Source organism: Sebastes fasciatus, chromosome 4 (assembly GCF_043250625.1).
Source record: "Sebastes fasciatus isolate fSebFas1 chromosome 4, fSebFas1.pri, whole genome shotgun sequence".
Lineage (NCBI taxonomy): Eukaryota > Metazoa > Chordata > Actinopteri > Perciformes > Sebastidae > Sebastes > Sebastes fasciatus.
In genome coordinates, this window is record NC_133798.1 from 34,486,633 (window position 1) to 34,604,344 (window position 117,712).

Genomic DNA, 117,712 nt, shown 5'->3' on the forward strand with positions numbered 1-117,712 from the left:
TTGATCTGCAATGACTAGCAATTCATTGATTAGTCGATCGACAGAAAATGAACCCAGTTTTCGTTATATTTGTTGCATTTACAGCTCGACAGAAATCACTAAATCAAATGCTCTGACAAAAAAAGAGAAACATATCTGGTATCTTTCACAGTTGCAGAACTGTAATAAACCCGTAATGAAATGATTAGAAGGGCCACCTGGCTGTCTATCTGCCTGTGCACTCATTGCGCGTCACTGGAGTCGTCAACAAGCTGCTTTCTAGCTGGATTTAGGAACTTTTGGAGTTACTGTCATTAGAAAAGAGTTGGTAAAACTGGTCTTGGTTTTTTGGTTAGATATTTTTTTTAATCTAGCGTACTCTTGCTGGTTTCTTGAGATTACCAACACTAGCTTTAATAGTTTCAACCATTTCTCAAGTAAAACTGTATTATTATAATTTATTAGAACTATATTAGTATCATTATTTTTAACTTTCAAGATGTTTCAAATTTTCCTGTATTGTGTTGTTAATTGTAGTACTCTACGAGTCTCTACAATTGCCCCCTCGGGGAAAAATAAAGTGATTTGAATTGAATTGAATTGAATTGAATTGAATTGAATTGAAATGCCAAAATGTCCAGGTTCCAGCCTCTGAAATGCGACAATTTGCTGCTTTTCTTTGTCATCTAATACTGCCAATTGAATATTTTAATGTTTTAGATTGTTAGTCAGACAAATCAAGCAAATTAAAGACATCACCTTGGCCTCTGAGAAATTGCTTAGCATTTGAGAAATGAGAAATACATATTTCATATATTTCTTAATTTTATTATTTAATTATATTACACTGCATATGTTGTGTTATGTATTGTAGCATTATATACATCATTTATATTTTAAATACTCCTTTTGTTTTATTATATTTCTTTATGCTTCTATATAAGAGCAACTGTAATGTCCCAATTTCCCCCTCGGGATCAATAAAGGATTTCTGATTCTGATTATATAGACCAAACAATTAATCAACGGCTTAATCAATAATTAAACTAATTTGCCCTATTAATTATTTTGGCGTTAACAAAAATTATAGTTTATATTTGTGACCTGTTTTTAAAGATGTCTTCAGTAGGAACCAGTGATGTTTGCTGAGTGTCAGAGACATGGTGAGGAAGCTGGGACATATTGAAAGACATTGTTAGTTTTGTGTCTTTTCATGGGATGTTTTAAACAAAAATACAAAATATTGCCAAACTTATCCTTAAAGCTTCATGATGAATTACTATTAAATCTAACCGTGAACACGTGTAGTATGGTGCAAACGCCCAGTACACAACCACAGCTAATAAATATGCTAAATGAATTGTGTGCCACCTCATCACTGAGGGTGAATATGAAGCTAAATATGTGTCTGTCTTTTGTTTAACAGCGAGTGCAAAGTGTTTTCTCTGCAGTGCAGGGAGTATGTAACAAGTGCTTTGTCCCATTGTGAATGAATAGATTTTTATTGTCTCCAGTGATGAAACAGGCAACAGTTTCTTCCAGTGTTTTGGTCTGGACGCTGACAGGACAACAAGGCGTTCAGTGTTCTGACGAGACACAGCTGAGACGTCAAGTGTTGGTGTTGTGAGGAATCTGTTTCTCTCTCCCCTCGAGGATTTGGAGGAAGGTTCTGATGTCCTGAATACTTCCTCCCTCCCTCCCTCCCTCTCTATATCTCTCACATGTCATGAGCATAATGCTGCAGACCTCATCTCTCCTCCTCCTTGTTCCAGATATGGCTGAGGAGCAAGCGGGTTGCCGTGGCAACCGCTTCACTAAGGCAATGGGGGCTCCGATTTGGGAGGGAAAAGGCTTTGTGGGGGGAAGAGAGAACAAATCTCTGCTGTGCAGAAGAAGAGAGCTGCAGAGCTACACACATAAAACACCTGGTATAAAATGGTGGTTGAATAGTGACGACAATACTGTAACAGACTCCAGGATAAAATGATGATGACAATGCTTTACAGTATTTAGTGTAATGTGCTCAGATGTCATTGGGTGTCCAATCAGTGACCTTGAAACAGTATAGTATGTTTCACAAAATGCTGTGTAGTGCAATACTGTTCACATCTCCACTGACATTAAAGGGATAGTTCGGTTGATTTGAAGTGGGGTTGTATGAGGTACTTATCCATAATCCATAGTGTATTACCTACAGTAGATGAAGGTCTGCACAGCCCCAGCTTGGAGAAGCAGACAGAAGCACCGTCACCGAAGCAAAACAATACAGTGCTGTGGACGGGGGCTGTTAGAAAAACATATTTTAGCCACCTAAAGGAAAGGCTCACCTAAAAAAATCAATATCAGTTTAAGTGTACGCTATATTTAGAATATTTTCACCTCTTTATCTTGCCGTCAGACAGCCCTTCTTTCTCCTTTCCAACGGGGAACTAAACTGAAAGCTTATTTATGCTCTCTCCAAAGCCAGTGGGCTCAGATAACAAAATCCAGTTTAGATATGTTTCACTTTCACTTCAGTTCTCCATCAGAAATATTCTAAATATAGCGTACACTTAAACTGATATTGTTTTCTTTAGGTGAGCCTTTCTTTTAGGTGGTTAAAATATGTTCTTCTGCTCCAGTGTCTGTTTCTCAATGCTGGGGGCACACCAACGCGTCATCTATTGTAAGTAATACACCTACTATGGATAAGTACCTCATACAACCTCACTTCAAAAACACCCAAACTATCCCTTTAACAAGTCAGCCCGTCTTCTCCAGATGAAAAAAAAGCAACTCAAGTGTATCCTCTAACCTCATTTGATCCCTAAATTATTTCCATCTACTTCTGCCATTCCTATCTCAGCTGTCAGTTTACAGTAAACGGTGGCTGGTCTGTAAGAAAGACAGCTCCTGCTATAAAGGATTAGCAGCACAGCTCGCTCACAGTCTCACTGTCACGGAGATGAGGATGAGGAGACTTTCTGAGGTGTTGCTGAAAGAAACTGGCCTGTTTAGGAAGTTAGGCTTATAATAATGAAGAAAAGATATTTTCCACACTGACGCACATGTTTTTAGACGTATATAATGGAGCTTTATTGGGCCTGAAAATCCATCAGTGCATAAACAATCAGGTAAACTTGGACCTGAACACTGGAACTGCAGAATGTGGATTTCTTGTACTGCACATTTAACAGGAAGGTAAATAATGCTGAGATGTTGTATGACTTGGATGGAATACAGTCAGAGAGCTCCCTCGGCTGGCATGTGAATGTAACTGCAGCTTTATAAAGAAGGCCTATGTTTAGCACACACTGTATGTAGCTGTGTTAATGAATATGAAGCCTGTTGTTGCCTGTGTGTCTTCAATAATAACACAGAATGAAATCTGCTTAATGAACAACAAATGTCCATCTACCCGAGCACATTTAAACTTTTATTTAATCACGTTGTCTCATTGAAATTGAGATCAAGAAACATTCATAGTCAGACAATCGGCATACAAAACAAACACACATGAATCTATCTATCTATATATCTATCTAAACAACATCAGATGCTCTTAGATGACCAGCATTACATTAATTTTACATATCTCATACACGTTTAAATTGTATATCCCGAAATGAATTTTAATAAACTGGTCGCCTACATAGTTGTGTCATAATCCCAACCAGATTAACCTGTTAGTGGACCTCGGGGCAAAAACCTCATGTTACGCCTGTTGTCTCCTCTCCGTCCTCCCACATTCAGAGTATGTACCCAAACCTGTATGAACCTGGTACCTCCAGGTTCTGATTACTCACATCTTTATTGAGGAATGTGAGCGCAATATAAACTAAAATAATGGCAGGGCCCCTCTACAAGACATGCAGGGCCCCAAGATTAAGTAATAATGCAGGACTCACCCTTGATAAAAAACAAACTTCGGGTAATAACAATTCATTTCTAAGAAAGGTCTGTTATATCAGTAATGGCTCCAGCACATTAAATCCTGGGGGCTTACTTTTTTTCCACAACAGGTATACGTGGCACAAAGACTGTAGAGACGTGCAGATCAACATGGTGATCAGTGTGTTTGTCCTTTCCTATGACATCTGAGCAGGTTGTACTTAGTTTAAGAACACTGGGGATTTGTTCATCAGGACTTAGGAGCTAAAGCGGTCACTATAATGCTGCCAGTCTGCCTGAAGGAATAAATAGTAATACAAAAAAAAAAAAGTAAAGTAATTTTCCAATAAAAAATGCCAAATATTTTCAAGTTTCAACTTCTCAATTGTAAGAATATGCTTATATTATCTTGCTAATTATAGTAAATTGAATATCTCTGTACATTAGGTTGTTGGTCGGACAAAACAAAGAAATTTGTTGGGTATTTTTCACAGATTTCTTATGTTTTAGACCAAAAGATTAATTAATTAATTTGGAAAATAATCAGCAGATTAATCAATTATAAAAATGATTGTTAGTCGCAGCCCTAATACCAACATGCTTAGTTGTTCCTTGATGTTATGTGGTGCCAGGGCTTGTAATAAATTAACTTTGCACATTAAAAAAAAGGTCAAATTGTGTTTTACATGAAACTTGAGAGTGATTATCATCATCAAAACGTTAGGCAATACAATTTCTTTAAACAATTCCTGTAGCATATTAACTATATGAGCATATTTCTTGTTGTTTATAATTTTTATAGACTCAAAGTACTTCCTAAATTCAACAGTGTTGGCTGCGGTCGGAGGACGCGGGGGAGACCGTAGCTTTGGTCTCCAGGGCCGGAGTCTCTGCTGTACTCTGCTCCTCTGCTCCTCTGCCTGCTTGCCTTCACCCCACACACCGCGCTCGTTCTCGCTATTTCATTCCACCCTCACGTTTATGCGCGCTCACTACACACTGCAGAAGAGTTAGTTTAGCTCTGAGAATATCTAGTGAATGTACAGTGGACGTTTGTGCAGAAATAACTGCTGCAGCTCCTCCAGACCAACAGAGGTTTCCCGTGTCTTGTGAAGTGACGGGGCTCCGAAGCGAGAAAAGTTATAGTCTCCGACCAAAACTCCGGCGTCTCCCCTGTTTCCTCCGGCCGCGGTCGGGAGGCTGAGGCAGGAAAAGCCAACACTAAGATCAGCAGTGATTCATGGAGAGACCTTCGTCTGGCCTGCTAACATTTCTGCCAAGCAGGTGAAATATAGAGTGATATTGTGGTTTTAGCTGATGTGTGTCGCCTCACTGTGTTGAGCGATGCTCGTTCTCGCAAGCGCGAGCCCGACGCTGACTTTCGTTGACTTAACAGCCACAGGTGTCGCTGTTAACAAGCATTTCTGAAGGTTACAAACTGTCCCTTTAAGTGTCAAAATGATATTGTTATTTTTTTCCAGAATCCTACAAGACATTCATAAACTAAATATTTAGTTGTTTCTTCTTAATTTTTTTTTTTAACAAAACTGACACATTTAGAGTTGTGCCACATCAAACATTAACCACTTCAGCTGTGTGATAGATGAGTTTAGATCTTGTCGAGTTCTGATTGGTTCTGAAATGATGGGGTATCTCCTTTTGCAAGCTTTTCATTGGCTGATGGAGGATGATGGGGCTAGGACCCTAAGGACCAGAACCCTAACCCTATAGGGCACCGAAAGGGCTACAGCCGGCCCTGATAATATTACATCATTGGCTTCCAGCTTAATTGAATGATTGGTTTGAGTGTCAAAATTATATTATTATTTTTTTCCAGAATCCTACAAGACATTCATAAACTTTTAGTTGTTTCTTCTTCAATTTTTTACAAAATTGACACATTTAGAGTTGTCACATCAAGATTGTTACCATGGCGCCGTAGAAAGAGGGCAACATGCCAGGAGCTCCGTACCTGTTTAGGTTATTTTAGTGTTTTTTTTAAAGGTTAATTTGTATTCTTAGGCCAGTTTTATGTTATTTTGTTAAGTTTTGCTAGTTTTAGATCTCGTGATAGTTTCTTCTTTATAATTGTAATGTAATTGTAATATAACTTATTATTTTAATGGAGCTTCCCAGCAAAAAGAATTTCACACGTTTGTACCTGTACAACCGGCGTGACAATAAACATCTTGAATCTTGAATCTTGAAGCAGTAAACTATTAACCACTTTAGATCTTGTCGAGTTCTGATTGGTTCTGAGACGATGGATATCTCCCATTTCAAGCAAAATTATATTATTTTTTCCAGAATCCTACAAAGCATTTACAGACTTTCAGTTGTTTCTTCTTCATTTTCTTTACAAAACTGACTCATTTAAAGTTGTCACATCAAGCAGTAAACTATTAACCACTTCAGCTGTGTGATAGATGACTTTAGATCTTGTCGAGATCTGATTGGTTCTGAGACGATGGGGTATCTCCTTTGCAAGCAAAATTATATTATTATTTTTTCCAGAATCCTACAAAACATTCATAAACTTTAAGTTGTCTCTTCATTTGTTTTTACAAAATTGACACATGTACAGTTGTCACATCAAAGCAGTAAACTATTAACCACTTTAGATCTTGTCGAGTTCTGATTGGTCCTGAGTCGATGGGGTATCTCCTTTTGCAAGCTTCTCATTGGCTGATGGAGGATACGGCGTTTGAGTGACGCGTCAGACGGACCAATGGGAGGCTGCCACACTGTGGTTAGGAGCATGTTAGTCTGAAACATCTTCCAACACGCCTCCATCTCTTTCTCTTTCTCTATCGAGCCTCCAGTCTGCTTCTGGCCTCCCTAAACCCTGTCTCCTGTCCGAGGAGCTTCACGAAGAGCTGAAAAGGAAGGAGCTGCCACGGACACAATCACCTGCTCTAGCTGACTCCTTTAAAGCTGTTTAAAGATGTTGAGGTTGATCTTCTGCCTCTTCTTGGCCGCTCTCTCCGGCTTCACCTGGGCCAGTGATGTGATCGATTACACCGATGATGACTTCGACAGCAAGATTGGAGACCATGGCCTCTGTCTGGTGGAGTTCTTTGCTCCTTGGTGAGTAGTTTCAGAGAATCTGAGCAAAGAAACTGTCTTGTTTTACTGGCTTTGTGGAGCTTCCTGCAGCTAGCTGACATGCATACCTTGTAACACCGAGACAGATCACTAAAGAAAGTATTTAATTAGTTGTAAAGTTAGAAAACAGTTTGCTTCTAACAATAACAGAGTTTAAACTGTCACATTATCTCCAGTTTGTTGGCTAGAGACCAACCTTAGCATGTTAGCTAGCAGCAGAGAAGGTGCACCAACCTTAGCTGTATTCATAGGTTTTGTTTAACTAATGATACAAATAGTGCTGTATTTTGACAGTATATTAAACATTTAACTGCGTAGATTTAATGCAGTTAGTCTTGACTTCTGATTTATATCGCTGTGGGTCGTTTTCAATGGAAAACTGCGGGCTAATGCTAATGATGCTAATGTGGCTATGAGGAAGTTAGGGGCGTGTCCTTTCACCGTTGTAACGTTCTGATTGGCCGGTGAAGTTTTGGTGTCCACCTCTGATTGGTCCAGAGGAACTGTGACGTGGTGTCACTGTGCCAAACTTGAACAAATGAGATATATAGTTTAAAGTTTTTAAGGGAAATTGTCATTTTTTTTTTTTATTATTATCTATTTATTTATTTATTTTTATTGTAGGTTTTTTTAATTTTATGTTGGTTTTGTTTCATTTCTGTTGTCCTTTTATGTTTGGCACATCTCTTTGGTTATGTTTTAGCTATGCTTCTTTTGTATTTAAATGTTTTTAATGTTTTCTGCTCTTACTATGTTTACTGTCAGTTTGAAATAATAATTAAAAAAAATATATATAGATAGATAGATAGTAACTTTATTGATCCGGAGGGAAATTAAAGTTTCCAGCATCACATTTCCATACTTACAAAACATGTTAGTAAAAAGGCAGAAAAAAGTTAGTAGTACAAAAAAAAACATACCAGATATAAAAATACAAGGAGATGAAGAAAACTGTTAAAACTGAATATAGTGCAGGGTAACTCCAGTAGCTTAGTCTATGAAAGTGCACTGATGAAGTTGATCAGAATAATAGGGTGTTAAAGTAAATCTCCAAGCAACAATGGTTAAATAAATGCACTGGTTTCAGTTAATAAAATGTGAATATTTGCTGGTTTTCTTAGTTGCCTATGATAATAAACCAAATATCTTTTGATTTTGGACTATTGCACAGACAAAGTAAGCAATATTAATATGCTAAATCAGGCATTAGTATATTGTGATGTTTTTATTTTAGTATTTGCTAATGATTAATCAAATGATCAATGGAGTAATCAAATAAAATAATTGTTAGTTGCACTTCTAGTACTCTTTATTAGCTAATGAAAGTTAGATGATTTTCAATCTTGTGAATCACTCTTTCCCTCCACACTTTTTTTTTAACAAACCCCCACTGGTATCAAATTCCACTCTGAAATCACCACATCTCCCCTCAGGATCTTTGCCAAACTGAAACTTGAATACAGCTTTAGTGCAACTTGTTCTCCTGGTTGACTGATCCATATCCTCTGTCCATTAGGTGCGGCCATTGTAAACGGCTAGCACCTGAGTACGAGGCGGCCGCCACACGTCTGAAAGGCAACGTCGCTCTGGCCAAGGTATTGCATAATGCAGTTCACTTAACTTTGGCCGTTTTAATGTTGCCCTCTGCACTCTGTACTATAGCACTCTGTGTATCTCTGCAGAAAGTGAATGATTTTCTTTTCCCCTCAGGTTGACTGCACAGCCAACAGCAACGTATGCAGCAAATACGGAGTCAGTGGCTACCCGACCCTGAAGATCTTCAGGGATGGAGAGGAAACTGGTCCCTATGATGGTCCCAGAACTGCAGGTATTTGCCTCTGATGTATTTGTGTTTTAAAATGTCTTCAAAGCTCTCACACAAATACTCTTTATATCTGCGTATTTCTATTACCTCGTGGTCTTTATTTGTTTCTGCCTCTCTCCATCTTCTCTCTGTGTTCTTTCCTCTTGCTCTCTGTAGATGGGATTGTCAGTTTCCTTAAGAAGCAGGCTGGACCAGCTTCTGTGGAGCTTAAGGCTGACGCAGACTTGGCGAAGTACACTTCAGACCAAGACTCAAGTGTTGTTGGTGAGTTTGAACTTATTTTTTTTGTCACTGTTGGTGAAATTTGGGAACAGTGGACCATGGTTATGGCATCCTGATCAGGGCTCGAGGTTAAAGGTGTCTCCTCGTCTCGGGGCCAAAAAAATTGGATCTGGGACGATGAAAATTAATTTTGGGACGAGAGTTGAAAGAAAAATACCTTGCTAACGTTACAATGAACGGCGATTAAAATGAAACTGACTGCACATTTTGTGGAGCACACAGTTCTTATTAAACCTCCTTGACAACGTATGGTTCCGGGAGGATGGTAAAAAAAGTTAGTTGAGAGCTCTGATCCTGATCTGAACATGATTCATCTTTCCTTCCCAGGGTTCTTTGCTGATGACAAGAGCACAGCACAGATCGAGTTCCTGAAGGCAGCCAGCGCCTTGAGGGACAACTACCGCTTCGCCCACACCAACTCTGAGGCTCTCCTCCAGAGCCACGGCGTTGACGGAGAGTAAGTAGCCTTTGATCCAGTCATTATTCCTGCCTTGAGTCCTTGGGAGCAGATATTTGCAAAAAAAAAAGAGTCAAAATAACGTCCGCCCTCACACATTTGATAACCTCAGTGTAGCTGCTGTTGGTGCAGCAGCAAGACTACAGTGACATTTCCTGTGTTGGTTTACAGGGGAGTCATCCTGTTCCGCCCACCAAGACTCAGCAACAAGTTCGAAGACGGCTCCGTCAAATACAGCGAGGACATATACACCAGCAACAAAATCAAGAGGTTCATCCAGGACAATGTGTGAGTGACCGTTATCTCAATCAATCAATGCCCCATCATCTAACATTCATATGCTCGTGCTACAGAGAGGGAGCAGAGATAGTCCCCGTTTTTTTTTGCAAAGCACATTTACAGTAGGTGGTCTTGTTGGCTGTGGTAAAACATCCGGTCATCTTGCATAGTAACAGCACATATTTACTTTCATGGCCCAGTGCCAACAGGACATTGTGTTGAAGGTGAGGTGTCCACTCTGTAAACACCCTCAGCTCTCTCTGCATACAGTTAGGCTGTAATCTGGTGTCGTGACATTGTGGAGGTTAAATAAGATAATTGAGTGATTCTGTTAGAATAGAAAAATAGCAAACAAGTTGCTATTTGTAGTCTTTGCCAGTCATCGTGGCTGGATCATTATCCAGAGAATCAGAGGGACGCCTCTGTGTTTGTTTGATGTATTACAGTTGAAGGAGAGGATCATTATCTTCAAACTCAGTATAATGAAAAATTAATACGATTGGAGACACGTGGGTACTCGTGAGTACAACTAACTGGCCTGTGTATCATTCGCAGTTATGCCCTAGTGATCTTAAAACACGTGGTTTAGTAAGGACTCTTAAGTGTGAAACCACAAGCGTGCTATTTACTTTATTTTTGCTATTTTTGCCCCTCACTTGCATTCATGCTGAGCTCAAGGACTGCACTAAAAAGTGATGTGGGGATAAAGTGTTTCCATATCAGTGCATTTTTATATTTTTAGGAGTTGATGGCATAAAGACAAGTGAATCCTCTTTGCAGTGCTTTCTGTATATATTGCCCAGTATATGTGATAAGTGCCTTTTTACTTTTACATTTTATTAATTTAAATGCAGGTATTGCACGTATTTAGCTTTTTTTATTTGGAATTTCAAAGACACGTATTGATAAAACTAACAAAAGAGATTACAGTAGTTGTACGCATGTTTCCACTAACAGTCGTGTGCAGATGAGTCTGCTGTATTTTTGTCCACATGACGGGAGATACCCCTACTTACTTTACTTTTACTTTCACTTGCTGCGGCCTCGCCTCTTATCTAAACACTAACTGCGTCACATTGAAGTCTGCTGAACACCAGTATGTGTGGAGTATTTCAACTAGTCTGCTTTTGTGGAGACTTTTTGAAAGGTGTGAACTGTCTGAACCCTTTAACAAACTAAATGATTGCACTGTGGTTAACCACCTGTATGATTAGATTTATGTGGTTGTCCATAACCGGCTAATGGAGTATAGCTTGTTGGTTTAAATTCCTTCAGTAAACTGATTTTCTTTTCTTACTTTGTCTTTTCAACTTAGCTTTGGTATCTGCCCCCACATGACGGACGACAACAAAGACCAGCTGAAGGGGAAAGACCTGCTGGTGGCTTATTATGATGTTGATTATGACAAAAACCCCAAGGGCTCCAACTACTGGAGGAACAGGTATGTGTCCCTAAACTCACCCCAGGGTTGTTCTTTCCTCAGCACCAAATCAAATCTCATTTCATCTCATCAAAATCATTTTCTTTTTTTGACACAAGAAGATCGTGTTTCCTCTGTGGTTCACAACCACAAATGAAAGCAACACTTGTTTTTTCACTTCATCTTCCGCTATTTTTTACTCACTGCACCACTGAGAATACTTGGCTGAACTTGTTTGTCCCCTCAGAGTTTGATTTAGCTCAACGTTTTACTCCCTAAACACTGCCTTTGATTTGAGATGCCACTTTCATCCTCATTTTTCGAAAGCACATCTTTTAAGACAAACTAAATGTTAACATTTTACAGGGTGATGAAGGTGGCCAAGAGCTTCCTGGATCAGGGCAAGAAGCTGAACTTCGCAGTGGCCAGCAAGAGCATGTTCAGCCACGACATTTCCGAGTTCGGCATGGACGGCAGCTCGGGAGAAGTGCCTCTGGTGGCCATCCGCACCGCCAAAGGAGACAAATACGTCATGACCGAGGAGTTCTCGTAAGTCGAGTCAAATGTTACACATTGTGAATCATTTAATCAACCCTTTGGCTATACTTTAAAAGAATGTTGAACTGATGATGTTTCTACACCGTGTGACTCAGTAAATGCACATTTATCACAGTAAGGAGGTGCATATCTAATGTATTAGACCACTAAATGAACAGAAATACAGTACGAGTCACTCATTTTCATTTGCCCGTAGGAGCTGAGTGATTAGATGTACATTAAAGTCTGATTAATGGCTTCCAATCAAAGTGAAAACATAGAGATGTGTATAACGCATAGATTCTGCGTTTGTTGTCTCCAAACACTCCCGTCTGATTACTGAAACAAGTTATGTTTTTGTTCTCTTAACAGTCGTGATGGAAAAGCTCTGGAGCGTTTCCTGCAGGCTTATTTTGATGGCACGTTGAAGCGTTACCTCAAATCAGAGCCCATCCCAGAGAACAACGACGGACCCGTCAAGGTGAGATGAAACCTCCAGGAAGATTCTCCTTAGTATGTGCTGTGTAGCGGTGTTTAGGGCTGTACCGAAGAGTTTCATTCATAATGTTGACATTCAAATTCTAAATCAACATCTGAAAATTGAGCAGCTTTTTTTTTTTGCACTTGTATTCATTCTGTTTAAAGCCGGTATTTCTGCACAGTTGCCGACAAAGTTCAGGCTACACTAATATTATTAGTGTTATACTATTGGTAGAATTAGATTCCAGTAGTGGCTGCGTAGGATTGTTTCTTACTTATGTGATCCAAACATTTTAAATAACTCCAGAGCATTGTGCTGAGCAAAACTCGGAGGAGCGGCTTGTCATAATGACAATAGCTCTGGTCCACCTTAACAGCCCACCTTAAGCCTGAGCCGAAATTGTGGCAAGACACGGGAACTTGGCTTGTGTCTTGAGGACAGCCTAACAGCCCAAACCGTACACACACTGCTACGCTCACAGCTATACTGTTACAGTATCTTCATACTTACCGTCAGTCCATCACACACACACACGTGTGTCTCTCCTGCCCGCAAACACCGACACTCGCTAATGTTAAGCACACAGCCTACACACTGAGTTATTACTTAAAGGATATCACTACTTGTACAACACATTTTAGTTTAAAAATACATAATTCTCCGATGCTTAGGCTTGGCAGGGAGTCAGTTTAGGTCTGGCAGGCCGCTTGGACTTGCATTACACTGGCAGAAACCCTGCAAATACTGTACTTATGACTCCTGCTGATTGCCTTAACAACTATCATGTACAGTGAACTTTCAAGAATTAACATTTTAACTGTAATGCTGCCTTCACAACTTTGTACAGTGTTGATTATTGGCCAGAATCAGATGCTGTGCTTGTTGAGAGCGTACTAAAATAGATGTGATTGAACATTTATCAAAGTAACACCACAGTCACAGCGCTCATGACATAAAATGCTCTCCTAAAAAGATACTGAAAGTTGAGAGAAAAACAAAATGCTCATCACTCCATAATGAGTAAACTTGTGACATCTTTCATTTGTTTCCAGGTTATCGTGGCTGAGAACTTCGACTCCATCGTCAACGACGACAGCAAAGATGTTCTGATCGAGTTCTACGCTCCGTGGTGCGGACACTGCAAGAGCCTGGAGCCCAAATTCAACGAGCTGGGAGAGAAGGTGAGGGAACGGAGGGATGGTACTCTGAATGCAAGCTGCTCTTAATCAGCAAAGTGTTTACTTCGACATACTATATTAAGATTACATTAAACATCAACATCTTGACAGGAAGAAGCGGTTTGAGGTTGAATAGTGTGTTGGCAGTCATTAACTTCAGTTCTGTACTGTAGTACGTAAAAGAATAGAAACCACTTTATGCGAGTACTGTTTTACTGGCATTAAGTCAAAGGTTGGATTAGTTATTGTCCTTCATGGTCCAGACAAAACTGACAAGACTGTCTAGAAGTAGATTTTGTTAATGGTTTCTCTCTCTGCTCTTAAAGCTTTCCGGTGATCCCAACGTTGTCATCGCCAAGATGGACGCCACAGCAAACGATGTGCCATCTCCATACGAAGTCAGCGGGTAAGTCATGAGTCACGTTGATGTAATACTCGGGCTTCCCTTAAAGCTGGGGAAGCCTCGAAGGTTTGTGAAGTTTAGAAACATAATATTTTGAAAATTGAACACCCAAATTCATCAACACTGCTCACCACATCCCAGTATGGAGGAGATATGATACACAAATAAGATATACCTCCTGATCACGCATGACAAGTCTTAACATAAAACCTTGTCATATAATTTACTTCTCATTTAGTTCTTGTTCTAGAAGTTAAACATCCCGGCTGATATATCGGCGCATTGCATATATATCTGTATCGATCTATATGTCGGCCGATAAGTAACAAGAAGTTGCAGTACAGAAATGCAACTCACTTACAGAACAGTTCAGCTGATGTGCAGCTCAGTATGTTTAGAGGTCACATTTCTGAAGAAGAAAAACACACCTGAAGCTGTTTTCACACCGCCGCGTGGCAACCGCCCTGACAACCGCCTACTTACAAGAGCGTTCCTCAGAAAAGCAAAGCCTTTTTTTTTTAAAAGCTTTTTAAAGTTGGCTTGTGGCTAGGATGTCACGATACCAGAAAGTTAGTTGTCGATATCACTGCTAGTGAAAATCCACGATAGATCCTCGATACCAAATTCGATACCATGGTAGAAAACAAAGCAATAAATCCCATGTACTTCATCATACACTTCTTTATTACCATTTGCATACTGTTTTTTGCAAATTTATTATTAAACCCTGATCCTTTCTCACCAAAAACAAAGTTTTTACAAGATTACATTTGAACACATCATGATAATTTACCTTTGCCCAATAAATTTTTACTAAATAGAGCTTGAACACATCATAATGTAACTCAGTACAACCTCCGTACGTTAGCTGTTGGCTCTGTTTTTTAGCGAATCAGGACTGTGCTGCCCACCGGCTGATAACAGCTAACGTTACTAGCTCTCCTCCCGCCCGATCTCAACACGGATTTGTTGTTCACAATGTAACATTATCGGGGAAATTTTCTATCGTCCCTGGAACGACGGTACGCCATTAGTCTTGAGCCCTAACCCTAAAATTATTACCGTCACGAATTTTGGCATCGACTTGGTACCGAAGTATTGGTTCTCATGACAATCTTATGGTTCTCATAAGAAGGTGTCTTTTTTTGGCTTGATTACAGTTTCATATTAAAGGGTCTGAAGAACAAAATGTCTGATACAGTATGACGTGTTAATGATATGAATTCTTATCAATCTCCTCAACCTTTTGCTTTTCCAGTTTCCCCACGATCTACTTTTCCCCAGCCGGACGTAAGATGAGCCCAAAGAAATACGAGGTGAGAATCCGCTGGAAGTGATCATCAAAACGAAGTAAATTCATGTGTTGTATCTGAATGTAGTGGCTAATGGTCCCGTCTCTCCGCTCGCGTTGCAGGGAGGTCGCGAGGTGAGCGACTTCATCGCCTACCTGAAGAAGGAGGCCTCCAGCCCCTTGGTGGTGGGGGAGGAGGAGACCAAGAAGAAGAGGAAGAAGGACGACGACGACGACAAGATGGAGCTATAAAAGCTCCAATCAGGAACTCGACATCCCCACCACAACAGGAGGAGGAAGTTTGGGGAAATCATGCAAAGAAAGAACTAAATTATATTCCACTCTCTTAGTGAACTACCGAATGCTCTGAGGCCAAGTCGAAACAGACGCGGCCCTCCCTTTAGGTCCTCCGCTGCTCTGGGAAAACTGTGGAAGGTGGAGAGGTGGTGGCCAGGGCCTGCCCGATGTTTAAAAACAAAAAAAAAATTTTAGGGAAGAGGGGACAGCTTTTTGAAAATTGAGATTTTTATTTCCCCTGGTCTGTCTACTACACCTCAGGCTGATGCACTTTGGTTTGACACCAGTCTCCAGTCATCTGTCGCTTTGGTTTCTGTTGTCGTCGTCACGGGGGATAATGGTAATGGTGAATTCCTTTTTTTTCTGTTTTGTTTTTGTAACACGTCTTTGTTTTTGTACATTTGGAAGGATTGTGAAATAAAAAGGCCCACAAAACCAAAACAAACTGTATGATCTTCATTCATCAACAGAAATGTTTTATCATGCTGCCTTTTTTCAGCCTTTTGTGTAATTCCCAATGTAGTATTAAGCCATTGCATTTAGTGACATATAGGGCTGTAATTAATCTGTTAATTATTTTATCAATTCATAATTTGGTCTGTGTAATGTAAGAATGGTAAAATGTCCATAATTTCCCAGAGTTCAAGGTATTTTATGTTCAACCAACAGTCTAAAACCTAAAGATATTCAATTTATAATGAAATGGCTAATTTTGTTTTTTAATTTCTTTTTTACGTTAATAACTTTATTTAACAATTATTCAGTTATTCATAACTTGTGACAAGAGCTTTTTATCCATCAACATATCACATAAATTGGATTATGTGGACATAAAAACTATTGAACTGAATATGGTTTGGCCTGTAAATAATTTGGGATCAAAGGGGTATATAAGACGATTACTCCCGTCATAACAGAATAGAAAACTGAAACATAACTGATTTTATACAGTATTAATTGTGTTGTCGTTAAAGGACAGTAAGGCCTTTCTCTACAACATAAAAAAAATGCAGATTAATTAAGACAAAATTTAGGGCAGAACGTAAAACTGTCAGTACATTTAAATTAAATGTAAGGCTTTTTGAAGAAACCTGTTAAAATTGGCATTCAGAAGAGGCGTGTTTTTATTTCATTTTAGAGTATTGCAGGTTTTTGCTGATTCAACAGGTTGCAGATAAGTTTCTGTGAATGGGACTTGGCTACACACGGAAAACATATGTATTCTGTTTATAAATGTACCAGACCACAGGGGCTGAATGTGTGACTTCTTTGTGTCTGTGGTCCCAATCTATTTTTTAATTATTTATTTATGTCAAGATTCAAGATGTTTATTGTCACACCGGTTATACAGGTACAATCGTGTGAAATGCTTTTTGCTGGGAAGCTCCATTAAAATAATAAGTTATATTACAATTATAAAAGGAAATACTTTGTACAAGGGCATATTAAGAACATATACATATCAGGAAGTATGAATGTACATATGTAAGAAATACTTTGTACAAGGCATATTAAGAACATATACAGTATAAGATATATTTTTGTGTGAGAAGGTGTCATATGAATTATCTATTTTAAAGTATTTATTATTATTATTATTATTATTATTGTTATTATCCTTATCATTGTAATTATTAAAATAAGAATTATTATTATATTTAAATGGTTAAATTATGAAATGATGCACTTGTGAAACATAATTATTATTATTTGGGTCAATACCGCATCCAACCAGTAGGGGGCGACTCCGGAGGTATTTGGCAATTGAACGTTTCCTGTGAAACAACAAACGAAGAAGAGAAACAGCCAATCAGAACAGAGCATAGGAGACTCGTCCAGACACGTTCTGACTGAACTGAGTGTTACACGTGCTGTTACCTCACAAGGTAATATAGATATTATCATCTTTCAATGTCATGTCTTAACATTACTCTTGTTTTATCAACACGTTTATCTCTTCTTATTAATCTGACGTGATATTTGTCTTCGAGGAATGATGTTGGCGTCTTGTTTTGACGTGTCTTTCTTCAGCTAGTTAGCTAGATGTCAGTTGGTTTTCCAGAACTGAGCACCAAACTCCGTTGAAAAATCTGGCAGTTATAGTTGGTCTTTGTTATTGTCAAAGTTAAACTCCACATTAAACACGATTCTCCGATTTTTCTGAATCCTTTAGGGCCAATGTTCAATACGGCTTTATTAAAACTCGTATAAAATAATAATACGCTTTATTATAACGATGGTTTGGTCATCACGGCCTGCTCGAAGGAGACACGTTTACAGTAATGTTACTATAGATATACATAGGCATGCTTTGCGAGCGTGGCATTAAACTGACGGGATTTTGAATGGAGTATGGTGGCACTGTCTGCATTTGTTTTCTCTCATCTAGTTAGATAGATAGATTTGGAAATTCTTGTGTTACATCAGCAGGTTAACCAGACAATGTACAGGAACAATAAATATACATATCAACACTAGAGATAATATCTATAGTATAAACAATATAAAAAATAGATATTAGAATACACTATAAATATACCAGACTACTACAACTAGCTTAGAAAATATAAACCTAGAATAATAATAACATACTATAAAGAATAGCAAAGTGTGCAAGTTACAATTTTTGTTTTAAAATTAAATTAAATGAATTTCTCAGAATGATGCCCTCCTGACATTTCACACACATTTATAAATAGCTTTTTTAAGCTCATTTGACTGTTAAATTCCTCAAGTAAACAAGATCACAGTTTGCTGCTTCAGAGTTGGCGTGTTGTAAGTTGTTGCTGTCAATCACCTGGCTCTTAAAGTCACTGAGTGATATTTCTGCATGGCCATTGGCCAAGTGTGAAATCTTATGTGGGCTGTCACATAAAGGACATTTCTTTACATTGTCCCTAATGTCAGTGTTTGTTTTATTGGCCAAATGTGATCTCAAGCAATGTACTTTTTCTGTATGTTGTCCTCACATTGCCTGTACACACATTCACACTGAGTTAAGCACCAAGGTTATGAAACTGTACAATGCTACCTTTTACCGGAGCCAAGGTGTAGATTTAAAGAGTTGAATCCTGAATAGGAGTGATCACCTATTGTATTTTTAAATAACTGAATGTTTTTGTGTTATTTTATCTCCTCAGAAAATGACTGCAAGACAGGGTTCATTTGTTGATGATGGCGGAGTCGTCGAAAAGGAATAAAGCCGCCTCGCGGGAGCTTTTCAGCAACTACCGGTATTTGTGCAAAAAATCCATGATGCTTTGTGCCATGGAGGACACAAGAGCCAGGAAGAAATGCCAGAATAAAATAATAATCACCAACGTGAAGAGGAAAACAAACCACAACGAACCACTAGATACAAATAAACTGGTGAAAAAAACAAAATCGAGCGACGCAAACCCGGAAAGCCAAAGCACTCTGAACTCTGAAAACAAGAGCGCTGATAAACCTGGAGTCTCTGAGCACCACAGTTTAGCCTCAGCCTTCAGAGACACCTGGGAGGTGGACAGCGGGTTCTCCTCTGAGACGAGTCCTCCAGCCAGCGGTCGGAGCTCACCGTGCCTCAACTCCATCACGGTGGTGGCGTTGGACTGTGAGATGGTGGGCACGGGGCCTGGCGGGCGCTGCAGTGAGCTGGCCCGCTGCAGCATCCTGGACTATCACGGCAACGTGTTGTATGATAAATACGTCCGACCGTGTCAGCCCGTCACAGACTTCAGGACTCGCTGGAGCGGCATCCGGAGGCATCACCTGTACAACGCCGTGCCCTTCGCCCAGGCCAGGGAGGAGGTGAGGCCCGCTTCGCTTCTGGATCTGAGATCTACCGATTGATTCTCTAATTATCTCCTCCCTCAAAATACTTAATGTTTACTAAGTATACAATGAATAAGTCAGCGTATGCACTGAGTATACATCTATAATGTCCATGGTTGGTTAGTTTATTGACCTTAAATAAACATCTGGTTCAAACAGTAATCCATACAATACAATTACTACACAACATGGTCATGTTGCGGAGTTGTTTCATCGAAAAGAAGTAGCTTTTGAAGTACGTTACAGCACACTGAGCTGAAATTTAAAGATGTTAACCGGGAGTTGTATCCTTCACAAAAGTTATGAGCTATTTTTTAGCTTTTTGTTTAGGCAAAAAAAAGCATTTATCACAATAAACAATTTAATTTTCACCTATGACAAAACGTAACATTTGGAGGCAACATTAAAGGGGAACAACGGCCACGTTTAAAACATTGATATACATATATATATATATATATATATATATATATATATATATATATAAGATGATGGACAAAATACTGCAACTCGCTTATGTACACGCATATTGCAAGGGTGTGCCAGGAAACCACAAGGTGACAACGTCATCATGGTAAACAGTAACTGCCTGTCAGTGGCGATATGAATGGAGTATAGAATTTCAACAACATTTGCAGAATATATAAACATGCTGTCAAGTTCTGAATCTATTTTATGTTAACAATGAAACCTTATAAGACAGGGAAACTGTCATACCTTTCTGACTTCTTTCATTTCAGTAGTTATAGTTTATGGAAGTGCTGTCCATTGGAACAGTGCACGTACATGAGCAAGTTGCAGTATTTTTTCCATCATGTTATATCGCCTCCAGAATAATATCAGTGTTTTAAAAAATGGCCATTGTTCCTTTTAAGTAGAAGGTCACCTCCTGTATGTATGAAAGGGTATCACTTGTTACAAACAAATATAACCTTTCACAGCAAACAAAAAAAAAATAAAGTAAAGAAACAGCATGTGAATGCATTTATCTGGCTTTCCCAAGCAGGAGTTGACGCTTTGCTCCACACTGAGCAGCCGACATTCCCTCGGGGGAAACAAGTTCGTAGAAATGTGAGGAATTGTTGAGAAAAACTGAAGCTGTACTGCAGGTTAAATGAGTCGCACAAGAGAAGTACAAAACCAGCTCTGCCTGAGGAGGAGTCTGGGAAATAGTTAAGATACCTTCTGTGCTGTCTCTACATTTGAAATCATACATAAAGCTCCATTATAAACAGGTCAACGTGGTTTGAATTGTCAAGTTTAAACCCAGCCGACCCTTCAGATCATTCATGATCAGTAACGGCAGGTCAATTCATATTTGTCCTCTTCTGCACTTGCATGGCTTCTCTCCCGTAGATCCTCAGTATACTTGAGGGCAAAGTGGTCGTCGGCCATTCCATCTACAACGACTTTGAGGCGTTGGACATGTTCCATCCAGGTCACATGGTCAGGGACACGTGCACGACGCGCCGCCTCAGCCGGTTGGCCGGTTTCCCCCGCGAGCGCTGCCTCTCCCTCAAAATCATGGCCAGCAAGCTGCTGAACAGGAAGATACAGGTGAGCAACTTCACACTTCATACTCTGTAAATATGGGATTTCATTTCTACTAGAAATTTTTTTAAAAATAAAAAATTTGTAGACAGATGTCCAGTTAAAATAGCTCATCCCCTTATTATCTCACATATTATATACATAATGATAAATAAGGTTTAAGAAAAAAAGTAAAATTTCTGATTCCAGCTTCTTAAATGTGACTATTTTCTGGTTTCTTTCCTCCTCTATGACGGTAAAGTGAAAATCTTTGAGTCTGTGGACAAAACGAGACATTTGAGGACGTCATCTTCGGCTTTAGGAAACACTGATCGACATTTTTCACCATTTTATAGATCAAACAACTTATCGATTAATCAAGAAAATAATAGACAGATTAATCGACAATGAAAATAATCGGTAGTTGCAGCCCTAAAACTAGTGACTAGAATTTGTAAAGAAAATGTTTCTAACTAAGACCCTTATAAAGAAGAGATACAGGTGTTGGTTCTCACATACTCTCATGCAATTCTGTTGTTTTTCTGATGTATTTCTTATCTATCCAACCAGTAATTGATAAAAACAGGCTTTGTGTGGTTCATCAAGGAGCTTTATTTTAGGCATATGGTATAAAGAGACCTGTAACACAGACACATGTAAGGATTAGTGTCCCTTAGAATCCAACCGCAGGGTTATTCAGTCAAATATTATAGAATGTTTTTGTATTTTGAAAAGCTCATGAACCAGCTGCCCAGTGAGCTTTAAGCAGGTTTGTCTGCTTTTGTTGAAAGCAGCAAGTGTACGTAGAGGAAAATGATTTAGAGGAATAAAGGAATCTGTTAACTGAAAGGTAAAGTGGATACTGAAACCCAACTGATTCATGGCCAGAATCAAATCACAGATATGTTGGTATCAGCACATATTTACGACTGATGAGTAACAGGGAATGTCAGTACAGAAAAGCAAAATGTGGGATGTAATTTAGAAAGTGTCACCATGATGTTTGTCCACCATAGAGCGCTGATGAGTTTATTTTTCAACTGTAAAATGTTGCTGCTCAGTCTCATGGTCACAGTTCTTAAATAATCAAATTTAAAGTTCCTATCAAAAGTCTTCTGACATGCTGCTGCTGTCCTGCTTGTGTGTTGATTTTATTATTAATCTTTCATATTTTAAAATATATGATTTTGGAGTCTGCTTCCAGTATGAAAAGCAGTTTGATTTGTCGTTGACCTTGTCTGTGTTTACGTATCCAGGTGGGGCGGCGAGGTCACTGCTCGGTGGAGGACGCTCTGGCCGCCCTCGACCTCTACAAGCTGGTGGAGGGCGAGTGGGAGCAGGAGCTGCAGAACAAGCTGAGGGACGACGACGCTCCACGCGAGCCCAGCTTCGCCTCCTCAAACCACTACATGCAGGACGAGTACTGGCCCAATGAGGTCATAGCTGACAGCCAATGAGAGCAGAGTATTCATATTCACATAATGTGTAGTGGGAAATACCTCAACAGATTACACTACCTGGTGATGTAGAGTCATCAGAGCAGAAAACTAAATAATGTGAATTAAAATACATCTCGACTGTAAATCAAGTCTGGATTAAAAGTAATGTTAATAAATGGGAATATGGAAATATTATCTGCATTGTCTCACATGAGAAGATGTACTCTATCACTTTGGGGGGGAACAACTTTAAAGCCTAAAAATGCTAACTTATTACGTTTAAACATGTTAAACATGATTGGAGTTCCTGACAGCATATTTGTTTTGCTGTGATACCTAGGAATGTCACGATACCAGAAATGTAATAGTCGATGCCAGTACCACTGAAATTCCATGATTATCAATACCAGGTTTTTTTGTTAGAAAGTTAAACAAGTCATAATTCCCTCTATTATATATTTTATATTGCTGTAATAACATCACATTAAAACAACTGGATTTATTCAAGTTTCTCGCCAATAGAACTACATTTTGAACACAAAACAATAATGTTAGAATTTACCATCGCTCAATACTTTTTACTGAATAGAGCCTGAACGCATCATAATGTAAATGATGGTCACCTCCCGTGTTGAAATCGGCACGAGGAGAGCTAGTTAACATTAGTTAGCAGCCGATAAGCTGCACGAAGCTAACGGATTCAGAATTTTGGCATCGACTTGGTACCGAAGCATCGGTTGTCGTGACATCCCTAGTGATACCAGATGTTTACCTGTAGAGTTGTTAGTTGTGACAGACTTGATAATGTTTATAGGGTGACAAATGTTGGTGCTCTTGGAAGTTGGAGGTTATTAACTTATTATATGAAGAGTTCGGAGTTCTTAAACAGTATTTGCTCTTACTTGAAAGGTAAAAATTAACTTAATAACATAAAACTGATCTTAGGCCACAGATACTGCTATTTTGGAAAACACAACTGTATTTTTCAGTTGTTTTTACTCATGTATCTCTGTTCACATGAGAACATGGAAATGTGGCTGCGACAAATCAAGTTTCAGCTTTTAAAATGTTTTTCACCGTCTTTAAGGCAGAAGGGAAACACATTTTTAAAAACTAGTTCAAACCATTTTCATGTTTAAACTGTTGCAGCTACCTCCATGTATATGTGGCCTTAAAGGTTTTATATTGTTACAATTGTGAATTGTAATGGTGGTATTTCATCACTTCTCACTAAGCTGCTCTTAAATGTCTCAATAAAACGGCAAATCTGTTCAAATGAAACACTGTCACTCTATTTTCTTTCAGGGTTTATTTCACAACAATGACCCGCTAGCTGAACATTATCATGCTTATTACACGGCTACTTACTTAAAGGTCCCATATTGTGCTAATTTTCAGGTTCATACTTGTATTTTGTGTTTCTACTAGAACATGTTAACATGCTGTAATGTTCAAGAAACCCTTTATTTTCCTCATACTGTCTGCTTGAATATACCTGTATTTACCCTCTGTCTGAAACGCTCCGTTTTAGCACATTGCAATGGAATTGCAACAGAATTGCGTTGCTAAGCAACAGCTTGGGTCGATGTTTACTTCCTGTCAGCTGATGTTATTCACATACACACTGCGAAAGGAAATAAACTGGGACACATTTAGAATGTTTATGTTTAAAACCGTGTAATGGTCTAAATATTGTATATTTGTGACATCACAAATGGACAGAAATCCTAACAGCTTGTTTCAAAAGCTCAGTTTCTGAATACGAGCTGTGTGTATTCCGCCGTATATTGAGCGTTTTGATAGTTTAACAGTATTTATATAGCACTTTAACCTACTTTATAATATAAAAGACCTTAAAATCTCACTTTTTACAATATGGGACCTTTAAAACTTTTAGTAGAGCTAAATGCTAATATCAGCATGCTAACATGCTCACAGTGTGCGTTTGCATTCACAGAACTTACTCAGAGAAACCAGGTTACGCAGGTAATCTGCTAACATGCTGTTTAACAGGTATAATGTTTAACCATGTTCACCACCTTAGCTTCGCATTAGTGGTGCAACAGTTCAACAACCCCACTGTTCGGTTCGTACGTCATTGAACAGTTTGTTTTTTTACTGTTTGTTTTTGAATCCCTACTTACCACGGTAGCATTGCTAACATTTGCTAAATAGCGCTAAACGCACAATTTCTGAATACGAGCTGTGTGTGTTTCTACGTATATTGAGCGTTTTGATAGTTTAAAAGTATTTATAAAGCTCTATAATATAAAAGACATGAACATTTTTTCTTTTAAAAAAATCAATAATTTGACACAAAAACGGTTCGCCAGAGTCCGACATCAGAACTGCAACGGTCTGTAATAAATAAATAACAGACCGTAGAACGCCGTGATTGACCAATCGCAATCGAATGTTCAACAAACCCGTGTAATGCACAGTTAGCGACTAGCTGGTGAACATAGTGGAGCATTTAGCAGCTAAAGAACCAGGTATTTCCTTCAGGAGTTGGTGGAGACCAAAAACAGAGCTAAAATAGTGAATGTTGGACTCGTCAGGTGGATAGAAACATCCAAATAAATGATCATTTTTATGTCTGCGGGATGAATCATTACGTTCAGGATCACACTTAACTGCAGAAGGAAAACCTCCTAACTATGGCGGCTGAGTCATCCCATTTGATCCAGTGCCAGATCAGCACTAACGGCAGCATTGTTAGCAGCAGCAGCAGCAGCATATTATTAACACGTGTAACCACGGCTCTGTTAGTGCTGGGACACGTTCAAGGTCTGTCACAAACACTGGATCAGGATCTATCCAATGGCACCAATGTCCAAATAGGTTACAAAGGTGGGCTGACCCGAGAAAGAATGTCTCCACAGTGTGAAGATATTACGTCGTCAAACAAAAGCGCCATGGTCACTTTTAATGATGGTATTTTCTTCTCTTCCAGCAGTTAAATCCCAGCGACTGCACCCATGTGAGTCACTGAGCTGCACAGCTTTATGTAACTTTGTAAAGGTCTCAGATGCGAGTATGACGCTAGATTATGATATGTTGTAGTCTATAATTTAGTTTATAAACCTGAAACTCAGCGAGCTGCAGGTGGAGCTGTACATACTGTTATGCTCCGTCTCTCTCTAAATAGCTTTCAAACCCATGAACACATCTAAAGCCTGACCTTGGCCCAACAGCTCAGCCTGCAAAGAGCGAACACAGAGGAGCATTGTTTGACCAATCCATCTAATTTTGTTCCCCAAATCGCTTTATTGAAATCAGGCCTGATTTAGCAGATTACTAGTCGGCCGCCTGCTCCTTCATCGTTGCATCAGGATGGAAAACGTGTGTTGGTGACGTTAGCTGCGACCAGGGTCAGAGAGAGGGAGATGGTCGACAAACATTAACCACAAGAAAGAAAGAACAACCGGCTGCGTCGATGTGAGATAAGATATATATCTAAGATATATGTCAAGTTTACAGAAATTAAGCCTTTTAAAAACAGCCTTTCTTTTTAAGCATTATAATTAAAATAAGCATTTATTTTGGCCTGATGGCCTGAAAGGTGCGATGCTTGGACTATGCTTGCAAGCTGAAAAATCTTTTATAATTTTGTTTAACAGTTTTGTGTGTTTAAACCCACAAGCAAATTTTACAATTTACAATACAACACCACAAGGTATCTATTAGTCAGACTGTTTCTTTAAATTGCAAACAATGATACAGAAGTGCAAATATACTGGAGTACATATTTAATGATTAATGAAACAGGTTGCTTTACATACATGATGTAGGTGGATATGTACAGTATATTATGCATATATACATGTCGGTTTACAGTATATTCAGTATATACAGCAGCTCACATTTATATGTGGCAGTGATATGTACATGTTATAAAAAACAGTGTATATTTAAATGATAAAATATCAGATATCAGGACGTGCGTGTTTTAGGTTTTCCTGCGGCGGCTTAAACAAAAACTGTTCTCTCTAGAAATAACTTTGAATCTGTTCAGATGATCAGAGGCACTTGAACATTATGACTACAACTCAAGATGTTCTTGAGGATTACTCTGTGAATTAATGCACAGAGATGTTTTTGGCTGTGGTTCAGAGGATAGAGCAGGACAACGTCCACCAATCGGAAGTTCGGCGGTTCGATCCCCGGCCCCTCCGTTCCACATGTCGAAGTGTCCTTGAGCAAGATACTGAACCCCAAATTGCTCCCGAAGGCTGAGCCATCGGTGTGTGAATGAGTATTTAGTTTAGATCTTGATGGGCAGGTTGGCACCTTGCATGGCAGCCTCTGTGTATGAATGTGTGAACGCTGACATGTACTGCAAAGCGCTTTGAGTGGTCGGAAGACTAGAAAAAAACACTAAAAAATTCAAGTCCATTTACCATTTACCAAGTCTATTTGTTACAGTCTGTTACAGATGAAACAACAGAATTTTTTTTTGATATAAGAGACAGAAAAATCCTAATTTTCACTCAAATTGCAGCTCAAAAGCAAAAAACCACAGCGATTACTCCGATTACAGTCTCCTGTTGTATTTACTTACCGTCCAGCTGCTCTTTGTTAATTTGTTTTCACACCTCTCTGTTGCTCAATTACTTGAGATTAATCTGGAGATTTTTTTTTACTCAACCTCAGACCTCAGCGTACGCGTGTGTCCGATTAGATGAAGTGCTCACGTTATATAAACCTTTATATTACTCTCGGCTCCTAACGCTGACAGATTGTGTATGTGAGAACTAATCTGATCACAGGGAATTGTGGATAGTTTAGGGTCCGTGTTTACTGATATGAATGCACGTAAGTCTAAATCCAAATCCTTGTGGCTTGTGTGTGTGTTCATGTGTGTGTGTAGGTATGTTTAGGAAAATGTGCTAAGTACATAAAAATGGTTTGAGACCTTTTTATATATATTTTTTTTGCACCAGGTCAAATTCGGTGCCCTTCTAACTACCAAATAGTTGCTTTTTTACACCTCCGCGTCGGTGCCAGCTGTTGCCGAAGGCATTATGTTTTCGGGTTTTCCGTCTGTCAATACCATTCTCGTGAACAAATCTCAGGAACACCTTGAGGAAATTTCTTGTATTTTGTGTTTCTAATAGAACATGTTTACATGCTGTAATGTTCAAAAAACACTTTATTTTCCTCATATTGTCAGCCTGAATATGCCTGTATTTACCCTCTGGCGGAAACGCTCTGTTTTAGTGCATTTCAATGGAATTGCAACTGAATTGCGTTGCTAGGTAACAGCTTGAGTCCTTGTTTACTTCCTGTCAGCTGATGTTATTTACATACACTGCAACAAGAAATAAACTGGGACACATTTAGAATGTTTACGTTTAAAAACTGTGTAATGGTCTAAATATTGTATATTTGTGACATCACAAATGGACAGAAATCTTAACGGCTTGTTTCAAACGTGCAATTTCTGAATATGGACTGTGTGTATTTCTCTGTGTATTGAGCGTTTTGATAGTTTAACAGTATTTATATAGCACTTACACCTGCTATATAATAGAAAAGACCTTAAAATCTCACTTTTTACAATATGTGACCTTTAACCACCATCAGCTGATAGAGTTTATACATAGTTTGTACCATGTATATATCATATACAAAATGTGATGCTGTGAGAGTAAGTTTTTGCCTCTGTTCCATTGACACAGGGTCTCAAAAACTAGGACAGATTTCCTTGACATTTGGTGGATTAGATTAATTGATTTATTAGATTTTGCTGCTAAACTGAGTCTGGGATTGTATAATGAATGTTGATTTAGTCACATGGAGAGACAGAGACTTTATTATAAATCCCAGCCCTTTGTTTGAAACAATAAATAAAGTCATTCCTATTGCTGCTGGTCCCATTAAAACATGTCCCAACATTAGAAGCAGATCATGATGTCTCTAAACATGTGAAACAGACCAGCCTCCACCTCTCCTCTCTCCTCTCTCTTGCGATCACGTTGCAGAAATCAAACTGGGAATCAGCAGTCACAATGGTCACTTTTCACTCAAGTCTCCTTGGAATGCAATCAAATCCCTCCGTCCTCTTAAAACCAGCTCTTACCTAAAGTGTGTACTCAAAATTACATCATCCATAATGTGCACTGGCCCTGCCTCTCATCACAGGAGCCCCTCCACCATTGGACCAACAGCACCCTCGCCATCACTTCCTCCCACCCTCTGCCCACTTTTATGTTGATTGAAAAGAAAAAAAAAAGTTGGATGTAATCTGGTGTGACGCCACTAATCCCAACGCTACAAATCATAGGTCCCCGTCCACCTCGCTCCACACCGACGACTCACCGCCAGCAACTTCACATCTGCCTCAGGTAAGACTCCTCTACTTGATGTGCTTCTCTTTTTTCTTCCTCGGGTAGTGAACAACTCAAACTCTGGAAAACTGGGTTCCTCTGTAGTTTAACTGTTAAAGGATCAGTGATTTTCACCAGAGACATACAAATATTGTGTATATTTGGCTGCCTTTGACTCCAAAACACAGTTTCCTTCTTGTATCTTGAGGTATTTGAGTGCTAAATCTAATTAAGTTATGAGACTCAGTAGGTGCATCATGGGACTAACTCTGCAGGTTCAGAGCTGCATCCCCACTGTGACCGACAATCCCAAAAATTTTCTCGTGGTTCTGCCGCTTTGGATTTAAGTGTCTGCTGAGTATATATTATGTTATAATATAAAGATATCGGTGTAGTGTACACATGTTGGACTCACATGTCTTTAGAAATATGCTGGAGAGACTCAGTACAGCAGGTGGAAGGTCTTTTAGTCCCTCCAAACCTTTGCCTGCAAAATTTAAATGTTGATGAACGTAACTTATATTCAATATAAAGAAATGGAGTAGTAATTTATGTTAAAGAGTGTGAATAAATGCTTGTCTGAACATCAAACCCATGAGAAAAACCCTCAAGGTATCCAAATATTGCAGAGAAATGTGTGTAAAATGATGCACAAGACATTTAAAATAATGTTGCAGCCATACAACTGTGCATTGGGTTTTTCACCCAGTTTAAGTGTGAATGAACGATCATTTTCAGTATCAATTAATCTGCTGGTTGTTATTGATTTTGTTCTATAAAATGCAACTCTATAGGGTCGTGAAAATCACAGTTGCCAGGGTGACATCTTCAAATTGCTTGTTTTGTTTGATCAAAAGCTTAAGATTTATTGAAATTTACTGTCACATATTCTACAAAGAGCTAGGCTGTATTTTGTATTTTTACTTGAGAAATGATTAATTGATTGCCTATCAATCAATTAAGTCATTACTACTGTATTAGAATAGGACGACACTACATGTGCTTAGTTTAAAATCTACTTTTTAGGAGATTTAACGGGACATTAAGGTTGAATACAAACCAAATTTCTCAACCTTGATATGCAGAGTTTCTTGGCAATGACACCAAATATAGTTTAAACTTTGACAACAACTGTGAGCTTGTGGATTATGAAACCAAAAGACTGTCGAGCTTAAATCTCCGGATAAGTCATCCAGGAATGGGCTGAAGTGCTAAATATAGCTGAATCAAGGTACCCTGTGATAGCAGCGAGGGTGGGATGAAGAGGGATTAAAGTGGAGAACAGAGTGTCAATTGTTTGTTTGTTTTACTATACCTCCCTTTTTTCCCTTCTAGACAGTACGAAGCTGATATAAAGAGCAGAAGACATGGCTGTGGTTGTAAGTGTTTTCACTTTTTCTTACTTCAAACTGTGGTCAAATCAATGCTGATATTTTTATGTGGATTTCTGAGCTGTAACAGGAGCGTTGAAGAGCTCTGATTGAGTAATTCGCCAAGACGAATACCTCTTCATCTTCCTTTAACGTGGACTCAGCTGCAGCTCAGCATTAGAAAAAGACCCATTGTCAACAGGCTACAGTAGCTTTAGCTGCTAATCTCTGCTCGTAGTCCTCACCATGTATTTACAGGCTTTACTGGACTCATGTGAGGGAGATTAATCAAACACTGAGGCCTATTGATTGTTGCTGCTGGTGGAAAGGTATTTTGTTGTGCTTTTTAAACCTCACACAGCACAACCGAGTCTTGTGAGAGAATTAAATTGACAACATGCAAGACTAGAAACCAACTTAGATCACCAGATTAACCAGCAGGCAGCAGGAAAAGAGTACAAGTGTTTCTCTGTGTAGACACATTAAATGCCAGTTAGTGAGTATCCATAATACCAGCGACCTGCAACCGGCTCAGCTAAATGGAACGCATCCATTATTAATGTTATTAATAACACGTGTGCCAGAGATGACCTATTCATGGGTGGCCAACAGTGCAACAGCCTGCTGAGCAGAGACCATAGTTATTATCATCATTATAGATAATTATGTGCTTCAGTGCTGCTTTGCTCTGACTTCTGTTAGTATAAATACAAAACAGTTTTGTGTCCTAAAAACACGTTCCACTTCTTACTATGAAGTAATTATAGGTGCATCTTGTAGGACTGGGTGTTAGACTTATAATATCATACTATCATACATGTTTTCTATTCATTCATCAGATATTTACTGAATGCCAAGTTCTTATATGGCTGCTTGTGTTTGCGTCTTTTAAGCAACAACATTCAACTATTAAGAACTTTGCCTTCAAGTTAAGTCAATTTAATTTGTGTAAATGTATATCACATGTTTGAGGGTTTTGGGGGTCTGGTGCCTTGCTCAAGGGCACCTTGGTAGCTACCAGTTCACAGTCTGTATTTGGTCCGTGTGAGGACTTGAACGACGACCCTCCGGTTCCCAAGCCAAGTCCCCACAGAACTGAGCTACTGCCGCCCGTTTATACGGCCCAATATCACAAATCGAAAGTATCGTTTTAGTGTCGGCACCGAATAGGGTCGTGACTCGTGTCTAGAAGGTAACACGCAAATTGTGAAACTCTTGCGAGATGGTTAAGGTTATGATAGGTCGTCGTGACGTAACGAGTGTAGCGAGAGTTTTTTCGCAATTTATGGGTTAACTTCTAGACACGACTGCTGAATAGGCTCCAATATCAAAACGATTTTAGATGATACCCAGGACTTAGAGCTCAAAAGCTCAGTTAACAGAGTTCTATTTGATATATCAGCTAGTGCACAAATAAGATGTCCTGTATTTACAAAGAACTACAGAATGCTTGACTCTATAAATTTCTGAATTATAAGCGTAACATGATTGCACTATGTGGAGCCCTAACAAATCCTACAATGGAAGGAAAATATAGAGATGGCACACTGCTTTTTGCTAAGATAATGCACCTGTAAAGTAACTCTATGACAGTTACAGTTACAGCAACACTTACACCTAGAAGTCGAGAACCAGGCTTTATCAAGTCGTCCGTTCTCTTTCCAGAGTGGAACTTACCGTATGGTGTCGGAGGAGGAGCAGGCTCTCAGGGCCAAACTGGAGCGTCTCACCGTCAAGGACCACGGACCGGTGTTTGGACCCTGCGACAGCCTGCCGGACCACACCAAGCAGAAGGTAACCGGACCTGATCTCACATTACCAAGTCTGAAAAACCAGGATACAAAACATAGTTCACGTTCAAGAGTTTAATCCCTTTTTACTGCAGTATATCGCTAATTATGATGTATTAAACTACATATTAATATAAGATTATATATAAGATGATTTAGGAAGAGAAAATTAAGACAGGAAACTAGCTGGCTATGCTCACACTTGGCATTTAGCTACAGTTTTTTTCCCCGTTAAGTACCAGTTTAGCTCCTGTCCAAACCCACCTGCAGTACGTTTGCTCATGTTAATCCTCTTTAAAAGAATGCACTAAAAACATTGCAAAAGAAGGGTAAAAGGCTGGCTAGCTTTGTATGCATTTATAAGCTGGGATAACACACTAAGTTAAGTCAATAGGGTAGATCTTGGTAGGACAAACATGAGTTGTTCACTAACAGAGAACGGCTGACATGAAGGCTGAATGTTGGACTGAATATCAGGGCAAGTAGAGAGTCAGATTAAACTAAATTGATGAGATAGCCTTGTCAAACAGTACTCCTCTGTGTATCGCAGCTCTCCATGCACATTCTGACAATACAGCAGTCACTGGCAACATTAATAAACATAACCTTTCATTTACTTTTTTTGTTAGAGGGCTCCTCACGTACTCATAGAACTGGTAACTACTATTTATGTCACTAAACTGTACTGTATAACAAACTGTGAGGTAACCGTCTGGTCCGGCTCCCCCTTCAGGCCAAGGACGAGCTGAACGAGACAGATGAGAAGCGGGTGTCGGCGGTAAAGGAGCTGCGAGGAACCATCAAGGAGAAGGCCGAGGTGGGTGACGACCTGGCCAAGGGGGTGCAGGACACGTTTGGGGAGAAACCCGACAATTTGTTGGTCCGCTTCATCCGCGCCAGGAAGTACGACGTTCCCAGAGCCTACGACCTGATGAAGGGTACGTTAGAAAGAATGTTTGAATATACCGACAGCATTTTTCCTGCCAGAAAATCTCAAACTCCTGATTATATCACATGAATCCAACATAAGAGAAAGCAATAATAAACATGCTGATCTGTATGTATGTTATGAGCAGAAGTGGAAGAAGTAGTCCGATCTTATTAGCAAAAGAACACTGTGTAAAAAATACTTTATAAAAGTCAAACATTCAAAATCTTACTTAAGTAAAAGTACAACAGTATTAGCATCAAAATAAAGTACCAAAAGTAAAAGTACTCATTGTGCAGAATGGCAAGGGATAATGCAGAGCGAGAATGTCATTGTTGTGAAATAAAACCCGACAGGGCGAAGTGGAGGGGTCTCTCATCGCCCTGAAGGGGTTTATTTCACAACATTGACTCACTCGCTGTACATTATCACGCTTATTACACGACTACTTAATTAAGAAATCAATAATCTGACACAAAAACGGTCGCCAGAGTCTGACATCAGAACTGCGCCCATAGCAACGGTCTGTTATACATAGCAACGGTCTGTTAAACATAGCAACGGTCTGTTATAAAACAATAACATGCCGCAGAACGCCGCGATTGACCAATCAGAATCAAGCATTCAACAAAGCAGTGTAATAATAATATATAATTTATTTGTTGATTTATATGATAACACTTTACGATAAGGGTACATTAATTAAACATTCAAACAAACCCTTCCTTATCTAACAGTAAATTAACAGTAACTGAAGTGTCTAGTAAGCATTTATCAATGGTGTTAATGTTAACTAAGGTATTAATTTATACATTATATAATGTTTAAAAAGACTTTAATGTAAAGTGTTACCATTTATATATTTAGTTTTAATAATCTGAATCTGCAAAGTTACAAGTAATTTAATTATCAAATATATGTAGTGGAGTAAAAAGTAAAATATTGGCTTCCAAAATGTAGTGAGGTAGAGTAGCATAAAATGGAAATACTAAAAGTAATAAAAAGTACCTCAAAAATGTACAGTACTTGAGTAAATGTACTTGGATATACGAGTATAAATTTAAAAAATCTAAATCTGTCAGTGGTGTCTGGAATATAATATAAGGATACAAAAATATGATCAAAAACAGGATTCAAATGACCTGTTTTATTGAAGGATAATACCAATAAATATATTTTTGCACTGACAAAATAATGTCCCAACTTTTACAGGTGATCATTTTCATGCTATCGGTTTAGAGACAGCGTGACCGAACCTACATTTTCATTCACAGGAATAAATTGTGCATTAATATTCAATTAAACAAATGCCAGATTTACAGCCTGGTGTGCCCCCTTAACGTGCTCCTTTGTTCCCGCCAGGCTACGTGCGTTTCAGGAAGGATTACCCCGAGCTGTTTGAGAATCTGACCCCTGAGGCCGTACGCAGCACCATCGAGGCCGGCTACCCCGGCATCCTGCCCAGCAGAGACAAGTACGGCCGCGTGGTTCTGCTCTTCAACATCGAGAACTGGGACTACGAGGAGATCACATTCGATGAGGTACGTGGGGGGGTTTCTGGGTGACCACATGTCCCACAATGCACCTAGAAAAGCATGTTTACAAACTCACTTTTCATTTAAATTAGTAAACAACTTCTTTGCTGCACCAATCTGATCTCGTCAGTGGTGGAAGAAGTACTCAGAGATTTTTATATTTTAGATTAAATAAAAGTAGCCAAAACCACAGTGTAAAAATAAACAAATAAAATAAATAAAAACTATTAGCATCGAAATATACTAAATAAATATATAATATAATATATATAATAATATAACAAATAAACTACAAAAAGTTAAATCACTAATGCAGAATGACCCGTTTCATAATTATATACAGTATATTATATCACTTCATTACAATTAGTGATGCATCTAATGTTGCAGCTGGTAAAAGCAGGGCTAATTTTGATTGCTTTATATACTGTTTTTAATAATAATATATCATAATTTATTAGTTTATTATTTTGTAATAATAACCTAAATATGCAAAGCAGAGCCGGCCCTAGGAGGCATAGGCGGCATTGCCGAATGCTAGGGGCGCCTCTATCCATAGAGGTATCCCAAATGAGGGAAGAAAAACAAATTCCAAATTTATAACTTTTACTGTTTTTTCCTAATACTATTTTAACTTTACTCAAGTAAAGTACAAGTACCTCAAAATTAAATTGTACTTGAGTAAATGCACTTACATTCCACCACTGGAACTTGTCATAATTATTCTTCATATCACAAATATCAGCAATACAGTATTTAAATCAATAAATCAGCCAATCAACATGGGTGGGGTTGTTTTTTTTTCAGATTCTGCGTGCCTACTGCGTGATCCTGGAGAAGCTGCTGGAGAACGAGGAGACTCAGATCAACGGCTTCTGCATCATTGAGAACTTCAAGGGCTTCACTATGCAGCAGGCGTCAGGAATCAAACCCACCGAGCTCAAGAAGATGGTGGACATGCTGCAGGTGGGAGAGAAAGGGATAGTCTAGAATATTAAAGCTGCAGATGAAAAGCCAAGTTTGAGTTTCAGATGGTTTTTATATTCCCTCATTTTTAAAGGTTGTAAACTCTGCACGGCTAGATACGATAGATTTTAGATTAGTGGAAAATATGTTTTTGTTTTCTTATTCTTGCAGTGTTACTCTCAGAAGATTGTGTAGATTATTCCTCATGTCTGATTATAGTTTACAGGTTATAGGATCAGATGTTTAACTTTTTCTTTTTCCTGCCAGGACTCATTCCCTGCCCGTTTCAAAGCAGTGCACTTCATCCACCAGCCCTGGTACTTCACCACCACCTACAATGTGGTCAAACCCCTGATGAAGGGCAAGCTGCTAGAGAGAGTGAGTCAGCTGCATTTGATCCTTTAATGACCGACTGCAGCACTGCTGCTCCTCCCTCAGTCTATCAGACACGACCATGTTAGAAGAAACAGTCAGAACGGGTCTCAGTGCAGGATATAAATCATTTTATTGAGAAATTGCACGTAACATTATACTGATATGAGGTGACGTGACATTACATGAAGCTCTGAGGCATTTTAACTGAAATAGTACCAGCAGTAAGAGTACACAATTGTTATCATCAATTATCTTAATTTAGCTTTTAGATTTTGGATTCAAACACAGATTTAATCCAATTTGAAGATTTATGTTTTTCTATTTCATTTGAATAACATGTTGGTTTAAAATATTTGTGCTTCTTTTTGGTGGAGCTTGCTGCAAGCCTGCAATAATACTCAAATAATACCCCAAAATGCCACTTTACAATTAACGTTATGCAGTGTTTATGCAATTAATGTCTCATCTGTTTGTTTTTCTAATATTTAACTATGTGTTGCACTGCCTTTTAAAGATTTCCCACCTCATGGTATTATAGATATCCACTCAAATTAAATGTCCACCTAATTACATGTTAGACTCAAATACCTCTAACAGCTGTTGTCTTCGCTCTATAGGTGTTCGTCCACGGAGACGAGCTGGAAAACTACTACAAGGAGTTCGACGCCGACATCCTTCCCTCTGAGTTCGATGGAAAAGATTCCAAGTACGACGGCAAGGCCACGGCCACCAAGCTGTTCGACTAAACCTCCTCCCTCTTCCTTTGAAGAGCCGTTATATATATATATATATCACAAACCCCCACAGACTGTGGAGACTCAAAGCCCAAATCTAGCTGTGTGGTTGTAATGACAAACAAGTTATGAATGAAAGTGTGTGAGAAGTTGAAGTGATTTTGTTTTCCAGAGCACAGTCCAACAGGAAACCACTCACTCTCACTCATTATACCACTCTACAGTATTCTGTATAAACCATTCGGTTACAGTTCCTCATTTTTATCTACCCATTATGGGACTGGAGACACTGTTTTAGATCATTAATTACAGACTGCATGTGCTTTACAGATTTGCAGTTTTATAATGCATTAACATTTAAGATTTTCAACCGTCCAGGCAACCATTGACCTCACTTCTCAGCAGTATTGTGTAAAAATCAACCTTCTTAGTTTAAAGACTGGCTTGAAATAGACAATTCATCACAATGAACATGTAGTTGCCTTTATTTCTTTACCTATTTTTGCACAGTAAAGCAGTTTTTTGGCAGGCGCTGTTTTGACGCTTCCTTGCCGGTGTGTTCAAAGAAGCTCTGAAAAGACCAAATTCACAATATTCTTTTCGGTGTCCATTGTTTTACTGATTTACAAACACGAGATCTCAGAGCTCACTGAAAGACACCAACAAGGAAAAGTCTTCATGCTCTCAACTGCATAACTGTAACTGATCAAATAATAGCTGCGACCACATGTCCTCCTCGGTGGTGGATGGTATCTTAAGCAGATTTCAAGGCTTTGCAAGTTGATTTTCATACCAACCTCAAATGAATAGAAGTCAATGGCTGTCCTGGAGGCAGTATTTAATCTAAAGTGGCAGTGCAAAAGCACCAGTTTGATTTTTTGATCATTCAGATTCAGTAAAGTCTTTTATTAAATGTCATTTCATAAAGGAAAAAAATATTCATTTAAAACTCACTGGGAGATTTGAGATTTTCCGTCTGTCACCTGTTCAGTTGTGCTTTGTTTGGACTGTATTCACCCACATAGCTTGTTTTAACTCTGGCTGGCTCCAGCTTTCTGAGTTTCCACCATCTGTTCCCCCCCTCCAACCGTCTCTCCTTGAAGTACAAGGCTGATATTCCAACAAGTGCCTGTCTCTCTCATGTGTTTTTTAGATTGTTCTTCAATATGAATATTATGAAATTTTACCCATTGTGCTACCTGGTGCACCAATAAGAATGTCAATAAATGTACAATAAACTGTATATAAATATAAGTTGTACAGTAGTCTTTGCATCAGTTTTGCAAATCTGAACAAGACTAACAACAATGTTTCTGGCTCTGTGAGGCTGCACTCAGGTGGTGCTTTGAGCTAAATGCGTCGGCATGTGGGTATTATTATTTACCATGTTCACCATCTTAGTTTAGCGTGTTAGCATGCTAACATTTGCTAATTGGTGTTAAACTAATGCTGCGTTCCAGACAACTCGTAACTTGAAAATATCCGACCTCCTACTGGAAAAAAGTACAATGAAACGCCACTCAAAGTCGCAGGCAACACACGGGCAAATCGCAAATCCATCTACCCTGACTTCGCAAAGAAGCAGTTGTCTGACGTCACACAACAATGAATCACAAAAGCGCACATTGTAAATGTTAAACCATTATCTAAAAGGCAGCGTAAAGTATATTTGCCTGTATTTAATTAAAATAATATATACTATCATAGAATAAAACCTGTTCTGCATGTAAATTGGTGTCAAAATATGTCGCCATGTTATTAGGTAGCTGGTTACGGTAAATAACAACTCAAAAGTTATTCGGTAAAACGTCAAAAATTCCAGAAAAAATGTGGAGGCTGCACTGCTAAGTGTTCAATTGTGTGCTCTCTTGCCACAGAAACAGTTTGCCACAGTTAGTCATGTTTTTTGTGTACGTTTGTTGTCGTGCACCTGGAACGTTTGAGGTCGGAAGTTGGAAATTTCAACTGGGAAATTCCAACCTCCGAGTTGTCTGGAACGCAGCATTAAATAAAGATGAGATCTGCATATAAATTAGTGTCAAAATATGTCACCATGTTATTAGGTAGCTGGTAACAATCGCTGGAAGTTATCTGTTCTGCAAAAAAGTTATTCGGAAAAACACTAAAAATGCCAAAAATAATGTGGAGGATGCACTGCTGGGAGTTCAACTGTGTGTACACTTTCCAAAGAAACATCAGTTTGTTGAGGTCAGCCATGTTTTTTGTTTACGTTTGGCGTCGTGCATCTGGTGAACTTGGAGGTCAGAAGTCGAAACTTCCATCCTTCAAGAATGTCGGGAATGTCATTATTTTTGCAGGTCTTTGGTCAAAAGAAAAAAGTATTTAGAAGATAAAAAGTTTGACCAGATGGTGGCGCTATAGAGGAAAAGTCACAGGAACTCCAATGTCAGTTAGAGTCATCCTCTGTGGACAACGAATGTCTGTAGAAAACTTCGTGGCAATCCATCCAATAGCTGTTGAGATATTTCAGCCTGGACTAAGTGGTGGACTAACCGACGTTTCCATGGCGATAGCATGTAGGTTACAATAAAACAGACAACAAAAAAATCTGTGTGAAAAATATTTATTAAAGGGTGAGTTCAAATATGACTAATCAGTCACGACTGTGCACCGCATCAGAACACATTAGATTATAAATGTTACACCCATAAGCTGATACATGGTGCCACACAGAACAATAGAAAGTAAAGTGCAAGCGTATCTCAAACAGTTAGAACATATTGCACATACAGACACAAAAGTGTCGCAGGTTATATTCAGTTTTAATAAGACTTGCATGAACGCGGGTGGAGGAAGTCCTCTGTATATATTTGCAGAGTCTGACAGGATGTTACTCACAGGAAACTGTGACTAACGTATCAAACATGCACACCAAAGGCCCAGAATAAACCACAGAAAACAAATCATTTCTTCACATAAAATCCACTCCCTATTTTGTCAATGTTTGAGATCTGTATATCATGGAAATATACTATATCATGAGATATAACAGAGGTAAGTTTTGTGTGATAGTTTTCATGCGTCTTCTGTGTTTTAATACAAACAAAAAAATAGTTTTTTTGTTTTGTTTTACATGGCAAACTCCACCCATCCAGTATGTAGCAATAAGCAGCTTAAAACAATCCCCAAATAACCTTGGTCACTTATGAAACATATTAATTAGCCCTTGTGCAAAGTAATGTCTAATATGAGACTTGTATTTGAGCCAAAGCCATGGAAACACATGTGGCCAAAAAAATGCAGCAGAATCATTAAAAAGTACAAAAGTTGAGCTAATTTTATTGAAAAGTGAAGAGTGCTTTGGTCCATTTGTTTGGTAAGTGCATAAAATGAGTCCACAATAGGATATCTTATTTAACACGCTTACGGTTTGTGTCCCATTTGCTCTCTCTTATCTCCTTTCTGTTCAAAGTGTTGGTCAACACAGTTTGACCTGGCTCTATTGTGATCAGTCAGTATCTTGCGTCCAAATTATAATATAATAAAGGACATATTCTGTTGACAGAATTAACAGCAGCATTTTAGGAAATGAACCCGTCTGACCATCCTCATGCTATTACAGCAGTTCATGGAATGGGACAAGCTTGACCTGGAGAAGTACAATGTTAACGCTAGTTTGTATTAAGTGTCCGTATTTCCAGTCAACAACACAGACAGGAGTGTTAGAAATAAATCATTAACAGTGCTAATGCCAGATTGGGAGCATTTATATTGCCTCCGCAACATGGCAACGGCTGAGCCGGCAGCTCGCAGCCAACGGTGATAACAGCGCTAACAAAGCTAACAGTGAAAACAACGGCATCACTGTTGACAGAGTGTCAACAGTGATAACCTGAGGGGGAACCAGAGGGTGGGCGTTACACTTTTCGACGACGGCGTTATCAGCTGTATGAGAGCAGTGCAGAGTGGCGGTTGTGAGCTAGCCAATGGGGCACGCTCACATGCACTATAAAGCATGCGCGGCCGGCCCGGTTATGTCAACAAAGCACAGAGGGAAAGTGACTTCATTCTCTGCTCAGGTAGACATAACTCCTCTATATTTTTACATAGACAATAGTTGTTTGCAGCTATATTAATTCTCTGGATTGTCTGTCTGCATTTTTATACCTCTCTAACTTTTAAAAAAACCTGCCACCCTGATTCCTTTATTGTGAAGGTCAGCAGCAACAATAACAGCTGATGGTCCACTGCACACAATCGAAATACAAAATGAAAAACTAGGGTCAAATTTATGCCTCAATATATATAAATAAACCAAACTGGTTGTTATTTAACACATTTGTCCTACAATAAAACAGCAAACTTCTCTTAAAGGTACAGTGAGTCGGACTTGGCAGCATCTAGTTTCAGTCGGTTGCAGATTGCAACCGACTGAAACTAGAGCCAGTGTTTGATTTGTCCGTTCTGGGCTACTGTAGAAACATGGCGGCCGGCTCCATGAAGATGGAACGCTCCGTAAGGTGACGAAAACACAACGATTCTTATTTTCAGGTGATTATACACAAAAAAAAAAACATACTTATTAATATTATATTCCATTTCTGCCCTTAGATCTCCCTAAACGTTACACACTGGTTCTTCAATGGAAAAAAAAAGGTCATATTATATCCATATTAAGGAAATTAAATTTACAGTTTGACTGAACACGACAGACGTTATGTTGAGCAACAGCTGGAAATCCCCACTGTAAACTATAAATCATGTCATACTGTTGCTAATCAGAGGTAGCTCAGTGATTCTTGAGAAACCAAATCTATGCAGATTTACATTTATATTAAGGCACTTACATATGAACTTAACAAGTTAAATTCTGAAAGACTTTTTAAATAGATAATAACATGCTTCGTGGGTCTTCAGGTATGTGTTAAAAGTATTTTATGGTTAAAGGTTTCAAGGCTTCACACTAGTGTCCTTCACACTAAGATGAATATCCAGTTTTTATAATGATTGAGTTGTCTAATTTTTTTGTAAACTGATTTATGAATATTTGAGTTTCTAGGAAAGTTTTCATGTAGAAAAACACACTTTTCTACATGCAGGTCAAAGGTCTGGTTGCAGTACGTCTCCCTCCCCACTAATTATATCACTCTGCTTTCCAGACTCAAGAAGAAGCAGCAGCTGCCAAAAACCAGCAGAGGGTGAACTCGTGTTACACTGGAGGTTAACTGGGAACAAGAGGAAGGACCGATTCACCATGGAGTCATGTTACATTTTCAGGTATCTTATGTGTTTCAGTTTACCCGCTTCAACTTAGCCTTTACTGATCCATTTCAGTGACTTCCTACATTTCCCAGAATTACTTCCTCAACTTTAAGTGCCATTAGTACTCAAGTAGAGCAAATACAGAGTGTGTATGTTTTGGTCTATTGTTTTGTCTCCAGACTTGTCTAGGTACAGCATGTTACCCACTGAGTGTCACCCCTGTGCTCTGCAGGCAGGAGTTCATGTCCTGGCGGCTGCTCCTCTGCACGCCGGCTGCTTCTTCTCCCAGTGGCAGATGGCGTTGGTGTACTCGACTATGACCTTGTCCATCCAGGTGAGGGGATGAGGGAACAGCACGGCTCCCTCGAAGAAGCCCAGGTGGCCTCCGTGTTGGGTCAGGGCGAATATCACATTCGGCATTTTTTCTACAGATAGAAGGAGAGGTAAGATACTCAGCAGTTAAAGTATGACACCTAGTTTAGTGCCAGCCCATTCATACTTCCAAACAGCTGTTTTAATCATAGACTAAATATAAGGAGACTATATACCAAGAGAGGGTGGAGCTAAGTACAACCAAAAGCTGAATAAGACATTTTTAGGCGCCTGAAAAGGTTTGAATTAACTTTCATGAACTGAAAACACACTGTGAAAGGGTTAAAGTTGTAAGACAAAAACACGGACAACTCTCAGACCGGACAACGCCGTTGTAGCGACCTGTGAATCACAAGGTAGCCACGCCCTAAAGCATCCCCTGCTTTATGGTCTGTTTGACTCTAAATGGGACCATAATTTACTAAATGAACATCATGCTGTATTGAAGAAGACTTGAAACTAGAGGTTGAGACCATAAACTCATGTTTACAATGTTTACTGAGGTAATAAATCAAGTGAGAAGTAGGCTCATTTTCTCATAGACTTCTATACAATCAGACTTCTTGTTGCAACCAGAGGAGTCGCCCCCTGCTGGCTGTTAGAAAGAATACAAGTTAAGGGCACTTCAGCATTGGCTTCACTTTCTGCCTGGTTGAAACATAGTGGAAGTATCTGTAACAGGAAAATAAGTTGGGGCTAGTTTGTACTAATCATCAGAGCCAAACATGATATTAGTTCATACGTGTAAAGTCTAAGTTCACCAACTAGATCCAACAAATCATATTCATCAAACTGTACAATATGACTCAGAGCTGAGGAAGCCTTAATAAAATGAATAAATTGTGACAATTAAGGAATTTTGGCAAAGATAAACTCAGATTTTATAGCATCTAACAGTTTACACCCTGCACAAGACTGTGAACTCGTGCAGAGATTGAATTTCAAAACATCAACAGGAAGGTGAAAGGATATTTTGGGATTAGGGGGACACTAGTTGGCACAGTCACAGGAATAGACAGTGCTGGTAAGGACTGTACAGCAGAAATATCTTGAGAGTAACTGCTGAGTTGTTTGAGAGGTTGCAACTTTTTTTGCGCTTCATTGTGTCACTTTATCTTTTCCCTGGTTAAGCGTTTCCAGTCATTTGGTAATTAAAGGCACTCTGATCTTGTCAATGTGAAGGTAAATAATTAAACTCTCCTGCTTTGTGGAGGTGACTGATGTTCGGTTTCCACACAGAAATACGCCGTCCTCCTTTCCCTTTCTGTTACTCTACACTACCTACACACTCTCTCCAACCTTAACACGTTTTTTACGGTGACATTTACGTTTTGGCTTTTGCATTCGCTTTGCGGCTTTAGCATTCGCTTTGCGGCTTTTGCATTCTCTTTGCGGCTTTTGCATTCTCTTTGCGGCTTTTGCATTCGCTTTGCGGCTTTTGCATTTGCGTTTTGCATTTGCGTTTTGGTTTTTGCATTCGCTTTGCGGCTTTTGCATTTGCGTTTTGGCTTTTGCATTTCCGTTTTGGCTTTTGCATTCTCTTTGCGGCTTTTGCATTCTCTTTGCGGCTTTTGCATTCGCTTTGCGGCTTTTGCATTTGCGTTGTGGCTTTTGCATTTGCGTTGTGGCTTTTGCATTCGCTTTGCCGCTTTAGCATTCGCTTTGCGGCTTTTGCATTCGCTTTGCGGCTTTTGCATTCGCTTTGCGGCTTTTGCATTCGCTTTGCGGCTTTTGCATTTGCGTTTTGGCTTTTGCATTCACTTTGCGGCTTTTGCATTTGCGTTTGGCTTTTGCATTCTCTTTGCGGCTTTTGCATTTGCGTTTTGGTTTTTGCATTTGCGTTTTGGCTTTTGCGTTTGCATTGTGGCTTTTTTATTAACATTGTGGATTTTGCATTCGCGTTGTGGCTTTTGTATTTGTTCGACCATTCTCAGTTGGACCTTGTACAACTAATAACAACTGTGTCGCAGCTAGAAATGAAGGGAAGCATGTAAAGAATAGTTGAGGACAAGTTTAGAATTTTACTTGTCAAGGTTTAAGTCATTACTCACACTGATTTACACATGTAGGGGCCAGTGCATGTGACCTAGCGAGGCAAGACAAGGCAACAGGCTTGGTCCACACACACACATGCACACACACACACACACTGCTCTCTCTCTATATATAATCCAACAGCCTAGTCGTATCACATGGCCCTGAAAAATTCAACAAGACTGTCTGGGCTGGGCGGTGTTGAGCAGATAGCTGCGACAAGACTTTATCAACACTTAAGACTCCGGCTCCAGTGTCCGGCTCCAGAGGAGAGGAAGGACAACGGGTGCATTCGCTCTCTACACTAGTCTCAGCTTGTGTCACAGCGAGGACAATGTTTTACTGTTGTAGTCGTTCATTCTCTAGGAAACACGCCAAACATTCAAAACAAAATATGAGCCGTCATAGCAACAGTTCACTCCTCCGCATTTTGCGGCATAATCAGATAAGTAGAGGAATGAGATCATACTGCATACTTCCCCTTTGACTGTTTACATAAGGTGTGAACATTACCGTTTTATTATTATATGCTGCCTTTATATGCCACCTATTTTCTGATTGGTCCACTAAGGCAGTGTTGAAAGTTGCAGCCTCTGTCTCTTAATCATGAGACTCTGATGAAGGCTTTTCTATCAAAACAGTTTTTTGTGTCCTAATGAAGAAGACTTTAACATAAAGATTAGCCAAATTATTTTTCGTGTCAGGTTTACTTTAAATCCATTTGAATAATATTGAATATTCCTTTTTCCCTTTGGGAACGAGTGAGAATTGTGCAAATGAACACTGACTGTTGTTGTTTTTTTTTTTATATATTATCCATCTATATCCCCTAAAGTACTTTTATGCAAAGGGACGGTTTCATAGCAACATTTTTATGGAAGGGTAGGAAACAGAGAATTAAAATTAAAATGTCTGAAGTTGCCAAAAGAAATGGATGGTCTATAGACCTAACAAATTTGCGAGCCTACTATCAGGCGGCACAAGTAAGAGCTGTGAGAGTATGGATGCAAGATAGAATGAAAACTAGGTGGCGAGAGATGGAACTAGATAGTGGAGATATTCCTCTTAACGCCCTATCCTTCTCTAAATATAAAAAATTTGATATGAAGAGACTAAAAAAACAGATGGGTGATCAATACCTTAAGAGTATGGAAAGAGAAATTAAATCCATTTGAATAAAACACATGGAGCCGCGGTATTAAGGTCCCGCCCACACACCCGCCCGAGCCAATCACGAGCCTCCTCTCTTGTACAATTCCCGAGCCTCCAGCTGCGTGACTACTTCACTCGATGCAGCTGTCAATCATGACGTCTCACTCCCTTTTTATAGCATCGAATAACTTATCGGAAAAATTAACCCTTGAACATACATCAGCGTGATAAGAACCCATCTTTGGGAAAAATGTATTTGACTTTTTAGTTCGGCCCATGTCCCATCCATTAACATGGAGGGGGCGGGATTTATGACCTATACTGCAGCCAGCCACCAGGGGGCGAACCAGATGTTTTGGCTTCACTTAGTCTACGGTATACATCATGACCAAAGTAATATGTTATACTAGCTAACAACACCATCACAAATACTTCTAATTATCTACCACTGATGAAAGAATCTCGTCTATTTAACACAAACCTGCGAGCGTGCGTGGAATATCCAGTAGTGACTGATGGACTAGTGGGTCGTCTGAGGAGTTTACCAGGAGGAGAGGCACCGTGACCTGGAGACAGAACAACAGTTTGTTTCTGAATGACTTTATGAGCAGCAGCAGCAGCAGCAGCAGTAGTAATAGTAGATGTTATAGTAGTGGGATAGTCAGTGTAGTACTGTAGGTGTAGAGGCAATAGCACTAGTTGTACCATTCACAATCGCTCAGTCATAAAAAGAACAGTTTGACCACTCTTGTTTCTGTGCTTTAAGTCTGGCGCTAGAGCTTGCAGGCAATTAGCTTAGCTTAGCATCAAGACTGAAGATGACAGTTTGTGGTTTTGGGGGGGTAGTGAGGTTGCTAGGCAACCAAGCAGCAAAGACACTGTGCAGGAATACTGGGCCACTGGATAAACGGTTTATTGTCAAGAAATAGTTAAACTACACCGTGCAACTTCCTCTAAAACCACAAACTGTCCCTTTTAAATTCCTTTTGTGTTACGGTTAAATAAACAAGATACAATGTGTTGTTAACTAAAGAGCATTAGAGGTGCTGGGATGTAGTTCTTTTGAGCTTTGGACGGAGCCAGGCTCGCTCTTTGCCCCTTTACTTCCAGTCTTTATGCTAAGCTAAGCTAAATCCCATTGTCTAACTCCATATTTAACTCAAAGACATAAGAGTGATGTCAAAATATTACTTTAACTACTTTAACTTTAACCATTGAGAATACATAGACCTGGTTAAGAGACAAGGTGTCAAAGCTGTACTAGTATATTCTAGTGATAGTAGTTGTAGAGGCAGTAGCAGGCAGTAACTGTATGGAATCATAGGAGTGACATAATAAAGAATAAATCTGTAAAAGAATATAAATGGTTTTTTTTTAAAAAACTAAAACATTTTTAGAATACAGAAATATATACAGAAATAAATTGACAACTAAATGTAAAAATAAATGAAAATGCCTATAATTATTCTTTCATGTTTTGTTATTTGTCTTTATAGTTCCGCATTTACTTATTCATTTATTTTTTTCTCTTTATATTTCCACATTTCTGTATTTCCTTATTTATTCTTTTAGTTATTTATCTTTTTAATTCCACATTTCCTTTTTTACTTGTTTATTCTTTTATTTATTTGTCTTTATATTTCCAATTTTTTTATTTACTTATGTATTCTTTTATTTATTCTTTTTTATATTTCCACACTTATTTTCTTATTCTTTTACAGATTTATTCTGTATTATGACACTCTTATGACTCCATACACTGTACCTGTAGCAGTCACAGAGTAATATAAAGCTTAGCACCATTAGTAGTCTCGAAAAGTAATAGAGGGGTGCTACTAGTGAAAGATGAAGTACCGTAGTAGTATCAACAGCAGTAAAAGCAGTAGATGTAGTGATAGTAGTACCAGTAGTTGCAGTAGAAGTAGAAGTATTAACAGTAAGACTAGTAATACAGTAGTAGATACAGTAGTTACTGAAGGCATAGTAGAGGTTAAAGCAGTAGTAGTAGTATTAATATAAGCAGTATATCAAAGTAAATCTATCAAGCTTCCTGTACAAACATCTACACACTCACTTTGTGCATGTAGTGCGCGCAGCTCTCCTTCTCGTAGTACTCCTTCAACGAGCTGTAGCCGTGAAACTTCCTGAAGTACAAATCGTGTGATAACATAAGTGACAGAGATAAGAGCTTCTAGAGTTTGTGGTGGCCATTAGCAGCTGAATCAAAATATATAAATCCACATAAACTCCACCCACCTCATGATGCTGTCGTCGATCTGATTCAGAGACGTTGCTGCGTACAGTCGGTTGATGTCTGCGTCACATATGTTGGTGGAGTTCAGGCTAAGCAGACTGCTCCTGTTGAACAACACAACAAAGGTATTCAGACAAATCAGGGCAGAAAGCTAAATCTCTGTTTGGCTGGTAAGCCTGTCTAACAATGTCAGAGGCTTCAGCCAGTCATAGCTGAAGGAATTAACACTATTAGCCTAATTTTTCAGCATCTGGCTGACGTCTAGGACTGATTTCTTGTTTATATTTGACCTCCTATGGATGTTTATCTTGGTGTGTTTTCACCAACTTTCTTGCTGCAGAAATCCACTGCAACAAATTCATGTGTTGTAGAGCAGTTCTCAACCTTTTTGAGTCAAAACCCCCCAGAATAATCAGGCGGGTGTTCGCGACCCCTACGCCCGGAGTAAACAGCTGTTTCTACGCACCTCCCCCGGCTGATTTTGAGGGATTATTGTGACTGTTCTGATTAATAAATGTAGGCTAAATAAGTAATGCTTTGTTTGTGATGACATTTTTGTTTAGTTTTAACAGCTAACACTGAGGCGTTGTCCATTGTGCTCCAGGCACTGTGAATTTTTGATGCGTTTTTTGTGACTTTTTCTCTCCCCCTGACCTGGGGGAAATCCCCCATCAGAAAATCATGTGCATGCACATTTTGACTCTCACAAACACACTCAATAAAATCTATTCTAATGCAAATTATATCACTGCTACAGGCAATGTAATGTAAAAAAACATCCCCCAGTCTAATATATGTTATTTTATTTTTTTTTACACAACCATCCGGTGATCCCTGTAAATTATCTTGTGACTTCGATGGGGGTCCCGACCTCCAGGTTGAGAAGTACAGTTGTAGAGAAATAACTCAATACAGCTGAGAGAAAGCAAGGTCCAAACTTTATCTTGTTGCTCTCTGACATACACACCAGAATAAAGCAATGCTGCAATTTATGTATGATAAAATTGAAGGGATTAACAGTAACACATCTGTAACTGTAGAAACTGTTGTTGTGTTTCTCCACCTGTGTTGCAAGATGAGCTTCTTCATGTTGTCCGCCAACACAAAGTTGTAGAGCCTCCGGCACTGATCCCACTGAAGGAATGTTTCCTGAGCCCTACGCAAACAAAAATGTATGCATACAGTCAGGTAGGAGAAACAACCCAGTGCATTTTTTAGTCATATCCAGTCCTTCATTGTACTAACCTGAGGGCGCTGTAACCCTGACAGACGGTGACACAGCAGAGCACTCGGTCCTGGTTGGATGGGTTCTCACCCAGGAACTTACAGACGATGTTTCCCCCCAGACTGAAGCCCACGACCACCAGCATCGTCTGAGGAAAAGCTTGTTTGATGTGGCTCACCATGGCCGCATACTCCCAGGTACAACCTGAATGAAAGAGAGACACTTTTACAACTGTGTAGTAGTGATAAATACTTAAAGGGCGGGTCCATCGATATGCCTCCTCGCCGGCGATTGCATATGTTTTCGGGTTGTCCGTCCGATCAATTCTCGTGAACGCGATATCTCAACAACGCCAGGAGGGAATTTCTTCAAATTTAGCACAAACGTTCACTTGGACCCAAGGATGAACTGTTTAGAATTTGGAGGTCATAGGTCAAAGGTCAAGGTCAGTGTGACCTCATGTCCAACCCATTCCCGTGAATGCGATATCTCGCCTTGAGACAATTTCTTCAAATTTGGCAGAAACATCCACTTGGATTCAAAGATGAACTGATTAGAATTTAGTGGTCAAAGGTCCCTGTGAGCTCACAAAACACATTTGTGGGCCATAACTCAAGAATCCACATGCCAATTATGACAATTCCACAGAAATGTCTGATAGGATAAAATGATGAAGTGATGACATTTTGGACAGACATGGATGTCAACTACAACTTGACTGGTTGGCGGAAGCGAACGACCGTGAGGCGGTAATTCTAGTTTTATTTGTATTTATTTTTTTAGGTTTTATATCATTCTGTAGCTTTCCAGTGTTAAGTGTTAAGTGTTCCTTATGTATTCAAATCCGAACTGAAGCCGTTATATCGCTCTCTTCAGTGCCACCAGACTACATTCACAAAAACAGTAATTTTACCTTGCAGAACGCGGGAGTATACGTACAACACCACTTCAAAAATATGAACTAAGCCTTTCAGTTCTTTCCAAACTTACAGCTAACTTTGACTTATTCATAACCTTATTGATTAGCTTACTGTGGTAACCTACATCACTGCTTTTTGCTAACGGCTGAGTTTCCATGTGAAAAAAACGGAACAGAACTCAGATGGAATCTCCCTTTAAGTTTTACATTCGATAAAAAGTTTCTGAAATACAGTTTTTATTTCTCATTGTGTTTCTGTTTTGCAACTTTGACTGAAACCTGTTTTGTTTCATTTTGCTTCCCCTAATTTTACAGTAGTTCTCCTAAATTTAGTGAACCAACATCAAATACGCAATAATAAGTAAACTTCCCCATTATGGTTTGAACTGTAACATGTGATCAAACCTGTAATCATAAGTCTACCATGTGATGTTTACCGTAGGTGAACATGCGGGGCGAGGTGAGCTCCATGTTGGGGAGGGCTCCCAGGTGGTTGAGGACGGCGCAGCGGTAACCCTGCCGCTGGGAGTGATCCACAAAGGTCCGAATGTAGTTCTTCTCGCTATGGTTACCGATCCCAGGGCAGATTACCATGGTAATGTCATCTGACATACACACACACAAACAAGAGGGAACACAGACAAAGTGGAGTCATGTGTGGGCGTAAAAGTGGATGCTATGTGTGTATGTGTGTGTGTTGATTTAATTGGCTGCTGAGATGCATGGCATTTTCGCTCTTGGGATTTCATTAGTGGACCTGCTCGTACATACTGTACTGTTGTATGAGCTGCTCGATCCAATCAAAGCACATAAAAGACAGGACAATTATACAATAATCAGTGTTATCTTCATCAAATAAGACGTTCTGAAAGACAGAAGACCAGTAGTTTAAATCCTAAACATGCAGTAAATCCAAACCAGCATTTGCCACTGACCTCCTGTGCTGTGGTCTCCACGTGCTTCAAACAGGTCAAAGCTCGCCGTGGCCCCGTCCTGCATTGGGAGGAACTTGCGGACACCGCAGGGCGTTGGTGTGTTGACACGTCCCATCTTGCCGTACAGGGCCGTCTGGAGATGTCCGCTTTTACCCCACAACAAGGGAGGAATGTATCTGAAGGGAAGGACGAGCCCCATATTACATATCACAGCTGTAAACTCCACCCTGAAGATGTTTCAGCACAGATTATCACGCTACAGACGGGCACACATACCACTCCAACTATAGGAGGAGGCAGACAAATCTACAGGCACCGCCAGTCATTTAACTGTCCAGCCCAGCCAGATCAGTTGGATTAAAACTCTGAGCTAGAGAAGATTGCTTATTAGTGCTTGACATTTTCATACCACCAAATCATGTAACTCTAGACACTTTATTCCCATGTACTGTAAATGTGTTAGAAATAACTGGGTCTTAAGCGGGTCTTTGAAATGAGTCCCAAGTTCACAGGATGTACTGTATGAGCAAGTCAACATACAGCTCATCCATATGCAAGCAGCAAACCTCTGAGATCCACAATAGATCCGTTTTTGTCTTTTTTAGGATGGTACAGGGGGTCTTTAGGGGGAGATAGCAGGTCAGCAGTAGATGTCACATAGAAGTGGTGTACATCATCTGGAAGCTGGGAACCGGAAGATTAATTTGAGATGCAGCTGAGCACCGTGTGTCAAATTGTTCTAGTCATAAATCAGAAATAAACATGAATTAATTAATTAAAATAAATTGTAAAAGTATATAAGGGTTTAGAACATTATGATAGAAGTACATGATGGCCATCCCCATGCTCTATTATGTCTCATAAGTTGTTGCAACAATTCTTGGGTTAATACCATTTGTTACACAGATTTAATGCTAAATTTAACTATTTTTTACCGCTCAAGAATTGATAAGAATTATCAATAATCCCTCCAGAATACCACATGAAGACACCAAGACCTTGAGGAACACCATATAAAAAAGCCATGCTGTGATTTGGAATCAAAAACTTTTGACATTTGGAGTTTTCTGCAAGAATTGTATTTTTCGGTGATCACATGGCGAGCGCTTTCTGTTGTGTAAACTTCTCAGAAACCCCCTTATAGTCATCTAACTAGGAAAGACATCCATCCTCTGAATGCTCTATGTCTCTAGTTTGTGGCTGTAAAGTTTCATGAGGCTGTGGTTATCTTAGAGGTCACCAATGGGTCATTTTATACAGTGAGATCAAGTTTTTAAAAAAATGGTCTCACTACAATGAAATGTCTCCTATGGGGACTAACATCATCACACATGAATACAGTTGGGCTCATTGGATCCACAAGAGTCTCAACTTTACAGTGATACCCAATTTATGTAATTACAAGACTGTTTAGGGACCCCAGTGTGCAGAAATATTTAGGGGGTTAAACACATTAATGAGTAGGAAAAAAATCCAAGTCGAGTCACAAGTCCAAGGTCATGTCGTTACCAGACTGTTCTAGCTGTTCTATTATTTGCCTTTACGAGAGTTAGTCATTTCATCCACATTATTGATTATTATTTATCGAACATCTCACTGTACAAATATTTTGTAAAAGCACCAATAGTCAACCCTACGACCCCAGAGAGTCTCCAGGTCAAGTCTGAGTCATTAATGTCAGTGGTTGTAAGATAGAAGTCTACTTGTAGGTATGTGACGCGTATTCTCAGGTGATCGAGACTCAAATCAGTCATCCAATGTCCCAGTGCAAGGTGCAACTTAAGTCTTTAAAACTGTGACTACAGTATATAATAATTAACACTCACTCTTTGGTCAGCAACGGGCAGGTTTTGAACAGGTAGCGGCTGAGCGGCGTGTCCTGGTAGATGGTCTCCGGTGGCGATGTGGTGCTCTTCAGGTTCAGACAGCGGACGATGATGTAGAGGACAGTGGCCACCGCCGCCAACTTCACGCCATCAAACATGGCCGGCAGCTCCCGGCCAAAGGTGTTTACGTCCCCGTCCTCGAGGGTGGCCATTGTGGACTCAGGAGAGGACCTAGATACGCACAGCATGTTAGGAAAGCATCCAACTTACATGACTTATTAAGAGTTTACAGGACAGTAGTTTGACTCTGTTAGAATTATTTAATTTGCTGAGATTGAAAAATTAATAATACAAATAAAGGTTTAGAAATTCCTGAGCATGTGTGCTGTAGTTACTCTCTTTAGGGAGCTGCTATCCCTGAACAAATATCTGTACTCTGGTCTCAGTGGGGAAGTTTTTTCTTGTATAAATATTGGCTCTTGACACAAGATATCAGGTACTGGTAGAGGTGGAAGAACTACTCAGATCATGTATTTAAATAAAAGTAGCAATTCTACAGTGTAGAAATACTCTGTTATAAGTGCAAGTCATGCATTCAAATTTTTCCTTGAGTAAAAGTGCATAAGTACTGGCATTAAAATGTACTTAAAACTACCAAAAGTAAAGTATTCATAATGCAGATTTCAGAATATATTATATTATTGGATTATAATTAGTGATGCATTCCTGTCCACTTCACTTTAATATTGCAGCTGGTAAATGTGGGGCTAATTTTAACAGTTAATCGATTAGTTGTCAACTATTAAATTATTTGTCAGCTATTTTGACAATCGATTAATCGCTTTGAGTAATTCTTTAAGAAACAAAAGTCTATTTTCTCTGATTCCAGCTTCTTAAATATGAATATTTTTCTGGTTTCTTTACTCCTCTATGACAGTAAACTGAATATCTTCGAGTTGTGGACAAAACAAGACATTTGAGGACGTCATCTTGGACTGTTTGACATTTTTCAACATTTTGTGACATTTTATAGATCAAACAACTAATCGAGAAAATAATCGACAGATTAATGGACAATGAAAATAATCGCAGCCCTAAACTACTTCATATAATTCATCTGCTGGGTAGTTTTCCCTCCATGGATCAATAGATTTATCATAATCTATAATATGACGTCATATTTTAGTTGTTGAATAGCCTATATTTTGTATTATTAATCTGAATCTACAAAGTAGCTAAAGGTATCAAATAAAAGTGGAGTAAAAAGTGCAATATTTGCCTCTGAATTGTACTGGAGTATATAAAGTAGCAGAAAGTGGAATATACTCATGTAAAGTGCAAGTACCTCAAAATTGCACTTAAGCACAGTGATTGAGTTAATGTACTTTCCACCACTGCGTATATATAGGATGCTTTAATTCAAAAGTACTGATGCCAATATTGACCATTAGAAACTCGTATTGATAAATTTGTTACACAGATTTGGTGCTAAAACTAACCATTTTTTACCACTTGAGAATTGATCAAAATGATCAATAATCCCTCCAAAATACCACATTAAGACACCAAGACCTCAAGGAACACCACAGAAAAAAGTCATGCTGTGATTTGGGATAAAAAACTTTTGACATTTGGAGATTTTCTGAAAGACGAGTGTTTCTGTTGTGTAAACTTCTCAGAAACCCCCTTATTGTCAATCTAGCTAGGAAAGCCATCCATCCTCTGAATGCTCTAGGTCTCTAGTCTGATCCATCCATCCTCTGAATGCTCTAGGTCTCTAGTCTGATCCATCCATCCTCTGAATGCTCTAGGTCTCTAGTCTGATCCATCCATCCTCTGAATGCTCTAGTGCTTTAGTTTGTGGTTGTAAAGTTTCATGAGGCGGTGATTATCCTAGAGGTCACCACAGGTCATTTTATACAGTGAAGTTCAAGTTTAAAAAAAATGGTCTCACTACAATAATTTATTAATTATTAATTAATTATATTATTAACCAGCAGAGATGCTCTCTATTGATTTACCCACCTAGTTGTGTGACTTTGAAGGAAATACAGTTGGTTGGTCCCTCCTTTCTGTGTGATGATGCTCACACTCAGAGCTGGAAAACAAACAGTTAATCCTACTTGTTAAAAAACTTTCTGAAACTTTCTAGTTTCAGTGCCTCAGGAAAAAACAAACACACCAAAAACAGCTTATTATTTGCTGATGTGAACAGCAAATAATAAGCTGGTTTTGTTGCATTTATAATGCATGAATGACAAAACCGGAATTTAACAAAACAAGTAGAATAGGATGTAACAGAATAGAACAAACAGACCGTTTTTGCAGCTTAAATAAGACCCACAGCAACAACAAGTGTCTTTTGCTTTAAGTTTTCTTTCACTCTTTTTGTCATTCAGGTAAAACTGTCTCTGAAAAGGGTCAAAGTGAAGCTAAAGAAGGCTTAAACAAACTCAAACACTACATGGACTTCACTTAAAGTACATAGTATTGTTCTTAAAAGTATACAGATAATATTTCCGGTCTTACCATCGCTGTTTTGTGTAGTTTAGTCCTGGTTCTGGTCTGATCCACCCGGAGTTCAGCTGCGTCCCTGAACACACCGTCTGTTTACAGCATAGACCAGCAGGACGCGTTCAGGTACTCTTAGAGAAGCTCCGATTTCTAAATATAAAAACAGCCAACCTTAAAAATAACTCATTTTAGCGTATTCTTTACATGATATTAGCAGTTTAATGTGCGTCACCTATACAATAAATCAGCTATCATAGTTTATGTGTGAATTAAATCCCTGCTTTCTGAGTCATGAGCTACTTGAGCTTCCGCATTCGTTGAGTGTATTTTTGAAATCCGACAGCACTTTAGGGCAGCATGACAAACAGTGGTGTAGCTTACTTCCTCTTTAACAGACTAATTTACAGTAACTACATGCTGTGGTTCAGTTCAGTCACTGGGGCTGATCCATGTCCTCCTGTTGTATAGACATTTTACACGCAAATGTCACACAAATAACATGTAGATAGGAAACAATGACATCATTTCACACACTTAAAGTCAACATATAACTGATTAAATTCACATAAACTTACCACCAGATACTAGTTCTTAAACAAATAGTTACTGTAAGAGAGATTAACAAAAAATAACAGATTACTTTTTTGGTTATTGTATATATTTTTTTTAAACAATATTTTATTGAATTTTACATATAAACATATATACATATATACACATACAGACAGACTAACAATATTAATAATTAAATTGTATATTGAAATGTTTAGTCAGAATTTCAAAAGAAAGAGAGACATGACATTTCATGTATTTCACTTATTTAACAAAGAAAACAAAGAAAATAAAAGATAAGACAAAATAAATAAATACCTAAAAAAAAAGAAGAAGAAAAACAACATTAAAAAAAATGTTGTAGACATTTTACAATGACACGCAAATGTCACACAAATAGCATGTAGGTAGGAAACAATGACATCATTTCACACACTTAAAGTCAACATATGGGGTATATAACTGATTAAGTTCACATTAACTTACTACCAGATACTAGTTCTTACACAAATAGTTACTGTAAGAGAGATTAACAACAATAACAGATTATTTTAATTGTTTATCGTCTGTTTAAAACAGTGTGTTATTCTTATTAACTGGAATTAGGGCAGTAATTAATGTCACTTCAGTTTCCAGTGATAAAGTCAGACCCTCTGTCATTGAGTATTTTAACTACTGGAGGAAACAATGACATCATTTCACACACTTAAAGTCAACATATGGGGTATATAACTGTTCAAGTTCACATAAACTTACTATCAGATACTAGTTATTACACAAATAGTTACTGTAAGAGAGATTAACAACAATAACAGATTTCTTTGGTTATTGTATGTTTTTTTTATTTTTTGTTTTTAAACAATATTTGTATTGAATTTTACATATAAACATATATACACATACAGACAGACTAACAATATTAATAATTGAATTATACAATGAAATGTTTAGTCAGAATTTCAAAGAAAGACAGACATGACATTTCATGTATTTCACATATCTAACAAAGAAAACAAAGAAAATAAAAGATAAGACAAAATAAATAATTACCTAAAAGAAGAAGAAGAAGAAGAACAACAACAAAAAACACAAAACAACACAACAATTGGTTATTGTATGTTTAAAGCAGTTTTTAATTCTTATTAACTGTAATTAGGGCAGTAATTAATGTCACTTCAGTTCCCAGTGATAAAGTCAGACCATCTGTCATTGAGTATTTTAACCAATGGAGGGCGCCATCCACTAATGGTACCCCACATACAGTGTGATGAGTAGTATCCATAGTGACCTAATCAAGCTTTAAATGTATTTTCTTGACTGATAGTTGTGTAGGATCATTCTAAAATTAATTATAGGTTTATTATGATGTGTTTATGACATAGCGATACTGTATTTATGAGAAAGTATGACATTATAAGTAAACATTTTTACAGACCCATCTCATTGTTTCATAGCATTTTACCCTACAATTACCAAACCACTATTATAATATTTTTAATTTAGTGGGAAGAGTACTCTGATAACATAGTCTGCAATGAATACTATAATAACAGGGTCCGTCGTTAGTACTTTGATAACATGGTCTGTCATGAATACTTTGATTACATGGTCTGTATTGAGAAATTTGACAATATGACAATTTATTAATATGATCTGTTATGAGCACAATATGGAGTGTAATGAGTACCTGGATCAGTAGACAAGAGAGTACAAATGTACATTTAGCAAAACAACACACTGTACTAAAGATGGAGGCTTGATTATTATTGTTTTATCTTATTTTCATGGTCTGTACTGTACCAAAAAATTAAATAAAGAGTACATTTAAAAAATAATAATTTAATTAGAATGTGTGATAAATCACACAATTAAACAACAGTGTCGATAATGAAGTGGATTAGATGATGGAGTGTGTGAGTGGCTTGTGTTGCTGTAGCTTTGTAGTTAAAATACCTATTTTGTTTAAAATATTTATTTATTTTTTACTTTATTTCATTTTAGAAATACAGCCACATGTATTTAAAAGAAATCAAGCATTCATTTTAAGTGAAGTTGATGCTTACTCAGAGGAACAAATGCACAATTAAATGAAGAACATTTGATTTATTTATTTTTAGGGCTGTCAATTGATTCAAATATTTAATCGTGATTAATCGCATGATTGTCCATAGTTCATTGTGATTAATCGCAAATTAATCGCACATTTTTTTGTCTGTTCAAAATGTACCTTAAAGGGAGATTTGTCTAGTATTTGATTCTCTTATCAACATGGGAGTGGGCAAATATACTCCTTTATGCAAATGTATGTATATATTTATTATTGGAAGTCAATTAACAACACAAAACAATGACAAATATTGTCCAGAAACCCTCAAAGGTACTGCATTTAGCATAAAAATGTGCTCAAATCATAACATGGCAAACTGCAGCCCAACAGGCCCAACAAATTTGCTTTAACAAATTGGTATTGCGTTAACTTTGACAGCACTAATTTTAATTTTTTTTATTAGATCATATTGGCATCCAATCAATCCAGTATTCCCTCTGAACATACACCGTATAGTGTCATTAATCCATAATAAACAAAACAGGCTACACTGTCTACAGTTTATGTTGTAGCAACCATTTGCTTTGGCACAATCAGTCGTGAGCAAAAACAGCTGTGTGAGCTATGAACGTCACAATGAGGCTTCAGTTGAACTGTAACTGTAGCGCTTCTTCCGAAGAAATAAGGCCACAGGAATGTACTCTCCCCTCCTCGATCATGTTCACTTCTTTATCTATGACGGTGTTTATAATGAACGAATCCTCGCTCGTGTTTCCAGATTGGAAGGCAGAAGTGAAAGAGAGCTCGATCTCGTTTCTGTGTCGGAGACAGAAGTGAAAAATTCACAGTTACAGATTTATGAATCATATGACACGTTTCTCGAGTAGCACTCTCCTTTAGGTAAACCACATTTTCACAAGGTTTGAGTGTGCAGGATTATGCTGAGGATTAGGATCAAACAGGCTTCTGTCACATTGAAGCTCCATCTAACCATCATTAGCTTCATCCTCTGGCTCAGATTTAGTGAAGGTCAGTCATGAGAAGAAGCTTTGTCTGATAGAAGAAGAGGAATGCTGCCGTTGTGGCGTCTCACCACATTTGACGGCTGCGTCCCGTCAACCAGCCCACAGTGCACATGACTGTTCTTATGGTTTCATGACTGTACGGATAAAGCAATTTTCTGCCTGTTGAGGCTCAGAGTTTAGGGATTTTGCTGACACTCACACTTCTGAGGCAACCAAGAGGGGTTTAAGTGTCTTTGCTGAAGCACACTTCAGCATGATGGAAGCTTTGGCATTTTAGGTGATGCTTTAACTACATGAAAGGAAAATCTCTCGTATCCCTGCATGTTCCAGTACACATCGACTTTCCACATTTTCTAAAGCATTATCAGACATTTATGAGGCTGATGCTGGTTGTCACCTGATGTTTTTATGACGATCTCAAGCTTGAGTTTGGTCATGTCAGATGTCTCTGGGACAGGAGGAGCCTCCGTCTGGGATGCTCGGAGGTGTATAAAGACATCCTACATACATACAGAGATATGGTTTTAATTCAAAATAGACTGCACAGAGATTAAAGGACAAGTCTACACATTGCATCTAATGCTTGTTTCATTGAGTTTTTTTAAAATAAAAAAAATGACAGGCAATGAGGAGACAGGGCCAAATGAATCTGCTGATAAATGATCTGTTGACACCCTCTTTCTCCCACTCTCTCTCCATGCATTATCTAGTTTGATTTAGTCATTTAATTGACCACACATGTATTTAGGAATAGGCACCATTTAAAGGTGCAGTATGTAGGATTTGGCGGCATCTAGCGGTGTGGTGGCAGATTGCAACCAACTGAGTACCCCTCCGTTCACTCCTCCCTTTCCAAGACTGCGGTAACGTGAGCCACTGAGTGCAAAACCATGGTAAAACGTCATTCACCTCGCTCAGAGGTCATCCTTACTAATAATAACACTACTTTCGGAGCAACATAAGACGGCAGTTGGCGGTACCACGGTTTTACACTCTGCAGCTCACGTTACCGCAGTTTCACAAGCGTGTCGGAGAACTACGGTGGCCTTCAGGTGACGTAAAAACGTGAACGTCTCTCTCTAGGGCCAGTGTTTGGTTTGTCCGTTCTGGGCTACTGTAGAAACATGGCGGAGCAACATGGCGGACTCCGTGAAGATAACCCGCTCCCTATGTATAGATATGAAGGGCTCATTTTAAGCTAACGAAAACACAACGATTCTTAGTTTCAGGTGATTATACACTAATGAAAACATACTTGTGAATATTCTATTCTATTTCTGTTAATAGATCCCCCAAAATGCTACGCACTGTTCCTTTAAACACATCATAAATGTAAATATTAACAGTCTTAAAAGTAGATTGTAATTCGAGGCCCCTCTATGAGACGGAGGCCTCAAGATTAGGTAATAATGCAGGTGTCATTTTTTTTTTCTGTCACATGCATAAATCAAATTTGACCTCTGACCCCATCCTAAGCATTTAGGAGCAGTGGGTTGCTATAAAGCTTCCGGGGAGCAACTTGGGGTTCATTGTTCCGCTCAAGGACACTTTGACATGCAAACAGTAGGAGTCGGGGATCAAACTGCCAACCTTGTGATTAAAGGACGACCCACTCCACCCTCTGAACCACAGCCGCCCCCTTTAAGGCCCTCAGCATTCACTTCATTGTGCTTAAGTGGTGCATACAGTATTATCAAAAAAATGAATCCAATTTAACGGCCTTCTTGTCCCCTGATGGCCTGGGGCCCCGGGGGGCAGCTGCCTGCTTTACCATGTTGGTAATCCAGCCTCAGAGAGGGAGATGGGGAACGACATGCAACAAAAGTCCCCAGCTGGCCTCGAACTGCAGATGAAGCAGGAGAAAACTGTTTTTGATGCATATCATTTAGTTACAGCATACAGTGAATGGATTATATAACATTCCTCCCTGCAGAACAGAAAACATAGTGCAGGTTGATTTGCAGAAAACAGCATTTCATGCCATTCAAATGAGTATAAACCTGCTAAAATTAGACCTTCCACTTTTATTACTCATTTTCCATATTATGTGCATAAATAGAAGAAGCTTTTACTGTGATGATACTTCCGCTTTAAATTCCCCAGCATGTCCTCAGTTTGCCTGGATAGGAAATACCTCAAATAACCTTCTGCATTTGCATTCGCTTGGCGTTTATAGGACAGACGGAAAAAAACACTTTCCACAAAGAGAAATATGCACTTATTTATTATTATTTGACATTTCTATGTTCCTCATCTCATCAAGTAGGAGTCCTTCAGTTCCGGTCTTACAGTATATTCACCCTCTGTTTGACCTACTGCTCATCAAACTAATGAGTGGGAATATAAGAGGAGCTCGGTATCGCTCCATAAAGCTCGAGATTTAGCTTTGATGTGAAGAGGTCATCTGGGGGAAGGACTTTTCTTTTTTTCTTTTTTTGGTCCAGCATGTGAGAAGAAGGGCTATAGGTTTCACACTGCATAGTTTCAAGATCTGCATTTGATCTAAACATGCATGAAAACGGAGAGACGAACGAAGCATGGAGATTCGATGAGAGCACGCCATCAAAGCACAGCAGCCTTTTCTTCTGGATTTGAGCTAGTCGCCAAGCGTGAGACCACTTTAAGCTGCATTTAAATCGCTTTGGCTTGTTACTAGGCTACAGAAGGGTACATTTTACCCTGCCAATCAAAGTGTGTAGAGTTCACCTGAGAATATTGTTGCTGCTCCTGTTAAATCACAGGGAAAGAAATGTAAAGATGAGAGGCAAAAAGACATTTCCCAGGCTATTCATTAAGCAGGTGTCATATCCTCTAAAGTTGACAAACACGTGACTGTTATATTTAGCCTGTTTATGTCTCCTAAATTTGGAGCAGATGAAAAAATGACAGCTAAATCCTATTCATCCATGCAAGAGGAATGAGGTGAAAGACTGAAAGGGTCTGACATCCATCTCACGCCCATTAAAAACAATTTTTCACCTCACGCCCACTCCCTCCGAGAGCACAAAAATCCAACTCTGACCCACTGCTGGATCTCGGCTCGAGAAACGCCCACAGATGAACCTTTTCCACAATAAAACTCTGGCCTTAATCTGCATTTCAGAGGAGGATTTCATGCATGGCGCCATCATGGGAATTTTCCCAGAACTATTTAAGAATAGGCCAACAACACAAGAAGACATTACGGGTTAAAGATGCATTGACGTAACCAGATTCTGGCCTTTGTGATTAAATTGAGCAGAGTAAACACATACAGAACCAGCTGCAGCAAAAAGTGTGTCCATAAATTCACACACCTTGAGCACATATTTAAGTGTGAGGACTTTTTCATTTGATAGTGATACTGAAAGGGCTTCCATGACCTCATGGCCCAGGGACAGTTTGTCCCAGATGGTAATCCAGCCTTGTGTGAAATGAGGAACTCACTCATGTTCTCAGATGGTTAGCGTTTTAAAAAAATCACAGAAGTCACAAGTGGTTTTCAAACACTTCATGTGAAGTGAACAGTTTCAAAATAGACATTTCATGTGTGCTCTTTGTAAGGGACATCAAATATTATATGAATTCATCACATGTGAAACACCACTTCACAAAAACATGAAAACATGAACTAAAGCGGGGGTTCTCAATGTTTTGGGGCCAGGGACCCCTTAAAGGGGAAAACGTTTTCCTGGGACTCCCCTCATAATCGTAACACCGATTAAGCATAATGCTTAAAACCATTTGTACTCTTAAATACCATTTGAACTATTTGTATTCTAAACCTTTTCAACCTAAATACTTCAGACTTGTTTGATAGTGATAAACAGAAACACATTTCAATTTAAATCATGTTAACACCACTTTGTTTGGCCCTGATGTTGCAGGTGTTTTGTGTTTTGGCCGGCATCATGGCTTTGCTAGCACCTGAAGACACAGGACGCATTTAGTCTCATGTCGCTGTCGCTCGATATAACTGTCATCATATTTCCTCCATTTAGCTAATTTGGTCTTAGTGTCACTTGACAATGTGGACTGACTCAAATATTTTTTTATTCTTCTTTCTTTATTTCGTTGCGCCATGAGTGAAGTGACTTATTCATGACAGATTGACGTGATGTGTCACAATCATATCAGAGTTTCTATTGGCCCAAAGCTAACGTGGGTGAAAGTAATGGACACAATATGTTTGTTTTATTGGCGCAAATGGTCCCTATCTGTAGTTATGCACTTTTTAATGATACAGCACAATTTTATAATTTATAGCAAATTATTTTGCGGACCCCCTGACAGAGTGCCACGGACCCCTGGGGGTCCCTGGACCTCACTTTGAGACTCACTGAACTAAAGTAATGTGTCTTTCTTCTGGATGTTTTCATATTCTTATCACAAAACCACCCTGAAAAAAATACCCCATTACAAGTCAAAGTCCTGCATTGATAATGTAAGACAAGTTACATTGCAAAAATTTTATGAGCCCACCATGTTTTTCTAACTAACTAAATACAGCTATCAAATAAATGTCTGTATTTACCATGTACCATGTAGCCTACTCTTACACTTACCTATTGCATATATCTATATGCCACCCACCTAGACTTTTTGGTATTGTATAGCCTATATTGTAAGCTATATATTTTACTATTTGGGGTGGGTGGGAGGTGGGCGTGTCTGTGGCTTTCCCCGTTCACATGTTGAAGTGTCCTTGAGAAAGATACTTAACCCCTTACCTAAGATAGTTAACCCACTTAAATGAGTATTTAGATTAGATCCTGATGGGCAGGTTGCACCTTGCATGGCAGCCTCTGCCATCAGTGTATGAATGTGTGTGTGACTGGGTGAATGAATGCTGACATGTAGGCTAATGTATAAAGCACAAGGGGTCGGAAGACTATAAAAGCTATATAAATGCAAGTCCATTAACCATTCCAAGTCCATTCCCTCTACACTGTAATGAAGTAGGCCAGTTTAACGGTCCCATATTGTAAAAAGTGAGATTTTTTAGGTCTTTTACATTATAATGCAGGTTTAAGTGCTATATAAATACTGTTAAACTATCAAAACGCTCAATATACAGAGAAATACACACAGACCGTATTTAGAAATTGCGCGTTTGAAACAAGCCGTTAGGATTTCTGTCCATTTGTGATGTCACAAATATACACTATTTAGACCCTTTACGCAGTTTTAAACGTAAACATTCTAAATGTGTCCCAGTTTATTTCCTGCTGCAGTGTATGTAAATAACATCAGCTGACAGGAAGTAAACAAGGACTCAAGCTGTTGCCTATCAACACAATTCCGTTACAATGCACTAAAACGGAGCGTTTCAGACAGAGGTTGAATACAGGTGTATTCAGGCAGACAGTATGAGGAAAATAATGTGTTTTTTTTAACATTACAGTATGTAAACATGATCTAATTGGGTTTTTATATATAGCACTTTTGCAGACCTGATTGCTTTTATACTGCTTTTACTCTGTTAATCATCCTGTCATCCACTTTTTATTCTGTTGCACCATCGCACTTTGTTCACTGTGTTATTTTCTATGTTTGTGACTGTTTTTGTTTGTCTGTGTTTGCACCTTGGTCCGCGAGCAACGTCATTTCGTTTTAACCGTGTACTTTGTACGTGGAAAAATTACAATAAGTTAAACTTGAAAACTTGAAGTAATAGAAACACAAAATACAAGTATGAACCTGAATATATGCATGATATGGGACCTTTAAGTAACCCCATGGAAACACTAAATTAGGTCACAGGTTAAATATGGCAGCAACTGCCAAAATTGGGGAGCAATTATTTTCCTCTCAGTTGGTCTTATATTAAAGATCTTAATCAAGAACTTTTAATTAAATGCAGCCCATTAGCTATCAACTGCTTCTTTTGTTTCCAGGGTGATTAACTGCCCTCAGTGGGTGTTGTGTTTTTTTTGGTCACTTGACAGCGGGAAGGGGGCGGCGCTACAATTAGAGAGCCGGGCTGTGATTGGCTGAGAGCTGAGGCGCGTGTGCTCCTGCTCTCCGCCTGCTGCTGCTCTGGGAATTCATCAGAGTGGAGCCGCACAACGAGCTCGAGCCTCTGAAGCACCAACGTCCCGCAGCGCCGCGCTGTCCTCCTGTTGTCCCTTTAACTAGATAAATAACAAACTACAGCTTACCAACAACTGACTGAAACAGCAGCCATGAAGGAGCAGACACGTTTCGTGCTTTGGCTGCAACTTTTAACAGCTTGTGTGGTGTTTGGAGTGAACGGTAAGTTGAACTCTTTATATTTGTGTTTACAGTTCAAACCGTCAACCGTTAATAACGGACCGTTACTGACCGTTGAGGAGTTGCTGTGTCAGTTGTACGTTAAAATTGCTCTTTCTCCGAGTCTTTTTCTCTGTCTTTTTATAAACTACTCAGTGGAAATGTAGTCGTTCATTTGCTTGTTGTTTTTTTATTGTGTGTGTTTGGTATGTGATGAAGTGGCACCGTCAATTCATCACCAAAGTAACGGAGCAGTGGGCTTTTAGTATCTAGTGGTAGTGATGGGAATTTCGGCTCTTTTTAGTGATCCAGATCATTTGACCAGCTCACCAAGAAGATCCGGCTCTTTCGGCTCCCAAACATCTCTTCATTTTAACACTTCTGCCTTTTATAATTCAGCCAAATTTAACTTTAGCTGTTTTGACCTATGATTAGTATGTGTGCACATATATCACTTAAATTATTCGATTTAATTATACTAATCCTTATAATTTCTAGAATACCATAATTTTACATGCTGCTTCATTCCCGCGCACCACACTTCAGTGCATTTTACAACTTTAAAAACGTATTTTAAAAAAAAAAAGAAGGCTATTAGTGTTCGTACTGGGAAGTTGATTCACCTCAGAAAAATGTATCGGCTGAGTTACAGACGTCTCTTTCCCAATGTAAGTCTATGGGAAAAAGTATTTTTGGGCCCAATGGCATCACGTGACGGACATGGAAGTTGCAGTACCGCCGTTTGACCACTGCGAAAGTCCGGATCGTTGACTGGCGCACTTCGTGGGGGCTTGCTCTGTACCTGTAGACAGTCAGCGCGCCGTGCACCCCCGCCCCTCCCTGCTTGATGGTATGATCCTTGTCTGTCATCACCTGATTGGTCCCACGGATGTCAATAACACAACATTCAGTCACAGTCAGTGTATGGAGTGCCCGTGGCGCGGAGAAGATCATCCTATCATTCTGCCTCGTATTAATAATAATTTTTTTTTTTAAGTAAAAAAAAAACAGCCCTCAGACGGGAGCCGGCTCCTATCGTTCACTTAAAAGAGCCGGCTCTTTGAGCTGGCTCGTTCGCGACCGACACATCACTAGCTAGTAGGTGCACAAGTTCAAGCGATCCTCGATTTGAATGAGTATGACAGGACTGAATGTGGGAGAAGTAGTGAGACATTATTTGGCTCTGAAACTGCCAGATTAGACAGTTGAATTTTCAGAGATATTTCATAATTTAAGAAGAATAATGGCCAATGTTGTGCCATGAATGTGTGTATGTGTATAATTTGTATTTAGACAGGTGCATATGAACACTTTTTCAGTTGAAATTGGTGCAAATTTACTTGTAGGTGTAAGATAGGGTTTAATTGCTGATATATCAGGCAGTTATTGGACTTAATTAACCAGGAATTTAATCTCCTGCTAATGTGATGGATTTCACCTCTCCACAGTTGCACTAAATCACACAGTGGCTTTTATTCAGGGTTTATATTAGGGGTTGGGGGAAAAAAATCTATTCACTTATGTATCGCGATTTTGTAGAGCACCCATATACTGACATTTATGTTAAATGCATTAAAATGGTCCCGATGGAGCTGACCATGGATGTATAAAGAGGACAGAGCTGACGGGAGAGCTAGAGACGGACTTGGCGAAGTTAGCGGAAGTATACATATGTGACAACATCTGATTTTCAAAATAAGGTGTTAACAAAGGGTACTGTACATACAAAATACATATATGGAAATAATAATACTTTAAAATTGCAATACATATCGAATCGGCACCCAAGTATCGTTATAGTATCGAATGGGGAGATAGGTTTATCGTCCCCGCCCTACTATTTTCTGACATTTAATAGACAAAACAACTAATTAGTTAATCAAGAAAATAATCAATAGATTCATTGCTAATGAAAACAATGGAGGCAGCCCCAGTTCAGTGTTGAGTGTTTGTGTAGCTCTTACCATCTGCCCGTATTGGGTCTTGTCTTCATGATTTAAGAAGAATAATCATTTGGAGCTGATAATGTAGGTTTTGTAACCAGACACTCTTGTTATGTCTGAATGTATGGTTGCAGAAGTAAAACCTTGGGGCTATTTTTGTGTGCAGAGTGCCCCTTTTTTAAGAAGCAGGACACATACAGGCTGGCTATTATACTTGTCCAGTGTTAACATCATGCCATTGGCAGTTGGCTTTGTTTGCATTTCCATGCATCAAACACATGTAGGGCAGTGGACAAAGGGTAAAAAAAAAAATGCCCTGATTCTCCTGCCTTCATTTTCTGCTCAGGAAGAAAGCATCACATGTCACTCAAGTTTTTTTCTTGGTGTGATGATGTATTTTCCAAATATAAAAAAATGTTCCATTTAGAGCTTTTTTTTGCACATTGACAAAGAGCAGAATTCATGACTTGGGTTGGTGCTGTGTAAATGACAGGTTGTGTATTTCTTCTGATGGACTTTGGACTTTTTGAGTTGGGAAACAGTCAACATGTAATGCCTCATGGATCAATGTTCACAACCAGTGGTCAGGGATCTTTTAAATCTTTCAGAGATTTATTGGAAAATGTGAAGCAAAGTGTATAAAATACTTGCTCAAGATCATTTTATTGAATCCGTATGCAGCATTAAATCTGCCTACGAAACCTTTTTACATACCGTAATTTGTTGTATTCTTTATTTGGATCCCCACCTACAAGAAAACAAGCATAAATTTAAAATCACATAGTATCAATATAATTAGAAATTTGCAAATATAAAGATCAGAATATAAATGAATTGACTTAAACTTACATACAGTCCCTTAAGTTGTTTAAAGAAACACAGCCGTTGTTAAGACCCTATAGTTTACAAAACAATAAATATTGCATTTCACAGTATGTGTGCACATTGTTTCAAATGCTTGTGTTGATCCACTATGTTGACAAACACAGCAGGCTGTAGATGCCAGCATGTGACTTCATTAGGGGATGAGAGGAGATTTTCTCAATTTGGAGATTAACGCAGGTGCTTAACTTGAAACCAGGTTACAGAATGAAATATATTTTTTTACAGATACCCAAGAACTGTTCTGCTAAACTTAGATTTGGACTATATAGCTATATATATACCTTATATAGACCTGCGTGACCAAGAGGCTGCAAAATTTTCCCCGGTGCATCACTTACATAAATGTTTAATACACTTATTTTTGTGTGAATTGAAAGTGAAACAGTATGAAGTGAAGCGTACACATCCCAACATGTTTGCTCCTGGAGGCTCAGGGACGGGACAGCCGTAGAGAATAGGTGTGGTTGCACTGACCACAGCGTTGAGTCACTTTTCTGGATGCAGCCGCCAGCACAGGCATGCCAGTGAACTTCCACCCACGACAGCGCTCGCTTAGACCTCTCCACACTGTCAGGGAGTGGGGGGGACGGGACTTGTTGCTGCTGTGTCATGCAAACTGTTTACAGGGCAGTATAAGAGCTGAGGGAACAGTTTTTCCCTCTGTTTTACCTGATTAGGCTCAATTCAGCAGGTTGTAGCTTACTTGTCCTATCTGTTTGCTGCTGAGGGGAGAGAAGTGGAAAATGGTGTTCTGTGTCGGGGCTGAGGCAGTCTTTTCTCACAACAAGACCACTTAGGGCAACGGAGTGAACCAGGGCTAAATATAGCCAGACGCTGGGCCAATGGCGTGCCATGAATGTGTGTATGTGTATAATTTGTATTTAAACAGGTGCATTTGAACACTTTTTCAGTTGAAATTGGTGCAAATTTACTTGTAGGTGTAAGATAGGGTTTAATTGCAGATATATCAGGCAGTCAATGGTGTTAATTAACCAGGAATTTAATTTCCTGCTAATGTGATGGATGTTCACCTCTCCACAGTTGCACTAAATCATACAGTGACTTTTATTCAGGGTTTATATTAGGAAAGGTTTATTTAGGAAAAATAAAATCGATTCACCTATGTATCGCAATTTTGTAGAGCAACCATATACTGACATTTATGTTAAATGCATTCAAACGGTCCCGATGGAGCTGACCATGGATGTATAAAGAGGACAGAGCTGACGGGAGAGCTAAGACTTGGCGAAGTTAGCGGAAGTACACAACGTCTGGTTTTCAAAATAAGGTGTTAACAAAGGGTAGTGTATATACAAAATGCATATATGAAAATAATAATACTTAAAAATCGCTATACATATCGAATCGGCACCCAAGTATCGTGATAGTATCGAATAGGGAGATATGTGTATCGTCCCAGCCCTACTATTTTCTGACATTTAATAGACAAAACAACTAATCAGTTAATCAAGAAAATAATCAATAGATTCATTGATAATGAAAACAATGGAGGCAGCCCCAGACCAGTGTTGAGTGTTTGTGTAGCTCTTACCATCTGCCTGTATTGGGTCTTGTCTTCAGGCTGCTGTCTTCTTCAGCACTGATGACTTTATCATTACTTTTCCCACCAAATCCCCCAGGACACGACAGGCTCTTTTTCTTCCATTTGAATTTTGAATAGCTTCCTTAATAAATGTTTCATTGCAATATGGAGTGTCTTCTAATTTGGGCCACTTTATTAGTGTCTGTCGCCCCATTTTCCAATCTGCCATGTTGAATATTTTACACGCTGTCATGTGAGCTTAAAAATTGAGCCAAGAACAAAGTTGAATCCAAGAGCAAGAAATGTTTACACAAAATCTTTGTGTTCATATGATCAGAGACACTTAAGTGTTGAAATATAGACACAACTAGGGCTGGGCGATATGAAAAAAGTCTTTGTCCCGATATAGGTCATTTCATATCTCTATAATGATATATATCGCAACATATCATGTTTTCTGGTAAGTCAATAAATAAATATATATATATAAATATATCTATATGAAATGGTAAAGCCTATCTTTTGTATACTCCTGAGTGAATTAAATACTTGACAAATGAAAAGTACTGAGTATTTTCTCATTTTAAGAACTTGAGTGCAAAATAAACATAACAGCCTTAAAGGTCAAGTATGTCGGATCTTGCGGTATCTATCGGTGAGGTGAGATTACAACCAACTGCAGCTTCTCCCGTGTGCCAAGCGTGTTGGAGAGCTACGGTGGCCAACGCAAAAACGGCAATGGCCCTATCTAGAGCCACCTGGCCTAGCCTATATCGTGATAGAAACGATATAGAAAAATTTATCCGATAGACATTTCTATATTGTTTTGACGATATGTATCGTCATATTACCCAGCCCTAGGTACAACTCCATTCAGTTTAGACAGTTGTTGTGACACTACTCCAGCTCTATTTCAGTTACAGCACATCAGAGAAGAGCTTGTTTGGTTGATGGTGCGTGACGCCTGTGTGTATTTTTAGTGGCTGGCCCTTGTTGTTTTATTTTTTTGGAGCAACGGCAGATGGCCGTGTTGCTTTGGAGTAGCGCTTGCAGATTACTGAAAGCTCACCTGCAGCTGGAGTCCTGTTGATCTTAATATTGAAGAGACGGGTTATTTAAGGACTCGGGTAGGCCTGCCCTTGATAAATCCACATCCTGTTACACATGCCCCTCTCCTTTTGTCTCCAGCACTCAGTAAGTGGCAGGTCTTTAGACTAGATGAGCACTCTACAGGTCTCGAGCCTTCTTATTATGCTTCAGCACATCCTTAACAGTTTTTACAAGGGCTGGACGTGAGGGATGCAGGCCTCTCTCCTTTTCTTTCTGGAACACTGAGTTCCCACACTCTTTCCTTCCAGGCTATACGCTTCAGCATGCCAGTGTGTGCGTGACAGAGCAGAGGGCAGAGCGTTTACTGTTTTCAGGCCTCAGGACACATCAGATATGAGCACTGACGTAACCACTCTCACATATAATTCACATGTTCATTCACATGTACAGTATGCAGCCCCTACACAACCACCAGATATGGAGCATGTTGAATTTTTTACTTTAATTCCTTCAAAGCCGTCTTAAACTGTCTCAGCGTATTATTGTTTTGTGTACTACTGATTTATTCCGTGTCATCTTTGATAACTCTAAGTAATTCAGATGAAAGAGATTTTAGCCCATGGCTGCGCACTGTGTGTATTTCCCCAACACGGCAAATTAGTTTTGTCAGTGAACCCTCTCTAAAACACTACAACCCCCAGAAATGATTTTGTCTCGCATCAAACTGATCAAGACTCGCCTGCTCACTTATGTCAAAGCGATTTTTATCCAAAATGCTATTTTATGTCCAAAACCAGTCGCTGTTTCTCTGATATCGCTGCAGTATCTGTCCTCAAACAGTCCACCCCCACCCATATGTCCTGAAATGACTCCCTCGTCTTCATCCTCATTCATGGCGCAGAGCCCTTAAATGACTTCCTAGAGACGGTTTTATCACACAGTCCTGTGGTGATTTCTCTCTTGTTGTGATGTCTGCCTACTTAGCCTTCTAAAAGGGTTATGTTTCCTTTCTGTCTATTCACCTGGGCTCTAATGAGGTCAGAGGTCAAGTGTGTTGACTCCGATTGCAGGTTGATCCTCTCATTAGCAGCCGATTAGCTGGGGACTCCTTCGTCTGTGACGCTCCGACAGGAAACATGTGCACCATGTTTTGTGCTGCCGCTCATTTGTTTCCAAGAAGTAAACACAAAGCTTGTCATGGTCACTCACTCATGCCAGACCCAGCCGCCAGAAGCAAAACGCCAGATATGAGGCTGGTTTCCTGAGAGCTCTTTTTAGCCAAGTTTGCAATACAGAGGTGAAAATAGTTCAATAATTAGGTCAGTACAAGCTTGCTTTATTGATACATCAAGTAGTTACTGTCATCAGAGCATAATAACAGACACTAACAAGATAGATAAAATAGGCTACCTAAATTCTGTGTGATAACTGTATTTCTTTTAGGATATTTGGTATCTTTTGACATGCTTGCATGAAACAAAATATTGATAAACGCACTGACATGATGTCCAGTGTCAAATAAGTACTCACAAACAAATGTCAAGTTATGTAACTTTTAAAACACAATGCACAAATAATGTAGAGTGATTTGGATCTATAAATCTCTATCTGTATCTGTGCCTCTGATTTACAACTCGGATAACATCATTTGTACATCAACTTAGCATTTTTCAACGGCAATATATTTGTGAATCTCCACCTACTTTTGAGACTCTCAATGCACAAATAAATGAAGAGTGATGAAGTTGTGCCTGTAAATCTCTATCTGAGGCTCAAGCTTTTGCAGGATCACATAGGCTACACCTTCTTTTTTGACAGGTCTCATTTGGGACTGAATCATTATGCGATTCTTGCTCTTAACTGCTCCGTGTTTTTTTGTCTGGTATTTGAACCTCATTCTTGGTCTGAGGCATCATGGGAAAGGCACAGACCATGACTCATAAGGAGTGAGAAAGGCACAATGCCCTTTGGAAATGGCTTGTCCTGCCAAACATAACTGCACATACCTTTCTAATCTGTCACTGTGGTGAGGACAAAGTGGGGCACCATGTTGGGTAACACTGCTGTAATTTTGACAAATGTATTAAATGTGTTTTTACTGCATTATTAAATGCTGCAAAATAGATGTTTTTGTGGCTGTAAACTCAGATGAGTCATAGCTGTCTTTAGTAGTTATTACAATTCATATATCAGTGTGTTTATATAATGAAAACAACTGTTTTTGGAATTCAGTCCATGTTTACGGGTCCACGCCCTCATTTACTAGAATATCAAGATGACATTAACATGCTGAGGCTTGTTTTCATTGTGGTTCTTGTAATAAAGGAGTCTCTACTTCAGCAACAACTTTCCTCAGGCACATGTAGCCTGAAGTTGGTTACTATAGACTGGATAAACAGTTTGTGCCCATACTTGATGTATTTTTGGATAGTTTTCCTTATATAGGCAGCTGCTGCAGTTTAAAGGGACGATTTGTCGAAATAACACAAAAGCATTTGTCACTTACATCTCGTGGTATCTAACCATGCAGATAGTTTCTTTTTCCAGGTTATTATATGTACATCCCTGAGATTTTTCTGTTGCCTCCAAAACACAATGGAGGTGATTACAGCATTTAAAAATGGCGATTGAAAAAATTCAACAGCAACATTTCTGTTTCTGTCCACAGTTTTCATGGGCACAATATCTTGAGTAGAAAGTACTTCCAATGAAAACTGTTGAAACTGATATGTTACTATTGAATTTTGAAAATGTTATTTTCTAATGAAGTGAGCACCACAAACGAAATGTCATTCATTTGCACTGTATTGGGGTGGAGGTAGAAATGCAGGGTTTAACGTTAATGTTTTCACTTGCCTGAAGTCAATTTTGACTTGCCCCTATACAAATTGTTTTATTTATAAGCGGTTGTCAAATAACAAAAAAGACCTAAGTTAATTGTCATGTTTAGTCTTGTCATGTAAATGAATCTGGAATTTTGCCCACGTCCTCTAATGCCAACTAAACTCCTGTTTCCAGGATAATTGAAATGTTTTTAAAAACTTTGTCTTTACCCGCCACCAATTTGCCCAATCGGTACTGTGCATGTGCAACTCTCAACAGAGATGAGAAGGAAGCGAGATGACTCACTCCGTAGTTACTTCCATCACCAGCTCTGGAAAAAACAAAGTTATTTTTTTACCACTTCCCCGATCGGGCAAGGGAGTTGCTAGATTTACTAGCCCAAAATGGTATTGCACTTGCCCCGGGCAAAAGGGCAATCCTTAATGTTGAGCCCTGAAATGTCAGAGATGAACATCCCATAACCTGAGCACATAGCCTAAAAGCAAAATTCTCTACAAGGCTAGTTATCACTAGAGGTTAGTGAGGTCTCCGACCCTTTAAATTGTGGTGTGTCAGTTTGAATAATTTAAATCAAAACCTATTTTTCTGCAGTGATTTCTCAATAAACTAAACTGAAACTGCAGTCACAGATTTCTCTTGTAATATTATATTATTATATCTTGCTACTCTGAAACTGTATTCCTCTGTCAGCTGAAGATAATGAGGATGAACAAGTCTCTGTTTCCTCTGAATCAACACTTGATGTGGGGTGGAAACCACATAACTGCATATTTTCTCTAAGTGGTTGAATTCAAAGTCATTTTTTTAGTTTTAGTGTGTGTCCTGACCCTTCTGCAAAGCAAAACCTGTTGAAATCCCATCGTATTCCAAATATACTGAATAGGGGAAAGAAATAAACACTCTTTTCTTCATCACATGTGGTTTTATGGATGGGGGTTTTACAGACAGTGGCATCTCTGGAGATTTTCAAGGAGGCTCTGGTGGTTTAACCACTGTCTCTTTGCTAACCACCTTGACTAATACGTCACTAATTTAATTTCCTCAATAAAACCCCCAGCTAAATTACCCTTCAGACCACAAGCAACAATTACAGAGACAGTTAAATGACGCAGGGTGACTCTCTTATTTCCTATTTCTTGATTTTTTTAAGTTCATCAGTCAGACTGTTCCATTAAAGTGTTCTTGGAAGGTCATCTATTTAGCATTGTTATTTCTTATCCTTAAGAGGGTTTCCTGAAGGGAGCTGCCTGCCAGTGTAGGAAGGGAGGCTGTGTTCCTTCCTTCCCAAAGATAAACAGGCAGCAACTTTTGGATAAGGATGTGTTGGCAGTGCCAACCAAGGCTGTTGCCAAACAGTCCCACAAGATGTGAACGCACTTGAAGGCCATGACACTGGATACAGCACTGATAACACTGGACATCCATGGGAAGCGCAGTCCCGTAGATAAACAGCCAGACAGGATGTTGGCAGTGGATCTCTTTCATTTCTCATTCTCCCTTCTCTCTCAGTGAACATGACGCAAATTCCAGCCTACATATCCTTGATTGCTGATGGATAATAAATCCAGAGAGTCCAGATTTTGTACATAAGAGGTTAAGATAGAACTGCAATTTACAAACTACAGTATTTTCCAACTCCCAGCTTTCACACTGGAACCAACTCGTTTGGAAACTTTCTTCTCCTATATCACGAAAATAGTTCAGCGAAGTGTGTTTCTGAAAACATTTTCTGTGAGAAATAAGCCATGCCGTTCTGTCTTTATTTTTGGATCGATAATTGAAGTTTCTCGGAGGTTCCAGAGGCGGAGAGTCGCGCCGTATGCCCCTGATTTCCACAAAGTACCCTAGACCTCAACTTTATGCAAATGAGGAGCGGCCAACGTGACGCCCCGTCTCTCGAATAGTGCCGCCTTGCTACCAGAATGCATTGCTCAGCTGCTTACATAGACAATGAATGGGAAGCGTGGAAAGGAAGGAGGCTGTGATCATGTACCATCAGGGTACTCTCATCCTTGAGTGTTTTCAAGAACAGGAAAAGATGTGTGTGTAGTTTGGGTTTAGAAAGATGGATAGGACACAGCGATACACAGGAAGTTAGAAATCTATTCAAAATGCCATTTTCAGTCCGTGGCCTCTGTGAATTACACCCTCAGCGGGACTAAAACACCACTTTTCTTTCCTGTAGAAGTCTAAAAAAATATTTATCTACTCCCACGAGTCTACTTAGTTTGAGGTGGGAAGAGGTACCCTGCTGAAACTCTGAAAGAAAAACGGGGTCAGAGCTCTTTTTTAGCCTCTATGGCAGGCACTGTGGTGCTTCAACCACCAATTTCACACTTGGGGTCCAACCTCAATTTCCTTAACAATTATCTAAATGATACGTGTTAACTGTCTTCACGGGTGTTAAAAGGCTCCCAATTATTCACTTCCTCCATATTCTGTAAGTGTCTAAACAGAGTATAATTGAAACTATCACTTCCAAAATGACTTGTGCTGTATCTATATTGAGAAAAATTTTTATTACTTGTTTAATGTTCAATGTGTGTTGTATTGTATTGGCCATAGTTAATCACGATTAATTGCAAATTAATTGCACACTTTTTTATCTGTTTAAAATGTTCCTTAAAGGGAGATTTGTCAAGTATTTAATACTCTTATCAACATGGGAGTGGACAAATATGCTTGCTTTATGCAAATGAATGTAAATATTTATTACTGGAAATCAATTCACAACACTAAATAATGACAAATATTGTCCAGAAACCCTCACAGGTACTGCATTCAGCATAAAAAATATGCTCAAATCATAACATGGCAAATTCAAGCCCAACAGGCAACAACAGCTGTCAGTGTGTCAGTGTGCTGACTTGACTATGACTTGCCTGTTGGGACTGTTGGGCTACTGTTGACTTATATGACTTTCCCCAAACGGCATGTGATTATCATAAAGTGGGCATGTCTGTAAAGGGGAGACTTGTGGGTACCCGTAGAACCCATTTTCATTCACATATCTTGAGGTCAGAGGTCAAGGGACACCTTTGAAAATGGCCATGCCAGTTTTTCCTCGCATAAATTTGGAGCATTATTTAACCTCCTTCGCCACAAGCTAGTATGACATGGTTGGTACCAATGGATTCCTTAGGTTTTATATCAGTATCATCAGTATCATCACTTCACTCTAGTTTTAAAACAGAGCCTGCTGCAACCTAAAAAACGCTAGGCTACCTCACTCATGTATCATACTTAATTTCCAATATTTGCGGTTCATTATATCAATGTTGTCATAGATTCCAAAGGGCAGAAATCTCCTTTTGGAATAAAAGTATTTGTAAATCGGAGCTCATTTAGCCTTCATGCTTTTGGAAACCACTACATGCCTCATGATTCCTTTTTTTCTGCACACCCACTGCGAGCTGACACGATTTCCCTCGTGCCCAGAGAGCTGCCAGATTGTCAGGTTCAGGCCAGGCGGCAGTGATGCTGGTGGAAGCATCCAGTGTTTGTGTTGTGTTTACAGTGTCGTGATGGCTTACTCAGCTGTTCAGACCATCACATCCAACTTGCAGTAGCTGTTTACTCTTTATTCAGCAGCACAACAAAAGAATGGAGTGAAAGATTTAATAATGTCAGAAAACATGATTTTAGCTGATACTCTCTCAGAACATGTTTTGCTCTTTCTTCTTGAAAACTTAGACTGGTATATAATAAACTGTTTTTAATGGCAGAAACTGCACAAGGAACAAAACTTGCAGTATAAACGTGCATAATGCCAAAACTGCACACAAGTCCCAACTGCTGCTTCCTGTCCTAAAATAAGGGGCTGAATTTACTTGATTTTTTTTTCTTCTGTTCAATTTTTTTTACGAGTAGCCGTAACCGTTACTCACTCTTGAAAGCTAACAAACATCTTATCAGTCATCATGAGTCTTAAGCCAAAGTCACACCAAACATCTGTCTATGATTGCAGTAGGGACAATATGAAAATGGGTGGGGACACAATAATTTAAATTCTTACGAGTTTACTTTGTGTTTGCAAAGTTAACCTCCACTCTCTCTCTCTCGCTCTACAGGTGATTACTGTGAGGTGAATGTGTGCAGTAATGGTGGCACCTGTGTGACCGGAGCAGGAGCTCCATTCATCTGTATCTGCCCTGATGGCTTCTCTGGAGAAACCTGCAATGAGACAGAGACTGGTAAGCCAATCCTCTGAGGTCAAAACAGGTCTCACATCTGTGGGTTTTGTTTTCCAGTTTGTTGGATAGACAATGACAATACAGACAAATAAATCGCATATTGGTGCTTTGTATGATCTGGTTAAAAAATTAGTGACTTGTAGTAGCTCTAAAGCTAAATAGTCAGTCATTTTAAATGAGAGCAGATTGACAAAACGTCAATCCGTAAGATTTCAGTTCTGATTGATTTGGCAACACACTGTTTAATGGTGGTAACAACAAATGCGTCATTTTAATAAAGAATTCAGGAAATAATTGGCCTTTTTCCATCATTCTGTGATCAACTGCAATCTGATTTCTGCAAACAGCAAAAGTAAAATGAGTTGGTTACCTCACTGACAAGTCTGAGGTGTGCCGCCTGTCGCCTGCAGCTCTTCATCTAACCGCTCTCGGTGGTTGCTACTCCTTGCAAAAAATTACTGTTGTCTTGTATTGAAGATGCATTTTTGATGAACAATTGACAAGCTCAAGCACGTTGCATTTCCTGTGACTACTTCATAAGAAGAGTCAACTTTTATTTAGCCAGTTAAAAGCTTTTAACGTGAAGCTGCAGCAGTAGAAAATGTTCGGTTTGCATTAGCAGTTACTTAATACAGCATTTTTTTCCGGGAATGTTGCCATAGACACTCAGTTCTAATACTGCAAATATCTAAATATTGCAATACTAGTGGGGCATAGGCTCAATCGCAATTGTGTTACCTCATTCGGTGATAGATAGTGACCTACCAGACATTTATTTAAATGAAAACCTTGATATTATTACTTTAAACAAGTGTTGACCTAAAAGATACATTTTCTAAAATGTACATAGCGCAACCCTATCCTTCACCCAAACCCAAATCCTCCATACAACCTCTGTTAAACTTGCCTCTCCTCTCCTTCCTCTTCTGTTTCTTTCTGCTCGTCCAAAAGGGCCCTGCAACCCAAACCCGTGCAAGAATGATGCCATCTGCGAGGTGACAGGCCAATCCCGCCGAGGTGACGTCTTCAGCGAATACGTCTGCAAGTGCCAGCCGGGCTTTGACGGAGTCCACTGCCAGAACAGTGAGTCAATAGTTTCATCAGGGTTATATCAACAGCTATTCGATAACTATCAGTGTTTCCTGTAGAGTTGTGTTATAAATGTTAGAATCCATTATATTTTAGGAAAAAATGGTAGTCCCATGTGCCCAAATACTAGATATAATATGATAAGAAAATGTCTATCTCAGAAACTACAAGGAGCAAAATCAGGTATTTGGTACCTATGAACTAGTTGAACAAGTTAAATATCAAAGATATGCACACACATGCAGTGTAAAAAAAATAAAAATAATATGGAAAACATTTAATAAACCCCATATCAGCGTTTTTCCTAATATTTCTAAATTTTGACTGACTATTGATAAAAGGGGGACTTTTTAAGGTGATCTAAAAATTTCAAATTTGTAATGTTGCAGCATTTTACCTTATCATTCTAAATATAGTCTTTGGGCACAAATGGGTTAACAGCAAAATGTCAAGATCAGTGGGCATATCGTAGGTGCCATTTTACACCAACAAAACATCTCTTGGGCTATTTTATTTTTTACTAAAAGTGTAATTTAAGATTGTTTGTGGAGTTATTGAACATTATTCATTTGAATCATGATCATTAGTCTTGATCATTCTAATCGCTGCAGTACATCCTCTCTACTTTGAGCTACAGCGGCACAACAAATTACAAGTCTCACTGTTGCTGATATGCTGGTATTCTTCTTTTACCAACTGTAGGTATACATTCCTATACAATTAATTGGCAAAGCTAATGAGGTCCCGGCTAATCTGTCTAACCTGACACATTAACATGGAGACAGCTGCTGTGAGTGGCCACCACCAGACAGACAGCTGTCGTCCTTATGGGAGTTTCATTCACACGTCACTCAGACCAGGTTGGTTCAATCAGGGTCAGCCCCAGAGAGGGGAGCAACGGTAGGAACATGTGCTGCGCTCCTCCATCTGCCTCCAGCCCTGCACACAGAGACAGATGGCTACTGTTTGCTCGAGAAGGCGGGTGGCAGAATAACAGTGGCCGCAAAGAAGCAACTTAGCAGGATTGAAGTGTGACTTTTAGGAAAAAAGTGCATTTTCCGTTGATCATATATGCCTTTTTATCCTATAGGTGTCGAAGGGGCAGATTTAAGTTCATTACAAGGTAACAGTGCAAATGGGAAAGATGTGTTTGTGGTCTATTTTTCTTCTTGGATCCAGGTGCTCTCTGTTCTCTTGGCTGCATGCGGAGGCACACACACACACACACACACACACACACACACACACTCACGCAGACAGGGAAACTGCTGAGTTCAGCACTATCTCTCCTTATGAGTCAAGGCTGGCAGTGAGATCATGTCAGCGTTAGATACACAGCCTTTTTTTTAGTTCACCCACCCTGACGGGAAGACGTCCTTTCACACCAAAAGATGTTGTTTAAAGTGGCAGTAGGCAGAATGTTTTCTGGCATCGTTGGGCAAAAATTCCATAATAACCTTTCAGCATATTGTAATTCAAGTGTTCTGAGAAGAAAGCTAGACTTCTGCACCTCCTCATGGCTCTGTTTTCAGGTTTTCAAAAATCTAGCCCATGACGGGAGACTTTGGCCAATCACAGGTCATTTCAGAGAAAGAGCGTTCCTTTGGCTGTCCATTCAACAGAGCTGGCTGTCAATAACTCGCAAAGTCCGATCAAATGGTCAAACTAGGCAGCACTGATCAATATTCTGTTACTGTAATGCCTATTTTTCAAATGTTTGTAGTGTACTGTCTAGCTGTAAAATGAGAAAGTTTGCTCTGGTATTTCCTCAACTGATCTCAACATGGCTGCCGGGTCACAATTTTTCTCATTTTACAGCTAAACAGTACACTACAAGATGTTTCTGAAAACATTTGAGGCGAGAAATAGGCATTACAGTAACAGAGTATTGATTCATATTTGATCAGCGCTGCCTAGTTTGATCGGAGTTCGCGAGTGATCGACAGCTGCTCATAGACAGCAGACTTCAGCTCGGCACTGATTGGTTGTTTTCCTCCGGTCTGTGAAGTCTTGCCGATGCCATTAGGAACACCGGAGGACACAGAGGCACATGAATCTTTTCAGATTACCAGTCTCTACTGTCAGGATACTGTGACATAAAAAATAATAATAAAAATAACTTTTTTCAATCATACTTGCTCCATTTCTACCCACTGCTGCTTTAACTCCCTTGTGCCTCATCAGTGAAAATATCCATATGCCCTCTGAGCCAGTTAACTTGTTTCCAAGTTACCATCTATTTCAATCCTCCAGTCCATATTTACACTCCAAACATTACAATCTGTTTTCTTTTACCCCTGATAACCACAAATCACAGCTCATCAAAATCCATACATTCACAAGTCCTTTGGCAGGTACAGTTAGCTTAGCTGCCAGAATAAGAGCCCTCTGCAGAGCAGGCATTTACACTAATTAGATAATGCCTCAAGGATAATGATGAGGGGAGTTTATTTCCCCGTGTTGGTTTATAAGAACCCCCCCTGAGGATTGCTGGGTCAGGGAGGTGCCCCTCCATTCACAACTACTGATGACTGTGTTGTGACAGTTTAAGTGCTCTCTAATTTGTGTGTGTGTGTATGTGTGTGGGCAAGGAATGAAGCTCATGGCAGCCAGCTCCTATGGTTTGTGTGAAACAGAGAAGGAGGCGAACTGTAGAAAACCAATGGCTGTGGTGAACCTGGGAAGGCGTAAAGTCGTTAAACATTTAACTAGCATCCTTGCACTCACTTCACACGTGAAAATGCATATTGAGGTGGACATTTTGAGGAAGAAGTTAATTGAAAAGTTCAGAAATGTCACTACAGTCTTCTCACTTTGACCGGAAAACAGCCAAACACAGAATTTGACAAGTAGGTGTTGACAAACTGGAGCCAGATGTAGAAGAATATGTTGTTCTCACACACAAACCACTGCATCTAGAAAACTATAAATAGAAAAACGCAGCAGTAAAGAAGTGGACTTTTTGGGAATAGAACAGAGGGTAGAAAATAGAACCATCCTCTCCCTCAAGGCCTCCTGTCAGTTATGAGAAAGAAGTTAAACAGTGTAGTTCAAATGTATTTCTTTGCTGAATAGATTTCTCCAGAAAGGACTAAAATCCTTCTGAGAAACAGATCAAGGGAGCAAGAAAATCTCTACTGGAAAAAGATTAATCATGTGTAGCGCTGCACATCCCACACGAACAACCACACACAGCTCATGATCTCATATACAGGCTGTTTAGCATACACATACACACACGGTTCATCCCTCGCGCCAGTCTAGCCAACAGAAAGTGGCGGTCCACGCTGAGCGCTCGCAACGTCAGCGCTGCTACTGTTGCCGGGCGGAAAAGTGAACGTGGAGGCGGAACGGTGAATTAAGTCTGCCCTCCTGACAATGTCACACTCACTACTCAGGTCTGACTGCAGCACTTCTGACTGTCCTGTCAAATTGGCCTAAAAGCCTTTATGGGTTGCTGAGGAGGAGTGTGTATGTGTGTGTGTGGGGGGGGCTCAAGTATGCAGAGAAAGAGATAGAGAGAGATCGCTTCACTTTGGGCCAAAGCAGATGGATGCAAACAGAGAGGGAAGAAGGAGTCTTTCTCTAGTTACGGTCTCTAAATCCCAGATTTTCGCTGCAGATTAAGGCAGTTATTTGCTTCTTGGAAGTCGCCAGAGGGGGTGTGTGTGCGTGTGCTGCTCTTTCACTTGTTTTGGGAGAGTTTCGTGCTCCTCCCAGGATGTGGTAGCGTGGGCAGACTGGGCTCCATGCCCCCTATGGAGTACAGGGCGTGTGTGTATAATATATAGTATGTGTGTGGGTGGTGCGTGTGTGTGTCAGTCTGGCGTGCATTTCCTGGGTTACTACTGTCTGCATTAAACAAACTAGATCGTCCAAGTAGATCCCCAAAGCTGCTTACCTGGAATCACAACATGATCTTAAGTGACAGAAGCAGCTGTTAGTTGTTTTGACTGGTGAGGCTGAACCTTCACAGGTAAACAGCAAAAGGCTTATAAGGGCTGTAATAACAATTAACCACAATCAATACGGCTGATATGGCACCTTTTAAACATGGAAACTGGAATGATATGTGTTGAAAAACAGTCCATTATTAACAGTCCCTAACCCTGCCATATGTTATAAAATCAGTGTTATGGCTTCATTTAATATAGAAATATCATTCATTATTATCAATCAATCAATCTATTTATATTAGGGCTGTCAATCGATTAAAAAAATTAATATATCGCAAATTAATCACAAATTTTTTATCTGTTCAAATGTACCTTAAAGGGAGATTTGTCAAGTATTTAATCCTCTTATCAACATGGGAGTGGACAAATATACTTGCTGTGTGCAAATGAATGTATATATTTCTTATTGGAAATCACAGGTACTACATTTAGCATAAAAAATATGTTCAAATCATAACATGGCAAACTGCAGCCCAACAGGCAACAACAGCTGTCAGTGTGCTGACTCGACTATGACTTGCCCCAAACTGCATGTGATTATCATAAAGTGGGCATGTTTGTAAACGGGAGGCTCGTGGGTACCCATAGAACCCATTTTCATTCACATATCTTGAGGTCAGAGGTCAATGGCCTTCTTTGAAAATCGCCATGTCAGTTTTTCCTCTCCAAAATGTATCACAAGTTTGGAGTGTTATTTAGCCTCCTTTGCGACAAGCTAGTATGACATGATTGGTAACTTCTTTAGGTTTTCTAGTTTCATAAGATACCATTATCTTCACTCTATTATCATTTCTAAAATCCCTTTTTTATTCAAAATAGATTTTCTGAGTGTTTTCATCAGCATTCTGATACTCACTACTAGAGTTTAGTACTTTATATTCACATCTGTAACTCCTCTTCCGTTGACCACGAAGCAGTTGGGGAGGTTGAGCGCCTTGCTTGAGATCCTTCAGAAACTACAACGACCACATTTGTGTAAATATGTAACCATAATGTGGTGTTGAATAACTCTAGACGTTCAGCAGGGGGAAATCCAACATTTAAAACGTCCAAAGACTTTTTCATTTAAACCACAAGGACATAAAGTCATGACTTTGTCAGTTTGATGACACATTATTTCTCTGACTAAGATGTTCTTAAAGTTCCCTCTGTATCAGTGTTGTAACGAAAAAGAGAAGTTAATACATACAATCTAAAAACATGTATGAAATCTATACTTACTGTAGCAAATATACATTCTGGGTTAAGGTGAGCTGATCTTACTATAATAATAAATGTACAGTTCAAACTACTGAAATGCAATAAATGCTGCAGACATTGCAGCTCCAAAAACCACAGCTATCATTTAGCAGTGCACAGGATCTGATGTCACCATGCTTGATCTATTCAGAGTGAGCACTCAGAAACACAGCTTTAAATAATATGCTCTGTAAATATACTTTATGACATCAGGAGTTTCATCTCAGAGCCTCAGCATCCCTCCAGCAGAGAGTGACACTCTGGCAGAGGTCCGATTCAAAGCTATTCTGGGTGTTACTGGCGCTCCCCGGTGTACTGCAGCCAGTCCACACAGTGCACAGCAAATTACACATCTGGAAACCTTTTTTTATTCGATAATGCCATTGTGGTTTTATTCGGTCACCATAATGCCTTTAGAGCACCCCCCGTTGGTTGCTGCACCATGGCAACAGTGAGAGTAGTGATTAAAAAGATGTAATTTCCTCTTTTTCATGTTGTCATTGGTTGGAAGAAAAGACAAACTTTTCTTCTCTGCAACAGACCCACGGTAAATGTTGTGACCAAAAGGTGGAAGGTTAATGTTCATAACTATTATACCATAAATTTAGCCCTTAAATAACTGTATTTAAGGGCTAAATGTATGGTATAATTAGACAAAACATTTGTGGGAACAAAAGTTTCTTAAAGGACCAGTGTGTAACATTTAGGGGGATCTGTGGGCAGAAATGGAATATAATATTAATAAGTATGTTTTCTTTATTGTATAATCACCTGATAATGAGAGTCGTGTTTTTCGTTACGTTAGAATGAGCCGTTTATATCTACATAGGGAGCGCGTCCTCTTCACGGAGTCTGCCATGTTGCACCGCTATGTTTCAACAGTAGCACAGAACAGACAACGGTTAACTTTTCCTGCTTGGGCCGGAGTCTGTAACGTTACTCGCTCCCGTCGCCGCCGCCACTCTCTCTCTCTTGCTTCACCACCCACTTCCTATGTACACACACACTCTACCCACTGGCTCTGCTCCAAATGGCTCTAGATAGGGCCATTTGTGTTTTTTGCGTCGGCCACCGTAGCTCTCCAACATGCTTGGCACACAGGAGAGTCTTTAGTTGGTTGCAATCTCCTCACCTCACTGCTAGATCCTGCCAGATCTTACACACTTGGCCTTTAACTAACTTTTCTTAGTTTCTCTCCTCACACAGTTACTGCCGCTGTTACTGTGTTGTTGTTAAACCATAAACATCATAGATTTTCATAGGTTTAATTTCAAAACTCAGTTTTAGTATCTTGTGTGCTGAGGCCTCTTTTTAGGCCCAAATCCTGCTGGCTGCAGCACAGATCCTGGACGTATATAGCTTTGCTGATCACCACATGCACTGCAAGCTGACCTTGGCTTTGCATCGATCAGGATCGGGTTTCAAACAAGCCGCATGAGATTTGTATTGGTTTTCGCTTCATGCTGAGACGGATATTGACGATCTGAATGTTGTGGTAGTGTGCCGTTTCCATTATGAGCTATAGGGTTTGTTGGATACAGGCCACGGTGTGGTGGTCTGTCTAGCACGTGCTCTGCCCACTGAAATCGATATGCCAACAGTGTGCTGATACTGGATACTGCTAAATATGTAACAGCTGAGCTGATTAGATGTCGGTATTGTTTGTCTTGGTTGGCATTTTAGAGTTACAAGTTTATCACCTTCCACCCATGTCATTTCATGGTCACAGTGAATCAGAGCACCATGAGTGTATACATTTCAGGCATGCGTAGCCCCATTAATCAACAAACCTGCAAGCCTTTGCAATCATAGTGCATCTACATGTCCCTCTACCTGTCTCAGGACTAAGGTTGCAAAGAGTCGGTAAAGGAAATTTTGCACAATTTGAATATAAAAATCGTACCTTTTTAATAGTCAACTTATTTTGGGGGAAAATACACATAAAAAAGCAGTACTAGTTCTTGTGGCATGTTTTGGTTAAAAGTATGCCCATTTAATTGTAACCAGGCACCGCATTCAGCAGCTCGTCTTCCATCACATGTACAGATCATTAGCCAGCATCCCATTAAATAGGAATTCAGTAGAATTACAACCCTCTGCATGCACAGTGCATTTTCCATCACACATGCAGCCAACATTACTGCACTGTGTAAACCAACGGACTACATGCTTTCATGTAAGTTTTGATTATATTACTGGAGTGAATATATTTTACATTTTTATGACATTTTAGTTAACCAGCAGATAGTAGCCTAAAGCAAAGTACTCAGGTTATTACTAGTTTTGGCTAGCTAGCTGTTACCATGTGGGATGTAGCTTGATTGAGCATGTTAATGCTAATTGAGGAGTTTTAATTAATATATTTCCATTATTTATTATAAATAATTTCTTTAATAAATTAGTTGTTCACTTCAAAGTCAAAAAGTTTATACAGAGCCCACATTGTTGGCTTTTCACCTTGAATGCAACCCTTCTCAGGACTGATGCTCCTCAGGTTCCTCCCTCAGTTGACCCCCTCTGGCTGTCAGATAAATGGATTAGACCCTGGAGCTGGCCCGACTGTATGGTCCTCCTGGTGCCCAATCCTCTTACTGGAGAAGGAGCCACCAGCTGACGCACGTCAGGAGTTTCCTTCCGTCAGTCTGTCATCAATTACTGATATAGGTCTCTGGGTAATAGGGGAGGTTATTCTCTGACATGGGAGAGAAATATTTGTCTGTATGCCACAAGGTGAGGACATCATGGAGCATGTCAACATTTTGTCCAGTCAGCCTCTTAAAGTCTGAAGTTAGGAATGCTTTAAAAACCTAGAAATGCAGCAAAACAATGATGAATCTTTTCATCCACCCTCATGAAACATCTGTTTGATTTTAATTAAGCTTAAAGAAATTATGTGTACAGGAGTAAAGCTTTGTTTATACTCGCACGAGACACTATGGCGCGGGTCTCCGTAGATGGCGCATGCTGCGAGCATGCACAGAGGCGAGTATGCTCAACGCATTGTTCGCTGCAACATGCTCCGAAATGCCAGGAGGCTAAGCAAGAAATCTACGAGTATTACCGGAAAGGAAAGCAGGCTGCCTGGCAACAGTAGTAAACACAGACAAACCGCAAAACATTGCATTTGTGTACTGTAATTATTACTGTTGCTTACCTCCAATTATTATCAACTTGTGAAGCCTTAAAGCCGCGATGACATAATCTTTTGGTTCGCACACCTTGCACCGGCTTCACTACGGTGACCATAAACTAAGCTTAACTTTTAACCTTTGATCTTTTCTAGTTTATGATGCTAACTGACACAACTGTATTTGGTTATTAACCACAAGTCTTTATCCAAAACTGACTTAACCAAATGAGTACTACACATTCTGCCTTTGCTATAGTTTGTAGTTTTATTTTACTCCCTGTTACTCTTAGTCGGTATCCAAATTTAAAATATTTAAAAGCTTAGATTAAATTTCCTGTTGCCTTAAAAAAAGCAGAAGATACCCTGATATTATGAATATATCTGCATATTTGGATGCAGACAATCGGTTGGGCTGCACAAGTAATCAAGTAACCTGCAATTTTCAAATCAAATCTGTTAAAGGTGAAATGTGTGTCAAAATACAATTTTAAATTAAATATTGTGGTGCTGCAGAAATGTACCATCCTACAAATCATATTCTACAGACTTAAGAAAACATCTTTGTTTGGTACTCTTTACAAAGTGTAAAGATCTTGTTGTTTAAGATATTCCGCTGCTGCTGCTGCTAGAAATAGTCAGTTTAATGTGATTTAGTATGAGCTCCCAGAGCCAAAGGGGTCATGACTGTGGACCTCGTTATCCAGAGTTTGTGGATGCACATTTCAAAATGACTGTATTCCTCCTGTGACTGTGTGAAAATGAATGTTTGGACACAGAGCTATTTATGGAGAGGGAGCATGTGGGTAGGGAGATGCTGCCATGTGTGCGTTTGTTGGATAGAAACATAACATCGGTGCGCCTGGGTTTGTTTGCGTGCATTTTCTTCCACAATAACAACCGCTGAGGATTAAAGCTTCAGAGACTGGTTTGGTGTGCAGTCATCTTTACAAACAGCTAAATTTGTGCCTTGCGTATGCGGTCAATATAGAGCGTGTTCAAAGCTGGTTTAGTCACACTGACAGTTCATGTGGGGGAGAGATGAAAAGGAGTTTGAGTTTATTCCCGTTTCATTCTGCTGATTCGTTTTCCTCTTTTCTGACTCATCTGACACAGACAGATAGTGTTGGTGAGGGCGCCATCAAGAGGCAATACAAAGAGTTACAAGGAAATTAAACACATTGCACTGAAATGGCCCTTGATGATACTCGACTCTTCTTTTAAAGCAGCATGTATCATGAAGGTTTTTGTAAAACTCATCCCCGCTAAACACAGTAACTCCTCAGACCTTTTCATGAAATACTCCACATCCTTTTTTCCCCGTAATAATTTATTGGGAGTAATATCAGGTGTACAGAAACATACAAATAGATCACAATGATTGTCCCTCCATATTTTGGTATTTTAAAGCCCCCTCCCACCCAACCCTCACTCATTGCCGATGCAAAAAGGATAAAGAACAAAAAACAAAGTTAAATTAAATTAAAGGAAATAAAAAAAAATTCAAATAAAATAAATGATTAAAAAACAAAGTACACATTGACAGTAATGATAGTGATAGGATAAATCCCAAACTACAGATAAAATAGGCTGATAAACTTTACCATGTACAAATGGACAATTTAACTGTTAGTGGTCATATCTGTTTACATAAATTAAACTTTATGATGTCATACAATTTAGCTGATGGAGAGAAATACATTTCATATGCCATAAGTCCATTAGTCTGCCAAAATACTCTACGTCCAAATAAAATTAAAACGTACTAAAATAATGTACAAAATACAAGTGGTCTTAATCATACGGAAACGCAGTCAGTCGGTCAAAATAAGATAAGAGTGGCTGCCAGGTATAGTAAAATCCACTCCACATCCTGACCCCATTATCTCCTGGTACAGCTGGTTCTTTGATATCAAATATCTTGATCAAGGCTACATTTACTGTTTAATAACAACAAACAAGCTCCTCTCTCTTTAGCCTTCTCTCTACTACAGCTCAAGTCCTGCTGGCATGGCTTCAACTAACCTCAGTGTGGAGCAGATGAAGAAATATCGAACCCTGTCTCTCTTAAGCATGACATGTGATCTTCACTCACACTTCTAACTAACTGTGATCTGCTTTCAGACTGGCTGATAACAGTTGACCAGTAAGCTGTTCATGTTTGTGACTTCAGTAAGTGACGGTGTAATTTATCTCTCTGTAGACGTGAATGACTGTGCCGCCCAGCCATGTGAGAACGGCGGCGCCTGCAGGGACCTGGAGGGAGATTTCAAATGCCACTGCCCGTCCCCGTATGTGGGCAAACGCTGCCAACTGCGTAAGTGTGACCAGTCAACACTCTTAGATGGATGGATGGATTATCCTGTGACCAATTACTGTCATCTTAATCACTCTCATTACTTTCATCTAAAATATAAGACAACTTAATTGTTTGTTTTTCACATATTCAATAATGTCACATTTATTTTATTAAGCAAACCGCACACATACACATACAGGCACACTCAATCCATATTTAATGGTGGTACTATTGCCAGCGTTATAGAAATATATTAATTGAAGGAAGACATTAATGATGATTGGGTTGGGAATGTAGCCAAGCTGTGGCCTTTTAGGATGATCAATAGGCAGCATATAGAGAGCCTGCCAAATGAGGAATCAATACTTTATCATTGCTTTGGTTTTGTCTGTTTCTCCAAATTGGAGGCGTGCCGACCACTATGTACTGTAGGTAATACATTAACTATGGATAAATACCTCACACAACCCCACTTCAAAACACCTGAACTATCCCTTTAATGACTTCATGATTTACACAGCTGAGTGAACCGTAAAGCATATGCAAGAGATATGGCTGTATGTGTGTTAGACTTTGATTACGTGACCATATATTCAGACACTTTTCTTTCTTTTAAGCATCAGTCCTTCTCATTGTGCACTCACCATTCTTCTCTACAGCCACAGTGTAAACATGTTTGCTATGTAAACCTTTATCAGGTTTCTAAAAGGTCACTGTATGCAAAATTTGCATCAGGGCCACAGTGGGAAATCTTAACACTGACGTCAGAATCTCTTTTTTCCTCTTCAGGCTGTATTTCTCTGCTCGGCCTGGAGGGAGGGGGCATAGCTGAGTCCCAGATCTCAGCCTCATCGGTCCGTTACAGCATGCTGGGCCTGCAGCGCTGGGGACCTGAGCTCGCCCGTCTTCACAACAAGGGACTGGTTAACGCCTGGAGTGCCGCTGCACATGACAGGAACCCATGGATAGAGGTGAGACCAGGGACGCGTAGAAATGTAGATCGTTAATTGGTTAGATTGTTAGACAGATACTGTACATATATAATACACGGATGGAAATGTATTCTTAATCATCACATCCCGGCTCAAGGGAAGGACAAAGAGGAGAGGAGAACAGATAACTTTTAACTAAAGATTAATTTAACAAAATATAAGTTAAACGATTGCAATATAAATGTCAATCAGTAACATCAGTAGAGTTTTGCATGTTTGAATGAGTGTACAGTGAAGTGTAATGAACAAAAGCAAATAAACACAAGGAGAATCCTAACCCAAACAATAAGCCGTACGCGCAGGGAGAGAGAGTGAGAAAGGGACTGAATCCACCAGCTTATATAGCTGAGGAGGGGCAGCCACAGCTGATAATTAATGATGCACTTCCTGCTTCCCACCTAAAAGGGACAGTCAAACAGCCCAAACAGGAAATCAAGAGGACTGTCAAAAAATCTAGACCATTTTTTTTATATCCACCGGTTAGAAATACAGCCATTAAATAGTTAGAACTTGTATATTATTTAGTTATTTCTAACCATTTGCCATCCCCACATTGCCTTAATTCACAAATGTCACTTCACTGAAAAATAAATTGAATTTACTAATGTCTGCTCTCTTTCCTCAATTTCAGATCAACATGCAAAGAAAGATGCGCTTTACAGGTATCGTGATGCAGGGTGCCAGTCGTATTGGAACAGCCGAGTTCATTAAGTCCTTCAAGGTGGCCTCCAGCCTGGACGGCAAGACGTACACCTTGTACAGAACAGACGGACAGAGGAAGGACAATGTGAGGAGACACAGCATGACGCAGCAAAAAACAGTGCACTATAGACCATGAGTCTGTTTTAAACTGATTTATTGTACCCTTGGCCATACTGAAAGATACATCAACCTCAATACACATAACACATGATAGCAATTAACCACTAGAGGGAGCAGTGACAAACACAAACCCCATACAGTACATGCAACACATTTTCCTGGAACTTTATCATGACACTTTTGCCAACAACACCAGCTGTGAAACAGAGAAAGTGTGTATTTTATACAGATAGAGTTCAAGTTTGCTTGAAAAACAAATGCAGCAAAGATAAATTCTTCAGGGAGTGCTTTACATCATGTTTTAGTTTAATTACTATTAGTTTAGAATACATAAATCTACTTAAAAACTGCCACTAAATCAGTTATCAGTATCACTTAGTTAAAAAAAAAACAAATTAACAACACACTGCTAACTCCTCCTTTCTTTGCAGGTATTTGTTGGAAACGTGGACAACGACGGCACCAAGACCAACCTGTTTGACCCCCCCATCATTGCCCAGTACATCCGCATTATCCCTGTGGTGTGTCGCAAGGCCTGCACCATGCGCATGGAGCTGGTGGGATGCGAACTCAACGGTAAACTCATACACAGAAATCACACAACCTATTCATTCTGCGTGAACATCCACACACTGTGGGTGTTCAGTATACTGATGTTTGTCACAGACTGAAACAATCTTTTCACATCTTAAGTTATTTAAACTCCAGGTGGGAAACTTTGTCATCCAACAGTCTTCTTTTTTTTCCAGCATTTAGCTCTTATGTTCCTCACTAATTATTTTCAGCCCTGAGCTCACTGATTGATCATATTTCAAAGGATATTACTCAGAGGATTGGACTACTTAGTAATTTTGAACACAGATGTGTATTTATCAAAACCATATGATCATATATTACTGTAGTAATACTGGCTAGCATGCTGCACATGGATGCTAATGATTCAGAGAATTTTTCACTGCAGAGAACGGGTTTGTCATATTCATCATCTAAAAATTGTCCCAGCAGAAGACAAATGCATTACTTCTTTTGTATTTAGTCTTTTGTTTGTTTGTTTAGTCTTTAATTAGTCTTTTGTATTGCAGCAAATTTCTGCTCATCTTGCTGTTCCTTTTATGTGCAGCCAGCGCCTCATTATCCATCTCTCTTGATGGTTGTCTCATATATCAGATCAGTGTCTGTTCTTCTCCCTTCAGTCGTGCCTCCCAGTTTGTGCATGATTCCAAAATGGCTATAATCGAGGCTTGTTTTCTTTTCGGGGTCTACTGTCAGTCTGGCATGAGATCACAGGCAGCGTGCATGAGCTTTGAGCCTTGGGCCTTTAAACACAGAGAAACACGTTTTCAGTGCAAAATACTCATTATGACATTTTGTAGAAGACAGTTTGTTTCCTGATGGTTATAGGTCCGTACTTCAAACTCTATTCATTCAAGTGGATTAACTCAAGTCTGAAATGAAAATGTTATGAAAATGAGAGGAAATTGCATAAGTGGTTACATGATGCTGGACATTAACCGTGCAGCTGAACATTTTTCATGCATCTTTGACCCTCTGTTCATCTGGCCTGCATGCGCTGCTGCTTCACTACCCGACACTCATTAAAATGTCTGTTAGAGCCTTTATAGATTGTACAATGAGCTCCACAAGTTTGTTTCTACTTTAGGATGGACATTCTGCTCAAACTGATCATGTGAAATGATACAGAAAGTATGAGAATACTGCAAACTTGAGGAGGACCACTGTACAACTTGATGTTGTTTCACAGAAACAGCCTGAAGCTTCATATTTGTGGCTTCAAGTTCTCTCTGTCCACTGCATCTTCATCATCATCTGAGTGTCTGTCTGCTGCTTCACATCACTGGCTGGCCTGGGCCGCTTCATGTCCGTCCCCTGTCTATCATACTTTCTCTCTCTCTCTCTTTCCATCCCTCTTTTTTCCATCTCTTCCTCTGTCTCTCTCTGCCTGGTCTGACCTCCACAGTGTATTCAAACACTTTAGGTTGTTCAGAGCCGATGGGCATGAAGTCCCGGTTGGTGTCTGACCGCCAGATCACGTCCTCCAGCACCTTCCGCACCTGGGGCATCGAGGCCTTCACTTGGCACCCTCACTACGCCCGGCTGGACAAACAGGGCAAGACCAACGCCTGGACCGCCGCCACCAACAACCAATCAGAGTGGCTGCAGGTAGAAGAGGAGGACCGAGCAGACAGAGCTGCACATTGTTGTTTTTTAGTTTGCCCGTTGCTGTGTTTGTAAAGCTGTTTCTGTGTCCTCAGGTGGACCTGGGCTCTACCAAGAAGGTCACAGGAGTCATCACACAGGGGGCCAAAGACTTTGGCAACATCCAGTTTGTCACAGCCTTCAAAGTAGCTTACAGTGATGACGGACAGTCCTGGACCATCATGAAGGACAAGACCACAGGGACGGACAAGGTCAGTCAGCTGTTGCCAGAAACATACTCACAAATACTGAGTAAAAAAACAAAACAAGACAAAAAAAATGAATTGATCCCTGTGGGAAAAAAAAAAATACAACATAAGAAATAAAACAGAATGTGAATTTTAAATAAAGAAAATGGCACCTGAAAAATCCATTGACTCAAGAACATATGTGAAATGCATGGCGGCAGTGCACGTAAAAATAGTTTATAGAGCATTAAGAGGGCATGTAAAATACATTATTGAGACAATTAAACAAAAATACATCTGATAGGAAATACACCATAAGATATAAAATATGTATATAATTAAAATAATAATAATTATAGATTTTGAATATAGAACATCTCGGTGGATTTTGGGGAAAAAAGTAAAGAATACAGGCTTTTGCAGAGGGCTTTTTAGTCTATTTGTTTAGTATTACAGATAGGGTTGGTAGTTGGTAGTCTTCCTCAAGCTGCTAGCTTAACAGCTGTGAGTATTGACAATAGCCATGTTTGTTGTTTACATCCATTATGATCATTTTGGGGGAGTGTCTTTGGAGGGAGGCCTGGAGGGACAGACTGTCAGTGTTGTCGACTTGGCGACTTTGTTGCTAGATTTAGGGGCTTTTAGGGCTAGTGCTGCTAGCTACTTTCTTTGGAAAGTAACTACTGTAGCTACAGTGAACGCAACACTGGGCTGGGTTTTTCAGTTGGGTAATTTTTAAAATCTAGCGTACGCTTGCTACTCTAGTTTCTCAACATTACCGACCCTACCTTTAAAGGAAAGGAGTAATAGTTGAGCTTGTACTTGTCTACACCTGGTACCAATTATGTTGACACTGGATTTGATTAGTTTTCTGTACGCATACATTCATAATGCATCCAAAAAACTATTTACTGTACCTGCCAAAGTACGGCCAAATGAAGTCATTAAACCAAAGATGTGGAACACTGACAGTTTCCTCTGACCTAATCGATGAATCATTTATAATTTGAAGTTCAGTTTATGATTTAAATCTGTTTGCGTGTTTAGGAGGTTGTACTAATTGGTGTTTTTTTCTGGTGTCTGTGTTCAGTTAACTTGGTGATATTTCTGCTTTTCCTCAGTAAATTTGAGCCGTTCACTGGCTTTTATCCCTATTTAATTCCTAATTCCTAAAAATATATACATTTTATTGTCATACATCTTTGTCTGTATTTAGCTGGGACAGCAGTTCTTTGTAAGCCATTTTGTTGTATGCTTTTATCAGGAAAAATAATGTTTCAAAAAATCTAATTACATACAATATATATGACAAAATAATGAGGGAAAGTAAACAACCGTCTTTAACTCCAAAAAGACACCAATACTTTCTATTAGTTTTTAGTTGTTAAGGAAACAAGCAGCATAAAACATCTTTTGTTATCTGGATCATTGGGACTAACAGCAGCTATGATCTGTGTCGTTCTGATTGGCTGTTATTCTCTGTCCAGATCCTCCAAGGCAACAGTGACAACAACGTTCACAAAAAGAACATCTTCGAGCCGGCGTTCTACGGCCAGTACGTCCGCATCCTGCCGTGGGAGTGGCACGAGCGCATTACCCTGCGAATGGAGCTCCTGGGCTGTGAAGAGTAGCGGCGTCCTGGTACCCTCCTCCTCCTCCTCCTCCTTTCTCTACCTCCTTCCCTCCTCCTCTTCCCTCCCTCCCTCCCTCCCTCCCGTCTCCCTCCCTCCCGTCTCCCTCCCTCCCGTCTCCCTCCTGAGCCACACCTGCACTGCCTTGCTCTCAGCCCTAGGGGGCAGCAAATACCAGAGTAGCACACCACCACCACCCTGACCCTGGCTGGTTGAAGGTGGGAGATGTTACCCTTAACCACTGTTACCAGGGCCTTTTGGTCGTTTCTTGAGGTGATCACTCTTCTTTTCCACCTGAACCAAATCTGTGATCATTTCAAGAAACGGCCGCATATCTTCTTTGTCACTGAGCAGAGCTGGGGTCAGATTTTTTATCCCACCTACCGGCTAAATCAAAGGTGGTGACTCCCTCATACCTGCGTCTGAGGTCAGGGGTAACAGGACTGCTGCTGTATCAGTTGGTGCTGCCTAGACTCTGATCCTAGATCAGTTCTACCTGGAACATTGAACCTCCAAGACCCACGGCTGGTGATGTACATAAGCTCCACTCGACAGCTTGCTCACGTCCTTTAACCGAATACTTCTCTTCCCCTCAAGACACACAGAATATAAATTATCTTCAGAGGACACATTGACGCTTACGGCTGATTATTTTTCTTTACCAAAACATGAATCTGCACATAAAATATGATGTAAATATTGTCAAACACCTTTAAATCTGGTAAGAAACATGCTTGTTGCTCTTTAGTGGGAAAAATTAGCAAGTAAAACCAAATAGTTTAAAGCCAATTTCCTAGCAAATTTGCTTATTTTGGTTTCTGTTGAGCAAAAATAAGAGACACAAAATCTCAAGGTGTGTGTATCAGTGTTCCTAATAATTCTCTGCAGTGGTTTGGACAGTAAAATCCTCAGCTCGTGTTTCCTAAAGTACATTTGTTTGAACTGCTTTAGAGGGTTAACATCCAAGATGTAAAAATGCACTCTGCAGCCAACAACAGAAGAGCAAACTATTTAAACAAATCCTAATTTTTACTGAACATGTATACAAATGCGCATTCAAACTGTTACCGAGCTCTTTCCGTTTTCTGTTTGAGGCCACGGCCTCATCTGGAGGCTTCAGGGAAAAGTCACCAACTCATCTTGTGCCAACGCACCCTCAGATTTTTGTTTCTGTGGGATTATTTAGAAAAATATAGTTTATGGTGAAGTGACGCAGACACACAGAACGAAAGATTATTCACATATGTTAAATCTCACGTCATGATGAGTCATTAAAGGGATAGTTTTGGTGTTTTGAAGTGGGGTTGTATGAGGTACTTATCCATAGTCAGTGTATTACCTACAGTAGATGACGGTCAGCACTCCCCCAGTTTGGAGAAACAGACAGGAGTTACAGCACGGAACCAGAACAATGTACTGCTGTGGACAGGGCCGACAGCAAAACGTATTTCAGACACCTAAAAGAAAGGCTCACCTAAAAAAAGTCAATATCAGTTTAAGTGTACGAATACGTTCGGCAGTTTACTTCACCGTGAAACAGCTATACATGTCTATGTTTCCGACGGGAAACTGAAGCTGTTATGTATGCTCTCGCCAAAGCCACCAGACTCCATTGGAAATAAAACAGTAATTTGACCTCGCCGAACACGGAGTTGCTGGTCTACCACTGCCTTGATCGGTTAGTTTTAGTGGTAGATCAGCAACTCCCGTGTTCTGTGAGCTAAAATTACAGGTTTTTACAACAGAATCTGGTGGCTTTGACGAGAGCTTAGATGGATACAACAGCTTCAGTTCCCCGTTGGAAAGGGCTTGAATTTTTTAGGTGACTTAAATAAATTTTGCTGCTGCCCCCGTCCACAGCAGTACATTGCTCTGCTCCCGTGCAGTAACTCCTTCTAACTTCTACTGTAGGTAATACACTGACTATGGGTGTTTTGAAGTGGGGTTTTATTAAGAACTTATCCAAACTATCCCTTTAAAGTCAATGAACCATCACAGTCAGTCAGTTTAGCAGCCAAGCAGACATGATCTGAAAGCCAGAGGAGACGCCCTCATTGACAGACAGGATGTTGTAAACAAAGGACGAAAAGAGTTTGAGATCATTGTTGAGTGAAAAGAGAAGAGACACTTTATTGCTTTTGAGGAAATGAATAATAGCCGTTGACTGAGATTTACACATGTGGCTGTCATGAGCTGATGTGACATCTTACACAAGAACTCATGTTGTGAAGACATTACTCATTCAGAAAATATTTTTTTAACACGTGACGCTATTGCAGTATTTATGTCATTGGCTGCTGCAGCACGTGTATCAAATTATATAAAAAAAAAATGCCACGTTTATGGTCAGTTTACAGTTAATTAGTCTCGTCTTTAACAGGCCGTTTGAAGTGGAATGATTATAGAAAGAAGCGTGTGTTGAGTTATTACCAGAACCACTTCAGATCTGGACACTTCAAATCAATTTGTTTATTAATTTGCTGACAGGATTCTTGGAATAACTAGAAAGACAGTATTAAATCCAAGATAATCCAAGAATTGTGTTTATTACTAATTGGTTATCATCGTAATATGGAGAGATTAGAAAGTTTAGAAAATTTATGATGGATGTTATCGTCTCAGGTCAAAGCAGATCTGCTCCTAATGTACAGTAAACGCTACTGAAACGTTACTTATTCTCACACACACACACACACACACACACACACACACACTCGGCTGTGCTTCAAGTTGTGTTCACACAGTTTCACTTTTTTATGGCACTTTGATGTTTGTGTTTTGACATTTAAAATATCCAAAACAAAAAAAAAACAGTATTGTTGAAGCGTTGAAGAACAAACATGTGAAAGAAAAAGAAAAGAAAATATACTCGCAGTCTTTGTTTGATTAAACTGAGCTTTGAGAGTCTGGGGGAATCCCTTGCTTTGGTTGTATAGTGTTGATATGTGACATGCATATATATATATTTACATATATATATATATATATATATATATATACAGTACTGTTGTACTGCGATCTGTCCATATTAGTAGATGTTAATGTTTGCTGCAGAGACCGTCTATTTAGGGTCCAACATTATGCCTCCAGTTGAAAGCTGAGAACCCGCTGATAAGACCGTCAGAAAGAAACCAAATCAAAACAGATTTTTTACGGTTCCACCGGACATGTGACACGACCCGCCATATCGTCTGCTTCTGCCGCCCCCCTCACAGTATTCTAAACCTTTTCCACCCCATGAATTATGAATTATGGGCTCGTGCAATATTATACTGTGTTAGTTTTGATAACAATGAATATTAATTCAAGATCCTTAAAAAATGCATGAGGATGAGGTGATAGCGGTGCCACTGAGAGGTCGAGGATGGATGTTGGTGTCAAACACTGTACAATATTTATTATTGTTGCAGACGATTCCATAAGCTGTCACCCTCGTTATCCACGTCTGCATGCATTTTATTGAATAGTGTTAAACCGATTTTTGAATTTATTGGTGACATAGCTTAATTTTTTTCACTTCATTAAAAAGTATTGTAGATATCTTGTTTCCCCGCTGTTCAGGTTTTTTATGATTGATTTAAAAAAAAAAAAATGTGTTTTTATGGTATGAGTTATTTCTTGCTATACTGACTGTTGACCTCATAGACTGGATTTCAAGCTTTTTTTTTAAATTCCAGTATTGTGTTTCTAAGAGGATTCCTTTATGTTTGGCCTTTGTATCTTAAAATGAAAGAATAAATAAAGAATTAAAACAACAGACATGTTTTACCGACTCTAAATGGCTTCAATAGATATAGTCTGTACTTTTATGTATATTGCTGGATGGAATATGTATATTTATATCATATTGCTGAATTAATTGGAGCTGTTTTCCATTTAAAAAGGTGGAGGATCAAAAGACGAAAAGCACGGAGGGTCGTTTTGCCTGTTTAGCATTTAAACGCCCCAAGGGCCTAATCTCTCTCTTTATTCCACTATACAATCCACCAAAGGTGTCTTCACCCGAGTAAGCCACGTCCCCTTCTCCGCCTCATTACAGTGAAGGTCACACTAAAGTGGTGAAATCACTCTGTAGGGGTTCGAAACACACAGTCATGAGAAAATACACTCAAACTGTGACACTGTGAAGGTTAAATGATGGAGGAACCTCATGTTTGTGCAGTGTTTTTTGGGGGGGAAAAGGGCTTCTGTACCACCAGATTACGTCACTTTTTGTGCTCAATTAGTAAACACCAGCTAATTATGATGTAAGGCAACTGTTCCCTTACATGATGATCTCATCTAGTTACCACCAGACCTCCCCAACAGAACAGCTGTTCTTCCTCTAATGGAGTTGTTGGCATTTAAAGTGTCTAATGACGGCTTGTCCCCTTCTTAAAACTCTCCACATCAACATCTTGTCTTCTCTTTATTGTCCTTTTCTCTGCACAGCTTGAGGAGGGAGATCCTTACTGGTCTAGTATTCTGTTATTTCTTTATACTGGTCTAATTGTACGTCACCAATATGGCGTTATTGCTTTTATAAATTCTGGATCTTCCAATATGTAGCCACATTTTGTTATAATTAGTGATCACTTCGTTGAGAAACACTCTCTTTCAGTTCCTAAAATGAGAAAGTTTATTCTTGTTTACCCTGGAAACAGCATCTTGAGCCAAAACGAAAAAAATCAATACAAGGTCAGTCTTACTTGTTGTTTTGGAGGCTTTCTATCTCATTTGGTGACATTTTTCAGTGGAGTTTGGTTGTCATTTGAAAGATGTCACTTTTAAAACATTCAGATAAAATCATTGGACATTATGGAAGTCAATAAGTATTTTTTTTGCTGACAAAAACACAAAGGTTGTGGGGGATTTAAAGGTATGGTTTGTCAAGACTTTAGAATTGTTTTTTTGTAATATTAGTTGAAATTCTCATTACAACCCGACAGCAATCAATAAATCAAATGCTCTGACAAAAAAAAAAAAAGATCCGGTATCTGTGACAGTCGCAGGACTGTAATAAGCCCGCCAGCTTGACAGTGAGTACTAACAAATTGCCATGTTCGCCGTAGTGAAAATTATTTGGGAGTGCCTTTGGAGGGAAGCCTGAAGGGATGGACTGTCAGTGTTGCCGACTTTCTCTTTAAATTTAGGGATTTTTGGAGCTAGTACTGCTAGCTACTTTCATTGGAAAAGAGTCGGCAACACTGGTCTGGGTTTTTGTTTTGGATAATTTTTGTATTTGTATCCTGAAATGATAGGCTGTGTAGCATTTTGAGATAATGTGCTGCTTTTGACTACACCTGATAAGAAACAGATACATCCCTAAATGCAATTTAAAAATCGTTCTGTTCCAGTATCAGAGGGCTTAAAGGTGCTAAATGTGAGACCGGGAGTGTTTCTATTGCTTCCTTAAGGCTCTCAACATGGCAGACTGATGGCTAAAAGCGCTCACAGTGGAAACGACAGCAACAGAGCTAACGGTGTTAATCGGAACCGGCAGGTGGGTGCTACGCTTCCGCAAAAGGCGCCGTCAGTTGGGACAGCATTACCAGCTGGAACCACCGTTATGAGCACACTGCGTTGCGGTGGCTGTGAGCTAGCCAGTGGGGAACGTTCACTTGCACTAAAAGCACGTGCAGCCGGCCCGGTTATGTCAACAAAGTGAGGAGAAGCTCGGATTACAACACACACAGAGGGAGAGCGACTTCATTCTCTGCTCAGTTAGACACTACTCCTCTATATCTTAAAATAGTTGTTTGCTGCTATATTAATGCTCTTTTCTAGCACTTTTTAAAAGCTACAACATGTTTAAATATGTAAAGAAAGGGAAATGATGGCTATGAAAATGCCCATAATGTATAATTTCCTCTATAGCATTCAGTTAATAAAACATTTGCACTTCTTATAAAGCATCGCCAGAAGCGTCTTTATTTCCCACGTACCCCCTGATCAAGCCATTACCAGGGTCATTACACACAAAACTGCTAAAGTGAATACTGACTAATACATTCAATGTGAATTGCATAATATTTCCCAGAGTTGTCTTGGAAAATACGAGGAATTTGATCCGTCTGACTGCTTCTCCATCAGCTCCGTGTCGGGCTTCTCTCTCTGTTTGGTTTCCTGGTATGACAGCTGGCTGGCCAGGGACGCACCGAGGCGCCGGGCCAACGGAGGCAGGAAACTCGAGGCACCAGCAGCGGGTTCAAACAGGAAAGATCCACTCCTGGAAAACAACTGCTATTTTAGATCAGGTATGTACAACATCTCAAGGGACGACCTCTAAAAGAGGGGAAATCCTATGTTATTTCTGCCCAAATAAATGTTGGAAACTGTTGCTTTGACAGGTGATGAGGGGCTTTTATCATAAATACACCCCTTATTTGACATTTTGTATGTTTGGTGGGTGCTAAACTTACATCCGTGAGTAACAAAAAGATGTGAAATTGTAGTGTTTATTTGTTATTACAGCTCATTTTGTCCTCTAACTTTTAATCAAGCTGAGACGTGTCACCCTGAGCCCTGCAGTTCACTCTCTTGTTGGTCTTTTACTGAAGTTTTCCTCTCTAATCAGTTCAGTGACACACACTCTCTCTCACACACACACACACACACACACACACACACACACACACACACACTCTACTTTTGTGTCTAACCTGAGTCTCGCTAATGACAGCCTGTGACTTCACATACTGACACGATCACCTGCTTGACTCTTCAGTCAAAGCACACAAACATAAACACGCACAGTCATCTCCTCTTTCATGTGGTCTCTCTGGGCTTCGTGTCCAGAGCTCTGTCGGCCTCTCTGGACCTCAATGTTGCTGCTTTGCAGAAATTACACCCCTTCCAACGCCATCATCCCGCAGCAGTTCAGAGGGGCTGCTGGTATTTGGGGCCCCAGGCGAAAAACCTTTCATCTGGGGCTTTGGGAAGAGCAGCGGTCTGGTCTCTTCAAACACACCGGGAGATAATGACTTTAGAGACACACAGGGAGGGGAAACGGCTGTCACACTGGCTGAGAGCGGGGGGGAGGGGCTGCAGATGATAACACACACTGAGAGGAGGGTTCAGGCTTTTAGGAGCTGTTGATGACTTATCTTGCTGCCTCTTAACATTTCTATTTTATTTGGGAATAAAGCAACTTTACTGCTTCACCAAAATCCACAAATCAAGATTTATTTCCTTGTCGTCTGCGTGGTTGCATTTCAGTCTTGTGAGCAGTTTTTGAATACAGTTTGAAAACACTTTAAGAAATCACTGAGAAAAGCAAACAACAAACTTTATTTGTATAGCACCTTTCATACAGCTTAGTGCAGTTCAATGTTCTTCACAGATGATTGACAAGCCGAGAATAAGACGGAACAAGTGAAAACAACAAGAAAAGACAAAAACAGCTTGACGATTTGAGACCAATGCATGTGAGACAATAAAATTATAGAAATGTAATAAAATATAATTAAAAGTTATAATAACAGTAACCGTAATAAAACAGTGTGAAATTAAAACTAGATTAATTAATAACAATAAAATATAATAAAATTATCCAACTTAAATACATTAAAATAACAATAAAATAGAATAAAATTATCCAACTTAAATACATTAAAATAACAATAAAATAGAATAAAATTATCCAACTTAAATAAATTAAAATAACAATAAAATAGAATCAATTTATACAACTTAAATACAATAAAATAATTGAATAAAATAATGTTAAAAAAAAAAAAGTCTATAAAAAAAGTCTATTTTTTACCTGATGGTGACGATAGATGAAAAGTTGGGGGATCAACAAAGTTATTACAATTCATCCTGAGGGGAAAATTATTTCCATGGCAGTCTATTCAATAATTGTGGAGACATTTCACTAAAAAAACAAAACATTGATCGCTAGATTAAAGGTCAGAGGGTCACCAAAGTCAGTGGGATTCATCCTCTGGGAACCATGAATGTACAAAATTATTATTATATCTTTATACTGGTCTAATTGTACTTAACCAATATGGCATTATTGCTTTTATAAATTCTGGACGCTTCCAGTATGTAGCCACATTTTGTTATAATTAGTGATCACTGTGTTGAGAAACACTCTCTTTCAGTTCCTAAAATGAGAGCTTGAAGGGTTATTCCTGACCGTGGAAACACCAGCATGAGCCAAAAAGAAAAAAATCAATACAAGGTCAATCTTTCTTGTTGTTTCAGAAGCTTTCTATCACATTTGGTGACATTTTTCAGTATAGTTCAAATGTCATTTGAAAGATTTCCCTTTTAAAACATTCAGATAAAATCATTGGATGGAAAACCCAGCGCGTCAAAATATGACGCTGCGGTTGCAGTAAACATGTGATTAACGTTGTGTTTTTTATGCTCTTTAAACTACGTCACCACCCTCCCCACCCACTTTCTCTGGCCGTCTAATAATGAGGCGGATGGGTTAACATTGTAGTTACTCGAAAGCCCGGTGCGTCTCTTACAGACGCTAAAGGGCGCGTGACAAAGCATCAATATTTGACACCCTATGAGACTGAGCTGTGCTAGAAGACTCAGAAGGATTCATCCCTTCTGCACCATGAATGTTTTTTTTTTATCAAATTTAATGGCAATCCATGTAATAGCTGTGGAGATATTTCACTAAAAACAACACATGTCAACCTCGTGCGCCGGAGGAATAGTCGGGGGATTATCAAAGTCAGTAGGATTGATCCTCTTGGAACCATAAATTACGGCACACAGTTTCTTGGCGGTCCATAGTTGTTGAAATATTTCAGTCTGGACTGAAAGTGGTGGGCCGTCTGACCAAAAATTTGTCGTCCCCTAAAGAGATGCATTGTGGCTAAACAGGAAATCCCAGGCAAGGAAGTGAGCTCTTTTATGAACCCATAATTATTTTCTTTCAAAGCACATATTTGGTAATGTAATAGTGGTAAAACAGATTGTAATAAAAGCAGTTCAGGGAAGTGGAGAAGGAGAAGAAGGAGTGAGCGTGAGCGGTTTACTGAAACAAAGCTGTAATTCAGGCTGTTCTGCGTCAGTGATGATGAGTGAAGGAACAAATATTCAGAACCTTTACCCAAACCTTAACCAGAGATGGTTTAATTTAGTACATGTCTGCGTCTGATTATGTGAACGTAACACGAATCATCACATCATCGTCTGAATTTGCACACCATGTCTAAGTTTGTTGGGAAGAACACAGTAAACAGTAAAATTTGCTGTTGGTTGTACGAGGAGGAGGAGGAGGAGGAGTAGCAGACAGACAGTAGTTGTGGGTTTGTGGATGGAAAGAAAAGAAAGCAAGACTGAATTCAGGAGGAGGAGAACAACATGGATACTGCTTAAGGCAAACCACAACTGATGAGATGGTTGGTGGTGATCTGGATTTGGGATTCTGGGCCAATAGGTGATTATCGTTTTTTAGCCGTTACTGAAACATTAGAGGTTCTCTATACGATATCCAGAGCATTAATATAGCAGCAAACAACTATTGTCTATGTAAAGATATAGAGGAGTAATGTCTACCTAAGCAGAGAATGAAGTCTATCTCCCTCTGTGTGTGTTGTAATCGGAGCTTCTCTGTGCTTTGTTGACATAGCCGGCCCGCCGTGCGTGCCTTTTAGTGCATGTTCGTGCATGCGAGCGTGCCCCCCTGGCTAGCTCACGGCCGCCGCTCTGCACTGCTCTCAGACGGCGGTTACAGCTGATAACACCGTCCCGACCGATAGCGCCGGCGTAGCATCTACCCTCTGGTCCCGCCCAGTTAACACTGTTAGCTCTGTCAGCACTGTTGTCGTCGTGTCAAGAAGGGAGCCCGCAAACAACAAAATCTGATCTGAGATCTGCAAAAACTCTCATGAGACTCGCTGCCCGACGACCTATACTAACCTTAACCATTCGAAGTCAATGCCTAACTTTAACTATTCAAGATCAATGCCATTAGTGCATTTTCAAACCTTTCAGGACCTAATGATTTAAATGAGGGCTATTAAGTGTTCATGCTGGGATGTTGACTTACCTCAAAAAATAAAAAGATCTGCTGATTTTCAGACGTCTCCTTCCCAATGTAAGTCTTTGGGAAAAATCTTTTTGGGCCCAATGGCATCACGTGACGGACACGGAAGTTGTAGTACCACAGTTTGACCCACTATATAAAATTTGCTTCAAAGCCCGGCGCTCTTCCTGGAGGCTTGTTCAGCACCTTTAAGCATAAACTCAAACTGAAATGTCTTTTGAGAGTAGCAGTCAGAGAATTGTGTACTTTAGTGTTTCATGCAACGTCATGTTTCAAAAAGGAAGAATATGGGAATGTGGTAACTAAACAAATTGTATCCTTGATTAGTGACCACAGCAGTGATGTGCTGACATAGTGGCGGTCAAGGGTTTTTGTTATGTCAGCTGGGTGTCAGTCAAGTCACGAGAAAAAACATGAGGAGGGCTGACCACAGAGGAAAGCATTGCGTGACTCTCAGAGGCTCAAGACTTTCAGTTTGGGGGACTCTGAGTGTTGTGGCTCTTCTGGGGGACGGCAGACAATAATAATGTGGTCGAGCTTCAGGATTCACCGTGTGCTCGTGTCAGGAGGGCAGCGTCCATCTGCAGCGTGATCAGAAGCCTTCAGCGGCAGCAGCACATTCTCTCCGGCCCCAGCGGACAACTGGAATTGCTTGTTTCCACCACGGCGGCTATTATTTCAACTAATGAGTGAAATATGAGTTCACGTGGCAATATTTATTTACTGTGTTACTTGAGGCCATGGCCAAACAGTCCGGGGGCATGGCATACCATGCTGCCTGTGTCAGCCTCAACATACCAGGAATACAGACGTTGGCAGCCTTTGATGCTTAATAAAGGCAACTTTTACACTTGCAAATAACCTGCCATAAATCCCAGTTATTTGTATTTTTTTTTTGTTTCTCCATCGAATGCACGACATTTTAAGGATTTAGATTAAGTTTCCATCAAGTGGAAAAACACTTGATATCCCTCATTTATATTTTACAACTCCAGGGTTCAGAGTCGGGCCATTCTGGGTTGCATCATCCAGAGAAAATGCAGTAAAATACACCTGCATTGTTAACCGTTAATGGCGATTTTCCTCTGTTGTTAAATGGATTTAAAACTGGTAAAGTTAGCAGGTATTATTGTTGACTTCTTTACATTTACACTTTGGATAAACAAAATGTGGCTGCTTATGTCTTGTTATTGTCACACCCAAAATTGGTTGAAAAAAAGGTTGAGAAGGAGAACAGCAGTTGGGTTTGACCACATTTTTGGTGGTATGAGACGAGGTCAAGGAAAGGGTCAACTGGTTTGACCTGACCCCCATTATTTTTAAACAGTGATGCTAATAGAATCCATCTGTGTGCAAGATGTGGTGCGGTGGTATTAGTATCTGTACAGGTATTTTCATTAGGCTAGCTCACAGCCTCCGCTCTGTCAGCACTATCGCTGTTGTTTTCACTATTATCACTTAGCTGTAAGCTGCCGGCTCAGCCGTCGCCATGTGACTGTTAAACTATTATATATTATATCATTAGATTATATGATTTGTAGTTAGTTGAGGTGGAGCTAATTTTTAGATATTTTGTATTGGACTGCAACTAATTATTATTTTTTTTTTATCATGGATTAATCTGTCTGATTATTTTCTCCATTAATTGATTGATCGTTTTTTTTTGTAAAACTACTGAAAATAGTGATAAATGCCGTCACAGTTACCACAAAGTGACACCTTCATAATGTTTGTTTTGTCCAACCAATAGTCCAATAATTATTATTTATTTATGTATGTATTATTATTATTATTATTATTATTATTATTATTATTATCATTTGTATTATTATTATTATTATTATTATTATATTTGTGAAGCTGGAACCATGAAATCTTTTTGCATTTTTGCATGAACAAATACTTCGACGATCAAAATAGTTGCCAATTAATTTTCATTGACTAATCGTTTAATCAACTAATCAATTCAGCTGTACTTGTATAATAATAAAAATAATGTAATCTATAACAAAGCATCAGAAAATGGCATGAAGAAAAGAAGTACAAGTACAAGTACCTCAAATGTATTTAAGTACAGTAGGCTACTTGAGTAAATGTACTTAGTTACATTCCACCTCTGCCTATATACTGACATTATTACTGCTATTTAGTACTAATATATCTCTGCTGTATGGGCTGGTGTATGATGATGAGGTCACTGTTCACTTCACAGGGGATGCCTCGTCCCGTGACGTCACGGTGTCGCTCCTCTGGAATGGTCTGTTGACGTTACGGTGCGCTCGTCTGGAGTGGTCTGGTGACGTCACGGTGCGCTCCTCTGAGTGGTGTGTTGAGCAGCAGAGAGGCATCAGAGGATGAGGAGGAGATGAGCTGAACACACGCTGCTGCTGCACCACCGCTTCATCTGTGAGTCACTTTATAAACACTTTACTATGTTTGTTTCATACTAAAGAGACGTTCACACGGTGGACTTATACCAGAGACAGGTCGATTATTCCATGTGTTTAAGATGGATGAGAAGGTTGAGTTTTAGAGGGAAGGTATGGTGACTTAAAAACGACTCAAACCGCGTTAAAAAATGCAAATAACGCCTAAATAAACAGGTTAATTATAATCACAGCTTCATTGAAACATTTAATGGGTTGAATATGTCTGAATGGGAGAGGAAACAGAGAAGAAAATAACTGAAGAAAAGGTATTAAATGTACATTTCTGACGTGTGTCAATGAAGTTTCTTCTGTTTCTACAAGACACAGTTCTATATATGATCTGTAAGTCTGTCATGTATCAGCATAAGTCATCACAGTGCATTGAATTTTTTTTAAAGATTTTCATAGATTTTGGCTGTGAAAAAATAATTTGTATTTAACATGAAATAATGTGTAGAAATAAAATCACAAAAAAATAACAACAAATGCCTTAAAAATGTTTTTTTTTGTTTGAGGATAAAAATAATAATAAAAAGTAAAATTCTGAAATTGGATTATCATCACTTCCCCATGTGAGCAATTTGGAGTTATTGTAGTTATTTTAGGAAGAGGCTAATTTAATTTATTTCTTTTTCCGATTGGTATAATAGCAAATAATTTAGAGCTTTAATTTAATTGTTTAATTTACTTTAATTTCTGTGATTTCTCAGCGTCCTGCTCCAGCTGAATAGATTACATATAGCTGAGTATTTATAGCCGATCCTGGTTCATCAGAGGACAGCATCATGCTCGGTCTGCAGCGCCCCCTACTGGCCGCCTGCCTCTACCTGCTGCTGCCCGGCGGACAGAGCAGGATCTCCGGATACAACAAGTACAACAACGGCTTCCACTACCAGGACATCAGCAACGGAGACGGAAACGGAGAGAGTAGGTCCTCTGTTGGTGCTCTGTTGGTGCTCTGTTGGTGCTCTGGTTGTGCTCTGGTTGTGCTCTGGTTGTGCTCTGTTGGTCCTCTGTTGGTGCTCTGGTTGTGCTCTGGTTGTGCTCTGTTGGTCCTCTGTTGGTGCTCTGTTGGTGCTCTGGTTGTGCTCTGGTTGTGCTCTGTTTGTCTGAAAGAGAGATCTGGACGTGTGTTTGCTGCATGTGAGCAGTGATGGAATGTAACCAAGTACATTTACTCAATTTTCAGGTACTTGTATTTTCCTTAGATATTTCCACTTTATACTACTTAAACTTTTACTCTACTACAACAATTCAGAGGAAAATATTATCTGCCAACCTTTTACTCCACTATATCTTTTTCATTACTACTTGATTTGATTACTAGTTGGGCTACCTGTATGGAGGACAGAACCTGCCAAAATAAAAAAATAAAAACATAAATGAATAAATGAATAGATAAATATATAAATATGCGATTAAAAGAAGCAAAAATAATATAAAAAATATGTGTAGTCATTAATTGATAAAATGTCGCATACATTGATATTTCTGTTTTAATTTGCTTTTTTTATTTATTTAGCTTTATATCAAATCCCTTATTTATTTACTCTTCTGTTTAATTTCCACTTGTATTAATTAATTAATTAATTAATTAATTAGTCTATTTATTTTTTATGAATTTATTTCTTTATTTATTTTTGTATTTATTTTTTATTTATGTATTTATGTTTGCATTGAATTTTTTATTTATTCATTTATTTTTTTATTTTGGCAGGTCCCGTCCTCCATAACTTTGCAGATTCTTATTGATAATAGGCCGACAAAATGTAATCAACAAATAAATTATGAAGTGTTGTTATAGATTACGCTACCAGCAGTAAATAAAGTAGTTGAAATTAGCTGCAGCGTAATGTACTGTATAGGAAATAATAGGAAAATATTGGACATTTGGAACCATTGTGAGTCCATCCATCCATCCATCCATCCATACAGGATGCATTAGTATCCATATACATCCATATATGCATTAGTTTCAGGGCCCTGCATCACTGGCATAGTGTACTGGGAAACCTAAATGGAAACATCATTAATGTTATTAGTTACAGATATGCTTCCCCTGCTATTATAATTTAAAATGGCTTCTGTTAAAAAGGTGCATTGTGGGATGGAAGATTTATGACCCAATACACCATCCACATCCCATGCAAGTTCTCAATTTCCTGACCAGTTCGGTAATACCTTTCCACACAGCAGCAGGGATTAAAGGCACAGACCAGAGAGATTGAGCTTTAATTATCCCATCAATACCGAATACAGAAAACAAAGTTAGGATTCTGCTTAAAGGTCCCATATTTAAAAAAAATGAGATTTTCATGTCTTTTATATTATAAAGCAGATTTAAGTGCTTTATAAATACTGTTAAACTATCAAAACGCTCAATATATGGAGAAATACACGCAGCCCGTATTCAGAAATTGTGCGTTTGAAACAAGCCGTCAGGATTTCTGTCCATTTGTGATGTCACAAATATACAATATTTATACCATTACACGGTTTTAAATGTAAACATTCTAAATGTGTCCCAGTTTATTTCCTAACTGCTTGACATGTGTTTAAAACATTCTGGTGTCTTCTTTCTAGTCTATTTCAACGGGGTTCGTCTCCTCGTGGAGTCCCCACAGGAGTCAGTGTCGGCCTCCAGGGGGAGCAGCGTCACCCTCCCGTGTCTCTACCACTACGAGCCTGAACCCACCACGCCACGCAGGACCCGGGTCAAGTGGTCCTGGCTGCCCGCCAACACCATCGGTGCACCTGTTTCCCCAGAAGCCGTCGCCAGGGAGACCGAGGTCATGGTCGCCATGGGCAACCGTCACCGCAGCTACGGCAGCTTCCAGGGCCGCGTGCGTCTGCGACGCTCGGCGCCGGGGGACATGTCCCTGGTGATCAATGAGCTGCAGCTCAACGACACCGGCAGATACCGATGTGAGGTGATTGATGGCCTGGAGGACGAGAGTGTGACGGTGGACCTGGAGATGCGGGGTGAGGAGTGTGTGTGTGTGTGTGTGTGTGTGTGTGTGTGTGTGTGTGTGTGTTTGTGTGTGTCAGGTGTCAAGTGTATTGACGAGGGTGAGATGTTATGTGAGGAATCTAGGACACTCAACTCATGAGTCAGTTTCTGGGCAGTGAAATTGGTAATTACTGTCCTGTCATTTCAAATCCTTTTGAAGATGAGAGAGATGTCAACTGAAAACTCTCTTGATGGTGCTGCAATTTCTTTTTTTGACTTGCATCTTGAACTTTCATGTTTACAGAAAATGTGGCAGGTATTGACTCGTGAAGTAGATCAATATATGCCTGGATTAAAGCTTCTGCCTACTGCCACTTTAAAGAATACCAATCTCACTCTGCAGTTACACCATTTTTTTATCAGAGCTTTGAACTCTTCCTAAAGTCTCCCCAAAAAAACATAAAGCCCCAAAAATATCAGTTCTGCTTTAGTAGTGCTCATTACAGATGCATTCAGATGCAAGACGCAAATGCATCTGGATGAGACCCTTTGTGGGCGGCTGTGGCTCAGGGGCTATAGCGGGTCGTCCTTTAATCACATGGTTGGCGGCTTGTCCTACCTGCATGTCAAAGTGTCCTTGAGCGAGACACTGAACCACAGGTTGCTCCCCGGGCGCTTCACAGCAGCTCACTGCTCCTAAATGCTTAGTATGGGTTATAAATGCAGAGGTCAAATTTCATGTATGCACCTGTATGTGACGATCAAAATAAAGTTTAAATTAGCCAACAGGGCAGTCTCTCTAACCACCACGTCGCCTGCCTATATATTGCTATGTATGACCATAAAAACCAGACTCTCCTCTCTATGTAGGCGTGGTGTTCCCCTACTACTCTCAGAAAGGACGCTACCATTTCAACTTCTTCGGGGCCCAACAAGCGTGCCTGGATCAGGAGGCCACTCTGGCTACGTTCGAGCAGCTCTTCACGGCGTGGGAGGAGGGGCTGGACTGGTGTAACGCCGGCTGGTTGGCTGACGGCACGGTGCAGTACCCAATCACAGTCTCACGTGACGGCTGCGGGGGCGTGGACTTAGCTCCTGGTCTGCGCAGCTACGGACAACGCCATCGCCTCCTCTACCGCTATGATGCTTTCTGCTTCTCCGCCTCTGTCAAGGGTCAGTATGAGTGAATGTTTTATAAAATAAATACATCGCTACATGACAGTCTCTTCACTTATGATCCTCTCCTGCGTTTAGGGACCGTGTACTTCCTGAAGCACCAGACCAAGCTCAACTTCACAGAAGGGGTGCAGGCTTGTGCCAGCGATGGGAGTCAAATCGTCAAAGTGGGCCAGATGTACGCCGCCTGGAGGCTGATGGGATTGGACCGCTGTGACGCCGGATGGTTGGCTGATGGGAGTGTCCGTTATGCTATCACGAAGGCCCGCGCTAACTGCGGCCCGCCAGAACCCGGGGTGCGTAGTTTTGGGTTCCCCCCTCCATACCTGAAGTTTGGCGTCTACTGTTATCGGTAGACGCTTCGGCTCAACACAAACAAACCGTTCTAACAGCGCACTGGCTCTGCTCGAGAGGTTAGCATTAGCTGTAGCCTGGGAGCAAATTAGCAGTTTGTTCATTTCTGAGCTATTTTGAGGCCTTTTGGGTTAATCGCTCTCCATCTCCATCAGACTGTAACTGATCAGGACTGAACTTAACTACCAGTCAACATGCTAACTATGTACATCCATCATGTGCTGCCACATGTACTCAGACTACATTATATGGCCAGAAGTATGTGGACACGCGAACATTACACCCACGTCTCAAAACCACCGACATTAAAGGGATAGTTTTGGTGTTTTGAAGTGGGGTTGTATGAGGTACATATCCAGAGTCAGTGTATTACCTACAGTACAGTAGATGACGGTCAGCACGCCCCCAGTATCAAGAAACAGACAGAAGTACCGACACAGGAGCAAAGCAACGTACTATGTATTTTAGCCACCTAAAAGAAATCAATATCAGTTTAAGTGTACGCTATATTTAGAATATTTTCACTGCTTTACCTTGCCGTCAGACAGCCCTTTCCAACGGGGAACTGAAGCCGTTATATCCATCTATGCTGTCTTTAAAGCCACCAGACTCCATTGACAAAAACAGTAATTTTACCTCGCCAAACACAGGAATCGCTGGTCTACTGCTGCCTCGATTGGATAGTTTGTTTGTGTTATTGTGTGACTTTGGTGTTTTAAATGGTTATTTAAAATTCACCACAGTCACACAATAACACAAACAAACTAAGAGATCGAGTCAGCGGTGGACTAGCAGCTCCCTGGTGTTCTGCGAGGTAAAATGACTGTTTTTGTCAAAGGAGTCTGGTGGCTTTGAAGAAAGCAGAGATAACGGCTAAAAGAAAGGCTCACCTAAAGAAATGATATCCGTTTAAGTGTATGCTATAGTGAACTGAACTGAAAGTGAAACTTGTTTATACTGTTTTTGTCATCTGTTGGTTTTGGAGAGAGCATAAATAAGTTTCACTTTCAGTTCAGTTCCCCGTCGGAAAGGAGAAAGAAAGGGCTGTCTGACAGCAAGGTAGAGCGGTGAAAATATTCTAAATATAACGTACACTTAAACGGATATTTATTTTTTTCCAGTGCAGTCTTTGTTTAACTGCCCCCGTCCACAGCACTGTATTGTGGGTGTCGGTACTCCTGTCTTTTTTGCCAAGCTGGGGGCCGTGCCGACCGTCGTCTACTGTAGGTAATGCACTGACTATGGATAAGTACCTCATACAACCCCACTTCAAAACATCCGAACTATCCCTTTAAAATGCTGCTATAACAGCCTCCACTCTTCTGGGGAGGCTTGTTACAAGATTTTGAACCCGTCTGCTCTCATTCAGTCACAACAGCGTTAGTGAGGACGGCCGCCACATGTTGGGTGATTAGGCCTGGCTGCGTAATAGTTTTAGTTTGTCATAAATCTGTTGAGGTCAGGGCTCTGTGCAGGCCAGTCAAGTTCTCCACTCCAAACTGTGAATTTGTACACGGGGGCATTGTCATGTTGAAATAGGAAAATACCTTTCATACCAAAACTGTTGGAAGCACACCGTTGTTTAAAATACATATATTTTGCTTTAGCTGTAACCCTGACCATGAAAAACAACCCCAGATCAAAATGATATGGAATATGTCCACATATTATTGGCCATATAGTGTATAACGTCCCAACGACAACGACATCCTGCAGAAAAAGAGAACATCTTCCCATAGTTTGTTTGTTGATTCAGTTATTTTTGCTGCAAGTTTTCCTCACAGATCAAATCAAGCTAATTGTGCTTCAAATTCTTTGCAACTTTTTGAATTCACAGATGATTCATTTCAGACTCAGAAAAATCTTCATATTCAAATGATATCACTGCTCTCCAACCATACCTCAGTCCTTCATCTACCCTGTATTTATTCAACACAATATTTACATTATCTGTTGTCAGCAGTGCCCTCCAGGACATTTAAACAAACATTTAGACATTCAATCTTCACTATAACCGCAAACTATTGAGTTAAGTGCCTTGCTGAAGGGCACCTTGATGGTTGAGGGAGTGGAGAGTGTTTCTCATTATTTTCCTGTCAGATCTTTCCAGCTGGTCCACGATTGTACTCTCACTATCTGTAGGTTACTCTTTCTGTCTCTCTAACACTGTGAAATAATTTTTTTTTTTGTCTCCTGAAATGTCTGTGCATCCTGTTTTATCAAATATTATGCATCTCTTTTTCATTTTTCTGGGTGATTAAGAGTAGTGCTCTGTGACGGAGGAAGCAGAAGTTATTATGAGTGTATTGTTGTGATATTTAAACTACCTTTGTTTACATCCGTTGTGGAAGAAGAAACTGTGTTTTCATTACATACATGTATTTGTTTTTTCATTATATATATGTCTACGCATTTGTACTATTTTCTACAAATTAATAAAACATTACTGTAAATAATTTTTGATGAGGTAAATTTGTTAGAAGGAAATTAGATGATTTAAGAAAACTATGATTTAAACTTCAAAGTTCCTGTAATCAGGCAGTTAGAAAACCAACTGTATGTCATTCTTTCTAACAGCCAGCAGGGGGCGACTCCTCTGGTTACAAAAAGAAGCCTGATTGTATAGAAGTCTCTGAGAAAATGAGCCTACTTCTCACTTGATTTATTACCTCAGTAAATATTGTAAACGTGAGTTTATGGTCTCAATCGCTAGTTTCAAGTCTTCTTCAAAACAGCATGATGTTCATTTAGTATATTATGGTCCTATTTAGAGTCAAATAGACCATAAAGCAGGGGATGCTTTAGGGCGGGGCTACCTTGTGATTGACAGGTTGCTATCACGGCGTTGTCCGGTCTGGGAGTTGACCGTGTTTTTGTCTAACAACTTTAAAGTGTCAGTAGGCAGAATATTTTTGGCATCATTGTGCAAAAATTCCATAATAACCTTTCAGCATATTGTAATTCAAGTGTTCTGAGAGATAACTAGACTTCTGCACCTCCTCATGGCTCTGTTTTCAGGCTTTAGAAAATCTAGTCCGTGACGGGAGACTTTGACCAATCACAGGTCATTTCATTGAGAGAGAGCGTTCCTATTGGCTGTGCTCCGGTCATGTGACCAGAACTTGGAGTTCCTCAACAGATTTCACAATGGCTGCTGGGTCACAAACTTTCTAATTTTACAGCTAAACCGTGCACTACAAGATGATTCTGAGAACATTTTAGGCGAGAAATAGGCATCAACGTAACATAATATTGATTCATATTTGATCAGCGCTGCCTAGTTTGACTGTTTGGTCGGTGTTTGCGAGTGATTGACAGCCGGCTCTCATAGACAGCAGCTGGACAGCAGACCTCAGATCATCTCTTACTGCTTGTTTTCCTCCGGTCTGTGAAATCTTGCAGATGCCGTTAGGAGCACCGGAGGACACAGAGGCACGTGATTTTTTTCAGGTTACCTGTTTCATTTACTATTGTCACGATATAGCGACTGTTTTATAAAAATAACTTTTTTTTAATCAGATTTGCTCCAATCTCGCCTACTTCAGCTTTAAGGATAACATTTTGGCCGACTAAAAATGTCTTATTCGGTGTTCGGTTTTACTTTACCACCCTCTGGTGTCACATCTGATTTAAAAAAACAATATGGTGAAGGCCAAAAAAACAAGATGGCGACAGACAAAATGCCAAACTCGAAGCTCTCTAATGTCACACATTATTAGCCACTAATGCTACACACCTGGAGACACCATAATAGCAGCTGGAGATGTCAAACTGTGCAATGTGCAGATGATCCAGCAAGGGTGATTTTTTTTTTTTAATTGTTGTTTTGGACCGAGTAACTTTGGAAAGAGAGGAGCAAGTTCTGCAAAACAGCTACAATCACCACCAGCCTCGGGGAAGGTGCTTTGCATGGTGAAACAGAGTTTAGTCCTGCTGCTTCAGGTGAGTCTAACCAGCTGGCCTTTTAACTGAAAGCAGACAACACTTAGCTATTTCAACTCCATAGCCGTGCTATAGTGCTCCAGTGAGGCTGCGAGCATGTAACACGACCTAAAAACATTAAGCTTCAAAGTTCACAGTTTGGCCTGAGTGGCACCAGAGAGCAGAACATGAGCTGGGGCCATTTCAAGACATCTTAAACTAATCTTAGCTCAAGTTTCATCCCTCTAAACAGCTCTGCTTTGAGCTGTATGTTAACATTAGCAAGTATGTCAGCACATACAGTCGTTGGCATGGTAAGATGCTAAGATGCTAACATTATATTTAACATGTTGACATGCAAACATGAGGATATTATGATCTATGTTAGGTGTACTAATCGTTAATTATTAAATACACATGAGGCTGACAGGAATTCATGAATTGAATTACCATGATGACTAAATTGACATTTGTTTTAGATGTACAAATTTGAGATGTCTGTGGTGATTTGGAGGTCTAGAAGATAGATAGATAGATAGATAGATAGATAGTAAGTAACTTTATTAATCCCGAAAGAAATTCAAGTTTCCAGCATCACAGTTCCATAGTGCAAAAGTGCAAAAACATGTTAGTAAAAAGGCAGAAGTGAAGTGTTGAAAAGTATAAATGTTGATTTGTCGGTGGTACTACTGTAGGGTGAGTTGCCTTAAAGTGGGACACCTATAAGCTCAAGTGGATGTAGTTCTTCCTCAAACAAATAAAAGACAATAAAAGTATTGATATTTAATGTAAAACTAAACTATTATAGTCTTTATTTATTTATTATTTATAGTCTTATTTATTCGATTCTCCATGTAACATCCACACCTGTAAGCCTATGGGTTTTGTCACAGCTATATCATTGTAAGTGGTAAAATGACTGAACATTGGGATAGCACATTTAGCCTTAAGTGCTTCCTTCATTAATTAAGGTGATTTTAGGCCTTTTATCAGACTTTTCACTGTCCCACATTAGAAAATCAAGATTTGCCTGATAAAATGTGGCATTAGAGTACTGATATCACTGAGTGTGATATCTGCTTTTTATTTTTTTGGTTTGATTAGGACACATCCTTGGGGATTTTGGAGTGGTACTGGGTTTGGATTTCATGTATTGGCTTCATATCACAATATAATCCAGAAATCTGAAATGCAAAAAATGTCCCACATTAGGCTAATTCATCCTACAAGGAAAGTCAGGATCTCACTAAAGTAATTAGTAGGGCTGACCCCTCTTAGTCGACTAATCAGTTGTTTTACTAAGATTTCTTTAGCTGATTAGTCGGTTTTTTTCTGCTTTTTTCATGCTGAATTTAAAGTGGTGCTTTTGTGTGATTCTTTGTGGAGAAACTCAGCTTTTACTAAAAATTTGGCTGAGGACAGCCCTAGTAAATAGGATTTATCTTCTGGGATCCATAAGTGTCTGTACCAAATCTTGAGATATTTGTCTATGGAGATATATGTTGACTGACAGACATGTGGCTAAAAATTGATTGATAGTTATCAAATGAATAACATGTTGCATTTAATTGCTGGGTTTATATCTATGAAACACTCCGATGTTTTCAGTGACTTTCATAAACCACCACTGGTTGGTGTTGCTCTCGAGGTGCGACGCAGTTTCACTTGCAGTCCGAACAGGAATGCCAGGGTAGAGAGGTGAGATGGGTTACTGACCCGTACAAAACAGCCACTGTATGTAAACAGCGTCACTCTGTCTGGGTGCACGATGCACTTTTAGATGAGTGGGGTCGAACACGTTTGCTACGCCCTCCTGCATCCGGGTGTGCACAGAAGTCCCAGTGATTATACAGCCAGCAAGTTTTTATAAACACGTCCTATTTACACCTGTTGGCCAAACATGAGTGCAAACACACACGTTAGGATTACATGCCTACACACCCACATTAGATTCATGTACACATATGTACAGTGTGATTGCACAAACACACCACATAGATGCATATACACGTGAGGTTGCACGTTATATACATACAAGGCTATACACACACAGAGCAGATCTGTTTTGCGGTGACTGTAGTGATGAAGGTAGTCACTGTCGAGGCCGATGAAGGAGCTATTTACTCATGGTTGGGTTCCACAGGAAGGTAAAAACAAACTAAATGCCAGGTTTGTTCCTCTGGCTCGGAGAGTTCACCTCAAATTTAACAGCTCCAGGGGAAAAGATGATGCTTCCAGAAAATCTCCAGTGTGTGATTTATTCATAGAGTTAGATGTAGCACGGTTCCTTAATATAAAGTGTCTCCTGGGTAAAAATCATATATAATGTATATATAAGAAGTGGA

General features: G+C 39.5%; 6 protein-coding genes across 14 annotated transcripts; 5 read left to right on the forward strand and 1 right to left on the reverse strand.

Annotated features, from left to right (window-relative positions):
* Positions 1 to 6,596: 6,596 nt before the first annotated feature.
* Positions 6,597 to 15,849, forward strand: pdia3 (protein disulfide isomerase family A, member 3). Its single transcript, XM_074633827.1, has 13 exons — positions 6,597 to 6,936; positions 8,471 to 8,549; positions 8,665 to 8,782; positions 8,936 to 9,043; positions 9,389 to 9,518; positions 9,690 to 9,806; positions 11,113 to 11,238; positions 11,584 to 11,766; positions 12,127 to 12,235; positions 13,288 to 13,416; positions 13,740 to 13,819; positions 15,075 to 15,132; positions 15,231 to 15,849. Exons 1-13 carry the CDS (start codon positions 6,794 to 6,796, stop codon positions 15,357 to 15,359), a joined length of 1,509 nt encoding a protein of 502 aa, XP_074489928.1. The 5' UTR covers positions 6,597 to 6,793; the 3' UTR covers positions 15,360 to 15,849.
* Positions 15,850 to 17,152: 1,303 nt separating this feature from the next.
* On the forward strand, positions 17,153 to 23,291 carry isg20 (interferon stimulated exonuclease gene). The gene is made up of 4 exons (XM_074633828.1): positions 17,153 to 17,290; positions 18,545 to 19,193; positions 20,574 to 20,774; positions 22,004 to 23,291. The coding sequence occupies exons 2-4, from the start codon at positions 18,576 to 18,578 to the stop codon at positions 22,202 to 22,204; spliced, it is 1,020 nt and encodes a 339-aa protein (XP_074489929.1). The 5' UTR covers positions 17,153 to 17,290; positions 18,545 to 18,575; the 3' UTR covers positions 22,205 to 23,291.
* A 3,365-nt stretch (positions 23,292 to 26,656) lies between these two features.
* rlbp1b (retinaldehyde binding protein 1b) lies at positions 26,657 to 38,760 on the forward strand. Of its 2 annotated transcripts, none has more exons than XM_074633831.1 (8): positions 26,657 to 28,533; positions 29,851 to 29,894; positions 31,551 to 31,679; positions 32,409 to 32,613; positions 33,966 to 34,144; positions 34,946 to 35,104; positions 35,372 to 35,482; positions 36,097 to 38,759. In XM_074633831.1, exons 2-8 carry the CDS (start codon positions 29,883 to 29,885, stop codon positions 36,223 to 36,225), a joined length of 924 nt encoding a protein of 307 aa, XP_074489932.1. In that variant the 5' UTR covers positions 26,657 to 28,533; positions 29,851 to 29,882; the 3' UTR covers positions 36,226 to 38,759. The 2 variants fall into 2 exon arrangements, with proteins under 2 accessions (XP_074489932.1, XP_074489933.1); XM_074633832.1 differs by lacking the exon at positions 26,657 to 28,533 and adding an exon at positions 28,549 to 29,746 and having other exon boundaries at positions 36,097 to 38,760.
* A 21-nt stretch (positions 38,761 to 38,781) lies between these two features.
* On the reverse strand, positions 38,782 to 55,010 carry abhd2b (abhydrolase domain containing 2, acylglycerol lipase b). The gene is made up of 11 exons (XM_074633829.1): positions 54,683 to 55,010; positions 54,179 to 54,251; positions 52,154 to 52,384; positions 50,328 to 50,503; positions 49,830 to 49,997; positions 48,494 to 48,677; positions 48,312 to 48,404; positions 47,251 to 47,352; positions 47,069 to 47,138; positions 45,476 to 45,560; positions 38,782 to 41,861 (listed from the first exon to the last, which is right to left on the reverse strand). The coding sequence occupies exons 3-11, from the start codon at positions 52,363 to 52,365 to the stop codon at positions 41,677 to 41,679; spliced, it is 1,275 nt and encodes a 424-aa protein (XP_074489930.1). The 5' UTR covers positions 52,366 to 52,384; positions 54,179 to 54,251; positions 54,683 to 55,010; the 3' UTR covers positions 38,782 to 41,676.
* Positions 55,011 to 64,316: 9,306 nt separating this feature from the next.
* mfge8b (milk fat globule EGF and factor V/VIII domain containing b) lies at positions 64,317 to 98,297 on the forward strand. 6 transcript variants are annotated; one of them, XR_012593678.1, is made up of 12 exons: positions 64,317 to 64,525; positions 76,858 to 76,980; positions 77,932 to 78,063; positions 79,160 to 79,192; positions 88,595 to 88,708; positions 89,480 to 89,661; positions 90,314 to 90,469; positions 90,936 to 91,080; positions 92,483 to 92,685; positions 92,778 to 92,933; positions 94,397 to 94,612; positions 94,643 to 98,297. XR_012593678.1 is itself a non-coding variant. In XM_074633872.1 (11 exons), exons 1-11 carry the CDS (start codon positions 64,456 to 64,458, stop codon positions 94,538 to 94,540), a joined length of 1,458 nt encoding a protein of 485 aa, XP_074489973.1. In that variant the 5' UTR covers positions 64,317 to 64,455; the 3' UTR covers positions 94,541 to 98,297. The 6 variants fall into 6 exon arrangements, 4 of the variants coding, with proteins under 4 accessions (XP_074489973.1, XP_074489974.1, XP_074489975.1 ...); XR_012593679.1 differs by having other exon boundaries at positions 94,397 to 94,604; XM_074633872.1 differs by having other exon boundaries at positions 94,397 to 98,297.
* Positions 98,298 to 103,679: 5,382 nt separating this feature from the next.
* Positions 103,680 to 113,902, forward strand: hapln3 (hyaluronan and proteoglycan link protein 3). Of its 3 annotated transcripts, none has more exons than XM_074633881.1 (7): positions 103,680 to 103,928; positions 106,750 to 106,825; positions 106,860 to 106,943; positions 107,677 to 107,893; positions 109,550 to 109,948; positions 110,787 to 111,089; positions 111,171 to 113,902. In XM_074633881.1, exons 4-7 carry the CDS (start codon positions 107,752 to 107,754, stop codon positions 111,446 to 111,448), a joined length of 1,122 nt encoding a protein of 373 aa, XP_074489982.1. In that variant the 5' UTR covers positions 103,680 to 103,928; positions 106,750 to 106,825; positions 106,860 to 106,943; positions 107,677 to 107,751; the 3' UTR covers positions 111,449 to 113,902. The 3 variants fall into 3 exon arrangements, with proteins under 3 accessions (XP_074489982.1, XP_074489983.1, XP_074489981.1); XM_074633882.1 differs by lacking the exon at positions 103,680 to 103,928 and having other exon boundaries at positions 106,413 to 106,825; positions 111,171 to 111,388; positions 113,284 to 113,902; XM_074633880.1 differs by lacking the exon at positions 103,680 to 103,928 and having other exon boundaries at positions 106,425 to 106,825.
* The last annotated feature ends 3,810 nt before the right edge of the window (positions 113,903 to 117,712 follow it).

Coding starts and splice junctions, on each gene's coding strand:
- mfge8b (XM_074633872.1), top strand. CDS start 64,456: ATGAAGGAGCAGACACGTTTCGTGCTTTGGCTGCAACTTTTAACAGCT. Junction 78,064..79,159: donor CGGAGTCCACTGCCAGAACA/GTGAGTCAATAG, acceptor TTTATCCTATAG/GTGTCGAAGGGGCAGATTTA. Junction 91,081..92,482: donor GGTGGGATGCGAACTCAACG/GTAAACTCATAC, acceptor TGACCTCCACAG/TGTATTCAAACACTTTAGGT.
- hapln3 (XM_074633881.1), top strand. CDS start 107,752: ATGCTCGGTCTGCAGCGCCCCCTACTGGCCGCCTGCCTCTACCTGCTG. Junction 107,894..109,549: donor CGGAGACGGAAACGGAGAGA/GTAGGTCCTCTG, acceptor TCTTCTTTCTAG/TCTATTTCAACGGGGTTCGT. Junction 111,090..111,170: donor CTTCTCCGCCTCTGTCAAGG/GTCAGTATGAGT, acceptor TCCTGCGTTTAG/GGACCGTGTACTTCCTGAAG.
- rlbp1b (XM_074633831.1), top strand. Junction 32,614..33,965: donor AGCCTACGACCTGATGAAGG/GTACGTTAGAAA, acceptor TGTTCCCGCCAG/GCTACGTGCGTTTCAGGAAG. Junction 35,483..36,096: donor AGGGCAAGCTGCTAGAGAGA/GTGAGTCAGCTG, acceptor TTCGCTCTATAG/GTGTTCGTCCACGGAGACGA.
- abhd2b (XM_074633829.1), bottom strand. CDS start 52,365: ATGGCCACCCTCGAGGACGGGGACGTAAACACCTTTGGCCGGGAGCTG. Junction 49,998..50,327: donor TGGAGACCACAGCACAGGAG/GTCAGTGGCAAA, acceptor TGTGTATGTCAG/ATGACATTACCATGGTAATC. Junction 47,139..47,250: donor ATCGACGACAGCATCATGAG/GTGGGTGGAGTT, acceptor TTTGTACTTCAG/GAAGTTTCACGGCTACAGCT.
- isg20 (XM_074633828.1), top strand. CDS start 18,576: ATGATGGCGGAGTCGTCGAAAAGGAATAAAGCCGCCTCGCGGGAGCTT. Junction 19,194..20,573: donor TCGCCCAGGCCAGGGAGGAG/GTGAGGCCCGCT, acceptor TCTCTCCCGTAG/ATCCTCAGTATACTTGAGGG. Junction 20,775..22,003: donor TGCTGAACAGGAAGATACAG/GTGAGCAACTTC, acceptor TTACGTATCCAG/GTGGGGCGGCGAGGTCACTG.
- pdia3 (XM_074633827.1), top strand. CDS start 6,794: ATGTTGAGGTTGATCTTCTGCCTCTTCTTGGCCGCTCTCTCCGGCTTC. Junction 8,783..8,935: donor TGATGGTCCCAGAACTGCAG/GTATTTGCCTCT, acceptor TGCTCTCTGTAG/ATGGGATTGTCAGTTTCCTT. Junction 13,417..13,739: donor TCAACGAGCTGGGAGAGAAG/GTGAGGGAACGG, acceptor CTGCTCTTAAAG/CTTTCCGGTGATCCCAACGT.